The sequence below is a fragment of the Cupressus sempervirens genome, chromosome 5 (genome assembly GCF_028749045.1).
Source record: "Cupressus sempervirens isolate cs-2001-9-10 chromosome 5, ASM2874904v1, whole genome shotgun sequence".
In the NCBI taxonomy this organism is placed as follows: domain Eukaryota; kingdom Viridiplantae; phylum Streptophyta; class Pinopsida; order Cupressales; family Cupressaceae; genus Cupressus; species Cupressus sempervirens.
The window spans coordinates 644,251,181-644,395,359 of NC_143122.1; positions in this window are offsets into that span (position 1 = coordinate 644,251,181).

Consider the following 144,179-nt stretch of genomic DNA (forward strand, 5'->3'; position numbering starts at 1 on the left):
GATTGCCCTTACACCACTAAATGCTCCTACATCAAATCCACCAGTGATTTGATACTCTTTTATTACATCCTCCCAAATAAGAGGTTGGGGGTCTCTTTTATAGAATCCTGGATCCAATCAATGGTCAAGATTAAACTGAGTGTATGGTTCAGATTGAATGTGAAATTGAGTCTTCCATTTTTTATGGAGTTGAATGAGATGAAATAGGAGATAATATTGATCCATTCAAATATGTACTCATAATTATTTTTCTAATTAATTAAATCATTAGTTTCAAGAATTATGATGAGCATATTTGATTAAATCAATATATTTAATTCCTTTTTCATGTGAGATGAATTAGGAAAGAATGTTGATCCATTCAAACATGACATCATAATTTAATATTCTAATTAATTAAATAATTTAGTTTCCTCACTTATGATATGTATATTTAATTAAGTCAATGTATTTAATTCCTTTTTATGTGTATTATCTAAAGACGGTGGATTTAATTTAATTCAACTACTTAGGACTTATAATTAAATTAATTCAATTTAGAAGTTAATTTAGCCAATTTTAATCAATATTTAGGAATTAAATATAGTATGTGATTTATACATATTAGGGGTTTTCTATATTTGACACTTAGGTCAATAAAGATGATAAGAACCAAAAATGCCTAGTAGAATAGAACTTAATTGATCAAGAAATAGATGTTGTAAGATTGATGCATTGAAATTGGTTCTGACTACCAATGTGTCAATTCAAGGGTATTACATTTTTCCCTCTTTAAATAAATGTGTGAGCAACATGTTGATTCAAAGAAATTGAAAGTATGAAGTATAGAACAAGAATTGAGATTGATTTTTGAGATTTGATGACATGGAAACCAATTGATGAGATTTTTAGAGAGATCTCTAGAATAAATCTTAACCCTCTGGAGTCCAAATAGAACACCTAGATACCAATCTAATAGAATAAAGATTGTCAAAATTTATAGGATTGTTACTACAATGAGGCTCAATCCCCAAAAGTCAAGGCTAGAATGCCCCAATACCTATCCTTTAAAAGATAACAAGATTAATCATAGTTCATAGGATTGTCTCCAGAATGAGGTTTAATCCTCAAGGTTAGAATACCCTAATACTTTTCCATTAAATATTGATTGAAATAAAGCTTAGAATTATCTTCAAAATGAAGCTTAATCCTCCAGAGTGCAAATAGAATACCTAAATACTGATCCATAGAAAAGATAAAAGGACCTAATCATGAGTCATAGGATTATCCTTAGAATGAGGCTTAATCCTCAAGAGTCTAGATAGAACACCTAGATACCTATCCATCGAGTTAAGACTGGAATTATGAGTTTGATCAGTCTATCAATAAGTAAAATTAGATATCATATGATGCCATATAAAGGGAACAAAGATGCCCCTAGTGATGAGATTCTCCTAGCGATTAAGACATTATATTTAGATTAAGTTGAACCAAGATTTGAAAGATTCAATGATGTAATCATCCTACCCCCTTAGGAGTGAAATCAAAAGATGACACACTAGAATAGTGATGTAGAGTAGTAGATTGGAAGATGCTAAAGTGATCAAATATTAAAAAGAACGTAGAACAAAGGTGAATAGGATGAAGAAAATTTTGATTTGATTAAGAGTAATTTTGAGGTCCAATTAACCAAGTTTGACCAAGGTTGACTAGAGTTGATATTTTCTTTAAAAAATTGAAAAGTTTGTAGGTTTTTTGAATTGATGACATATCAAGATTCATGTAAACTATCAGAAAGATAGAGTGCACAAATGTTCAATCACATTGGTACCATGTTTTTTTTAATGTGATATTGAGCTATTCAATTGTGTTAGATTTTGATTTTGAGTTGTTTAATTATGCCAGATTTCAATTTTGAGTTGTTCAATTATATTAGATTTCAATTTTGAGCTATTCAATTATGTTAGATTTTGATTTTGGGTTGTTCAATCATGTCAAATTTTGATTTTGAGCTATTCAATCATGTTAGATTTTGATTTTGAGTTATTTGTGTCAAATTCCAATTTTGAGTTGTTTAATTGTGTTATATTTTGATTTTAAAATGTTCAATTGTATCAAATTCTGATTTTGAGCTATTCAATTATGTCAGATTTCAATTTTGAGTTGTTCAATTGTGCCAGATTTTGATTCTCAGTTGTTCAACTGTGTCAAATTTTGATTTTGATGCCAAAAATGAGTTCAAAGTGGTCCAATTAGCTAGGGGTGATTTTCACATCCATCGAAGCTCTTTGAAAAATTAGGTCAAAATCTATCTAAGGGCCTAAAAGGTCATTTTCAATTCATTTGATCATTTATCTTTTGTGAAGGAAGAACTCTTAGTGAAAAAATGGTGGTCCCCATACATCTTCACCAATTTGAGTGATCCAAGTGACATAGTCAGTCAGTGGACTATTGGAAATATAAGAGGAGTAACTAAGAGGGGAGGGGTGAATTAGTTACCACAAAAATGAATCCCAGATCCCTTAGATGTCAATACAAATCAAAATTGATCTCTATTTTAACTCAGTAAACACACAAGAAAAATGTTGTAACTTGGTAAACACTAAAACAACTCAGCAAATGTTTATCGTGAAAATCTTAAGATATTATCTGTGTTTGATCTTATTTTAACTTAGTTCCAAACATATAAAATAAATAGCATCAACACAATTCACACCAATATTTTAATGTGGAAACCCAATTTGGGGAAACCACCAATTGCAGCTAATTAGTGACTTTCACTCTTCTAAAGTGAGTCCTATTAGGAGCCAACTCTGTTAAAGGTTACAAAACACACTATTAGGTGTGACTCTATTAGAGGATTTAATCACTCTCTTAAGAGTGGCCTTGTTAGAGGTCTTTAGACAATTCAATAGAAATGCTACCTTGTTAGAGGATTTACAAATAGTTGCTAAGACAACTTTGTTAAGAGATTTAGATCACTGCTACAATAGTTAGAGAGTAACAATGAGATGACCTAATTTTTGATGCAACTGAATTGCTAATTAAAAATCTTAATTCTAGCATGTATACTTGATCCTTCCTGATCAAATGTATCTTGGCATCTCAACAAGGATGTTCTGCTTATCCTTCTAATTGGCTTCCTCTAAGCATCATCAAATCTTCAATTATGTTCCACTTATACTTTATCTTTCAATCCTCAACTTGACCTTACATTTATATTTTACACATTGTTAAGTCATCTTGATTATAACTTAGAATAATTAATATTCATCTTCTCAGTCAACTAGAACCAACAAACAATTGAATTGAATTCAGTATGCCAAAATAAAAAAATCCTTCGTTAGCTAACCCTACTCAGTAGATACTAACTCAAATTGATTTTCTTGTATTAACCAAGTGAACTTAGTTAACACTACATATTCACAAAGTTCCTTTAGTAACTGAGTGAGCTCAATTAACACTAGTTCCATCCAACATTTTCTTCTTTAACCAAGCGAGCTCAATTAACACCCAATTTCTGCAAACTTTCCTTTGTCGCTTGAGTGAACTCTGTAGACACTACCTTCTTAACTAGGAAAACTCTAGAATGCTTAGTAAACATAGGAAACTATCTTTAATGCTCAAGTGAGCTTGACATACACTAACTAACAATGATATGACATCTTCTGTAATATCAAAGAAAATACATAATTAAGAAATTATTTCCAACAATCTCCCTCTTTGGCATTGAAGGCAACACAACATGTCATAATACAATGAAATTTTTAGAGCAAGAATAAAGTAAGGAACATATCCTTAGTTTCATTTTGATTCTCATCCATGAGAACTCAACTCCCTCTGCCTTTAGTTCCTTCCTTTATCAACAAAAATTTGCCTTCGGTATCTTCTTCTGATAGAAAACCTCTGCCTTTGATATCAAACAATACTTATTTTCTTTGATATCTCCCTCTTTGTCATCTCTTGAAGTGATAAAATTTCTTTCTATGAGATATGATAGAAAACTTCTCACTTTTTGACATCTTATGCCAAAGACAATGTTTAGTAAATATCAATGTACCTCATGTATTAATTTATTTGGAATATGCCCTTGTCAATACTGCATCAACTGACTGATCTTTAACATGCTCTAGTTGATGCGTTAATAAATTTTATTTAGTGAGCTTTGGATAGAAGAATGACCCCTAACTTACCTCTTAGATACAAAAATGCATCCTTAGGTACTGGCTTAGTGAATATGTCTACAATTTGTTATTTAATATTCACATATTCCAATCTTACCTCTTTATCTTGTACCAATTCTCTCAAAAAATGATAATTTATAGAGATGCGTTTTGTTTTGGTATGCATCACTGTATTCTTTGATATGTTAATTGCACTAGTGTTATCATAGTATATAACCATTGGATCTTTGATCTCTATATTCATACCTACCAATAGTTATTTGAACCAAACAATATTACAATAATTAACTATTCCTACCACATATTATGCCTTTGCTATGGACTAAGAAATACAATTTTGTTTCTTGCATGTCCAAGACACTAGTCTTTTACCAAGAAAGAATGCTCCACCATTGGTGCTCTTTCTGTCATCAACACTTCCTACCCAATCAGCATCTATGAATTCTTTCAAATCCAAATTGCCTATTTTTCTATACCATAATACATGGTGTTTAGTACCTTTCAAATATCTCATGACTCTTTTGATTTCCATCATGTGATTTTCTTTGGGATTTGTTGAGAATCTTGCCACCATACCAATTGCTAATGCAATATCAGGCCTTGTATGTACTTCATAGTGCAATTTTCCAATCATTGATAGGCCTTGTATGTACTTCATAGTGCAATTTTCCAATCATTGATATGTATGTGGTCTGATCTACTTCCTTGGAATCATCATTTTTGGAAAGTTTATGTCTAGTAGACATAGGAGTTTCGACTAGTCTTGAGTCTTCCATTCCAAATTTCTTTAGTATTTTCTTGATATATTTAGATTGAGTAATATAGATACCATCTTTATTTTGTTGGAACTATAGTCCAAAAAATTAATTTTATCTCTCCAAACATAGACATCTCAAATTCTTTACTCATTTCTTCTGAAAATGCCTGCACAAGTCATCATTTCCTATAAATAAAGTGTCATCCACGAATATTTCTACCAATGCATGTTGCAAAATTGTTGCAAACTTGAATGTTGATGATATTCCTATGGGGGAGTATTGTAAATATGTTACTATGATGATATATTAAATTCATAACTGAGTTTTTCATTGATGTCAACATAGCATTATTTTGGGGTATCTAATAGAAGAATACTAGAAAGATCAAGTTGGTACAAATGGCTAGTTGAGTATTATAACTATCCAAGGTTATGGGATATACTTCTAAGTATCTTGTATATGTAGTTAATGTTAATAGAAGAAATGATAAGTCTAGAAGAAGTTATGTAAGTTTTGGTGATGTCTATTCTAAGATAGAGTTTACAAAGGCATGTTATGGTAAACTTTTTATATCCCTTAGAAGAGTTGATATTCTGAGGATTGAGGTTGAGGATATGAAGAAGACATGTTGATGATGACATGGCTAAGTTTTCTCATCATAATATTGCATGTACGGAAAGATATTCAAGTTGCAAGGTGGAAGATTAATGTTATCACTAAGTGTAATGTGTTCTTAATGTGACCCTATAATAATTAACTAAGAAGGTCTAATAGCTGATTAGGGAATTGTTTTATGGACTTGGTATAAAGGAAGGACATTTTCCTTTATCATGTGACATGAATTATATTAATGCAAAGTGATTGTAAGAAGAGAGAGAACTAAATGCAAAGTTGAGTAGAGCAGTACAAAAGTGAAGGAAACTTCATTGCCAAGGTTTTTCTAAGTGATATGAGGTTTTATGTTTGGGTCTAAGGTCTGTGACCTAGTCTACAAGGTTTGACAGTGATTGGTTCCATTGAAAGAAAAATGGAAAGAAGATAATAATGTAAATTACATGATTGATCAGTGAGCTCTTCTTGTAGTTGAAATTGCATGTTTGTGTAGTGGGCTCATCTTGCACACATTGTACTACAACTCCTAATAGGGTTGGAATCTCCTAACAAGGATTCAAAGTCTCCTAACAGGTACTCTATATACCAAATGTTGTAATATACTCCTAACAGGGTCCATCCTCTAACAAGGAATATTTATATTAGTACATCATCTTGTAGGCATCATTCCCATCGGGGCTTTCCCTCTGATCAAGAGTTTACCTAGTTAACATATCTGGTGTAATTATATATGTGCATCTTATTATGGTTGATGTTTACTTTGGTTGAATGGTTATGTTTGTTTAAAGAAGATTTTAATTATTGGATAATTGATTCTCCCCCCCCTCCCCTCTTAGTTATCTTGGTGGACTATTATTTCTAACAATTTGTATCAAAGCATCAGGTCCTTAAAGATAAATTTTAACAACTTTGGGAGATCCATTGTGAGCATGTTTAGGAAAGATATTCTAAAGTTTGATAGAAAAAATTATGACAGCTGGAAAAAGAAGATGAAGACACATTTTTTGTGTATGGGTCTGGGACATTGGATATTGACTAAATCAGTGAAGACAATCATTGCTAAAAAGGATTTGGAAACTTGTACCAAGGCAGAAAGATATCTTTTTAAGTGCAACATGAGAGCTAGAGAAGCACTATTGACTACACTTCCTAAAATTGAATACAATCAAGTAAAATCACTTGCTACTTTACATTTGATTTGGAAATCTTTGGAAAGTCATTTAGAAGGTGATGGCACACATTCTAAGAAGTTGAGGCTAAAAAATTGGATTTGTGCATTTCAAGTTGCTAAAATGATGGAAGATGAATCTGTAAGAACATATATAGATAGGATATCAAAAATTATTATAGGTATCAAATCTCAAGGAGGAACCAAAGAAGTTGATGAGGTTATATGGAAGATATTGAAGAATTTAATGCCACTATTTAAGTCAATAGTTTAGATGATATAGTTGTTAATATCTTGTACCAAAGATTTCACAAAGGAGTCATTGCTTGAAAGACTTGAAGCGGTTGAGAATGAACTTAGATAGTTTGAAGAATTAACCAGAACAGAGATAGATTTCAATGCCCTAAATATTTGACCTAGTCTATCAAGGAGCACAAGTGCTAGAGGGAATTTTGCTAGCAGTGGTAGATCTGGGGAGAAGAGAAAAATTGGATTAGCCCTTCTAGTAAAAAGAAAAAAAGGAGGTAAGAAAAATCTTTAGGTGTTGGACTTGTGATGAATATGGTCATTATGCATCTAAGTGTCCTAAAAGAGAGAAAAAGTATAAGGGAAATTACAAATCTAGAAAAGACAGAGAGTGTTTATATGCAAATGAAGACAATGATTCTGATGAATAAGCAGTAAATGCTAGTGATGATGAAATAGGATTTGTGAAAATTAAAGAATAAAGTCTAAAGAAAGTAGCTTTGGTGTCATAGGTTGAGAAGAAATGTGATTGGATAATTGCCAATGGTTGTTCACATCATATGACTAGTGATATGAACAAGTTTGTTAACTTCAAAAGTCAAGATGGAGGCATTGTCATAGTTGGAAATAATGCAACATGCCAAGTTAAAGGTATTGGATCTATAACTCTTGATGGTAAAACTAACATTGAGGATGTATAATTTTTTTATGGTTTAAAGAAAAATCTTTTGAGTATTTGACAACTAGTGGACAAAGGTTATCAGTTGTAGTTCACAGAGAAGACATCCATGATCAAAGAAAAAGAAGGAAAGGTATTTGGAACAAGAGCCAGATCTAGAGGTAATGTTTTTTAGTTGAATCCTACTAATAGGACATGTTTGGTTGCAAGATTAGATAATTTTTGGTTATGGCATAAGAGATTTTGTCATATAAACTTTGACAATATTGTGAAGACTAGTAGAATGTTTGCAGTTAGAGATTCACCAAAGATTGTAAAGCCTACTAACACAATTTGCAAGGAGTGCATTTTAACAAAGCATAATAGAATTTCTTTTTCTAGCAAGAATTTTACCACTACAATGAAGTTGGAGATCATACATATAGATATCAATGGTCCTACAAAGACTAAAGGATTTTATGGTGAAAGGTATTTTATGATTCTAGTTGATCACTTTTTTAGAATGATGTGGGTTGCATTTCTTAAAGAGAAATATGAGGCATTTGATAAGTTTAAGATATTCAAGAATAGAGTTGAGAATGAATCTAGTATGAAGATTAAATGTTTAAGATCAGATAGAGGAGGAGAATTCACTTTAAATGAGTTTGACACATTTTGTGAAAAAAATGGAATTAAAAGATAGTTATCAGCTCTGAAAACCCCTAAATAGAATGGCGTTGCAGAAAGAAGGAATAAGTCATTTACAAATGATGCAAGAGCTATGTTAACAGAGAATGATGTATCCAAGATGTTTTGGAGAGAAGTTATGAATACAATAGTCTACACTATGAATAGAGTGCAAAATAGGAAAGATACAAATAAGACCCTACATGTATTGTGGTTTGGTCACTCAACTACAATTAAGTACTTCATAATTTTTGGGAGTAAGTGTTATAATAAAAGAGATGGTAGTATTGGTAAGTTTGATGTTAGAAGTGATGAAGGTATGTTTCTTGGTTATTCATTGAAAAACAAGGCTTATAGATGTTATAATCAGAGAACTAAGACTATTACAAAGAGTGCAAAAGTGAGAATTGATGAGAAATTTAGGATACAAGAGAGAATAGTTTATTACAATTTAGATGATGATGTTGAAATAAAAACTCCTAAATTAGGAAAGAATATGATAAAGAATCACCCATTCGAGCATATCATCAGAAGTACAGAGAAAGGTGTGATGACAAGAAGTAGAGTCAATGAAAAACTATGCTTGATATCTCAAGTTGAGCCTAAGAATGTAGATGAAGCAAGTAAAGATGATTATTGGAAATAAGCTATGAAAGAGGAATTAGATCAAATAGTAAAGAATAAAACATGGGAATTGGTCGCTAGACTAGCAGACAAGAATGTGATAGAATCTAAATGGGTATTTAGAAACAAGATGAATGAACAAGGTGAAGTTGTAAGGAACAAAGAAAGATTGGTATGTAAAGGTTACTCATAGCAAGAGGGCATAGATTATGAGGACACTTATGCTCTAGTGGCTAGAATAGAAGTAGTAAGATTATTCTTAGCCTATGTAGCATAGAAAAAATTCAAAGTGTATGAAATGGATGTCAAGTCAGCATCTCTGAATGGAGAACTTGAAAAGGAAGTGTACATTGAGTAGCATGAAGGATGTCCTTTGATAGATGACAAGGACATAGTATGTAGATTGAGGAAAGCATTGTATGGCTTGAAGTAAGCACCAAGAACCTGGTATGCAAGATTGGACAAACATTTGACAAAGCTTGGATATAGAAAAGGTATGGAAGACAATAATTTTTATTGGAAAAAAATTGATGATGGTTTGATGATTTTGGTAATATTTGTTGATGATATCATATCTGGAGGAAATGATGAAGAAAGTAAGGATTTTTTTGAAGAGATGAAGAAATAATTTGAAATGAGTATGATAGAAGAGATGAAATATTTTTTAGGATTGCATAGAATAAACAAGGAATCTTTATTTTTCAAACTATGTACTTGAAGGATTTACTCAAAAGGTTTGGATTGGAAACATGCAAACCTGTTGGATCACCTATGCTTACTAGACATAGGTTATCTACAAAGGATGAGACACCTATTGTTGAGTAGAAAAGTATAGATCTATTATTGGAGGATTGCAATATCTGACTCACGCAAGGCCAAATATAGAAAATGTAGTTAGAATTGTTGCAAGATTCCAAGTTGATCCTAGAGAAGCACATTATGCAACAATCAAAAGGATATTTAGATATCTAAAGGGAACATCTAAGTTTGGATTGTGGTATGATAGATCTAATGATTTCACTCTAAGTGCTTATACTGATGTAGATTGGGTAGGTAGTATGAATGACATAAAGAGCACTAGTGGTGCCTTCTTTCTTGGAGGAAGATTGGTTTCTTGGCTAAGCAAGAAGTGGGATTGTACATCACAAAGTATAGTAGAAGTAGAATATGCTTTAGCAAAAAATCATTGCAATCAAGTCATTTGGATGAAGCATATGTTGAAGGCTATAATGATAGAAGTCAATAAACTTGTTGTTATACATTGTGACAATACAAGCACGGTGAATATGTCTATGAATCCAGTGTTGCATTCTAAGAGCAAGCACATTTCTATTAAGTATCATGTGTTGAGAAAGAAAGTTGCAGAAAGGAAAATTAGATTGGAGTATGTGAGCACTAAAGAGCAGATTATAAATATATTCACTAAGCCTCTTCCCAAAGAGACTTTTGAGTATTTGTGCGGTATGATTAGGGTTATGCCCATTCCTACAATTTTTGTTTGGACTGAATGTTGATGCTTCCTATATGGCAGAGTATCTATGATGGACAAAGTCATCTAGGACTCTTGTTGGATGTCATTTTGAACAATGTCTTTGGACACTCAAGCTAAGTAAGAATCAGTTCTTGCAGATTTTGATGCAAAAAAGTTGGTTGCTAAAACCTTTGACATTGATGTCAATGGGGGAGATGTTTGGCATGAAAAATAGCATAGAAAAATAGTATGCATAATAGTTGGATAATTTTGGCATGAATACAATATGTTCAAAAGAACTACAGCATGGAATGATAGTTTGACAAAAGGTACAATAAGGTATATCGATCGCGGAGGATGATTGATGAAGAGGATTTGAAAAGTGAGATGGACAATTTCCTTTTGTTGGAATTCTTGGAACTAGATGATTTTCATCTATATTGCCATCAATGCCAAAGGGGGAGATTGTTGCAAGATTGTTGCAAATATGAATTTCGATGATATTCCTATGGGGGAGTAGTGTAAATATGTTACTATGATGATATGTTACATTTATGACTAAGTTTGTCATTGATGTCAACATAGCAATTTTCTATGGTATCTGACCGAAGAACAATGGAAAGATCAAGTTGGTATAGATGGACAGTTGAGAATGATAACTATTCGAGGTTATGGGAGATACTTATAAGTATCTAGTATATGTAGTTAACATTGGAAGAAGAAATGATAAGTCTAGAAGAAGTTATGTAAGTTTTGGTGATGTCTATTCTAAGATAGAGTTTACAGAGGCATGTTCTAGTAAACTTTTTATATCTCTTAGTAGAGTTGATATTTTGAGGATAGAGGTTAAGGACATGAAGAAGAGATTTTGATGATGAAATGACTAAGTTTTCTCATCATAATATTGCATGTATGAAAGGATATTCAAGTTGCAAGGAAAAAGATTAATGTTATCACTAAGTGTAACATGTTCTTAATGTGGTCCTATAATAATTAATTGAGAAGATCTAACAGTTGATTAGGGAATTGTTTTATTGACTCAATACAAAGGAAGGAAATTTTCCTTTATCATATGACATGAATTGCATTAGTGCAAATTGATTGTAACCACAAAGAGAACTAAATGTGAAGTTGAGTAGAGTAGTGTGAAAGTGAAGCAAACTTCATTGCTAAGGTCTTGATGAGTGATCCAAGGTTTGATGTTTGGATTCAAGGTTTGTGACCTAGTCTACAAGGTCTAATAGTGATTGGTTTAGTTGACACAACAAAGAAAAGAACATAACAGTAAATTACATGATCGAGCAATAAGCTCTTCTTGTAGTTAAAATTGCATGTTTTTGTAAAGGGCTCATCTTGCATACATTGTACTACAACTCCTAATAGGGTTGGAAAAACTCTTAATAGGGTTGGAATCTCCTAATAGGGATTCAAAGTCTCCTAATAGGGACTCTATGTACTAAATTTTGTAATAGACTCCTAATAGGGTCCATCCTCTAACAAGAAATATTTATATTAGTACATCATCTTGTGGGCATCATTCCCACCAAGGTTTTCTCTATGATCAAGGGTTTCCCTAGTTAACATATCTAGTGTAATTGTCTATGTGCATCTTATTATGATTTTTGTTTACTTTAGTTGAATGGTTAAGTTTTTTTAAAGAAGGTAAATATTTTAATTATCAGATAACTAATTCACGTCCCCTTAGTTATATTAGTGGGCTATTGTTTCTAACAACACAATCTTCTTGTCTAGTCCTTCTTTGATATACAAATTGCTGTTATCATTTGTTCTTTGAAAACCAATCTTTATCAAGTAGTTATGAAGTCTTGCATACCAAGCTCTAGGTGCTTGCTTAAGACCCTATAATTCTTTGTGTAATTTGCAGACCATATCTCTTTTGTTGGGTTCTACAAAACCTTTAGGTTGTTCTATGTAGACTTCCTCATCAAGAATTTCATTCAATAATGTAGATTTTACATCCATTTAATAAACTTTAAATCCTCTATGAGCTGCATATGCTATTAAAATTCTAATACCTTTTAATCTTGCAATGGGAGAAAAAATTTCACCATAATCAATACCTTCTTCTTGAGAATAACCTTTACATACTAACCTTTCTTTGTTTCTTGAAACTTCTCCATCTTCATTTAGCTTATTTCTGAATACCCACTTTGTGCCAATTACATTTTTATCCTTGGGTCTAGAAGCAAGAATCTAAGTTTTGTTCTTCTCAATTTGTTATATTTCATCATTCATTACTTCAAGCCAAAGAATCTTTAACATTTCTAGGTCCAAATTTAGCAAGAAAACATGTACTTTTCAATTTGATTCTTGTCATTGTTCCATCTAACTTGTCTCCAATGATTTGATCAGGTGCATGATACCTTCTCACATATCTTTCTAACATAGGTACTTTGGATTTGCAAGTTTTTTCACTGACTTATTCATGATCTTTTCTATTAAGTTTGGGTCCCACTATCTATGACTTGGGTCCATACAACTTGGTTTGCTCTAGCAATAGCTTGGTAGCTTCTAACTATGACTCAAGTCCTTAAAACTGTGACTCAGGTCACACTAATTGCAACTCATTAGCTTTTTGGAGATTTTGGGGATTGGGGAGGTGAGGCCTCCTAACTTCTAGATAGATTTGAAAAAGTATCAGGTTCATAATAAATAAATCTTCTATAATCCTCAAGTTCTTTGTTGCTTACTTCTTCACTCTTTTTTACAAATTTATCAATTTTCACATATGCACTTCCTTTGATTTTAGTAGTCAAATTCAAACACTTGTATACTTTACTTCTGTAGGAGTATCCTAGGGATATGTCTTCATCACCTTTGACATCAAATGTACCTTTCCTAAATTCCTTCAAGATATAACATTTTCTACCAAATACTTTTAAGTAACTTACATTTGGTTTACAGCCATATCATACTTCATAAGGATTTTGATTTGTGTCTTTCTTCAATTGTAGTCTATTCAAGTTCTGCATTGCAGTACTGATTTCTCCCTTCCAGTATTTGATTGCAACATTATTTTCTATCGTTAGTGTTGTTGCACAATCCATGATGGATTTGTTCCTTCTTTTAGCTATACCATTCTACTGAGGTGTACCAAGGGCTAATACCTATCTCTCAATTCCTTTTTCAATGTAGAATTCATTGAACTCATTAGAAATGAATTCACCATCTTTTTCTGATCTCAAACATTTCAACTTCTTTTCAATTTCTTTTTCTACTCTTGCCAGATACCACTTAAATTTTTAAAAGCTTCAAATTTTTCTTTTAGATACATTATAGTCATTACTCTAAAATAGTCATGAACAAATAGAATGAAAAAATTATCTTCATTATAACTCTCTATTCCAATAGGTCCACATAAGTTTGTATGTACAAGCTTTATGACTTCTTCAGAATGATAGTTCTTTCTTTAAAAACTAGTTTTTCCCATCTTACCAATTTGACAAATTTTGTATTGACCCATGTCAAGTTTTCTCAAGCTAGGAATACCTCTTACTCTTCTATTTCCTCTTATCTTGACCAAATTATCAAAGCTTACATGACATAATTTTTTTTATCATAACTAGTTTTCTTGTATTTGAGCAATAAAACATGAACTTTCACTGAGATCTAGATAGATTAGATTACATTTTGTTTATTTGCCAAACCCAACCAGATTTCCTTTTCCATCCAACAATTTAGCCTTCCCATTCATGAATTCTACCTTGAATCCAATGTTATTCAATTGTTGCTTTAGTCGTTCAACCTAATAAGCATTATCATGTCTAAGTTCATTGGTTAATGAGATACAATCTTTTCCCATTATGCAACAAGGTTCATTGTTTCTAAATCTCACATTACCACCATCATAATGTTCCAAGTGTTCAAAATTTGTTTTGTCTCCAATCATATGATGTGAGAAGCCACTATTAATAATCCATGTATCATTTTTTCTACCATGAGAGATAAGTTCCATTTTATCTCCTTCGTCATTAGATTCATCTTTTACAGTAATATATACCATTTCATTTCACTATTATCATAATCTTTAGGCATAAAATAAGATTGCTTACCTCTTTCCTTGTAGCCCTTGTAGTTTTTGAATTCCTTCTTTCCTTTAAACTTATTTATATCCTTTTCATCCTTGTCTTCTCTATTTGGGCACCTTATAGCAATGTGACCAACTTCTTCACAAGAAAAATAGATTAGAGGAATCTTACCTTTGTACTTTCCTCTACCTTTCAAATATTTCCTTACAAGTAGGGATTTAACAACTTCAAGATCACTATCTGAACTTTCTTCTTCTTCTTCAATTTTTAATTGATTGGCTTTTGATTTCTTACCCTTTTTCTTGAGTGAAAGTTTGGCTTCAAATGCAGACTCAATACCTTTGGAACTAGGGACATAGTTATCATAGATAGCCAACTCAAAAGTTCTCAATCTTCCAACTAGAGAATCCAAATTTATATTGCTATTTGGATCACATCACATTTCTTGAATAGTAGACACTCTAATTGCATAGATAAGAAAAAGGGTTCTGAGTACCTTGCTTACTACTTTTTTTTCATTAATGTCTCCTCTAGATGCTTTGATTGCACTCACATTTTCTTTAATTTGCTCAACATATTTTGCAATTTTTTCATCTTCTCTCATCTTCCTCTGATCAAACTATCCTCTTAGACATTTGGATTGAACTCTTCTTACATTATCATCTCCTACATAGATGGATTTTAGTTAGATCCACATATCATAAGCTATAGTGCAACTTTTGACTTCATCAAATTCAACATAATTAAGAGTAGAAGCAATGTCAATCATCATGATGTTATGATTTTTCTTTTCAGCAATATCTTTGACTAATAATGTTCTAGTAGGAGTCTTGTATTCATTGTGAAGATATTTACAACTTGAATCACTGATAGTTTCCAAATGTAACCTCATAAGTCCTTGTCATGCCGCAAAGTTGTCTTAGTTCAACTTGGGAATCTCTCTTCTGCAAGACATCTTGATCTTTAGCTTTGGTCCTTAAAACCTTCTCTATAAGCACCAAAAGCTTTGATATAAATTGTTGGAAATATAAGAGGAGTAACTGAGAGGGGAGGGCTGAATTAGTTACCAAAAAAATCAATCCCAAATCCCTTAGATGTCAATAGAAATCAAAAATTATCTCTGTTGTAACTTAGTAAACACATAAGAAAAATATTGTAACTTAGTAAACACTGAAATAACTCGGCAAATGCTTATCATAAAAATCTTAAGATATTATTTTTTATTGATCTTACTTTAACTTACTTTCAAACATATAAAAGAAATAGCATGAACACAATTGACACCAAGATTTTAACGTGGAAACCCACTTTGGGAAAAATCACCAATTGCAACTAGTTACTAATTTTCACTCTTCTGAAGTGAGCCCTGTTAGGAGCCAACCGTGTTAAAGGTTACAAAACACACTGTTAGGTGTCAACCTATTAGAGAATTTAATCACTCTATTAGGATTGGCCTTGTTAGAGGTCTTTAGACAATTCAATAGAAATTCCACCTTGTTAGAGGATCTTAGCAATCCTTCGAGAAAACCCCTCCTATTTGAACCAATTGGGGTTTAAATCATCCCTTATTGTCTTCTAACTTAATTTTAAAACACCTAAGACAATCATTTTTTTAAGTTTTAAAAGTGTTGAGAGCTCATTGGTTTAGAATCTCAAGTATAAGATAGAAAGTCTCCCTATTTCTACAAGCAACATCTTTTCCTCAGTTGATATAAGACACACAATTGTCCAAAACATTTTGACAATGGAATACCTCTTCTTCAAGTCAAAACCAAAAGAGTGGTTAGTTAAATATCTCAAGATAAAATCTCAAGTGCACCTTACCCCTTGGGATTGACACAACTTTGAAAGGAAACACACGATTGAAAACAAATAGACAACTGAAAGTGAACACACTTGTAGAAAATAAACACACTAATTGTAGAAATAAAATATAAGTGCAGAAATAAAGCCTAACTTTTTTCTTTTCTTTTTTTGAAGTTTTAAATTTCTTTTTTAGGCCTCAAAATAATGTTTTAGAAATTTTCCATTTACTGGCAAGCGAAGAAATTCCCCCTATAAGGAACTGAGCCTAAAAGTGTTTTCTCCAAGAAATTATGCAATCTAATAAGGACCAGTCCACAAGCATTGAAACTTGGTATGGTTGTCTAGTTTTTCTTTTTCTTTATCCCAAAGTAGAACAAGGTCAAAAATCTTGAAGGATTTTATCATGGTTCTCTTGTCGAACCATCTCTTCATGATAGCTTGATGTTTAGCCATATGCTCTAGTACAGTTGTCCATTTCTCATCCATCTCTAGAAGATTCAATAATCTAATTTGAACTTTATTAGCATCTTTGGCACATCCACTCATGAACTTCAAAACATGAATTTTGAGGTTGAGCAAAAACACTAGTTCTTGTCCATAAACAAGAAAATATGGAGAAGTCCCCAAAGCATTTTTAACCCTCACTCGATCTATCCATAGGGCATATTTGAGTTACATATGTCAATCTTTAGGGTTCTCCTTCAATAATCATCTTATTAATGTGATCAATTTCTTGTTTGTAGATTCTGCTACCCCATTTCCTTGCAGGTAGTAATTTGAAGAGAACTTGATGATGACCCGATTCTCAAATGCCCATTAAGTCAAAAATATTGATGCGAAAGTGGATCCATTATCGCACACAAGGGCAAATGGCATTCCGAATCTGGTAACAATGTGTTCCTCCAAGAAGTATGTTACCACCTTGGTAGTGCAATTTCTGTAAGTTTTTTCTTCTTTCCATCTCATACAATAATCAGTGGCCATAAGAATGTAGGTGTGTCTGGTTGATGATGGTGGATTAACTAGACCAATGAAATCTAGCCCCCACTTCGCAAAAGGGTGCACCTCGTACACTAGTTGTAATGGCATCGTTGGGTGCCTTTCTTTGTTAGCACTAGTTTGGAAAATGTGACAAGAGTGCATGTGCCCAAAAGTGTCCTTAAATATTATGGGCTAGAAATAACCCAATCTCAAAATCATATGAGCCATCACCTCCGTCAAACCATACCCTGTACCATACTTGTCGTGAAATTGTTTTAGGACTTCCTTTGATTCTTCATGTCCTAAGAATTTTAAGTAGATCCCTTCATAGTTCTATTTATACAACTTTTTGTCTTGTAGCATATAGGACTCACGCTTCATTTTAATTCTGCTACATTATGATCTATTCATCCAAATGGGGCACCCATTCTATAGGAGATAGTAAACAATATCTTGGTACCAGACATCTGTCACCACACCTTGACTGATGTCAACTTGAAATACTATCATTTTCATCTAGTCTTAGGTATCTATTTCTTTCTCAAACTAAAATTTCTTTTTATCACCAATCTGGTTATCATCTATCATCCTTCACAATCCTTGACCTCTAACTAATTTCATAAGTTGGATCTCTGTGTCAAATTCTTGGAGTATCACCATCCATTTACCTCACCTTTCACCAAGTTCATTTTGCATCAATAATGTCTTTACCACTGGATCAAGTACAATAGCATACACCTTACTCAGTATGTAATGACAAAACTTCTTTACTACCTTTATTAATGCAAAAGATTATTTATCAAGTTTTGAATAGTTAAACTCAACATTCTTTAGAGGGAAACTCATAAAAGTGATTGGCCTTTCATCTTCCTTTTCTTTCTTTTTTGTTAGTATCCTAGCACATGAATGTTCTAAACCAAAATAGTATATCTTAAAAGGTAATTCGTAATCAGGACTCACTAGTATGGGGTCCATAGAAATAGCCACTTTGATATCCTCAAATGATTTTTTAATTTTAGGTCCCCATTCTGTCTTAGCTCCCTTTTTGAGTAAATCATTGAGGGGGTGAATTATTTCCACAAACCCACTTATGAATTTTCGTACAAAATTTATCTTTTCAAAGAAAGACTTGAGTTCTTTTCAACTATGGGGAGGTGACAACTTTAGAAAAGCTTTGATTCTATCAAGATTGGTGGAGATTCTGGCTTCAAAAATGATATGACCCAGGAGTTTTCCTTTAGTAACTCCAAATGAACATTTATTGGGATTGAGGGATATGTCATACCTATGACATCTATTGCATATCCGCCTCAAATCAGCAATGTGAGTGCTTCAATATTTTGAAAAGAAAATTAAATCATCCATATAGATGACTATACACTTATTTACCAATCCCTTAAAAGCTTCATCCATGGCTCGCTCAAATGTAGCCCTTGCATTAATCAGTCTGAAAGGCATTCTCATGTAGGAAAAAGTTCCCCATTTAGTTGTAAAAGCTATCTTTAGTCAATCTCCTTCATCAACCATCACTTGATTATATCCTGAATATCTATCTAAGAAAGACATCATTTTGAACCATTTACAATTTGTAGAACCTTGTCTAGTGAGGGTAAATGATAATTGTCCTTTTGAGATGCCATGTTCAAGTTATGAAAATCAACACAAAGTTAAATCTCTCCAACCTTCTTCTATATGGGAACTAAATTAGCCACTCATATAGAATGATGGATGGGGAATATGATCTTGGCATCTAGTAACTTCTTAACTTCTTTCATTATCAGTGGTTCAATGATAGGATTAATAGGTCTTTGTCTTTGCCAAAAAGGCTTGGCATCTAGTTTCAATGGGGCATCATGGGTTATAATCTCAAGGTCATATGTCTTTAGTTCTTCATAGCTCCAAGCAATAACATCTTTATAATCAATAAATATTTTGAGCACATCTTCCCTTTCTTGTGCATTGCATGCTTTCCCTAGTTGGACCATTCTTGGATCTTTGTCAGTTCCTAAGTTGTATGCATTACACTCCTTGATCCTCTTTTCTTGGGTCATTATTTTGTTAAGTGTTGATTCATCATGATAAAAAATGTGTTCTAACTCAACCATCCCCTTGGGATAGTGTTAGTCTTTAAATTCAGGATCCCATTTTCATCTTCAAGTTTATCATCCTTAGGTTTGTCATCTAGATTGTCATCAATTTCTTGCCCTTTAAAGCGGCCATTGCACATGATAAGTTCAAGTATGTGTTGATCATCCTGAAAGACTTGAAATTTTATAATATTGTCTAGAATAGATGGAATAGTAACTAACTCTACTGAAAATCTTTTCAATTTCGTTTGTTCGACTGGTTGTAGTGCACTTTCTAAAATAGCGAGAGCATCTACCACCATGTTCTTCCTCCTTGGAATGGACCTTATGTTTAAAGCTTTAAAATCATCTAGTAAATCTCATACTCTCTTCCTATAAACAAGTAACCTTTTGTCATTACAAGAGTATAATGATTTTGCTTTCTGAATACCAACTAAGAATATCCTTTGATTACAAGATTTGTGACACCTTTCTCAATTGTAAAGAGAAGTCCTCAAACCAACACTTCATATTTTGCAGCATTATTCATACATCTAAACTGTAATTGATATGATACGTAAAAAGCATTGACTTTTGGGTTAACCAATTCTATACCTGTGCTAGCCCCTAATTTGCATCTAGAATTGTCAAAGTGAAGTGTCCAAATTGGATCTTCCTTGGGATTTTAAACCTTGTGTTTGTTCATTCTTAACTTCTCTTTCACCTGAGAGTTAAAAGATTGTTTCTTGGGAACCCACTGCAACTTCTCATGAGGTGGACTTGATGATTCTCCTTTGTAATATGTTGATAGAGGAAATGTATGTTTGTCTTGTTTGTCTTGAATCTCCTCTATCAATTCTTTAATTTCATCTATTTTGGGTTCAGGATGAATGACTATCATGTACTATCTTCTTCTTTGAATCTTAATCATCCCCAGGGGAGGAGAAGATAAACCTCCACCATCTAAAGAGGTATCACCATATGATAAATTTAGATCTTCAATTTCTTCTTCAATCTTCTCTATCAACTTTTTTGAGTTTATATGACTTTGATTTCCCATGGGTCCATTTTCTAGAATTTGGTTATCCTTTTCTTACATCATATGTGTTAACACCTTTGCGACTACTTCTTGGCATGATGAGCACTCAAATTCAGAGTGTCTAACTTTGTGTAATTGGTGAAATCCTAGGAGGAGTAAGATATTGGGATCAGCTTCTTCTCCCAAGAATTGCAAATTAGTCACCATATTATCTATGAATTGTGTCACGATCTTGTCCTTTGGGACTAATATCTTGATTTCTTTACCCTGATCACTTAATATTTTGGTGGGAATCATATCAAATGCTATCACTTTGTATGAGCCCAAATCTAATTGTAGAAATGTCACTTCATTCGAAGCATTGTATTCTATAATCATCATTTTCAATTTGGGTTATGTGTCTATCTTGATTTGATTGTTCAATCCCTTCCATGGTAGCCATAGCTAAGTGAAATCTATAGAAAACCATCCTCTTAGGCATTTCATACATTCTCTACTTAGGAGCAACCCATACGTCTCTAGAATGTCAACCACATGTATATCAATGGCATCTTGAATCTGGGGATTGATTGTCAACTGTATCTGAACATCTTTCAATATGCCAATGACTTTCACCTATGTTTTGTCCAACTGTATCACTATCTAATTGGAAGGTTGAGGACTGATCCCTAACCTTTGTGCTATTGATAGTGGCATGACATTACATAAGGCTACTGAATCAATCAAGTAACTGTGGAGATTATTTCCATATATCCTGATGTTGAGCAAAAATGGGTGTACTTCAACATTGTCTTTAAACATAGTGGGCATCATTTCTGTAGCATTTACTTGCTGAGATACTACCTTTAGAGGGACAATATTCATATTGTGGGGTACCTTTGTTTGATCTAGAGTCTTCATGAGCACTTCTCACTATTGTGGACAATTTTGCAACATGTCAAACATGGACATATTTGTTTTGGTTTGTTTCAAGTCCTCTATAGCACTATACTTTTCAGAAAACCCAACAATATTTTTCAATATCGTTGGTATATTCACTTGATTTTGATTCTTTTGTCTTCCATATGGTGGCCTAATTGGTGTTGGATGGTTACTCACTCTCAGATTGGGAGGAGTTGGTTGTAAAGTAGGAGGAATTCCATCTGCCAAAGGTTTCTTTCTATTTCTTAGATTATATGTATTTCAATTGTCATTGTGAAAAGCAAACATCTCTTATGCTAAAGGTCAGGTTCCTAACTACATGAAAAAGAGAACTCTTTGCTAGCTGGTTGTTCTACCTACACATTCTGTGTAGAATCATAGGATTCTAGTAGCATAGCATTAAATTGTATAGAAGGAGCAATCTCATTCGCTTGTGAACTTTGAGTCATCTCTTGATTCTCATTTTAATACAAACCATCATTGTTGGATGCATTCTAACTATCATCATACTAATTAACATCTACATACTAAGATTGTTATTGTTGTTGTTGGTAGGAGTGCTTCCATTATTCAGTCGAGTGTTCCACTATCAGTTCTATCTTTGGAAGCCATTATTATGATTAGGAGGACTAAAATTGTTCACCCCATTTTTGTTTCCTATAGTATTGTTGTTGCTTCCGCTAAAGTTCCTGTTATAATTTTGGCCATAATTGTTATTGTAAGGACTAGCATTGTTCCTTTGGAAGTTGTTGTTCTATCCCTATGACAACCTTAGATGAGTTAGTTCATTATTCATTTGGGACATAATCTTTTTCATCTGACCAAATTCAAAAATGAAACTATTGTCTACCTTAGCAAGCACTGCTGCCTTTTGCTCAAAGGAAACTTTTAGAGGTTCATACCTTGGATACGTTAGAGAAAGATTTTGCGGAGCGGGTACCTATTGTAATGGAATTGGATTCATAGGTATGAATTGACTAGGCATTATGGGTACTCCAACAGGGTATGTTGGCATCATTTTGATAGTTGGAGCTGGAAGCATTAATCCTCCTCTATTAGGATTAGCTTTCTTAGTGAAGGTAATCACCTCTATGAAGACTTTATCCACTATGTCGATATTTGTTACAGGAAGTCTTCTCAAAAAAATAGTAGTAAGGTGGTCCATATAATTTAGATAAATCTAAATAGTGGCTTCAACTAGTATAGTGTATGGCATTTCTAGCTTGCAATACACCGTATGAAATTGATGGTTGAAGCAAGAAACTATCTTAGCTAGGTCCCTTTTGATTGATATGAATTGTTGATGTATCACAACTAGGTTGATAAAAATTTTGAATTGTTCTAGGAATAATTTTTTGAAAGTATCCCAATATCCAATACATCTAGGTGGCATGAAGAACCACATCCTCATTAGCAACCTACTTTCGATTGCAAATTTCTTTCAATACCTTGATGTGATCTTCGGAAATTCATGTCTCTCCATAGATGAACCTTGGGAAAAAATTCTCAAGATTTTTGGAGAGGTCATGGAGTGCACCTCTCAATTTTATAGGTGAGTCTATAGAATTTGCAAAGAAGACCATCAAAGGGTTTGGTGAACCTAAGGGTAGTTTTTTAGGTGGAACTATTAGAATATGTGGTGGTTGGAGTGGAGGCAGAGTTGAAGAAGATGATGAAAGTTCAAATGGAAGTGTTTGAATTCAAGGTCTTCCTTTATCATTGCATGGTTTGCAAAAGTGGGTAAGCTCAAGAAACGCATGGGCACTAGGTGAAGACCTTAATGCTCACTGAAATGGGGATTCTAGATTAGTACCCTCCAGTTTGCATCAACTTTAGAAAAACCACACCTCTGCAGAAGTACACTTTTGTTAGAGTAATTATTTGTTATTCTTATTAATTAGATCATCTTGATTTAGTTAATTAAGTTTTTTATTACTTTAGTTACTTAAGCTTACTCTTAGGTGCATATAATTAATATTTTTTATTAAATATAATGTGCAAACCTAGTTTTCTTTCCCTTTAGGGTTTTGTTCACCTTTAAGGTTGAACCTTTGTACTTTTTGTTTTCATAACTTGGAATACAATTTTGCTCTCACACTATTGAGATCTTCCAAGCTCTACTTTTTCATTTTTTGATTTCTCTTCAGTGCAAGTTATTTGCATGCATGTGTTCTTGGTGATTTGTGAAGTTGTTTTCCTCGACTTCCACATGGTATCAGAGCAGTAGTGCTTGCTAGTCAGGAGATCTTATGGCTTTGACAGCTAATGACTAAGTTTGGTTTTTCTCCTGATCATCCCACTATTTTGTGGTGCAATAATTAGGGTGCTATTCATATTTCCTACAACTCGGTGGAGCATTAATGCACTAAACACATTGAGCTTCATATGCATTTCATTCGTCATTTGATCCAGGATGGTGTTCTCTCTTTGGAGTACATTTCCACTTATGCATAGGTTGCTGATATCTTCACCAAGTCATTTGCATTGCCTCACTATCTTCAGTTGTAGTCTATGCTTGGGGTTTTAGAAGTTGTCCTTGGGGGGTCTTCTTGAGGCCTTCCTTCCTTCATGTTTTTTCAGCATGTTTGTTCTATCTCTTTTTGGAGAGGGGTTTTTCCCACTGAGTTTTCTCCTTTTTCTTTAGTTTACAGAGATTTCCTTGGTCTGGGTACCTAATCAAGCATTGTTGCCTGGACCCATTTTCCTACTTTCATAGCTTTGCTAGGTTAGCTTCCTCTTGAGCTTCACTTAAGGGGGGGTGTTAGAGTAATTATTTGTTACACTTATTAATTAGATCATCTTGATTTAGTTAATTAAGTTGTTTATTACTCTAGTTATTTAAGCTTACTCTTAGGTGCATATTGTAGGAGTTGAGAATTTGACTCCGATAATGCGCCAAGATCACCTGTAGTGCAAATAAATTGCTGAAGAGAAACTTAGAGAGCAAACAGCTTGAAGCAAAAACCACAGAAGAATGATTCACAATAGGAAATTATAATTGCTATGTGAATGGATTGAATTTACAATGAGTGAGAGACCGCTTATAAAGGCCTCATGGAAGCTTGTAGAACAAGCTAGAAGGAGGTAGAAGATAAGGATGACAACTCAACACATATCCACAAAAGGTGGAACATGCTAGAAGGGAAAAAAACTCTTGTGTTGTCAACAACTAACTACTGCAACTATTAAATAATAAATATTAAATAAATGCATTTACCTAAGTAAGCATAAGTAATAAAATAAATAAATAATAAATAATTAATTATTTACTCTAACACCCCCCCTTAAGTGCAACTTAGAGAAATGCCTTAAGCTCACAAAACTAAGATGAATGCAAAATGGGTCCCGACAACTAGGCCATTTTAGGTACCCAAGTACAATGCAACAAAATGCAACCTCTAAAAATGGGGAAAGAGAGAAAACCACATGGGAAAAACCCTCCCCCAAAAAGAGGTAAAAAAAATATGCTGAAAAATAAAGGAAGGAAGGAAGGAAGGAAGGCCTCAACAAGACCCCCCAAGGACAACTTCCACCAAAAATGTACAATAATATCCCTCAAATATAGCAAAAACAACTACAAAAAGCAAAAAATTGGAAAAGAACCTAGATTTGTTGATGCAGAATAGGAGGAAACAAGAGCCTCTACTTTGATGCCAAAAATAGGAGCTCAAACAAATTCAGAATCTTACAAAACTAAACCAATGTCTCTGTCTTTGAGTCAGCTTTTCGATGCTTCTTTTGGATCGAAAAAAGACCTCTGTATGCTCAAGTTATAGCCAAAAAATTGACTACTGCTCCAAAATTGCACCTTGCTGAAAAATTACATGAATGAGCTTAAATTTGACGGCCGTATGGATGTCATGGGCCGTCAACACTAATGACATCAGCTATCGAATTGATGACATCACCTACATGTGAGAACCTATCAAAGAGAAGCCAAGAATAGGAAGAGCATGGAGCTAGGGTAAAACCCTAAACGGACATGAGAGACCACATATGCAAACACAATAGAAAATGTATTTACACTGAGAAGTGATAATAAGATGAAAATACAATGAGTGAGAGACTGCTTATAAAGGCCTCATGGAAGCTTGTAGAATAAGCTGGAAGGAGGTAGAAGATAAGGATGACAACTCAGTACATCTACAAAAGGTGGAACATGCTAGAAGGGAACAAACTCCTATGTTGTCAACAACTAACTACTACAACTATTAAATAAATGCATTTACCTAAGTAAGCTTGAGTAATAGAATAAATAATTAATAATTAATTAATTATTTACTCTAACACATATAATTAATATTTTATATTAATTATAATGCGCAAACCTAGTTTTCTTTCCTTTTAGGGTTTTTTTCACCTTTAAGGTTGAACCTTTGTACTTTTTGTTTTCATAACTTGGAATATAATTTTGCTCTCACACCATTCAGATTTTCCAAACTCTACTTTTTCATTTTCTGGTTTCTCTTCAATGTAGGTTATTTGCATGTAGGTGTTCTTGGTGATCTGTGAAGTTGTTTTCCTCAACTTCTACAACTTTCTCATAAAGTGAAACACACCACTAAATTTTGCACACCTATGTATCTACACAACTGTGGATCTGTAGACCTGCAAAGCTATGCACCTACGTACCTAAATTTCTAAAAAGCTCAGGAAATTTTCTAAACTTGTGGAAAGCGTAAAATTTTGCAAAAGTATAGAATTTTGAAACTTTAGCAAATTTTCAACTTTTTCCAAGAATCAAAAGTGTGGCCCTCCTTTTAGTGCCACTTCTATTGAGATGTTGTTATGTATGATGCTAAATGAAAAAAATTCTCATGAACTCCTCTCTTGAAAAGTTGATCTTGTGAATCAACTCCAAATTTTTGGGTGATCTTGTGGCCTACTAGAATTTGTTCAATTGAAGATAAATGTGATTGTTGACAAGGAGGCTTTTGTTGGTTCATTTTGATTTTAGATGAGATAAAGAATCTGCACACTGCTTCAAAATGAAACATGCAAAAAAAAACTATACTTTTGTATTTTTATGTTTTTTATGAATGCAATCTAACAATGAAACTAGTATGAATTCCTATTCTAACAAGGAGATTAATAAAGAAAATAACAAGAACTCTAAACAAAATAGCATGAAATTGAAATCCTAATGGACATAAGCTATGGGAAACAATACGTCTATGAGTTAAGCTTTTAAAAAAATCTATGGGTAACCAATGAAATTAGGAGCAACACTTCCTCAATTCCACAGATGCAATCGTTGGTGAGACACTTAGTAATCGTATGATATTTCACTCTTCATCAAATTGCAAGGCCACAAAAAGTGCACTCATGTGAGATGAAAATTTATGTAGGCACAATTCCATAATTTCTTCTCAAGCTAGATACATCAGTGGAATTTTTCAAAACTATAGGAAACACCAGAATTAATGAATTGCACAACCAAAAAAAAAGAAACAAACTTTTGGCTCAATCACAATCCATAAACATACATCCACAAAAATATGACACATTTAGGAAAGAATTACTACACTCCAAATGCAAGCACCAAAAGCATAATTTTATTTCAAAATAATGGTGGCCCTAATTACATATTACAATGGATTATTTATAAGAAATCATCTCCTCAATTTATGTTGAGAGTGAGAGATATCTTCATGCAATAAAATACTTTTAATTTAAGAAAACAAACTAATTGTATACAAACTAACAATCTAACTGGTGCTAAGTAGGACTTCATCCATTTTTATTCATTAATTGGATGCATGAGACTTTACATGTAAAAAATAAAAGAATTTATAAGAGGAGACAAAATAAGAAAGTCTTCAGTCGAAGTGGAAGTGTCTGGAAGTGCCAAAAATAGAAGTTGATCCTTCACTAGATGTCTGTCAAAGTTAAACTATCTTTAGAATGCATTTCTAATGCATGGAAAGCTCTATTTTTGGAACTGGCAATTAACTATTAGTGGAACCTTTGGAAATGTGCACCTACAAACCTACACACCTCAAAATGGTCAAAAATCTCAAAATTTTACCAAGTGTCAAAATCAAATTTTTGGCTTCTGGGTTTTGTTCCCCCTCATCCCAAAGCTATGTCTAGATGTGTGCCCTTGAATTTCTCTATAATCTTAGTAATCTTGGACACATCCTATTAATCTAAAGTGTCATATTTATCTTTCACCTTTTTTTCTATGGTTGTCTACCTCAATTTGAGTCTCAGCAAAATCCTTGAGTTTGGTATCCAACTCTAATAAGGCTTCCTCTGTTCTAAAAGCCTATCAGATATCTTCATCATTAGCAGCTTCTTCCAAAATCTTCTTGAATCTCTCCACTACTACCTCTATAGGCAATAACTTCTCTCATTCCTCATCTTAAAAAATCTCTAAGCATGCATTACTATAATGCTTCTCTGATTCCAAAATTTGCTCTCGAGCTTGGTCCTTGAGCGGGTGGATCTCCACATGTAATGTATCCATTACTTTATTACTATCTACAATCTTCTCAATCCAATAATTAATTAAATCCTATTCCTTAGCTATATACAATCTACCAAAATCCTATATCTTTTCCCCTTTATCATTTGCAAAACTTGCAAGTCTTTGCTCCAGGCTTGTACTTCACCCATTATACTAAAGTCCTACTTCAAAATTGCTACCATCTTATTTATATTCTCCTATGTAGCATATAGTAACTTCAAATTTCCTTGAATGATTAAAGTCCCCTTTTCTTCAAAAATTTCCCACCACTGCTGACAAGCTTTCAAAAATGGGTCTAGATGCACACCCTTCCCTTCTCTAAGTAAATCATTCAGGGTCTCCTCAAGGTGATCAGGGTCTAAGGGACCCACAACTTCAGAAAGATATCTTCTTAGGATTTCATTCTACCTTTGAAGTGTTCTGAGTTTAGCCCCTTCCTAGTCCATGCTTCTAAAAAATTCTTTTATTCCCAGGGTCACCATTAATCTGGTTGTATCTTTTGTGGACCTCCCAAGCATGACCTCCTTGATCTAATAATCTTGTGGGTCTAAGCTTTTCACACCTACATCAGGAGGAGGGATGGCCACTTAAGCAAACAAATCTTGATCCTAAGTGCTATTGAAAAATGCCAACAGTCTCACTTCATGTGATAGGAACTCAGGTTTATTCAAGACCTTAGCCAATTCAAGTATATCCTCCTCATCTACATAGAATTGTAGCTTCATGCTTCTCATCATTTCTTTCCTCAGCCACCTTGGAATCCATTCACTTGAAGGCCTACCTTGGGAGGATGAAGGAGTATGTTCAGCTACCTCCTTTCCCTTATCACTCCCCCCTGAAGTTCTTTCTCTTTTCTTGGGCTCTCCTTCTATGGCCTCCATCTCTGTAGATCCTATAGCTTGCACCTCAATGTCTTGGGAGGCTTGTTGAGCATATTCTACTATATGTCCCTCTTTTGACACTTCATCAGTTTCCATTTGTTGCGGCTCCACTTCTAGTTCCTTTTGAACCTGCTCTTCTTTAGAACTTGGAGGCAGAGGAGTAACCGATCCTTTATCCACCACTGTGACTTGTGGTGGGGATGGGGGAGTAAGATTAGGACCCTATTATTCTAGTGACATCTACATCTAGTCCCCCTATTGGGTTTCACCTATAGGGGTATCCTTGATCTTATCCCCAACCAATTTTATTCCCACGGGCATAAAATCAAAATCTAACATTTTGAATATGTCATCACCCTCTTGACTCTGCTCATCTACCCATTGTTTTACTTCATCTTCTAAAGAAGTTACTTCCAATGGTTCCTCTCGGGAATATAGCAGTGTTACCATGAAACTTCTTCTCCTTTCTTGTTTTGCGGCTCTAGCTAGCCAAGTTCTTCTCTGTATGGGCACTTCCTCCTCCTCACCTTCCTCTTCTTCCTCTTCCTCTTCTCCCTTGAGAATAGGTTTAGGGATAGATGGAAAAGGAACCATTCTCCTAATCACCCTTTGCCTCTTCTTCATCAGGATCTTGATCTTCTTTTGCTTCTTGGAGGTGGAAGGGGATGTTGGTTTTGCCTATGAAGGCAAAGAGACTTGTTGGATTTCACCCTCTTCAGACTAGTTGGGCACAAATGGAGGTGATTGAGGGTCAAGCTAGTCTTGAGAAGCCCCAGTGTCTTCTAATATTTAAACATCTTCTCCCTATTGCTAATGAGGTACCTATTCTTCACCCTCTTTTGCATCAGCCCTTTGAGGACAACTCCTCTTTCTTTTGCCTTTTCCTTTTCTCTTGAGAGGGTCATAGTATCCAACTAGGTAGTCAAGTTGGTATATTGTCTCTGACCTTATTGGTGATTGGGCTACAAAGGTAATAATAGTAATCTTCTTCCCTATACCTTTGTCTAGGTGGACTTCTACATGAAAAATCAAGGTGTCTAGTATCAGATCAAGTTGGAATGGTTTCCTGATCCAATCCTATGTCATCCTAATGACATGCCTTGCCCTATGGTTTATATCATCACTTTCCTCCCTATCCACTTCTGTGTTCATTATGGGCCTCTCCCCAATCTTATGTATGTTGAACATAGGATCCCGCAGCTCCCTCGAGTCTTGCTTCAATATGTCTTCTATAATTTGAACCTTCAAAGCCTTTTTAGCCAAATACAAATTCATCCTACAATAGTCCCTAATACTTGTGATTTTTTGCATTCATCTAGTTGTCCTCAATGGCCTCTTCATGGTGAAATTCCCTACCAACCAGACTCTCAACTTTTCCAATATTATCAAAATAGGGCCTAGGAGAATTGTACTCCTCAAGGGAATATTGCTCCCACTCCCATTCAAAGGACAAAATATCCTATTTCCTCTTCACCTAATATGATACTATGACTAGGGGCCATGTCCAACAAGGTCTTCATTGTCTCCTTACCTTGTTATATGTAGATTCAGTATGCCATGCAATTTCCAATAGGACCAGTCTATCACAAGGATATCTAGGGAGCTTCTTAGGATTTATAGTGGCACTAGCTACCCTTAGATATGTGAAGGTTTTAAACTGAGTGTAGTAAGCCCCAAGAGATGTTATTTGTGCTATTGTATCATCAAATAATATTTTTGCATAATCTCCCCCAATAAATCAAATGATAGAAAAAATGAACGCATCATTCATGATTTTGTATTCTTTTCTCCATCTCAAGAGCTTCTTCTTTACTAATTAAGGGTAGATGATGTATGGCCAAGCATTGGGATCTAGTATGCTACTCTTCTTGTACAATCTGGGATAGTTTGTTGCCCTTTCCACTAGCAAATACACCAAATATGAAGTCATGTTGAACTTCTTCTTTTCTTTGACTGCCTCCAATTGTTCACACAAGTTCTCATTCAATGTGGTGGCCCAGTAAAGTGGCATCTTTGCCATCTTGATAGTCTCAATAAATTTAACCATGAAAACATTCAGATGTCTAGCCACTGGTAGACCCATTACCCTACTTAGAAGTATGATTGAGCATCTGATATCTTCCTTCATGTACCCCCTTGTCATATCCAATTTCTTGGTTACCTTGCCTAGAGGAGTCTTCTCAATAATATAGGAGGACTGGATGATCTCAGTTGTCTCACTTAGGTGTTCTCTATACCACCTTTCTATTGCCTCATAAGAGAGTTTAATGCATTGATCCACCCTTGGGAGATGAAAGACCCTTTCAATGTTGTCAAGTCAGAGGTCAAGAACAACTTCTCCAATCATGGTCTTTACCACCCTTTCCTCAGGAACAAAGTGTTTTGCTAGTGTCATTATGAGCTCTAAGCATTGTACTAATGTTGGGTTTGAAGTTGCATTCACTAGTCTTGATTAGATTAATGCTAAAACCAAATTTGATCTCTCCTTGGGCCTGTTGTAAATTCTTAAGCAATCTCCCAGGTTAGTGTGTCCCAAGTTTATATCCTTAATTTCTTAGTAATCATCCTAGAATCTTGACTTCGATGACACACCTTGGAACTTGAATACAATGGGTTTAGGTGTCATTTTCTCATTGGATGAAGATGCCATTATATCTACATGACAAAACAAAGATGTCCATTAGTTCAAAATCAAAAATGATAATGCTTATTCTATAAAATAAATACACAAAAACATCTCGTTACCCTTCTTTTCTCAAAACAAAATTTTGAATATAAGGTGCTTTGTTTTTGTGGGGTTCACAGTAGTGCACTAGATTAGGTGTGTGATGAAGCACCACTTGTTTTTTGTGTTTTTAAAATATCCTTTTCGAGGGGGTGCATAGTAGTGCACCTGGCTAGGTGTACAACTACATACCTTCATGCCTTTTTATTTTTTGTTTGTTTGAGTTGTGTCTAAGGGTTTTTTCATTTATGGGGTGTGAGGTAGTGCACCAGATCAGGCGCGCTACCATGTACCCCTTGAATTTTTCATCTGTGTGTCTGAAATTTGGTGTGCATTTGCACACCAAATTAGGTGGTTGGAGTTTTTTTCCTTTTAAGTATTCATGCTCGCACATTGTGTGGAGGTGTGAACTAGCATGCCTATCCAGGTGTGTTAGTGCACACCTCATTTTTGCATTTGGTGGATGAATGGAATGTGCACCTATGGAGATGCAGAATTGCATATTTTTAGAGGATCATGACTATGTTCGATGTACAGAGTTTGGCAAGACCTACGAGTTTGAGGGAAATGAAGATAATATGATAGAGAGTTTGGAGGGGGTGGGGGTTTATATAACTGCACCCACCTTTGGTGGTGTGCTAGTGTACTCCTATGTAGGTGCGTAGGTGCACATTGGTGCATTACTAAAGGTGATGTGCTCTTATGCACCTTTGGAGCTACACAGGTGCGCAATCAATTTTTTTTAGACTTTTTACCTTTCAAATGTTTTACTAGGACCCAAGCTATGAACTTAGTGATGGGTAAGACCTCAAAATTGGTTTGAATATGAAAAAAAAAGTAGGGGGTCCCATTTTGATTAGGAAATGGGGCGTATGTTATGGAACCACAATAGTTATATGGGAGGAAGAATTATACATTGAATAGCTTGAAGGATTTGTGGATCCAAACTATTTGAAATATAAGAGGAGTAACTAAGAGGGGAGGGGTGAATTATTTTCTACAAATTAAATCCCAGATCCCTTAGATGTCATTACAAAAACAAACTCTAGAAACTAAACTCTACTGATGCTTGGTAAACACACTAAAAATGTTGTAATTCGGTAAATACTGAGATTGCTCAGCAAACACTTAACATGAAAATCTTAAGATGTTATCTACTTTAACTTAGTTTAAAACACATAAAGGAAATAACATGAACACATTTGGCACCAAGATTTAATGTGGAAACCCAATTTGGGAAAAACCACCAATTACAACTAGTTACTATTTTTCACTCTTTTGAAGTGAGCCATGTTAGGAGCCAACCCTGTTAAAAGTTATAAAACACTTTGTTAGGTGTGACCCTTCTATAGGATTGAATCACCTTATTAGGAGTAGCCTTGTTAGAATTCTTTAGAAACTTCAATAGAAATGCCACCTTATTAGAGGATTTACAAATAGTTGTTAAGCCAACTCTATTAAGAGATTTAGATCATTGCTACAATGGTTAGAGAGTAACAATGACATGACCTAATTTGGATGCAACTGAATTGCTAATTATAGATCAATTATGGCTTATACTTGATCCTTCCTTATCGAATATATCTTTTTAGCTCCTCAAGGATATTTTTCTTATCCTTCTTGATTCACTTCCTCTTAGCATCATTAAATCCTCAATTATCTTCCATACATTCACACTCTTATAATCCTCAACTTGACCTTATATTTATATCTTTCATATTGTCAATTCAGCTAGAATATAATTTAGAATAATTAATATTCATCTTCTTAGTCGGCTAGAACCAATAGATAAATCAATTGAACTCAATATGCCAAAACAAGAAAATCTTTCATTAGTCAACCTTGCTTGGTAGACACTAACTCAAAAATGATTTTCTTGTGTTAACCAAGTGAACTTGATCAATGGTGCATATTCACATAGTTCCTTTAGTAACCCAATGAGCTTGGTTAACACTGGTTCCATCTAACATTTCCTTCTTTAATCAAGTGAGTTTGGTTAACACGTATCTTTTGCAGACTTTCCTTTGGCACCTAAGTGAACTCAGTAGATACTTCCTTCTGAACTAAACAAACTCTAGAATGCTTGATAGCCATAGAAAATTGTCTTCAATGCTTGAGTGAGCTCAATATACACTGAGTGAAAATGATATGATATTTTTTGTAACATCAAAGACAATACACAATTAATCAATTGTTTCAACAATCTCCCTCTTTGGCATTGATGACAACACAACATGTCATAATACAATGAAATTTTTGGAGCAAGAATAAAGTAAGGAACATATCCTTAGTTTCATTCTAATTCTCATCCATGAGAACTCCCTCTATTAGTGTGAACTCTTTTTGTATTTAGTTTCTCCCTCTGTTAGAAAGCTTTTTTCTGCTAGAACTTCTTCCAAATTTCATTCTCCCTCTTTGACAACTCTTTCTATGAGATATGACAGCAAACTTTTCTAAAATAAATTCTATGAGATATGACAGCAAACTTCTCTCTTTGACATCTCATGCCAAAGACAATAATCAGTTAATATCAATGTACCTCAAGTACTGATTCATTTGCAATATGCCCTTCTCAATATTGCACCAACTTATTGATCTTCAATAATGCTATGCTTGATGCATCACTAAACTTCATTTAGTGAGTGTCAGATAGGGGAATGACCCCTAGCTTACTTCTTAGATATAGAAATGCATCCTTAGCTAATGGCTTGGTAAATATGTCTACAATTTGTTCTTTTATATTTACATATTCCAATCTATTTTTTTTATCTTGCACCAATTCTCTCAAGAATTGATATTTTATAGAAATGTTCTTTATTTTGATATGTATCACTAGATTCTTTGATATATTGATTGCACTAGTGTTATCACGGTATATAACTATTGGATCCTTGATCTCTATCTTCATACCTTCCATTAGTTGTTTGAACCAACCAATATTAGAAAAATTGACTATTATTGCCACATATTCTAACTCTATTGTGGACTGAGAGATACAACTTTATTTCTTGCTTGTCCAAGACACTAGTCTTTTACCAAGAAACAATGCTTCACCACTAGTGCTTTTTCTGTCATCAATACTTCCTGCCTACTCAACATCTGTAGATACTTTTAAATCTAAATTGCCTCCTATTTTGTACCATAAATCATATTCTTCAATACCTTTTAGATATCTCATGATTCTTTTAACTGCCATCAACTAATTTTCTTTGGGATTTGTTGAGAATCTTGCCACCATACCAACTACTAATGCAATATTAGGCCTTATGTGTACTACATACTATAATTTTCCAATCATTGATCTATATGTGGTCTGATCAACCTCTTTAGAATCATCATTTTTGAAAAGCTTATGTCCAATAGACATAGGGGTTCCAACTAGTCTTGTGTCTTTCATTCCAAATTTCTTTAGTATCTCCTTGATATATTTAGATTGAGTAATGTAAATACCATCTTTCTTTTTTTGAATCTATAATCCAACAAAGAATTTTATCTCTTCAAACATAGACATATCAAATTCTTTACTCATTTCTTCTGAAAATGCCTTGCACAAGTATTTATTTCCTATGAATAAAGTATCATCAACAAATATTTCTGCCAACACAATCCTTTTTTCTAGTCCTTCTTTGATATATAGACTATTGTTATCCTTAGTTCTTTGAAAACCAATCTATATCAAGTAATTATGAAGTATTTCATACCAAGCTCTAGGAGCTTTCTTGAGACCATATAATGCCTTGTGTAATATGCAGACCATGTCCTTTTTTTTAGGACTTACAAAATCTTTACATTTTTTAATAAAGACTTCCTCATCAAGATTTCCATTCAATAATGTAGATTTTACATCCATTTGATAAACTTTAAATCCTCTGTGAGCTGCATATGCTTGTAAAGTTCTAACACCTTCTAATCTTGCAACAAGAGCAAAAATTTCACCATAATCAATACCTTCTTCTTAAGAATAGCCTTTACATACCAACCTTACTTTATTTCTAGAAACTTTTCCATCTTCATTCAACTTGTTTATGAATACCCACTTTGTGTCAATTACATTTTTATCCTTGGGCCTAGGAACAAGAGTCCAAGTTTCATTCTTCTCTATCTATTATATTTCCTCATTCATTGCTTCAATCCAACTTTCATTATCCAAAGAATCTTTAACATTTCTAGTTCAAATTCAGCAAGTAAACATGTACCTTTTAATTTGCTTCTTGTCATTGTTCCATCTTATTTGTCTCCAATGATCTAATTAGGTGGATAATGCCTTCTGACATATTTTTCTAAAATAGGTTCTTTGGATTTGGAATGAATTTCACTAATTTCATTATGAACTTTGGTATCAACCTTGAGTCCCATTGTCTATGACTCAAGTCCATCAGACTTAGTTTGCTCTAGTTTAGTAGCCTCTGATTGCGACTCGGGTCCTTCAGACTATGACTCGGGTTGCAATATTTGCAACTCGGTAACTGTTGGAGATTTTGGGGACTTGAGAGGTGAATCCCTCTTTCTTTCAAATAAATTTCATAGGGTATTAGGTTCATAGTAAATAAATCTTCTATAATCTTCAAGCTCTTTGCTACTTTCTTCTTCAGTCTTTTTTGCAAACTCATCAATTCTCACATGTGCACTTTTTATGATTTTATGAGTAGAAAAATTCAAACATTTATATGTTTTACTTCTATAGGAATATCTTAGGAATATTCCTTCATCACCTTTGACATAAAATTTTCCTTTTCTAGATTCCTTCAAGATATAACATTTGCTACCAAATACTTTAAAGTAACTTACATTAGGTTTGTAGCCATACCACAGTTCATAAGGAGTTTGATTTGAATCTTTTTTTAGTTCTAGGTTGTTCAAGGTATGAACTACAGTGTTGATTACTTCCTTCCTATATTTGATTCCAACATTCTTTTCTATCATCACTGTTCTTGCACAATCCATGATGGATCTGTTCCTTCTTTTGGCTATACCATTCTGTTGAGGTGTATCGAGAGCTAATACGTGTCTTTTAATTCCTTTTTCAATGTAAAATTTATTGAATTCATTGGAGATGAATTCATCACCTCTATTTGATCTCAAACATTTTAACTTCATTCTAGTTTCTTTTTCTACTCTTGCCAAATGCCACTTGAATTTTTGAAAAGCTTATGATTTTTCTTTTAGATACATTATAGTCATCATTCTAAAATAGCCATCAACAAAAAGAATGAAAAACTTTTCTCCACTGTAACTCTTTATTCCAATAGGTCCACATAATTCTTTATGCACAAGCTCCAATACTTCTTAGAATGATAGATCTTTCTTTTGAAACTAGTCTTTCCCATGTTACCAATTTGACAATTTTTACATAGACCCATATCAGGTTTTCTCAAGCTAGGAATACCTCTTACTCTTTTTTGTTTGCTTATCTTGACTAGATTATTAAAGTTTACATGACATAATATTTTGTGCCATAATCAACTTTCTTCTATTTGAGAAATAAAACATGAACTTTCATTGAGATCAAGATATAATAGGTTACCTTTTGTTTGTTTTCCAACTCCAACCAGATTTCTTTTTCCATCTAGTAGTTTGGCCTTCCCATTCATAAATTCTATCTTGAATCCAATGTTGTTTAGCTATGCCACCCTTAGTATATTATGTTTTACTCCTTCAACCCAATAATCATTATCACATATAAGTTCATTGGTTAATGAAATACATCATTTTCCTTTTATCTAACAAGGTTCATTATATCCAAATCTCACACTACCACCATCATAATATTCCATGTGTTCAAACTTTGTTTTGTCTCTAATCATATGATGTGAGCAACCACTATCAATAATCCATGTATCATTATTGCTAACATAAGAGATAAGTTCCATCTTACCTCCTTCATCATCAGATTCATCTTTTATAGCAATATATATCATGTCATCTTCACTATTATTAGAATATTTAGTTATAAAACAAGATTTTTTATCTTTTTAATTGTATTTCTTGAGTTGCTTCTTGCCTTTGTATTTATTACTTTTCTTTACATCCTTGTTTTCTATGTTTGGGCACCTAGTAGCAATATGACCAACTTTTTAACAAGAAAAGCAGATTAGAGGAATTTTACCTTTGCACTTTCCTCTGCCTTTGGAATATTTTCTTGCAAGTAGGGCTTCAACTTCAAGATCACTGTCAGAATTTTATTCTATTTTTCCTTCACTTCTTGATTGGTTGGCCTTTGATTTCTTACTCTTTTTCTTGAGTGAGAGTTTGGATTCAAATGTAGACTCAATACCTTTAGAACTAGGAACATAGTTATCATAGTTATCCAACTGAAAAGATGTCAATCTTCAAACTAGAGCATCCAAATTTATTTTTCTATTTGGATCACATCTCATTTCTTGAATATTAGACACTCTAGTTGCATAAATAAGAAGAAGAGTTCTGAGTACTTTGCTTACAAATGTTTTTTCATCAATGTCTCCTCGAGATTCTTTTATTGCATTCACAATTGCTTTGATTCTTTCCACATATTTTGCAACATTTTCATCTTCTCTCATTTTCATCTAATCAAATTGACCTCTAAGACTTTTTGCTTTAGCTCTTCTTACATTGCCATCTCCTCTATAAAAAAATTTCAGTTTGATCCACATCTCATAAGTTGTAGTGTGGTCTTTTACTTCATCAAATTCAGCATAACTAAGAGTAGATGCAATATCAATCATCATGATGTTATGATTTTTCTTTTCAGAAATATCTTCAACTAATAATGTTCCAAAAGGAGTCTTGTATTCAGTATCAAGATACTTACAACCTAAATCACTGATATTTGTTAGATGTAACCTCATAAGTCCTTGTCATGCTACAAAGTTGTTTCTGTTTAACTTGGGAATCTCTCTTCTATAAGACATCCTAATTTTTAGCTTAGGTCTTTGAAACCTTCATTGCAAGCACCAAAAGCTTTGATACCAATTGTTGGAAATATAAGAGGAGTAACTAATAGGGGAGAGGTGAATTAGTTACTACAAAATAAATCCCAGATCCCTTAGATGTTAGTACAAAAATAAACTCTAAAAACTCAACTTTATTGATGCTCAGTAAACACACTAAAAATATTGTAACTAGTAAATATTGAGATTTCTTGGCAAACACTTAACATGAAAATCTTAAGATGTTATCTGTGATTACTTGTTACTTTAACTTAGTTGCAAAAACATAAAGGAAATAGCATGAACACATTTGGCACCAAGATTTAACGTGGAAACCCAACTTGGAAAAAACAACCAATTGCAATTAGTTACTATTTTTCACTCTTCTGAAGTGAGCCCTATTAGGAGCCAACATTGTTAAAGGGTACAAAGCACACTATTAGGTGTGACCCTATTAGAGAATTTAATCACCCTATTAGGAGTGGCCTTGTTAGAGGTCTTTTGACACTTCAATAGAAATGCACCTTGTTAGAGAATTTACAAATAGTTGTTAAGGCAACTTTGTTAAGAGATTTAGATCACTGCTAAAATGGTTAGAGAGTAACAATGACATGACTTGATTTGGATGCAACTAAATTGCTGATTATAGATCTTACTTTTGGCTTATACTTGATCCTTCTTCATCAAATATATCTTTTTAGCTTCTCAAGGATATTTTACTTATCCTTCTTGATTCACTTCCTCTTAGCATCATTAAATCTTGAATTATCTACCATGAATTCACACTCTTCTAATCCATAACTTGACCTTATATTTATATCTTTCATTTTGTCAAGTCAGATAGAATACAATTTAGAATAATTAATATTCATCTTCTTAGTTGGCTAGAACCAATAGATAAATCAATTGAACTCAATGTGCCAAAATAAGAAAATCCTTCGTTAGTCGACCCTACTCGGTAGACACTAACTCGGAAATGATTTTTTTGTATTAACCAAGTGAACTCGGTCAACACTACATATTTGCATAGTTCCTTTGATAACCAAGTGAGCTTGGTTAACACTGGTTCCATCCAACATTACCTTCTTTAACCAAGTGACATCGGTTAACACTCATCTTCTGCATACTTTTCTTTGGCACCTGAATGAGCTCAGTAGATACTACCTTTTGAACTAAACAAACTTTGGAACACTTGGTAGCCACAAAAAACTATCTTCAATGCCTGAGTGAGCTTGGTATACACTGACTGGAAATGGTATCACTCTCAAAACCAAGAGTTCAGTAACTAGACCAAACTAGTATGAAGGATTTGAATGAATGAAAATGCAAGATTAATCTATGTTTTTTTATTTTTTTGTATGCAAAGATATGAATTAATGTAGATGATTTTCCAATTAATCTAAGAACAATGAAATGAAAATTAAGCTAAATGAATGCATTATAATCTAGATGATGAGCATGTAAAAGCAATAAAGATTTGAATGCAAGATGTTTGAGTAATCAATTCACTAGTGGTTTGATACTCTTTTCTTGCATCCACCCAAATGAGAGATCGAGGGTCTCTTTTATAGAATCTTGGACCCAATCAATGGTCAAGATTAAACTGAGTGTCTGGGTCAAATTGAATGTAAGATTGGGTCCTCCATTTTTATGGATTTGAATGAGATGAAATAGCAGATAATATTGATCCATTCAAATATGTGCTCATCATTATTTTTCTAATTAATTAAATTATTAGTTTCAACAATTATGATGAGCATATTTGATTAAATAAATATATTTAATTCCTTTTTCATATGAGATTAATTAGGAAAGAATATTGATCCATTCAAATTGACATCATAATTTAAAATTTTAATTAATTAAATAATTTAGTTTCATCACTTATGATATGTATATTTAATTAAATCAATGTATTTAATTCCTTTTTTATGTGTATTAGCTAAAGAGGGTGCATTTAATTTAATTAAAGTATTTAGGGCTTATAATTAAATTAATTTAATTAGGAGGTTAATTTAGCCAATTTCAATCAATATTCAAGAATTAAATAAAATTATGTGATTTATACAAATTAGGGGTTTTCTATATTTTACACTTAGGTCAAGTAAAGATGATAAGAACCAAAAATACCTAGTACAATAGGACTTAATTGATTAACAAATAGATGTTGTAGGATTGATGCACCAAAATTGGTTTAGAATGCTAACGTGTCAATTTAGGGATATTACAGATCCTATTGTTGAAACGTACATGTTTGCTAAAGTTGAGGATGTGTGGTTATGGCATAAAAGGTTGTGTCATGTAAACTTTGAGAATATGGTGAAAGTTGGTAGAAAGAAAAGAGTAAGAGGCTTACTAAATCTAGAAAACCCAGAGAATGCTATGTGGAGAGAATTCCAGCTCGGTAGAATGAAAAAGTCTGGTTTTTCTAGAAAGACACACACTTCAAATGATATCTATGAATTGTTCAAATTGATTTATGTGGTCCAATTGGTGTTACCATTTATTATGGTGACAAATATTTCATATTGTTTTTTCATGGCTATTCAACAATTATGACTATTATATTCATGAAGGTGAAATCATGTCCTTGTGATATGTTCAAATTGTATAAAGCTAGAGTTGAGAAAGAAATTGGAAAATTTGTGCAATAGATCTTATAGAGGTGGTGATTTTATGTATGTTGAATTCACTAACTTTTGTGCTAAGAATGGTATTAAAAGATAGTTATTTTTACCAAGGACACCACAAAAAAATGGGATTGCTAAAAGGAGAAATAGATCAAATATGGATTGTGCAAGATCATTGATAACTGAAAAGGAGGTTTCTCATATATTCTAGAGAGAAGTAATCAACACTGTAGTTTACACTCTTTAACCAAATTCAATTAAAGAAAGAAACAAACAAGACACCCTGTAAACTTTAGTATCATCACACACCTAATGTAAGTTATTTCAAAATCTTTGCAAGTAGGTTTTATATTCTCAAATATTAAAGGAATGGTAAATTTGGTTTTAAAGTAAATGAAGGTATATTCCTTGGATATTCATCTAGGAAAAAATATCTTAAGTGTTTGAAAAAAGCTACTAGTAAAGTAATTGAAAGTGCCAATGTGAGATTTGATGAATTTGTAGAGAAGAATGATGTAGAAAGAAAGAGGGAACCTAAAGGTTACAACAAGTTTGTGTATGTGTATGAAGAGTCACCTAAAACATTGCTCGAGTTACAATAGAGATCCATAGAAAATTAGACAATAACACTCAAGTTATTTAATCCTTTACTAGAGCATCAGATAGTTTAATCTAAGTAGGAAGTTGCATCCCTACCAAGTGAGAAAATTATTGAAAATCAAAGAACTGAACTTGTAGTTGCCAAATATATGAGAAAGAATCATTCCCCTAAATAAATTATTAGAGATAGAAGTGTTAGAGTATAGATAAGAAGTTAAGAGACAATATTTATTTAATTTATTCTCTTGAACCAAGAATAGTTAACACTACATTTGATAATGATGATTCGATAAATGCTATGAATGAAGAGATTGATTAGATTGAGAAGAAAAATGGTGTTCCTAAGTTGTTTTTCTTGTAGTAGTACTAGTCACACCAATAGTATAATAAGGGGACTATACTCCTAAGTTGGGATGTGTTGAATAGTAAGCCTTAGTTGCCTTAGTTACAAGTATGCCCACATTAGCTCTAATAGGGTATTTAGTGATTTTGGGGGAAAATTGGCTAAGAAAGGGGCTTAAGGTCCTTTTTCTATGTTTTAAGACCTTATATAGGCATTTGAGAAATTTTGGTGGGCTTTAGATCAATTTTGAATAGAAAATTCAAAAAAATGTAAAAGTTGCTAAAAAGTTGTCAGTTGTGTCATTGACAACATTTGTTACATAACTACAACCTCAAGCAATGGGTTTCATAACTATTTGAAACTCTTGGTTTTGAGCCTTGGTAAACTATTTAAGGTCATTCTTGACTTGATCAAGGGGTTGGATGAAGTTTGATATAGTGTGTACAGATTGGACAATGGCAATAGTAGTCACATTTCTTGATTTTCTAAGTAATTAGTGCCTTAATGGATTAGATGAAGTGTTTTAATAAATGGAAGTATTAAAGTAGTTTGTTTTTAGATTCTATGTGGTGTTAGATTTTGATTTTTTCAGCTTTTAGTTAGGTTTGTAAATTATTTTGTTTCCTTCCAGTTTGTTGGTTTGAACCAAGCAACTAGTGAAGATGGGGTCATAAGTCCTCTTCCCATAGTGGCATCTGCACAGGATTTTGGGATTAGGGAGGTAACTCCATATACATATTGTGTAGTGAAGAAAGGGCCTTGGAAAGCAAGGATAATATTTTTCATGTGATGCCCTAAGCAACCCAGAGTTGCATGGCTAGGGATCATAGTGAGGTGTAGAGGTGTTAAGGAGGATTGAAGGCAATGATAGTATCAATAAAAGTATAGAGGATGGTAGATACATGAGTTTGTGAATCCAAAATTAAATGTGAAGGATTGGTGAAATTTATTTGGAGGGGAAAGTGAAGGTCTTGCTAGACAAGCTTAAAAAGCCTTAAAACCCTTATTTTAGGCATATTTATAGGTCATATTGCATGAATAGTTTGGAAGCCTTAGACCTTGGAAATATTTTAGGTCTCTAAAAAGGGTGTCTAGATAAAAGCTTAGTTTCCCTCCTTGTTAAGGAACTTTTCAAGTTATTTAGGATTTTCATCAAATGTAGGCCTAATTGCCTGTAGCCCTATTTGGGAAGCAACTGTTGTGTTTCTTGGAACTCGATTAGGGTTCCAATATCAAAACTGGTTGTAGGTTTTGTTAAGGATCCTAATGACCTCCTAAAGGTCCACATCTATTGGGGGAGTGACTGATGATCATGTTGGGCAGTTTGTGGAGTTGATGAAGAGGAAGCAAGAAGACTAATGCAAGCCTAAGAAGTAGTGTACGGATTTTTTGTTCTATCTAATTGGTGTTCACTACTTGAAGGAAATAGGTTCTCATAAATAGGATACTAAGGAGAGTATGGTAGTGAGAAACCCTATTAGGTCAAGAGAAAGACCTAATGAGACCCTAGCTAAAGTTGGGGTAAGAGAAAGACTAATCTTACATCAAACAATACTTGGACACCAGTACCAAGACATGTTGACAAGAATATGATAGGAACTAAATGGATTATCAAGAACAAGGTGAATGAAAATGAGTAAGTGGCCAGAAACAAAGAAAGACTAGTTTGCAAAGGTTATGCACAAGATGAGGGAATAGATTATGGTGAGACTTTTGCACCTATGGCAAGACTGGAAGGAGTAAGAATAGTGTTTGCCTATACTACCTACAAGAAGTTCAAGGTCTATCAAATGGATGTCAAATATTCATTTCTAAATGGGGTACTTGAAGATGAGGTATATATAGAACATCTTGAAGGATTCATTGAGCTTAAAAATAACATGGTTTGCAAGATCAACAAGGCATTATATGGATTGAAACAAGCACTGAAAGCATGGTATGAAAGGTTACATTCTTATTTGGATCAAGATTGGACTTTCTAGAAAAAGTAAGAATATTAATCTATCTAAAAAGTGAATTTGAAAGTATGGTATTGATTGTTAAAATATTTGTGGATGATATTATATTTGGAGAAAATGACATGTTGTATAACACATTTCTTGATCAAATGAGTACAAATTTTGAAATTTTAGTGTTTGGTGAGATTAAATTTTTCATTGGATTACAAGTCTATAAAACAAGGAAAGGTATATTTGTGACTCAATCCAAGTATGTGAAAGAAATGTTGAAAACTTTTGGGAAGAATGACTCTAAGCTATTCCGTACATCTATGGTGACTAGAGTAAAATTATAAAAGGAAAACACTACTAGAGATTTAAATGAGACATAATACAGATCCATAATTAGTAAGTTATTTTTTATTGTCCATCATAGACTAGATATTACACTTGTTGGAATTTTTGCAAGGTTTTCATCTAATCCAAAGGAGACACACATGACTATTGTGAAAGGGGTATTTAGTTATCTCAAAGGAACTAAAGATTGTAGCCTATAGTACAAATAAGATGGTGACTTTCATCTTAAAGTCTACACAGATGTTGATTAGGCTAGTAATGTTCATGACAAAAAGAACAAGTGGTGGAGCTTTTTTTTTAGAAGAAAAACTTATTACATGGACAAACAAGAAACAAAATGGTATTTTACAATCCACTACTAAGGCTAAATATGCCATTGTTGCAATAAATTTTTCAAATATTTTATGTATTAAGCAATTGTTGAAAGATATGCAAAAGATATAATCAAGCCTTTTACTATTTATTATAATAACACTAGCATAATAAACATTTCAAAAAATTCAATGATGTATGCAAAAGCAAAGCACATATCAATCAAGTATCATTATTTGAGGGAGAAAGTACAAGAGAAACATGTGAGGCTTGAATATGTGAGGTCTAAAGAGAAAATTTTTGACATATTTACTAAGTTTTTGCCTAAGCATGATTTTGAGTATCTAAGAGGTAAATAGAGGGTCCTGCTCCTATCTGAAATTCACTAGGTGAAGAGGAGTGATGCATCAATGAATGGGTGAATTGTAATATATTTGTGGAGTTGATGCAAGAGTACACACTTTAGCAGCATTTTTAAGCCTTGAAGATGATTGTGATAAAACTAATGTATATTGTACATGCAAGGTACAAGGAAAACTACAAGGTTTTAGAAGTTTTATATTGAAATTTATAATGACCTTTGGCATTGCTATCAAAAGTGGAGAAGAATATCAAAGAGGGAGAAGAGTACAAAGAAGTAGAGAAATAGTAAAGGAAAATATTATAATTGTTGTTGTCAAACAGTGAGGTATACTCAAAGGGGGAGAGAATTTATAAAGGGAGAAATGTTGATGAAGGTTTTTGCTATTGAAAGTACATATTGAGTACATATATTGCAAAGAATATTAAGCTCTTTCATTAAGATTTGTGAACTAAAAAGTTATATTATTGTCAATGCATACATTTTATTATCTTATATTATGTTTTGTAATGCAAAATCACATGTTATGTGTTTCCATCAATGCCAAAGGGGGAGATTCTTAGCCCTAACTAATAATGTAATTGGTAATTCTATGAATGTATGTAAAAGTTTCATATCAATTGTTATGTTTATATTGATGTCGAAGTCTTAGTTGGCTATACAGTATGCTAACTCAATAGAGTGTTATCTTATTATGATTGATGAAGTTATTTGAAAAAAGTATGTTGCAGAGAAAGTTGATAAGTATGGTATTCAATGAGTACTTGAAGGATTTGGATAGAGATAATGTAATGTTGTTTTTATTAGTTTACAATTATGTAATATTTTAATATAGTGAGTTACACAAGCTTAACTAAGTGACATGGTTAAAGAAGGAAGATTGTGTTTGTCCAATAACTATATTGTTCACTGAGTAGTTGGAAAAGTTAAGAAGAAGTTTAGTATTGCTTGAGTGGGTTTAGTATTAACTAAGTACTATATTACCCGAGTGAAATTTCATATTCATTGAGTTATAGCTAGAAGAACAAGCTAAAAGAAATGGAATCTAAGACTGACTTTTGATGGAAATATGGAATGCTCAAGATGTTAAAAGGAAAATGTCAAATTTTGTTACAAGATCAATGACTGGGAAAATTCAATAAGCATCTGACGATGGAGATTGAAGAAAGATAAGGAAGTGCACAAAGTTCTATGAAAAGTTATATTTTCTATATGGTTAAGTACATTGAATCTAAGATCAATAATGGTGATTAAGCAACAATAAATAAAAGGATCTAGAAGCATAGGAATGACTATTTAAGGAGATGTTCAAGACAATTATTAGTTCTTGGTTGTATGCTGATGTTGTTGATCATGTTAATAATTATGATTGTTAAGTTGGTGATTGTGTGAACTATTGAAGGAAGTGAAAGAAGATAGTTGAGCCAAGAGAACTAAGAAAAATTGAGGAAGAAGGAGTAAATCAACTAGTTGAGTGAATAGTGTTTGATTTGAGAAAATATGCAAATCAAATCTACAAGCCCTTGAATCATGTGCACATAGAAAACTAGTCATAGAGGAGAAAAAGACAAGAAGAGGGAAGGGTTTGGTCTAAAAATGAGAAAATTGTATTCTTAGATAAAATGTAAATTGTTGTACAATATGATATGCAAATACACTAGGAGAGATTTTTTACAAAGGCCTCTAGGAAGCTTCTAGAATGAGCTAGAAAGTGCTAGGAGATAAGCATGACAACTCAACATATATCCACAAAAGGTGGATTATCCTCCACATAGGTGAGAAGATAAGTATGACTAGGTAGAAACAAACTCCTGTGTTGTCAACAACATCTAGATGACAACTAATAAATAAATGCATTTATCCTAAATAAACTTAAGTAAAGTGTAAATAGTAATAATTTACACTAACACCCCCCTTAAGTGCAACTTAGGGGAATGCACTTAAGTTCACAAAAGCTATGATGAAATGCATAATGGGTCCCAACAACTAGGCCATGTTAGGTACCCATGTACAAATGCAAAAAAATGCAACCCCTAAAAACAGGAAAAGAGGGAAAACTGCATGGAAAAAACCCTCTCCCAAAAAGAGGTCAGTACAAACATGCTAAAAAAAAACATGAAGGAAGGCCTCAACAAGACCAAAAGAAGATAGCTAAAAATCTAGTGAAGGACTGAAGAAGCTTCCAGCTAGAGGAATGTCCCAAAAAATAGGAACAAAGATAAGATCATGAAGAGCATCACTGAAGCATGAAGAAGCCACAAATTTTGTCAGAAAGAAACTATTGATCTAAAGAACCTCCATGGAAAATAGAAGGCATGAACTAGGATTGTCTATATGGTAGATGATCCATCTCACAAAAATGCATAGGTAGCTAGCCACTGCAATCGCCTAGTGTATAGGATCAAATACTGAATACATAGCTCACACTATCGAACCATCAAACCAAGGAAGCATTAGAAACAATAGAATAACCTCACCTTAATGCAGACGGGGTGAGATGATAGGCAACTAAAAAAGTGGGCCAAAATTCTCCTGCAAAAAGAACCAAGAACAACGAGAGAGAGGAAGAGGTACAAGCACCTATAAAGGCACGTGTCACTGACACATTCGTGGGGCTAATTTTGTGGAAGGGACACTCACTTGACAAAGGAAGAGTGCACAAAAATGGAAACAACTAACCCCTCCATGGTGATTTATAAAATAGTGCAAGTACAACTATCTCAAAAAAATGTTCATGAACTCAAAATGCGAAAGTGGCACTTTATCTCAATGCATTTGCATAAAGATGCTTACAAATGATAGCTATAATGATCAAAAAGGGAAAAAAGCTAATACAAAAGATAGTACAGCCCAAAAAAAAAGATCCCATGCCATGAAAATAATCCTCAGACTTGGAACACCCAAGATATCTACCATATTGCAAAAATGCCAAAAATGTGATAGAAAGAGCATAGGGTAGAATCTGAAAGAAATGATAGCATTTCTAAAAGGTAGACAGAACCATCTTTCCAAAAATATATTATTTTCAAGAAATGGAGATGAGACACACAAGATAATCTTTTCGGAGTGAAAAAAAAAATATCTAACTTTGACTATAAAAATGAGCCACAAAATTGCATCAAAATTTTAAAAATACCTACACCAATGTCTCCATCTTAGAACCAACTTTTTGGTCCTTCTTTTGGATTGGAAAAATACCTTTGTATCCTCAAGTTATGGCCAAAAAATTGCAAGTATATCAAAAAGGCCCTTAGAGAGCCTACAGATGTGATGATGTAATGATGACATCATGCTAATGTCAGCAAATTACTCAATTAAAGTTGATGGCCATGAGGCCATCACAGAAAAATATAACCACATGGAAATATAGATGTCCATGCATCTGACGTAGTAGGGGCACCTGTTGCAGATTCTATGGTGGACATTCATGACAGTGCCATCACACCTACCTTGGGGATTCCCTTTTAGGATCCTCATGTTTTCACCTTTGAGCATCAACTAGGCCTTCCAATTTGCGCTCTCATTCAGGGGTTCCCTTTTTTTGTTTCCTTGTTTCCTCTGCATTGGAGTTTCATTGGTTCGATTCTTTCTCTAGGGGCTCGATTATTCTGGGGGGGCTTTGGTGTCTTTTCTATCTCTCATGGGGGGGTTGGTTGTACTTATGGTTTTGAGAGAGTCTCTTGAGCCATTTCTAGTGGAAATTATCCTTAGGGGGTCTTGTTGAGGCCTTCCTTCCTTCATTTTTTTTTTAGCATGTTTGTACTTACCTCTTTTTGGGGGAGGGTTTTTCCCATGCGATTTTTTCCCTTTTCCCATTTTCAGAGTTTGCATTTTTTTGCATTTTTACATGGGTACCTAACATGGCCTAGTTTTTGGGACCCACTATGTATTTCGTCATATCTTTTGTGCACTTAAGTGCATTCCCCTAAGTTGCACTTAAGGGGGGGTGTTAGTGTAAATTATTACTATTTACACTTTACTTAAGTTTACTTAGGATAAATGCATTTATTTATTAGTTGTCATCTAGGAGTTGTTGACAAATGGAAGTTTGTTCCTACCTAGTCATAGTTATCTTCTGACCCACGTGGAGGATAATCCCCCTTTTGTGGATGTATGTTGAGTTGGCATGCTTATCTCCTAGCGCTTTCTAGCTCATTCTAGAAGCTTCCTAGAGGCCCTTATAAAAAATCTCTCCTAGTGTATTTGCATATCATATTGTACAAAAATTTACATTTTATCTAAGAATACAATTTTCTTATTTTCAGACCAAACCCTTGCCTCTTTTTGTCTTTTTCTTCTTTGTGGCTAGTTTTCTACATACAGGTGATCTTGGTGAGCTGTGAAGTTGGCTTTCATCAACTTCTACATGGTATCATAGCCAAATCTATTGTAGCTTGTTTAGTATTTAGATAAAAAGGAGAAAGAGGGTTTGACATAATAGATCTGACATTTTTTGGGCTTTTTTCATTTTTTTTTGGAGGTGTAACAGTGGCGATTTAGAAAAAATAACTACAAAGGTGATTTTCAAACAACGATATCTCCCTCATACAGACTCATTTTTTCAAGCAATTTTTTTTTGGGGGGGGTAGAATTTCATGATCTACACATTGGTGCAAGAATTTTGACATCTCTATTCTTGAATTTTTTTGCAACTCAAAAAAGCCCCTTTTTGTACCTTCAAAGGCTTCATTCAGGCTCATATGGACACATATTTCAATGTTATTTTTTTTAAAAGTACATGATTTATTGTCTAATTTCCGGATCTAGAATTAGTTTGCAGTAATATTGAGCTCCTATTTTTGGTGTTGAAGTAGAGGCTTCAGTTTCCTCCCTCTCTATAGTCAGAATCTAGGTTCTTCTCTCAGTTTTTATGCTTTCTATAGTTTTTTCTTTGGTATTTGAGAGATATCTTTACATGTTGTGGGGTGAGCATTTTCTTTTCTATAATTTACTTCAGAATAATACTCTTTTGTTTCTGTCTTCTTCTCTCAATATCGGATCCTTCTATGACCTAGCTCACATTGCATAACTATCACACCTAGAAAGCACAAATGACTAGGCTTCTCATGTCAAGAGGCTTATGGTAATGTTTGGATGAGAACCAACCTATTTTGTAGTGCCTTTTTGAGGTTCTTCAACATAGAAACAAAATGGATGAAGCCATGGGATTGATTGCACTAAACATATCTAATAGTCTATTGTTTCGCTTAGATGGTTTGACCACTCCTCGAGCTATTTTGACCAAGTTTCATAACTTGTTTGGCACAATGAATGAATTCCAAGCATTGTAGCTTGATGTAGAGTTGACTTCTTTGACACCTGATAGATTTCTCACCATTGAAAACTTCTTGATGAAGTTCAAATCTTTACGTATAGTTTTGCAAGGATGTGGGAAAAATAAAACAAATAATGAGTGTATCTTTTTGATACTCTAAAAGTTCCAAGGACAATATCAAATATTTTCTTCCACTTTCTACCCCACTATGGATGCCTTGGGTAACAAACATTAGATGCCATCTTTTGAGACATTTTTTGATTGGTTGATATGAGAACAGTCCAAGATCACTTAGATGGATTCACTTATAGGTTCACAGTCACAGGCATTTTATGTTGCAAGTTTTTTTTTCATATTATTTTTATTTTACTGCAACTTAGTAACAACTAAGTATATGATCAGTAATAACTAAGTTTAACTACTATCAATCAGTTGAAGTAGAGTAGTAGTTTGAAGAGAAGTGGTTGAATATGTTAACTATGATGATGAATGAATACACTAAGTGATTACTAATGATATTTATAAATTTTGTTTTCGACTAAAGTTGATTAAAGGGACTGTGGGATAGCTGAACATAACTAGTTGACCCGCCCAATTATCTAACAATCTAGTTACCAACTTTTTGGTTGTGCTTGGGCTATTAGAAGACAACTTACAATGTTGGAGAAATGAAAACATATTTCCTAAGTCTACTAAGGCTCTTTTATGGTAGGAAAAAATATTGACCATAATAATCATGGATCATGGAGTATGATGTGAAATGATGATGGTTAAAAATTTTATACACAATATTGGCCCACAAAGACAATTTTATAATTCATGGATTGGGGAAATCTCCTAACTACATAATAATGATAATTGCTAAACTATTTTTATAATCATTTTATGTTATGGAATAAAGGCTACTTTGGGCCTTCCAAGTAACAACCAAACTTTGGATTTGAAACTTTTTTATCATGCCCGTGTAATGATGGGATAATCACATTAATAATACTTATCTCCACATCATTGCATTTATTCAAAAAATCATATGTAGTGGCTCAGGAATGATTTAACATATTTGGCAATGTACTCTAGTTGGGACTTGGAATAATAACTATTTAATTAAATTATAAGGTTTTTTTGTATTTGATGACTAGTCTGAAGGATTTTCTAGCTAGATTTCCTTACATGTGGTAGATGACTCAAACAAGTGTGATTTCCCTTTGATTTGAAAAGTGGAAGGATGCATTACTTGCAATTAATGAAAATTTAATTACCTTATTTCATATGGAGCATTATGCATATTTCTCTAGACTTTTCCTTATCTTTTTTCTTGCTATGTATTCACCATACTCAACACATTAGTTTTTGCTTTATCTAAAAATATGGCTTCATATTCAATGGGATAATATTAAATTCATATTGAATCCAAAAATCATGATTATTTTAAGAACAAACTTGTAATCTTGTTTGTGTGTATGAAAGGGGGAATCAACTAGTTCATTGGAAGTATGACTGATTATGATCAAAAGGTTGTCATGGTAGTTTATCTGCTTCTGGTTTTCTTGAAATTTTATTGTGGGTGGCATTAGATTAAAATTGAATAAGGTGTTGACCCTAAAGAAAAATTTTCTACTACTACAAATCATTTAGCCATTTACTAAGCCAATTTGGTCAGTCATCACTATGACCAAGCCACCATATAAGTTGACCTAGAATGTGAAGAAGTGTATATAATCAGCATGTGTCAAGGCATTGTAGCTATCAAGAAATCCATATCATTGAGCATTTCAATGGTTGGTGATTCACTTAGGAGGCAATATTCATTGACCAATTCAGAGGATAAATTAAGTTTTGGCTGAGTCAATTTTATGCTAAGGGATAACATGCAGAACAAGCAAAGTTGAGCGACAAATGAAATATATGCCGAGTTACATATTTTTTGTATTTGAGTGTGAAATGGCACAAACTCCTATGTAGACCATGTTTTCCAAGATGGAAACATGTGTCTAATTTTTAGGAGAGAATCAAGGAGGTAATTACACCTATAATTATGCTTCATTAATCCTATGTTATGTGATCAAAAATCAAAAAAATGGAAGGACTAAGTGGCAAAATGGATGAATCCTAATTGTTTCTCAAGATCTAGAATTTTATTTAGTTGAATATAAAAAGAAGTTTCTTTAGTGTAGATAGGAGATATTTCATATAAGTCACATTGAGGTGATTACTTATTGGATAGAGAAGATCCTTCATCAATAATCAAGTGAAAATTGAAGGATCATGGTACTGATTACATTCTAACTAGACTATTATGTGAATCTCTTAATGGAGTGGTTCTAATAGGCCTATTATAAAACTCCTAATAGAGTACTCACTTAACTATGATGTGTAAGTATTTTAATCAAGGTAGACATAATAATCTTACTAGCTTTTAGTAGAGTAGACCTCTCACAAGCTAGATCATTAGAAGTGATCAAAATTTGTAGCCTAATAGGAACACTTTGTTGCTACAGTAGTGAATATTTTGTGGGTAGCATCTCCATTGTAGTTTTACCTTCTCATTGGAATATTTTTGCATTACCAAATCTTGTGTTATGTGTTGATAAATTTTTTATGTCCTACATTCATGTTATTAGATGTTAGATCTAATATTACATGTTGTTACATGATGATGTTGTTGGAAATATAAGAGGAGTAAGTAAGAGGGCAGGGGTGAATCAATTACCAAAAAAATAAATCCCAGATCCCTTAGATGTCAATACAAAACATAAATTTTGTTGAAACTATTATTACTTGGCTAAGACATAGGCACTCAATTAACACTAACAATATACTATAACTTGGTAACCATTGAAATAACAATTGTTACTTGGTAAATATTGAACATGTAGAACTTAAGATATTATTTTTGATTAACCTTAATTAACTTAGTTGCATACACATAAAAGAAACAACATGAACATAAGTGACACCAAGATTTAATGTGGAAACCCAATTTGGTAAAAACCACCAATTACAACTAGTTATTGATTTTCACTCTTATGGAGTGAGCCCTGTTAGGAGAAAACCTTGTTAAAGGTTGCAAAACATACTATTAGGTTTGACCCTATTAGAGGATTTAATCACCCTATTAGGAGTTGCCTTGTTAGAGGTCTTTAGACACTTCAATCTAGAAATGACACCTTGTTAGATGATTTACAAATATATTTTAAGCCAACTCTATTAAGAGATTTAGTTCACTACTACAATGGTTAGAAAGTAACAATGATATGACTTAATTTCTAATGCAATTGCATTGCTGGTTTCAGATCTCAATTCTAGCTTGAATACTTGATCATTCTTGATTGAATGTATCTTTGCAACTCCTCAAGGATATTCTTCTTATCCTTCTAATTCACTTCCTCTAATCATCTTCTATTCTTCTATATACTCACACTCATTCAATACTCATCTTGACCTTATACTTATATCATATATATTGTCAAGTTGGCTTGAATACAATTTAGAATAATTAATATTCATCTCCTTAGTTAGCTAGAACCAACAAAAAAATCTAGAAAACTCAATATACCAAAACATGAAAATCCTTTGCTAGTTGACCTTGCTCAATAGACACTAACTTAGAAATGATTTTCCTATGTTAACCAAGTAAAATCAATTAACATTGCATCTTCATAAACTTCCTTTGGTAACCAAGTGAGCTCAGTTAGCACTAGTTCCATCCAACTTGCCTTCATTAATTGAGTGAGCTTGGTTAACACTCAACTTTTGCTAACTTCCCAAGTGAACTCGGTAGATATTATCTTTTGAACTTGGCAAACATTGGAATGCTCGAAAAACATAGGAAATTGTCCTCATCACCCAAGTGATATTAGTAGACACTAACCAGTAAAGATATGACATTTTATATAACATCAAAGACAATATATAATTGATCAATTATTTTCAATAATCTCCCTCTTTGGCATTGACGGAAATACAACATGTCATAATACAATGAAATTTTGAGAGAAAAATAATAGGAAGGATAATATCCTTAGTTTCATTCTAATTCTTAGCCATGAGAACTCCCTCTATCAATGTGAACTCCCTTTAACTTCAATTTCTCTCTCTGTCAACAAACTTTGTCCTTTTGATATCAGACCAAGTTCATTCTCCCTCTTTGAAATCTTTGTTTAAATTTCTCTAATGTATGACTAAACTCTCCCTCTTTAGAAATTTTTTGTGATATGATAGAACTCTCCCTCTTTGACATCTTATGCCAAACATAGTATTCAATAAATATCAAAGTACCTCATGTACTAATTCATATATAATCTTCCCTTTCAATACTGCATCAACTTGACTAATCTTCAACATGCTCTAGTTAATGCATCAGTAAACTTCATTTAGTAAGCTTTAGATAGGGGAATGGACCCTAGCTTACCTCTGAGGTAGAAAAATGCATCCTTATAAAATGACTTGGTGAATATGTTTGCAATTTTTTCTTTAGTATTCACATATTCCAACCTTACCTCTTTGTCTTCCACCGATTCTCTTAAAAAATGATATTTTATTGCAATGTGTTTGGTCTTGGTATGCATCACAAGATTCTTTGATATATTATTTGCACTAGTGTTATCATAGAAGATAACCACTGGATCCTTTGGCTCTACCTTCATACCTACCAACAGTTGCTTGAACCAAACAATATTGGGACAATTAAGTATTGTTGCAACATACTCTACCTCTATTGTAGACTAAGAAATGCAATTATGCTTCTTACTTGTCCAAGAAACTATTATTTTACCAAGAAAGAATGCTCCACCACTAGTGCTCTTCCTATCATCAAAAATTACTGCCCAATTAGCATCAGTGAAGACTTTCAAATCTAAATTGTCTCATTTCTTGTACCATATTCCATAGTCTTCAGTACCCTTTAGATACGTCATGATTCTCTTGATTTCCATCATATGATTTTCTTTAAGATTAGTTGAAAATATTTCCACCATACCAACTGCTAATACAATATAAGGCCTTGTAAGCACTACATGTTGTATTTTTCTAATCATTCATTTGTTCCTTCTTTCTTGTATACCATTTTGTTGTGGTGTACTAGGGGTTGATACTTATCTTTTGGTTCCTTTTTTAGTTTAGAATTTACTAAACTCATTAGAAATGAATTCACCTCCTCTAATTAATCTCAAACACTTCATCTTCTTTCATGTTTCCTTCTCTACTCTTGCCAAGTACCACTTAAACTTTTGAAAGTCTTCAGACTTATCTTTTAGATACATTATAGTCATCATTATAGAATAATCATCAGCAAAAAGAATAAAGTACTTATCTCCATTGTAGCTCTCAATTCCAATATGTCCTTAAAGGTTTGTATGAACCAGCTCCAAGACTTCTTTATAATGATGGTTTTTTCTCTTGAAACTTGTCTTGCCCATCTTACCAATTTGACATTTTTTCCATAGGCCCACATCAGGTTTCTTCAAACTGGGAATACATCTAACTCTTTTCTTTTTTCTTATCTTGATCAAGTTATCAAAGTTCACATGACACAACCTCTTATGTCATGACCATATTTTTTCTACTTGAGAAATGAAACATGAACATTCACTAAGATCTAGGTAGAATAAGTTACCTTTTGTTTGGTTCCCAGACCCAACTAGATTTCATTTTCCATCTAGTAGCTTGGTCTTCCCATTTATGAATTCTACCTTGAACCCAATTTTATTCAATTGTGTAACATTTAGTAGATTATGCTTCAATCCTTCAACCCAATAAGTGTTATCACATCTAAGCTCATTGGTTAGTGAGATACAACCTTTTCCCTTTATATAACATGGTTCATTGTTTCTAAATCTTATACTTCCGCCATCATAGTGTTCCATATGTTCAAAAAAAATTTATCACTAGCCATATGATGTGAACAACCACTACCAATAATCCATGTCACCAGCCATATGATGTGAACAACCACTATCAATAATCCATGAATCATTTTTGCTAACATGAGAAATAAGTGTCATTTTATTTTCTTCTTCATCAGATTCATCTTTTATAGTGATATAGACCATCTCATCATCATCACTACTATCTGAATCTTTAGCCATCACACAAGATTTCTTACCTTTATCCTTTTAGTCCTTATAGCTTTTGAAACCCTTCTTTCCTTGGTAGTTGTTTTTCTTCTTTTCATCTTTTTCTTCTATGTTTGGACAACTTGCAACAATGTGACCAACTTCTTTAGAAGAAAAGTAGATTAAATTACTTTTATCTTTGTACTTCCCTTTTCCTTTGGGATATCTTCTTGCAAGTAATGCTTTAATGGCTTCAAGATCACTATCAAAATTCTCTTCTTGTTCACTTTTAGATTGTTTTCCTTTAGATTTTTTAGCTTTCTTCTTGAGCAACAACTTGGCTTCAAATATAGACTCAAGATTGCTAGAACTAGGACCATAATTATCATAGTTATCTAGCTCAAATTTTGTCAATCTTCTATGTACTACATCCAATGTTATATCATTCTTTGGATTTCATCTCATTTATTGAATTGTTGAAACTCTAATTGCATATATAGGAAGAAGTTTGATGAGAAACTTACCACTATCTCATCTTCAATCTTTCCTCCTGAGGCTTTGATTGCATAAACACTAGCTTTGATTCTAGCATACTTTCCAATATTCTCATCTTCTCTCATCTTTATTTGATCAAATTATCCTCTGAGACTTTTAACTTTGGCTCTTCTTATATTATCATCTTCTCCATAGATTTCTTTTAGCTTGATCCACATCTTATAAGCAGTACCATAGTATTTGACTTCATCAAATTTGGCATAGTTGAGAGTTGAAGCAATATCAATCATTATAATGTTATGATTCTTCTTCTCTACAATTTCTTCAATAGTCATAGTTCTAGTAGGTGCCACATACTTGGCATTAAGATATTTTAGACTTGAACCACTGATGGTCACCAAATGTAACTTCATAAGTTCCTATCATGTATTGAAGTTATCTCTGTTCAACTTGGGGATCTCTCTTCTGTAAGACATCCTGATCTTTAGCTTAGGTCCTTGAAACATTCTCTGCAAGCACCCAAAAATCTGATACCAGTTGTTGGAAATATAAGAGGAGTTACTAAGATGGGAGGGGTGAATCACTTACCACAAAAATAAATCTCAGAACCCTTAGATGTCAATAGGAAATATAGACTCCATTGAAATTGATGTTAACCAATTAACACATAGGTACTTGGTTAACAATAATAATATGTTGTAACTTGGTAACCACTGAAATATCAACTATTACTCAGAAAATACTAAACATGAAAAACTTAAGATATTGTCTATGATTAATCTTAATTAACTTAGTTGCATACGCATAAAATAAATAGCATGAACACAAGTGACACCAAGATTTAATGTGGAAACCCAATTTGGAAAAAAACCACCAATTACAACTAGTTATTGATTTTCACTCTTCTTAAGTGAGCCTTATTAGGAGCCCCCCCTGTTAAAGTTTACAAAACACACTGTTAGGTCTAACCCTAATAGAGGATTTAATCACCCTATTACAAGTCGCCTTGTTAGAGATCTTTAGACACTTCATTCTAGAAATACCACCTTGTTAGAGGATTTTAAAATATTCGTTAAGAAAACTTTGTTAAGATATTTAGTTCACTACTAAAATGGTTAGAGAGTAATAATAATATGACCTGATTTCTGATGCAACTGTATTGCTGATTTCATATCTAAATTCTGGCACGAATACTTAATCCTTCTTTATTGAATGTATCTTTGTAGGTCCTTAACGATATTCTACTTATCATTCTAATTCACTTCCTCTAAGCATCTTCTATTCTTCCATACCCTCACACTCATTCAATCCCAAACTTGACCTTATACTTATATCATACATATTGTCAAGTCAACTTGAAAAAACCTTAGAATAATTAATATTCATTTCCTTAGTTAGCTAGAACCAACAAAAAAATTCATTAAACTCAATATGCTAAAACAAGAAAATCCTTCATTATCCAACCTTGCTTAGTACACACTAACTCAAAAATTATTTTCCTATGTTAACCCAATAAACTTGATTACCACTAAATCTTTGAAAACTTCCTTTGGTAACTGAGTGAGCTTGGTTAACACTCAACTTCTACTAACTTCTCTTTTACACTTGGGTGAACTCGGTAGACACTATCTTTTGAACTTGGAAAACACTAGAATGCTTGACAGACACATGAAACTATCTTCATCACCTGAGTGAGCTTGGTATACACTGACTGGTAAAGATATGACATTTTCTGAAACATCAAGAATAATATACAATTGATCAATTATTTTCAATAGATGCATGGTTAAGGTTAAAGTATATATGAGTGATGAATCAAGTTTGAATATGGTTTATGTTTGAATTGGTAAAATTTTTAGTGATCTTGATTCACCCCCTCCCTCCCCTCTCAACATATCACTTTTCTATTAGATTTCCAAAAATTGGTATCAGAGCTTATTTCTCTAAGCAAGAAGCTTAACCGCTTGAGATTCAAAGATCTTGGAGATGGAAGCCTACAAAATGAGAAAGGTGATTGAGAATCAAAAGCTTGATGTGTAACTTGGATTACAAGTTAAATTTGCATAGGAGGAACCAAGGAAATCCTTGAAAAGAAAGAAGGAGATTGCAATCAAAAAAAATAACATACAATACTAGGAAGAAAAATTGAGGACTTATTTGATAAAGGCATATCTAGTGAAATGGATAGAGGAATAGAAAAAATATTGAAGAATAACACCATCTTGAATGAAAAAGTAAGAGCATTGAAAAGATAACATGAAATAAAATCAATGAGACTATGTTAAGTTACTAACAAAAGGAAAAAGGTTGAAGAAGACAAGGCAATGGCTAATGAAGACAAATGGAAAATGGCTACAAAACTTGATGAATGGTGCATTGAAGTACAAAGGCTAACACACAATCAATTTAACATGGTCAATTAGTTATTAAGTACAAATCATGAGATTTCTAAGAAGGGAGAAGAGATTGCAAATATGAGATTAGAGAATGATCAATTGAAAAGTGAGTTGAGATATAAAAAGGAAATCATTGAAAGAATGAATAGCTCTAAAGAGGTCATGAGACAACTTGATGAATAGTTAAAAGTACAAAGAAGACCTCATGACACTATTGGATTAGGCTATACCAATTTCATATCTTCTACCAAGCAAGGAGATTCATCAAATCATGGAGAACAAAGGAATGTGTCTGTAAAAATGAAGAACAAGAAGCCTACATGTTATCACTATGAAAAACTAGGTCATACAAAAAATTTTTGTAGGAGAATAACTGGTAAGTCCAATCCCAAGCCAAAATTCAATGGCAGTTGCTTTAATTGCAACAAGAATGGACATCAAGCATATGAGTATAGATTAAAGACTATTAAGACATCAGTTGCATCTAAATTTGAAGGTTATTTCTATACATGTTAGAAGTATGGTCACAAGGCTCAATATTTTAGATCTAATGTAAAACATAGTTGGACACCTAAAGGACAAAGAAATACAACTATGGCAAGGTAATGAAATAAATCAGGATTGTAATACTCAGGTTACATTTTAGTTTTGTGGAAAGTATGGACATATTGCAAAAAAATGTTTGAGGATACATCTCAGAGGAAGGCCAAGAAATTAGAAAAACTTTGGTCCAGTATTTTTTAACTATCAAAAGGTCAGTCACCTAAGAAGAGACTATATGAACTAAGAACAAACATCCAATAATGAAGGTAACAATGGAAAAGAAAAGGTTAATGTTGAAGAAGTGAGAAGTCAAATGAATCAAACTTGGAAAAAGACATCTGAAGGAGGAAGCAATACAAATGTTGAAGTTGTGATCATCAAATCTAATAGATTGGGTAATTTCCCCACCTCAAAATAAATAAAGAGTTATATATGAAACTTCATTTCAAATTACTAAATTGTACATCAATTCCTAATATTGAAAGTGAAAAAGTCCAAATTAGCATATGATTAGATGCATAAGGACATATTTGAAGTTTGAACTAAGTAATGTGTATGGATGTCGAGTCAAAAGGTCAGTAGTGACCAACAATCAGTATTGGAGAATGAAAGTATTAAATGGAAGAGAAAATATTTTTAGTATTGATTGGGTCATGGTATTGGCCAAACAGAATTGTGACTGTCGAGTTTTGTAGAGAAGGTTGAGATAGTTGTATTGCACTCACTATGTGTACAAGAAATTTATGAGGCTCTAAAATTGAATTTTTTCAACATATAGTAAATTTCACTTTTTATTTTGATCACATTGCATTCAATTTTTCTAGAGCTAACATACTTTGATCAATTTTTGAGAAAATTTGATCGATTATGTGAAGATCTCAGTGTGTCATCGGTGTCAGAAGTAATTTTGAATAGTTATGTTGATACCGAGAGAAGCAAAGTTGCAAGGTAAAACCCTAAATTAGAAAATGGCATCAAGTTTGAATGTTGTAGAGAAAGGTGAAGCATCAAAGGTTATTATTGTGTAATTATCTAGAAATAGGGTTGTTAAGCCACCTAAGTTTAAGGAATATCCAAAGATTACAGTGAAAGGAGATGTGTCTGGTACCCTATCTTCTGTCCCACCATGGGTTATCTCAAATCATAATGTGAGATCCTTTTATACATGTAATATTGGTGAATTCATGTATTTTGAGTTGAGTAATGTGTATGATAAGTTGTGTATTGATGGAAAATTAAAGAAAGAGCATAAGCATATTGTTAAGGCTAGACTCACATGTGCCCTAGACTTTTTGAGGGTTTCTAAAATTGAGTAGATAAAGATTTTTTTGAGTCATGTTCACAAAATTATATTATGGTTGGAAGGTCAACCAATTGAGATCAAAAAACAAATTATTCACTAAACGACTACATATCCTATTATAGATAAAGTGAAGACAATTCCTTGCCAGAGCAAGGAAGTAATTGAAGTGAATGCATTGTTGCAATGGAACAAGAGAGGAATGATGATTTTTTTCCATTGAAGATGTTGAGATAGACTTTACAATGAGGGTTATTTCTTACAAGTTCTATTAGTCAGGCTAACAAGATAGCATCCATGCATAGCCATTGATGTTGTGTGAAAGATTGTGAGGAAGGATCATAGCTATGACCTTGCCAACCTACAATTGACACACTTGGCAAAAAATTTGGAAAATATCAACAAAGAAAAGAACACAATGTGTAAGTTGTTAGAAAGTAAAATCCACCAAGATAACTGAGAGGGGGAGGGTGAATCAGTTATTAGATCAATATACCTTACATAAATCTTATTAAACCTTAAACATGTGATCAATATAATCAGAAGCCATAAGAAGATACACATACACAATAAAACTATATATGTTAACTAGGGAAACCATTGATTAGAGGAAAAAACCTAGTGGGGATGATACCAACAAAATGATGGATTAATATATAAGTTCCTTGTAAAAGGATGGACACTGTTGGGAGCCTATGAAATACATTCAGTACATATCAGTCCTTGTTAGGAGACTTTGAATCCCTATGAGGAGATTCCTACCTTGTTAGGAGTTGTAGAAGGTAGATGGACCCACTATCCAAACAACTTGAAGGGCAAGACCAATGAAATAAATATCCAACTAGCCTCTATATTATTTGTGTAAGAATAATAGAAATAAAATTGATCTCCACAACTCAAACTATTTCTCTATCCTCTTACTATGCATATACCACACCAAACACTTCTTAGATCTCAATATAAAATATTTAACTTTGCATCACAATGATCTCTTACTCACATTTACTAACTTTTTATATTCAATACAATTCACTCTCACTCTTATTACTACACACTTCATTTCAAGGAAAATAATATTTCTTTATACCATGTCCTCAAAATAACTCACTAAGTCAGCCTTCAAGCTTTCCCAATTAATTACAATAGGACCTCATTAAGATAATACATTTCATTATATCTTTTCACAATTACAAAATATTGTTGGATCACATTAATTACAACTTTTCACACATGCAACCTCAGACCTCATACACTTGCTAACATCATCAGGGTATGTGCAGGATCATGGTCAACCAAACTATACCCTTAAGTGGCAATGAAAAATTAGCAAATCAAAGTTATGTCAACTTGACAGGCAATTTTCAACTTGTTGTGATCTTTCTATCAAAAAGTTGAGAGAAAAGAATCTCTAGAAAATTGAATTAACTATGAATATTCTACTATAATATTTTTGGAATAAAAGACACTCGTGTTTGACCACCTTAACTAATTTAAAACTCTATAAATTTTAATTTTAATTTTTTTTCATTATAGTAGAAGAACCATAGAATGTGATGCATCTTATGGACTTCAAAAATGTTGTACCATTTGAAAGTTATAGTTGTTTTCAATCAGTGTGCCAATCAACACTTTATATGTAACTCCATTGGAAATTAAGTAATAATTACTTACTGAACTCATAAATTGATAGACATTACATTTTTTGAAAGCTAAGAACATTCTTAAGAAACCATTTTCGTTCATCAAAGTTGGGTAAACAAAAAGTCATCAAGTACATGTTTGAAGTAAAAAAAAACACACAAGAATAGGCTTAAAACACATTTTTGTGATGTTTTAAAAGTTGACCATGTAGGGTTGGTATCCACAAATATATAAGGTCTTATAAAGGTATTAATTTTTTGGTTTGGTATCAGGATGGGAGGGAAAAATGTTGGAATAGATTTTGAAATGTTTTAAGGCATTCCAGAACTACATAATTTTTAGATCGTCACTTTTTGGCACACCATGATCCTACACATACCCATCATCAATATGTCTACTATCATTGCCTAACTTTTCTTATCATGATTATATCCCTATTAGGAAATACAATCTGAATGCCAAAATCCACTTCTCAGGTACTATGTCTATAAACTATCTTTTGTAAATTACAAATAACTATCACACATCTTTGACTTTATGCACATGCACTTGTCCACATTATTAGGACATACTATAGAACATATCCTCAACCGCATGTTATCCTCATCATCAATACATAGTCTATATGACCTCGTTCTCTTTTTGCTACTATACATGTCTTTACATAAATAGTGCTATGTTGACATTAATGACAAACACAGTCATGAATGTAACATGTCAATCTCCCAAATGTTCTAGAAATTCTTAGAATACTACCCCAAAGGAATACCATTAGAATTTATGGTAACAATCTCTCATTTTGGCATTGATGGAATCATAGATAAAAAAACATCTAAGTCCATGAATATAAAATCCAACTTTGTTTTTTTGTTGCTCTCATCTCTTCAAATCCTCTTCATCAATAAAATCTAAAACTCTCAAGAACAACCTTTATCAACACTTCCTAATGCTTACATGGATGGCAATAATTATTCACACTTCTCATTGATTATACATCTCCTTGATAACATCAAAAGATTTTTTTATATGCATTCACTCTCCTCCATTTATAGGAGATGTTTTTCATGCATTCTCTCCCCCATTGACATCAATGACAAAGGCATCATTATGTTAATCAGCTTCTCAAATTTTTTAACCAAATCAAGTGTCCAAAGACACTATTTCATACTATCCACCAAAATTCCTTGGTGACTCTTCTCAACCACTAATACTCCCCCATACAGGAAGCATCAACATTTAGTCTAGATAAACAATAGTTTTATATACCACTATACAGATGTAATCTTCACATCATCTATTCTCAAGTAGGTAGGGGCCTAACCCCAATCATACCTCAGAAATACTCAAATGCATCCTTAGGAAAAGGCTTCATAAAAGAATTTTCAATATGTTCCTTTGTAAATTAACATACTTTAATTTGGTCTCTTTATCCAACTTTCTCTCTTAGAACATGATACTTAATCAATATATTTTATCTTAGAATGTAACACATGATTCTTAGACATACTCACCATAATTTTGTTATTATAATGTATGATAACAGGTTTTGAAAACTCTATCCCAATATCCTTTAGCATATGTTTCATCCACATGATCTTATTGCAATTGTTCGCTATTGCTACATACTCTACTTCTATTGTACTTTGTGAAATACAATCTTGTTTCTTGCTTAGCCAAGAAACCAATATCCCTCCAAGGAAAAATGCTCCACCACTTGTACTCTTTTTGTCATCCATACTTCATTCCCAGTTTGCATCAATATATGCACATAGAGTGAAGTCATTTGATCTATCATATCATAACCCAAAACCAGGTGTACCCTTCAAATATCTAAATATTATTTTTATTGTTGGATAGTGTGATTCCTTAGGGTCTTCTTGAAATCTTTCTACTATACCAACTATATTTTTTACATTTGTTCTTATGTGAGTCAAATGTTGCAAACCTCTCATCATGGATTTGCACTTCCTTTTCTAAGCTCTAGGTGTCTCATCTTTGCTAGATAACTTGTGACTAGTTATCAAAGGTGTACCAATAGGCTTACAACTTTTCAAGCCAAATCTCTTCAACAAGTCTTTCAAATATTTATTTTGTGATAGGAAAATACCATCACTATTATACACAATCTATAAACCTAAGAAATATATCATCTCACCAGTCATACTCATCTCAAATTTTTTCTTCATCTCATCAACATTTTTTTCACTTTCTTCATCATTACCTCCAAAGATTATGCCATCCATAAATATCACAATAATCAACAAGCCATTATCAATTTCTTTCAAATATAAGTTACTATGTGCAATACCTTTAGCAAATCCCAAATTTTCCAAATACTTGTCCAACCTCACATAACAACTTCTAGTTTCTTTATTTAGTCCATACAATGCCTTCTTCAACTTGCATACCATGTCTCCTTCTTTTGTCAAAGGAAATTATTCATGTTGCTCAATGTAGACTTCTTATTCAAGTTATCTATTCATAAATTTTTACTTAAGATCCATCTCATATACTTTGGACTTCCTACTTGTTGCATAAGCCAGGAACATCCTTACTACTTCAATTCTAACAATAGGTGCAAATTTCTCTTCATAGTCTATACCTTCTTGCTATGAATATCCTTTAGATACCAATCTTTCTTTTCTTCTCACAACCTCACGTTGTTCATTCATCTTATTTCTAAAAACTCACTTAGTTCCTATAACATTCTTATCTTTAGTTCCAGGGATCAATTCCCATGTCGCATTCTTCACAATTTGATCCAATTATTCCTTCATTGTTGAATCCAATGATCATCCTTGCATGCTTCATCTACACTCTTTGGTTCAACTTGAGAAATCAACCATAATTCTTCATGAACCCTCTTTCTTTTCATAACTCCTCTATGTTTTCTTTCAATAATATAATTAGTAAAGTGATTCTTTGTCATATTCTTGTTTGATGTTGGTGTCACTGATTCAATTCTTACTTCTTTAGGTTCAGATATTGGTTCTTCTCTTTGTTCATAACTTGAATTTCAATCTACAAATCATTGTTAGTCTCAAAGAAAGTTTTAATATTTTTTTGGATAGGCTTAGGATGAGCTTGTTCATCTTCTAAATTATAATCAAGCATTCTCTCTTTAAATCCAAACTTCTCATCAACTTTCACATTTGCACTCTCAACAATAGTCTTAGTCTTTTGATTAAAACATCTATAATCTTTTCTTTTCAATAAATAACCAAGGAACATACCTTCATTGCTTCTTGCATTAAACTTTCCAATGTCATCAACTCTCTTGATATAACATTTACTTCCAAATATTCTAAAATATTTTACTGATGGTGCATGTCCAAACCATAATTCATAAGGTGTCTTGTTTGTACCTTTTATGATCTACACTTTTCTCATTTTGTATAGTATTGAATTGATTTCTTCTCTCCAAAATGTCTTCGAGACATCATTCTCAAACATCATAGCTCTTGTTGCTTCTATTATACACATATTTCTTCTCTCAAAAATTTTATTCTTCTCAGGAGTCTTTGGAGATGATGGCTTCCTCTTAATGCCATTCACTTCACAAAATTTGTTAAACTCATTTGAGGTAAATTATCCACCTCTATTAGATCTTAAACATTTAATCTTCAATCCAAACTCATTCTCAACTCTATTCTTAAATAACTTAAACTTCTCAAATGCTTCAAACTTTTCTTTAAGGAATGCTTCCCACATCATCCTAGTAAATTCATCAACAATAATCATGAAGTAGCTTTCACCATAGAATCATCTTATCTTTGTAAGACCACTTAGTTCTATATGAAAAATCTCCAATTTCATTTTTGTAGTAAACTTCTTGCTAGGAAATGAGCTTTTCTTCTACTTAGCCATAGCACATTCCTTGCACACAACATTAGTAGGCTGTACATTTTCTAGTAAATCTCTAATAGAAAATGTACTACTCACCTTCACAATATTATCAAAATTTATATGACAAATTATTATATGCCACAACCCATTATTATCAACTTTAGAAACCAAACATGTCATCTTTGTGGGGTTTAGCTGAAAAACATTACCTTTTGATCTTGTACCAGTGTCAATCAACTTACCATCTTTGTCCTTAGTAATGAATTTCTTTTCTATGAATTGTAACTGATATACCTTATCAACCAACTAACCAATACTCAATAGGTTATGCATTAATCTATCAAAAAAGTAAACATCATATGTGTTAGTTTTCCCATCAAGATTAATAGATCTTATTCCCTTGATATGACAAGCTACATTGTTACCAACTTTGGCAATTCCTCCATCATGGCTATTAAACTTAACAAATCTATTCATATCATGAGTCATATAATGTGAACAACTACTATCTATGACCCAATCAACTTTCTTCTCAACCTACAACACTAGGGCTTTCTCTTCTCTAACTTCTTTTTTTAGGATGTTCTTCTTTTATAGCTACAAATCTTAACTCATTGTCACTTTTTTTCTAAACTTTCTCATCAGAATCATCATCTTCATTTGCATACAAACATTCTCTAGAATTTCTAGACTTGAAATTATTTTTGTACTTTTTCACTCTTTTAGGACAATTAGAAGCATAATGACCAAATTCATCACAAGTCTAACATTTAAATATTTTCTTATCATCTGGTTCTCTTCTTACAAAAAAGGTAAATCCTTCTTCAATCATTCTTTCTTCTTTAGATCTAGATCTCCTACTACTGGCATAATCTTCACTAGTTCTTGCACTTCTTGAATGAGAAGGGTGAAAACTTAATGCACTAAAAGAAGTTTCCACTCTAGGAAAATCTCTAGACTATTTCAAGCTTACTTCTATTGCTTCCAATCTTCTAAGAAGAGTCTCTCAGGTGAATTTATTAGTACAAGATATCACTTGTTCAATTATCTATGACGTTTGCTTGGATAGTGGTGTCAAGGTTTTCAAGATCTTCCATATGATCTCATCTTCATCTTTAGAACCATTACTAGATTTGATTCCTACAACAATTTTTGATATTCTACCAATATAACTTCTTATAGCTTAATCTACCATCATTTAAAAATCTTGAAATATACCTATTCAATTTTGTAATCTAATTCTCTTAGCATTATTATCACCTTCAAAAGTAGATTCCAAAGCTGTCCAAATTCTATGAGATGCTTTAAGGATTTTACCTAACTGTATTAATTTTTAGGAAGAGATGACAAAAGTGCTTCCCTTTAAAGAACGTTACACATAAATAGATCTCTTCCAACTTTACTACATTATTCAAGTTTGCTTTCTTCTACAATTTTCTTTCCATTCTTAATCATCAGCCAATATCCTAGATACATGCATAGTAGATGTATCTTCATCTTCTCTTTCTAGATTTCATAGTTAACTTGATCAAACTTAGGACTTTCTTTTCAAAAATGACCCACCATTGATCATCTTGAGCTATTAAGATTTTCCTTCAAGGACCTAATGCTCTAATACCAATTGTTAGAAAGTAAAGTCCACCAATATAATAAAGGGGGTGGGGGGTTGAATCAGTTATCAGATCATTAGAACTTTTATCTATCTTATAAAATCTTAAACATGTGATCAATATAATAAACAACCATAAGAAGATACACATACACAATAACACCATATATGTTAACTAGGGAAACCCTTGATCAGAGGGGAAAACTTAGTAGGGATGGTACCCACAAAATGGTACTAATATACAAGTCCCTTATAAGAGGATGGACTTTGTTAGGAGCCAAAGAAATACATTTAGTATATATTAATCTCTATTAGGAGACATTGAATCCCTGTGAGGATATTCCAACCTTGTTAGGAGTCATACCAACCCTATCAGAGGTTATAGAAGGTAGATGGACCCATTGTCCAAATAGCTTTAGGGGAAAGATTGTCATACTCACTGTCTAATTGGCCTCTATATTATTCTTGTCAGAATAATAGAAATGAAACTGATCTCAACAACTCAAACTCTTGCTCTATCATTTTACTATGCACTTCTTAAATCTCAATATCAAGTCTTAAACATCACATCAATGATCCCTTTGATCGCTTACTCACATTTACTGACCTCACATATCCAATATAATTTTCTCTCACTCTTATTACTACACACTTCATTACAAGGAAAATAACCTTCCTTTATACCATGTCCTCAAAATAATTCACTGAGTCAGCCTTGAGGCTTTCCTAATTAATTACAATCTAACTTAATTAAGATAATACAATTCATTACATCTTATCACAATTACAAAACACTCTCGGCTCATAGTAATTACAAATTTTCACACATATGACCTCAGACCTCATGCACTTGTTGATATCATCATCATATTTTCTACTATCATTGTCTAATTTTTCTCATCACGGTTCTATCACTATTAGGAGATACAATCCAAACACCAAAAACTACTTCTCAGGTACTATGTCTATAATTTGTCTTCTATAAATCACAAATAACTTTCACATGTCTTCAAATTTCTACATGCACACTTGTCCACATCATCCTGGGACATGTTGTAGAACATATCATCAATTGTGCTTGACCTTATCATCAATACACAGTCCGTACAACCTCATTCTCTAATAGCTACTATGTCAGTCTCTACAGAAATAATCCTATGTTGACATCAATGACAAATACAATCATGAATACAACATGTCAATCTCCCAAATATTCTAGCAATGCTTAGAATACACCCCCAAAAGAATACCATAAGCATTTATGCTAACATAAGTTTGGTTCATTACTAGTTTGTGCTGGAAGTTTAATTGAGAAGCTAAGATACTGAGAAGGGGGTGAATCAGGATCCATATAACTTTTATCCTTCAAATAAATTTGCTACATTAACCGTATTGACCATCTCATATCTAGTTTATGCATAACATAACTTGTAAAGTAAAATGTTTCAATAAATAGATATAACTATTAATAACATCTATGAAAGCTAAACACATGACACAAAAGGTTTGGTAACCCAAAAATCCTCCAAGGTAAAGGTAGAACTAGGGTGGGGATGACACCAAAAAATCTTCACTACTATAGTAACAAAGTTAACCTGTTAGGGTTAAAATTTTGATCACTTCTGATGATCTAATCTGTAAGGGGTTTTTCCTGCTAAAAGTGTTTAAGACTATTAGATCTTACCTTGATTAAAGGATTTTACACTTATAATGAAGTAAGTACTCTATTAGGAGATTTACAAATGTTTGTTAAAACCACTCTATTAAGAGATTTCCCCTTATTCAATCTGTTGAAACTAACTCAGTACCTAATCCTTCAATTTGTACTATTTCTAATTATAGATCTTCTCCTTCAAATCTTTAATTTTATCTCCAATATAATATAGCTTTGCTCAGTCTCTCACTACTTCAATAGGTCGTTAAACTCTATTCTTCACAACTTTTTGGATGCAACATCCAACACTTAACTCCTTCACACAATACTTCACTTCCTTCAACAACTTAGCAATCTCTTCTATGACATCTCATTCCACACTTACAAAAAATAAGGTTTGGATCTACTTATTGAAAGACTTATGTGGAGTCTTCTAGATGCTTTCTTTTTTTTCCTCTTCATTTGATTGGTTGTTCTTTCCTCATAGGGATCGATGATCCATGCTAGGATGTGTAACAACCTCTATAACAAATTCTATGATCATTAAATGTCATATCCATGTCATCTTGAAATGGATTACCTATGTGTTCCTCAGTAGTCACTAGTTTTGATGCTCAATCATAACTATTCTTTATTCTATTTCTTGGCCTTAACTATACTCAATTCCTTTTGTATATCTCGACATCTACTTGCTTTGTCTACTCAATGTTCACTAGGCTCAGCCTATACTAAAAATTCTTAGTGACCAAATACTTTCCCAACTCCTATAGAGCTAGGCATATACATGATTATCTACAAGTATTTACATGATTTTTCGTATATAGAGTATCTCGGTCATAATGATGACCAACTGACTTTGCCTTATATATAACTAAGTGTTTGACACTAATAGAGAACAAGATTTAGAGATATCAACAATCTCCCCCTTTGACATTAGTGGAAACAACACTTTGTCATGACTACATCTTTATAATAAAATAATAAGATTACTCCCCCTAAGCCTATGACTCAGTTCTTATATAACTTCAAAACTTTTGCTTTACAAAACAACAATATACAATATTTTACATGACTCAAATTAGTTTGATTGTAACTTTTTCATCCCTTGTCTCTCTCTCTCTAAACTCTCAATCTTCATTCCATTTCCACTTGTAACTCATAATTCCCCCTTAATCATTTCACTTCATTTCCTCTTTATTCTTTCAATCATTTATTTCCTCCTTGTTTTTGGCACTTATGTTTGCTACTTGTGCAGATGGGGTTGTGAGGGTGGAATCCAAAAGTATTTGTCAAAGAATGGTTTGTGAATTTGATTGATCCTAGAAAGTGCATTATCCCATGTGGTTCTTTTTAATTCAAAAACATGAATATGTATCTCCAAATTTGCAACTAAATCAATCAAGCTATCAGCAATTGAAATATTACGATCTCTTTGCACTAGATCATTTTCTGAAATTAGCTCTCGTTGCATAACTACCAAATGAGATATCATCTTGACTATATAGAGATAAATTTGTCTCTCATTTGGATATCTATTGTATTTATCTCAGCCAATATTCTCTATGCAACAACATTTTTTTATAGTGTATTGAGCATGATTCAACTAACTAGGAGATAGAAATTCCTGATTACTTCATGTCAACAAGAATCTTTTGAATTTTAACCTAAAATCCATTTGTGGATGTTGGAACATTACAAAGTATGTTGTACTAATCTTGTACATTCTTAAAAGTTCTTCTATGTTTTTTACAAGTGTCTGTAAGTCCACTTTTCTAACTATAATAATAGTAGAATCTCTTCTCAAATTTCTTCTCAGACTAGGCCATTAGATTCCCATTTGCCTCAATATCTTCAGTATTGACCTTTTTAGATATTTGTACCAATAGAGAGATTATAATGGGGGACTTCTCATCCATGGTTAGAATATCAAAAGCATCACAAATATATCCTTTATATCATGCAACACTTTTTTTTGTTGCTGCTCTAACCTCATCTCTTCTCGCTTCTTCTTTCTTGCTAATGTCCTATAAGATGACAGTTTTCTCAAATATGAGATTGGCTAATCCCATTTTAGCATATAAATTACTTCACCTAGACTAACAGCATTATTTGGAGAGTTTTCCTTTATCTTCTTTCCTTTAGTTTTATTAGGAGTGCTTCTGCATGGCATTGCTAGAGTAAGAGTAGGTGATGGGGTGTCACTACTTGATCTTTCTTGAACTTTAGTGCTTGGAACTAAAATGATAGCACTTGACAATACATTATCTTTTTCCTCTTCTTCTTGTCTAGTCTCCTTATCTCCCTCATGTTGAGGTCCTAAGACATGTGGTCCTTCTTGACCTATAGTAGCAACTTCTACATTTGTTTCCTTGACTGGTTCTTCTTGTTCTTGATTCTCCATTTCTTGTTCCTCAGCTTTGGAGGTCTTCTTATGTTCATCAGTAGGAGTATTAGTTGTGGTGGCATGAATAGGAGATATGTTTCCTTGTGTTCTTGGCACACCTAAACTTTCTTCATCACTTTGATCATCTTCAATGGTTATTGTATCTGCTATTTTCTCCTGTTCAATTCATTTTGTAGTTAATCCAAGAATACTCTTCCATAGCAGTTCATTTTGTTGTACAATAGCCTCAGTCTTATTCCGTAGAATCATGAATGTTATGAATTTAGGAACAAATTGATTCTTATGCATCTTCAAAAATAATGTCATCTTCTTATTTGAAAATTCAAGCATAATCTTGGCCAATGTGCCTTCTCTGATTTATTTCTCTACTTTTGATGCTTGTTGTCATCTTATATCTAGTCTATTATAAAAATATTTTGCAATCATCTTTTCTAATTCAATAGGAGAGAGATTATTTTTATCCATCATATCTATCATGGCCTCTTCTACCTTAGATTTTCCATTATTTCTCAATGTATCCTACTTCACAAATTTGAGACTTGATATACCTATAGAGCTTTTGATATTGATGCATACCTTGTCAATATTTCTTGGCTTGGTAGGTATAATGACTCACTAATTTCCAAGTTCATCAGACTCAGTCCTCTTTACATCTTCCTCTTCATCCTCTTTCTACTTCACTTACCTTCTTCTCTTTGCCTAGCTCATAGTGGCTAACATTTTCCCCTTTTCTACATTGGTGCCACTAGGTTTGATGATTTTCACTACTTCCTTCTATTGGAAATTGGCTTCATATAGTGATTTAGTTGTTGTCATTAATGGAAACACATGATGTACATGTTGTAGAAAACCTTATAAATAAAGATACTTAACTTTTGGTACTTAGAAAATTGTCTAAGTATGAAACTAGTTTACAACAGTGTATTGTTTTGATGTATAACGTGTTTATAAGATGTTATCTATGAGAAAGAAATCAAATGAAATCAATATACATAGTAATGATGATTTGTATAACCTTAGACATTAGTACGGACAATATGGAAAAGAGATATTTATGATTTACCAGTAAACAGAGCAATAGAATTAAAGGTAAAGGAACTATTTTCTTTACAAAATAATTACTTGACCAATTAGGGCCGACATCCTAGATGTTTAATCTAAGTTGGAAAAGTACATTGTGGTCTTAGCCAACCTAGTAGAAATTTGTGATAAGACATGGTATTCATGCAAAGACATCTTATGAAGTCATTTGTGAAGTAATGTGCATTGTAATGTGAAAAGTGATATGCGAACTTTTTGTGAAGCAATATATGCGAAGTTTTTGAGAACCTAATTTTGTGATCTGAGATTGTGCTAAGGTTAGAGGTCAGTTAAGAAGAAGTTATAGTTGTTGAAACAATTGATTAATTGTGTATTGCCTTTGATGTTAAACAAAATGCCATATCATCACCAGTCAGTATATACCAAGCTCAGTTAGGCATTAAAGACAGTTTTTTGTGTCTACTAAGCATTTCGGTTAAAATCGATTCTAAGTTAGTGTCTACCAAGTAGGGTTGACTAATGAAGGATTTTCTTGTTTTGGCATATTAAGTTTAATTGATTTATCTATTGGTTCTAGCCAACTGAGAAGATGAATACCAATATTCTAAGTTCTATTTTAGTTGACTTGACAATATAAAAGATATAAATACAAGGTCAACTTGAGATTTAGAAAGAGTGAATGCATGGAAGACAATTGAAGATTTAATGATGCTAAGAGGAAGAAAATCAAGAAGGATAAGTAAAATATCCTTAAGAAGTTGAAAAGATATATTTGATCAAGAAGGATCAAGTATACAAGCCAAAATTGAGATCTATAATTAGAAATTCAGTTGCATTAGAAATCAAGTCATGTCATTGTTATGCTCTAACCATTGTGGTAGTGATCTAAATCTCTTAATAGAGTTGGCTTAACAGCTATTTGTAAATCCTCTAACCAAGTGACATTTCTAATGAATTGTCCAAAGACCTCTAACAAGGCCACTCAAAAGTTGGTGATTAAATCCTCTAATAGGGTCACACCTAATAGTGTTTTTTGTAACCTTTAATCGGATCAACTCCTAATAGTGCTCACTTCATAATAGTGAAAATCAATAACTAGTTACAATTGGTGGTTTTTCCCAAATTGGGTTTCAAAGTTAAATCTTGGTGTCAAGTTTGTTCATGTTATTTTTTTTATGTGTTTCCAACTAAGTTAAAATAATAGTAATCATAGATAACATCTTAAGATTTTCATGTTAAGTATTTAACAAGCATTTTCAGTATTTACCGAGTTACAACATTTTTTGTGTGTTTGTCGAGCTTTAGCAAAAAGTTTAGTTTTTAGATTTTATTTTGTACTAACATCTAAGGGATTTGAGATTTATTTTAGTGTAGTTGATTCACCCCTACCCTCTCAAGTTTCTTATATTTCCAACAATTGGTATCATAGCTTTTGGTGCTTGTAGAGAAGGTTTCAAGGACCTAAGCTAAAGATCAAGATGTCTTACAGAAGAGAGATTCCTAGGTTGAACCAAGACAACTTTGCAGCATGGCAAGGACTTATGAGATTACATCTGGAAACTATCAATGATTCAGGTTGTAAGTATCTTGATTCCAAATACAAGTCTCCTACTAAAACATTATAAATTGAAGACATTGCTAATAAGAAAATCACATGATGGCAGTCAAAAGAATCATGAGATATCTGAAATATACTGAAGAATATAGTTTGTGGCACAAAATAGAAGACAATTTGGATTTAAAAGTATTCATAGGTGTTGATTGGGTAGGAAGTATTGATGATAGAAAAAGCACCAATAGTGGAGCATTCTTTCTTGGTAAAAGACTAGTTTCTTGGACAAGTAAGGAATAGAATCGTATCTCTTAGTCCACATCAAAGGTAGAATATGTAGAAGTAGCAATAAATTGTTCTAATATTGTTTGGTTCAAACAACTATTGGCAAGCATGAAGATAGAGATCAAGGATCCAATAGTTATATATTGTGATAACACCAATGCAATCAATATATCAAAGAATCTAGTATGCATACCAAAACAAAACACATTGCTATAAAATATCATTTCTTAAGAGAATTGGTACAAGATAAAAAAGTAAGGTTGGAATATGTGAATACAAAAGAACAAATTATAGATATATTCACCAAGCCATTACCTAAGGATGCATTTATGTATCTAAGAGGTAAGCTAGGGGTCATTCCCCTATCTAAAGCACACTAAATGAAGTTTAGTGATGCATTAACCAAAGCATGTTGAAGATCAATTAGTTGGTGCAATATTGACAAGGACATATTGCAAAGGAATCTGTACTTGAGGTACATTAATATTCACTAAACATTGTCTTTGGCATGAGATGTCAAAGAGGGGGAAATTTTCTATCATAAATAAATTTTGTAAAGAGAAAGAGATGTCAAAGAGGGAGAATGAACTTGGTCTGATATCAAAGGTAGAATTTTCTATTAGAAGAAGTTGTAGTAGGCAAAAGTTTTCTAATAGAGGGAGAAACTGAAGCTAGAAAGAGTTCACACCAATAGAGGGAGTTCTCATGGATGAAAATCAGAATGAAACTAAGGATATGTTCCTTACTTTTTTCCTTACTCTAAAAATTTCATTCTATTATGACATGTTGTGTTTCCATCAATGCCTAAGAGGGATATTTTTGAAACAATTGATTAATTGTGTATTATCTTTGATGTTACAAAAAATGTCATATCATCACCAGTCTGTGTATGTCAATCTTAGTGGATATTGAAGACAATTTTATGTGTCTACTGATCATTCCAAAGTTTTCTTAATTCATAAGTTAGTATCTACCAAGTTCACTCAGGCATTAAAGGAAATTTTGTGGAAGTTGAGTGTTAACTGAGCTCACTTGATTAATGAAGGAAATATTTGATGGAACCAATGTTATCAAAGGAGCCTTGCGAGTATGTAGTGTTGACTAAGTTCACTTGGTTAACATAGGAAAATCACTTCTAAGTTAGTGTCTACCGAGCAAGGTTGGCTAATGAAATATTTTCTTGTTTTGGCATATTAAGTTCAATTGATTTATCTGTTGGTTCTAGTCAACTAAGAAGATGCATATTAATTATTCTAGGTTGTATTTTATTCGAATTGACAATATGAAAGATATAAATATAAGTTCAAGTCATTTTAGTGTAAATAATTAATTATTATTACACTATACGTAAGTTTACTTAGGTTGATGCATTATTTTATTATTTATTAGATTAGACACCTAGGAGTATGTGTACTCATATGAGTTGTCTTGTTGAAAACATAGGAGTTAGCCTCTCTAATTTAGCACATGGTCTCTACAATGTCTTTTTATTTGACACACTTATGTAAGCTTATCCTCTCATCATGGCACTAACTTCTATGCTCAATGGAGGATAATCCACTCTTGGTGGACATGTGCTTAGTTGTGAGTCTTATCATTTTTCTAACTTCTAGTCATTCTAGAGGACTTTATATTCATGCACTCGTAGTGTATATGTACATCAATTCAATTTCATATTGTTTTCTGATCATACTTTATTGGTCCATATTGTGCTAGTGCTTGAGCTTCTTGATCTTGGGTGATTTTTTCCTAAGAAAATTTCTTACATGGCATCAGAGCTATACCAAATTCTTACAAGTTGAGATTTAGAAAGAGTGAATGCATGGAAGATAATTGAAGATTTAATGATGCTAAGAGGAAGTGAATCAAGAAGGATAAGCAGAATATTCTTGAGAAGTTGAAAAGATATATTCGATCAAGAAAGATCAAGTATAAGAGCCAAAATTGAGATCTGTAATTAGCAATTCAATTGGATCAAAAATTAGGTCATGTTATTTTTACTCTCTAACCATTGTAGCAGTGATCTAAATCTCTTAATTGAGTTGGCTTAGCAACTATCTATAAATCCTCTAACTAGGTGACATTTCTATTGAATTGTCGAAAGACCTCTAACAAGGCTACTCCTAATAGGGTGATTAAATCCTCTAACAGGGTCACACCTAATAGTGTGTTTTATGAGCTTTAATAAGGTTGGCTCCTAATAGGGCTCACTTTAGAAGAGTGAAAATTAGTAACTAGTTGCAATTAGTGGTTTTTCCCAAATTGGGTTTCCACGTTAAATCTTGGTGTCAAATGTGTTCATGCTATTTTTCTTATATGTTTAAAAATAAGTTAAAATAATAGTAATCATAGATAACATCTTAAGAATTTCATGTTAAGTATTTACCGAGCATTTTCAATATTTACTGAGTTACAACATTTTATTTGTGTTTTTTGACCTTTGGTAGAGTTCAATTTTTAGAGTTTTTTTTTTACTAACATCTAAGGGATCTAGGATTTATTTTAGTGGTAACTGATTCACCCCTCCCCTCTAATTTACTCCTCTTATATTTCCAATAATAGCATCTATACATCTATATTTGAGGAACTTAAAGTTCAGTTACTTGTTTGAGCAGTGAGCTCTTCTAGTAATTAAAGGTGCATGTTTGGGTAGTGAGCTCTTTTTGCATCCATTGTACTACAACTCTTAATAGGGATGGAATCTCCTAACAGGGATTCAAAGTCTTCTAACAGTGACTCTATATACTAAATTCACTCATTAACTCCTAACAGGGTTCATCCTCTAACAAGGAACATATATCAATATATCATCTAGTGGGTATCATCCCCACCAGGGATTTTCCTTGGCTGGGGTTTCCCTAGTTAACAAAATATGGTGTTATGAGTTCCCTTTATGCAAGATTATTACTACTATTCAAAATTATTTGTTTACTTTATTATGCATGGTTCAAAGTAATTAATAATATCCAAATGGTGACAAAAGTTTTTAGAATACTGAGTCAACCACCCCCCTCCCCCACCCCGCCCCCCGCCCCTTAGTATTCCCTATTTCTAACAATTGGTATCATAGAACAGTTACTTAGAAGAGGCTTAACAACTTGAGTAAGATCACTATGGATATGGAATAGTTCATGAAGAATCTTGAAGAGGTACTTGAACAAATTGATCTCCTTACTAAAGAAAGAGATAAGCTGAAAGATAGATATGAAGACTCCAAAGTATACATTGTACAATTGAAGGACAAGATTAAAAATCTCAAATCCAAGCCTGAATCTACTGAATCTAAAACTGATGATGATAAATATTCAAAATTGAAAATAGAGTACAAGATCTAGAAGCATGAATTGAAGATTACCAATCTAAAGCTGAGTTTGTAGAATGATCCTAGCAAAGTTGAATCTTATTTGAAGACTAAAAATTCAGATCTTAGAGAAAACCTAGCAAAGAAGACATCTTAATTTGAAACATTGAAAGAAGATATGAAGAACTTCATAAGTACAACACTATTGTGAATGGTAAACTAACTCAGTGCAAGCTATATCTTGAAAAGCTTTATACTAGCATAGAAAATATTGATAAATCAATGTCAATACAAAGACCTACCTATGATAAGAATGGCCTTGGTTATCTATTTAACATGTCTACAAAGAAACCTGAAAGTAAATCTGATCCGAAAGAGAAAGATAAATCTGATGATAAGATTGAATCTAGTCAATCTTCTAATAAATTCAAACAAGTTGGACAAGAGAAGGAAACTAAGAAATTGGATGAACCCAAGCAAGTGGAATCTCCCAAGAAAACTAGGTATAAATTTAGAGGTAACCATTTTTTATTTAATGAAATAGGTCATAAAAAGAGATTGTACAAATAAGTCATTTAATCATGTTACAAAATTTTACTTTCATAATTTTCATGGTATTGGTCATAATGCAATTTATTATAGGAAACCTAAATATGATAATGATAGAAGAAATAGTAGAATGTTTGGAAACACTATCCCTACAAATAGAAGAAGATCTAATGAAAGGACATCAATAGAGAGAAGACCTTATGAAGAAAGAAATAATAATGTGTGTTATAAGTGTAACAACTTTGGACACATAGCCTAGAATTGTTAAGCACCTATTGATCAATAGAATTCTAGAAGTAGAACCCCAGTATGTTAGTTATACAACAACTTTGGACATAGAACAAAGTACTACAGAATGGACAAAAGCAACAATGGAAGGAACTTCAAAAATGATAGAAGGAATCATGGAAGAAACTTCATAAACAAAAGAAACAATGGAAAAAACTTAGGAAATGACAGAAGGAATCATGAAAGTAACTTTGGAACTAAGAAAGACAATGAAGATCAAAAAAATGTAGATAGTGAATTTTGAGAAGATCTTAATGAAGAATTTGTAAAGGGATTAGATATTTCAATAGAAAAGTAAGATGATGCTGAGATAAGAAAATCGAAGTCAACAATCGAGTTTGATTCAACCAAGTTGAATTAAGCTTTTTTACACCACCAAAATTAGAAACTTTATTTAGATATTTATCTATGAGTATTAAGGTTGAGAGAAGATGTATCTTAATGAGTTTGGATTTTAGTTCAGCTTGCTTGCAATTTGAAGCTTATAAAAACATGTTATGAAGGAAGTAAATGTTACTGGTATAACAAAGAAAGTTTATTCTGTGATAGAAGATGAAATATTTGTTTCTATAGAAAATTTCTGGGAGGAAAGTTTTGTGGAGAATTATCATGATGAAAGGAAGCTATGGTGAACCTTGGATAGCATTTAAAGATTGGACAAATGATCATGAGTAGATATTTGATTTCAAAGTAAAATGAATAGCTTTTTTGAGTTAGCGAAGTACATAATTAATGCAAGTTCTAGTTGAATAAATAGTGTACAAACTTGATTATTTCCACATTGTGATCATCTCAAAAATTTAAAGCACTCAAAAGTGAATTTTCAAAGTGATTTCGAGCAAAACCCTACAAAAAAAAAAGGTATTTTGTCATTTTCTGCACAGAAATTCTTTGATAAAATTATGGTTGGTGTAATCATGGATATGTCTATAGTTCATAATGTTGAGAATGTTGAGAGACCCAAATCAAATGTTGTTCCTATAAAAAAAAATCTAGAGGAAAACCCTAATTTAGCTTTATCAATTACTTCAAACAATGTAGTCTATTTAGAAGATGTAGGAAGCTACTTATGTAGTAAGTTTGAAACTATTGAAAGCGAGTTTATGAACAAAGTGTTGGAATTATGATATATTAGTCATTAGTGCAAACACTTATACAATTATGAATGCTTATCTAGCTCATCACTTAGTCTATAGTGTATACTAAGCATTCAGTGGTTACCTTATAAGTTCAGCAGGTAAATAGTTCTCACCAAGCATTCTAGAGGATATCGAGTGAATGAGAAGTTCAGCGGTGTTTACTGAGTGAAAAAGGTAAATGAAGGACTTAGTTTTTACTGAGTGAAAAAGGTAAATGAAGGACTCAATGTTTACTGAGTGAAAAAGGTAAAAAAAGGACTCAGTGTTTACCGAATGAAAAAGGTAAACGAAGGACTCGGTGTTTACCGAGTAAAGCAAGGTAAACGAAGAAGTTAGTTTCTACTGAGTGACACTATATCTACCGAGTCACCAATGGTTATCGAGTTCCAAGAAATTTTGTGTGGCTAGTATGAACCAAGCCTCTACTCCTACCAAGTGCATGATGATGCTGAGTAATGTAGTGGATGCTGAGTATCAGAAGGTCACTGAGTCAGTTCAGTGAACCTGATTTATTTACTATTGGGCCAACTTAGTAATGTTTTGTTCAGTTGTGTTTTGGTCGACCTTGCAATTGTAAATATTGGAATGGTATTTATGTAATGTATGATATCATTTTTAGTATGATATATAAAAAGAGATTGATGTTTGCATGTGAAGAAGGTATTGCTATATTTTGAGAAAAGTGAAAGCGAATCAGTAGCAGAGTAAAAGGAATATAGCAAAGTCAACATAGGAGCAGAAAAGTTATATCTATAACATCAGTTGATCAAAGCAAAAAGGATCTTATTAGAAAATAGTTGTAAGCAGATTCACTGCTTCATCCTAATAGGTGAATCAGTTTATAATTCCTTTAATAGGGTAGACTTAATAGTATTTTTGTAAATCTCCTAACAGAGTGCATACTTCACTGTATATTTGTAAATCCTCTAACAAGGTGGATCTAGCAGTCCTACTTGCTCCTAACAGGGAAGATCACCAGAAGTGATCATTGTAAGCCTTAACAGGCCAACTTTATACTGTAGTTTTGAAGTTTTGTGGGCATCATCCACACCCCAATTTTACTTTCTATTTGGAAGGTTTTTGGGTCGCCAAATCTCTGTGTACATGTGTAATGAACGTTTGATCTTTCATTTATGCAGTAGATTAGATGAACAAATGATGAATGGTTAAAATGTTGAATTGTTTAAAAGTTTTATAAGTTACTGATTCACCCCTCCCCTCTTAGTAACCTATCTTATCTTGAATATTTCCAACAATTGGTATCAGAGCTTTGTGGTTCTTAGGATAAAGTTTGACAGCTTGAGCAAAGATCAAGGACAATGGAGATATTTAGACTTGACAAATCTATTAAAAATGAAAAGCTAGATCTAGAAATGGCCATGGCTCAACTCAAAGAAGCAAAGGAGCATCTTTCTCAATCTCTAAAAAGAAGGAAGGAACTTGCAAGACAAATGAATGATCATCAGTATATTGAAGAAAAGATTGAAGACCTTTTACCATCAAGTAGTTCAAATGAAGCTAATGAAGCAATCAAGGAACTCCTAGCAAAGAATGGTTCTCTGCAGGAAGAAGTAAGAAAGCTTAAAAGAGAACAAGAAATCCAATCAATCAAGCTATGTGAAGTTTTGGAATAGAGAAACAAGGCAAACGAAGACTTGGAGGCAATAAATAATCAATCCCTTTAGCATGAAGATCTTGTAGGTCAACTATCTAATGCAAATGAAGAAATTATGAATCTAAGATCTGAGAATGAAAGTTTGACAAATGATTTAATCACTGAAAGACAAATCAATGCAAGTTTACAAAGTGATCTAAGACCTAAAAAGAAATTCAATGAAAGGATGATGAAATCTCAATCAGACATGAATCAATTGAATCAACAAAATGAGCAGAATCTTCATGAACAAAAAGGTAAAGCCGGTCTTGGATATAAGGAAGAAGGTGAAATCTCCAAACAAGGTGCCCAAAGGAATCAAAGACCCACTTGCAATCACTGTGGCAAGATAGTCATACATCAAAAAATTGTTGGAGTAATGGAAAGGAAAAATTCAATGGTAAATGCTTCAACTGCAATCAGCATGGTCACAAAGCTAATGAATGCAAAGAAAAACCAAAATTTGAAGGCAAACGTCACAAATGCAAGAAAAAAGGTCACATGGCATCTGAATGTAAATCAAAAACATTCAATCTAGTAGAAAAAATTATCAAAGCAATATTTGGTTGGGACTACAATACTTGGTGCAGGTGTCACTATTGTGGAGAACATGGACACATTGGGATAAACTATGCAAGACATCACCTAAGAAAGAAGGATACAACCATAAGATGTTACACATGTACTGAACTTGGTCATATAGCCAAGATATGCATGAATATTGGAAGAATTGAAGATGAAAAGAAAGTTAAAGTTGATAACATTCGGAAGTAGATGAGACAACAGTGGATTCCTAAATCTACCGAGCAAGATAGTTCAAATAATGGTCATGTCACTCAAGAAGTGGGTGACTCCACCATTTCCAATTAGATTTAAGAAGAATTAGGAACTGCATCTTCTAGCCATATCTTAAATAGTTTCAGAGTGAAAGAGTGCAAATGGATAAAATTAGTATTTCAGATAGAAGGATAAAAGAAAGGTTATAATTCACCGTGTTGCATCTACCAAGCAAGGTTGACTAAAGACCTTATCGAGCTAGGTTAGGAGTATCAAAGATTTTGTTCGACCACTAAGTTGCAAGGTTTTATCGAGTAAATCAATGATAGACTAGCAATCACTATGTCATCTTAGCTACCTTCATACCGAGCATTAATGACAATGTTTCCATCAAAAGGGCAGAATTCAATTTCATTTTTCACCACGACTTAAGAATACTTAGAGCTAAAAGATTTCCAGTTGCACACCAATGATTCCAAGCAATTTGAAGTGAATTTCCTACAAAGAATTTGTTTGAATAATTTATCATCCACTGAGTAGCAATGACATCCACAAGCACCAGCAGCAGCAAGGTGAAGAGGGGTTCTAAAATGCTACTGAAAGGAGTCGAATGGAAAGCCCCAAAATTCAAACTAGTGCTCGCAATTGCTGAATCACTTGACCCACACAGAGCTCAATCACAAATTCCAACTAAGGTACTTCTTATTAATGATATTTTTGCTCATTTCAAATGCACTGTTCAAGAAATTGGTACATTAGATATGGACAATGCCCTAGGACAATTATGTGTTGATGGAGCCCTAAAACTTGAGCATAAGCACTTAAAAGAAAAAGGCTTGACCCACATTCCGCACCTACCAAGGAATTTCCAAATTAAATGGGTGAGATATGTTCTGAGCCATGTACACAATGGTTAGTTGTGGTTGGAGCAACCCGTATTGATAACCAAGAAGATGATTCATAAAATCACAGGTTTGCCTATGCTCAACAAAGCCAAAACCACTAAAATCCTAGGTCGGGATGAGTTGTAGAAGAAAACCCTAGCAGAATGGGATGGTAGAGGACTGAAGCTTAACAATATATCTGACATGGAACTTAGGTTTGGCATCTATGTAATTGCATATAAACTATATAGTTCCAGCAAGTTGAATAGTGTACCATGTGAGGCTGTGGATTTAGCATTTAAGATAGTAAAGAAAAATTTGGAATATGACTTGGCAGACTTACTATTGAAATAGTTAAACAAGAATATGGAATGTATTAGGACTTCAAAGAATAACCCTTGTAAATTTGGCTCATTGTTAATTTTCTTGTTCTTTTATGTACAAAAGTTTTTCCCATCCAAAGGATCTATAGTGTGGAGAAAATATGTTCCAATTTTATATCAAATTAATGAGTTTATAGCATAAATGGGTGAAAATTTTGACAAAGTCATGGATAACTATTTTGAAGACTTCAAGGAAAGAATGAATAACAAGTTTAGAATTCCTCCTAAGCTTGTTGAGGATTATAAAGATGATATACGTTTCATGGTTGACTATGATAAAGTGTACATACAGGCAGTCATACCCCGAGTGGCATGGGTAAAACCATTGCCTTATGAATTAAATATTGATGAAGCAAGAGACATCATTGAGGCACTAGTGAATGAACTAGTTATTCCTAACATCCCTGCCTTTGGAACTTATGATGAAGCAAAGGCCAGAATTGAGCTTGAAATCAAGCTCCCAAAGGCCATAAGCAAAGGCAAGAGGAAGATAGCCAAATTGAAAACTACAATCAGTCCTCTCATGCTAGCAGAAGGAAAAGGTGAGGATGAAGAACATCATGAAGAAGAAGGAGAAGAAGAAGAAAAAGAAGAACAAGAATTTGAAGAAGAACCTCCAAAGAAGAAAGGTAAGGCAATCATTACCAAACCTAAGAAGAAGCCTACTGTAGTATTCACCAAAAGAACCAGAAAATGCAACCAGGAACCTATACTGGTCAGGCCTCCACCCACATTTGAGGAAAGGCTCAAAAAATTGGAAGAAGGAGCTAGCATCACAAATTTCAAGGCATTGAAATTTGAAACAAGGACAGATGCTAAGAATATGCAAATTGAGGAACTGGTACTCTCCAAGATGGGTAAATGGAAATACTCCCCAGACCAACTTGCCTCTCAAATCTCCAAAGAACTACTGGAGAGATTGCAACCGAGATGGGAGTTAGCCACCCAAATGGTAAAAGACATCTATGAGAAATCTCTAAAGAATCTTTGACCAAATCTCACTGGAGCATAAATAAAGGCTGCAATAAAAAACCATGAAAGTAAAATGATGATCAAATTTCACACCTGTTTGATTTAAATCAAAGACATTGAGCATGTTTTAAATGATGCAAAAAACATGTGGAAAAACATCTATCATCTACATAAGCCTAGTGAAGACCTAGTAGAAATCAAGGATGATGACAGCAGTGATAGTGATGATATTAATGGCACTCCATCTATCACAATCTCACTAGGAGAGCTACATGCATTAATGGAAGAAGACAAGGAAGAAGAAGGAATGGAGGAAGATGATCCAGTAAAAATTGTAGTAGTAGTTATTGCATCCCTTCCCCACTCTCCATCTAAATCTATCACATCATCAAGGTTGGAGTTAGCTTCAACAGGTTTGATAGCATCTACATCATATTTATCATCTGCACCTGCCACATCACAGCACCAGGTATCATCAATGGAAGTGTCTACCACTTCATCTACCGAGCTGTAGCCCTCTTCTTTAGCTACCGAGCCAGCCTCCTCACCTCCATCATCATCAGTCAGTATAATAGTAAGTTCCATAATTTATTTAGTTCCAACTTGTTCTACAATTTTTTCAGCATTATCTACATCTATTTCAAATCCAATTAGTTTAGATACTACTATACCGAGTGTATCATCATTTTTGGGAAGTATTCTAGTTTTTGATCCAATAAATACTTCTATTGGTATTCAATCCTCAAGTCCTATCCCAGTTTTTACTGCTAGTCCTTCCATCTCCACTATTGTGTCTATTCCTAAGATCAAACCAGTCATCACAGAAGTCAAAAAAAAGCATCCAATAAGACTTCTAATCACTAGAAAGGAAATTCTAGAAGATATTGACTTAGACACTGAGATACTGATTCCAAAGATTGACTATGAAAATGCTACCATTGAAGAGATGAGGTTTTCTAGTCAACTAATAGAGATGAAAGCTACACAGAAGAAGTTAAGGTCTGAAAGGGATAAGGAATACAGAATAATTGAGAATTCCAAGAATATAATTATAGATGCTATATGTGTTCAAGTAGATTCTACTCAACACATTTTGATTCAGTTAGAAGAGGCTATAAATAAATTCAATGAGGACACCTCTGGTCAAGAAAAATTGATTGAAAAGGCTAAAAGGAAATTTGATAATAAGGTGCTTGAGCACATTGCTCAGCACATTGCAATAAAATAGGTAGAATTGTCCATAATTTTGGCCAATCTTGAAAATTCCTTTAATAATGTAACTTCAATTTTTTCCAAACTTTGTGATGTTACCGAGTACACCAAGGAGATCAAAGAAAAATTGAATAAAATTGATGAGGATATGAAGGTCAATGCCCAAATGTTGCAACTTGACCCCAATTCAAGTTCATCCCATCATCTCAGAATCAGATTTTTGTCAGAAAAGTAGGCAAAATTGTTGAGAGAGGAAGCAAGGATCAAGTCTACCTTGGTTGACATTCAGAATATGATCCTTCCTATCATGGACACAATGCAGAAACAAATTGTCTACTCCAAAGCATTGATCCATGACAACAATTTCTCAGTTGCAAATCATATGATTGAACTTTCAGATAAAGTTCAAATAGCACTCTCCACCTGTAAAATTTTGCAAGAAAATTGGGATAAGACTTTGGCTCTTATTCTCAAGGTACACTCTGAGTTTATCTCCCATTTTGGTGTCTCTGTGTAAATACATATTGTGTAATTTGGCATTATTGTCAAAAAGGGGGAGATTGAGTACCAAAGAACAGATAGAGATATTTGTAAATACTCTATGCATATTGTATGGGAGAGATATATGTAAATCAATATGTCAAATTTTGCACATAAGTTTTGGCTCATAAGTGTTTTTGTCACTAATCTCAAAGGGCGAGATTGTTGGAATTATGATATATTTGTCATTAGTGCAAACACTTATTCAATTCTAAATGCTTATCTAGGTCATCACTTAGTCTACAATGTATACCAAAAATTTAGTGGTTACCTTATAAGTTCAGCAGGTAAATAGTTCTCACCAAGCATTCCAGAGGATACCAAGTGAATGAGAAGTTTAGCAGTGTTTACCGAGTGAAAAAGGTAAATGAAGGACTCTATGTTTACTGAGTGAAAAAGGTAAATGAAGGACTCAGTGTTTACTAAGTGAAAAAGGTAAAAAAAGGACTCAGTGTTTATCAAGTGAAAAAGGTAAATGAAAGACTCAGTGTTTACCGAGTAAAGCAAGGTAAATGAAGAAGCTAGTTTCTATCGAGTGATACTATATCTACCGAGTCACCAATGGTTACCGAGTTCCAAGAAATGGTGTATGGCTAGTATGAACCAAGCCTCTACTCCTACCGAGTGCATGATGATGCCATGTAATGTAGTGGATGCCAAGTATCAGAAGGTCACTAAGTCAGTTTAGTGAACCCGAGTTATTTACTATTGGGCCGACTCAGTAATGTTTTGTTCACTTGTGTTTTGGCTGACCTTGCAATTGTAAATATTGGAATGGTAAAGATGTAATGTATGATATCATTTGTAGTATGATATATAAAAAGAGAGTGATGTTCGCATGTGAAGAAGGTATTGCTATATTTTGAGAAAAGTGAAAGCGAATCAGCAGTAGAGTAAAAAGAATACAACAAGGTCAACATAGGAGTAGAAAAGTTATATCTATCACATTAGGTGATCAATGCAAACAGGATCTTATCAGCAAATAGTTGTAGGAAGATCCACCACTTCATCCTAATAGGTGAATTAGTTTATAAATCCTTTAACAGGGTAGACTTAACAGTCTTTTTGTAAATCTCCTAACAGAGTGCATACTTCACTATATGTTTGTAAATCCTCTAAAAATGTGGATCTAGCAATCCTACTTGCTCCTAATAGGGCAGATCACCAAAAGTGATCATTGTAAGCCTTAACAGGCCAACTTTATGCTACAGTTTTGAAGTTTTGTGGGCATCATCCCCACCCCAGTTTTACTTTATATTTGGAAGGTTTTTGGGTCATCAAATCTCTATGTACATGTGTAATGAATGTTTGATCTTTCATTTGTGCAGTAGATTAGATGAATGAATGATGAATGGTGATGAATGGTTAAAATGTTGAATGGTTTAAAAGTTTTATAGCTTACTGATTCACCCCTCCCCTCTCAGTAACCTATCTTATCTTGAATATTTCCAACACAAAGATTTGGAAATTGTTTTCAATCATGATATGATTATTAAACCCGAATATGAACATTTGAAGGATTTAGACTTAGTTTGGTATCACTTTTACTGTGAGCTTGATACTGAAGAGTGGACTCAGATTATATTAAGTAGAATTCAAAATGGAAAGATTTAGATGGGAGAAAATGTAGTTGACATCTTCCTTGACCTTATTCATGAGGTCATTGGTCTTAGAAAACAAGGAAATGTACCTATTGATGAGAAACTAGTTAAGAAAAAGGTTGAAAGTTACCCTAAGGCAATTTACAATGGTAAGGTAATGATGATCAACACCATCAAACAACATGATGTAAGATTCTTGAGTAGAATCATTGCATATTCTATTTGTGCAAGTTCTAAGAGTGGTGAATTCTCAGCAAGTTTTATCTATGTAGCCTATATGATTTGCATTGAGAAGGAGTAAGTAAATTTAAGTGAGATTTTGAGAGTACAACTCCTTGAGAATTTGGAGAAGATTAAGAGAACTAAGGATAGTGTATTCAAATTCTAGTCTTTGATTAATCATATTTTCTTTCATATACTTAAGAGATTTCTATTTCTATCAGTTGCTAATATTATGATCAATGAAAGATGTACTATGGACAAGATAATGGATGTGTGCAAAAGGTATCTAGCAAAGAAAATCTTGGATAGTGGAAATCTAATTATGAGGACATATCAGAATAAGATGAAATAGAGATTCAGAATTGCCCCTGCAATTATTGATAGATTTAAGAATGATATATGTTTTATGGTGGATATAGACCTAACCTATATTGAAGTAGTAGAACCTTAGGAAACATATCTTGAGCCCTTAGGTTATGAGTTAAGTAATGATGTAGTTATTGGTTATAGTGATTTAATGTTGAAATTCAATTTAGATCAAGCATCATACAGATTTAGAATGTGTGAGGAAATAACTTAGTCAACTTACTAGGCATCATTAGAGAAAGCATCTCATAAGAAGATTGCAACTATAATGAAGAAAGCATTATTTGAGGTAGGTATGTCAAAAGAAGAATCACAAGTAGTTAGACAAACAATCTCTAGACTGAAACAAACTAGTGAACAAGGTGTAATGTATCTGACACCACTGTCATTTGGCTAAGCATCCAATGTATCCATTGCAAAAACTCCTAAAGAACAGAGCATCCCATATGCTACTGTATTAGTTGAGAAACCAAGTGGATCTAAAAGATAGTCAAAAAGAGTTAAGTAGGAAGCTACTAGACCAGAGAAAAGAAAGAAGACTTGTTGATAATTGAAGACTCTAGTGATAAAGAAGAAGTAGAGGAACAAGAAAACAAACAGCTAGAGAAAGTTATTGTTTCCAAGTAGCCAGCAGGTAAATCAAGGCAACCCTAGAAACCAAATATTGTGAAGATTAATATAGCCATTAATAATGAAGGGAACTTTGTGCAGATGAATAAGTTTTATGATTTGTATAGTAATATTGAGAAAGAATCGATTGATATCTCTACTATGAGATATATGATTCTTAATAACTTGAAACTTAAAGAAAGTAAAGGTTTTTTCAATCAAAAAGTCTATGATAGACTTATTGTAAAGAAGGCACCAATTTATGGAGAAGATATAGAACTTCAGAAACAAATGATAAGAACCATGTGCAAGACTGAAGATGAAGAAGAAATAAAGAAATTGATGGGTAAACTAGGACCCTATCTATGGAACAAAATAAGGCCTATTCTATTTATGGGAGGTGATAAGTATACAATAAGAAGTGAAACTATTGCAGCTATCAATAAAATGATGATTGAGGTAGAGGAAGCTCCTACCACTACAGAGAAGAGGAAGCTCCTACCACTACAGAGGAAATTTTGGAAGTATCAATAAGTGGTGATACTATGAAAATTGATCAAACATGTGTTATAGTTAACATTGGTGATAATCCTTTCACAAGTTTTGATCAGCCTAAACCCCATTCTGAAGATATTCATGATTAGTTGAGACTGATTAAAGAAGAGAAAAGATAGCTAGAAGAAGAAAAGAAGAATGTTGAAGAAGCCAAGCTGAAATTACTTGAAGAGGAGAAGAAGTAGAGAGAAGAAGAAAAGAGGAGAGAATAAGAAAATGAAAAGAAAGAAAAAGAAAGAAAAGAAAGAGAGGAAAAGGAAGAAGAAGAGAGAAAATCAAAGAAGGCAATAGAGAAGAAACAAGAGGAAGATGAGGTGAAGCCATCTAGGTCATTCACTCCTATATCTCTCGCTAACCTTATAGGTGGTGATGATGATTAATCCAACTTGATCTCATCCTTGACAAAATTGATTGAGAAAAATAGAAAAGTTAAGAGTTTACAAAGAGCATTAATGGAGGTGACTGACAGATTACACAACACCCTCATAGCCAAACATATAAAAGTAGACCCTGAACAGAGAGCTCAAGAAGTTGTAAAATCATTTGATGATGAGTTTACAAATTTTTTGAATGTTGTTGAGTCTAAGGCTCAAATTTCACATGATGCTAATCTTTTTAGCACCATTTGTCAAAATATTCAGAATGATTTGCTAAGTCTTGATACTTGTATCAAGGAATTTTGAAGATGTCAACAAGTTGGAAAAGTACAATACATTAAATGTACTTTATCTCATAAGTTGACCAAAGATTTGGATAGTAAGATTCAAGGGAAGCTGAGTGATTTGGAAGCTCTAACAAGTTAGATACAACAACCCTCTTGTAGAATTAATGAGTTTGAAGGACAAGCTACCAGTGTTCAAAATGACATTAGGAAACTGCAACCTAAAAAAGAGAAAATTTTGAGAAGACTATCATAATTCAAAGAATCTATTGCTCTAAAAATATCAACCATTAGAGACAATTTGATGTAGGAGCATCTTGCATCATAGAAAAAAGGAGCATGATCAAAATTATTATTTATCAAAAAAAAATTTGGAGGACAGAGAAAGTGACCAAAAATAGAAAAAAAAAAAATTAATAGAAAAAAAGAGAAAAGAGAAATTTTTATTTTCAAGGTGCATAGGTGTCATAAATAGAAAAATAAGAAAAATAGTTGTCATTCCATTAATCGAGGTGTGTAGGTGGCATCTTAGAAGTTTGTGGAAAGTTCCTTAAATCATGCATTTGATATTTGTTGTGATCCACAAAGGAAATGTAATTTTCTAATTGGACCACATGGTGGTGCTTAGTTGTATTTGGATGGAAATTTAATATTTGTTTTAAGGTAGTTGTATTTACCTTTTATCCCACATTGGTTGTGTTTGTAATGTCTTGGGTTGGAAGTGCCTATTTAAGCAAGGCTTATTATCATTTGTAATCAAGTTTGGGAAGTAGAAGTCTTCAAGTGTAATTTATTGTAGAAGCTCTTGGTGTACAAGCTAGTTGGAAGCTCTTGGTTTGGAAGCTCTCTCATATTGTAAGAATTTGGAGTTCTCTCATTTGGAGAATATTGTAAGGATTTTCAAGTATAATAAAATTGCTTGGGAAGCATTTTATCTCTCTTTGTCTCCATATTGTTGCATTCTTGGTTATGAGTTGGTAGGGTGGTGTGGCCCTTCATCAAGTGGTATCAGAGTGGAAGTTCCTGAGCATGTGGACAGATCACTGAACATGAGGCAATTTACACCAAGATTTGCAAAGAATGTTGATCTTGTGGCTGATTGATCTTCCAGATTGGTGGATTTGTTGCTTAGAGTTTTCTAAAATTTTGGAAGATGCCTCCAAGAAGATTGGACCCTAAGGAAATTGATGACCTTAATGATGCTATCGAAGAAAGGATCTTAGAGAAGATAAGAGTAGAGCTCAGATCTGAGATTGCATTGATGAAGAGTGACATGATTGTTGAAATTGTAAGTGCTTTGGGTGGTGTACCTAGGCTTGTGGGTACTGAAGGTAGTTATGAAAAAGTTGTCAAAGACTTTGAAGTTGCTAGTGAGGATAGAACTGATCGTGAGGATAGATCTATTAGAATTAGGGCTAGTCAATTTGCTCAACCTAGATCTTAGTTGAAGCTGAAGCATAAGATGGAGGTTTCTAATTTTTTAGGTACTTTGAATCTTGAAGACCTAATTGATTGGATTGGTGAATTGGAAGACTAATTTGAGCTTGAGGATATTAAGCATTCACTCAGAGTGAGGTTGACACAAACTAAGTTGAAGGGACATGTTGCTCTTTGGTGGAAGGAACTACAAAGAGACGGAGAAGAGGAAGGTGACATGAAGATCACTAGATGGAAATTGATGGTGACTAAGTTGAAGGCTAAGTTCATTCCCACTGATTATGAACTTGAGTTGTTTAAGAGGTTGTAGAATCTAAAATTGAAGGATATGACTATGAAGGATTACACCAAGGAGTTCTACAAGTTGATTATTTGGTCTAAGAATAGAGAATTGTCAAAGGAAAAGGTAGCATAGTACATTAATGGTCTGAGATTCAATATTTGAGATGAGGTTGGTATGTTGAATATTTCTTCAGTTGAGGATTCTTATCAGTATGCTTTGAGAGCAGAGGAGAAGCTAAAGAGGAAGAATCAAGGTAGTTCCCAACGGAAGGAGAAGCGAGATAGCTTAGCACAAGCTAAACCAAAAATGAAAGGTGAACCAAAACCTATTGAACAAAAAAGAAGAACAAGTGGAGGTGTGTTCAGAGGTAATTATTTCAAGTGTAGTCAAGAAGGGCATAGATCTTTTGAATGTCCAATTGGTAGGACAGCTCCTATTGTGAATAAGATTGAAGTCTAGGAAAGTCAGGCTGAGCAAGGAGAAAGTTTGTTGGCTCAGTCAATACTAATGGTTGAGAGGACATTGGATTCTTGTTAGAGGACTAGTTTGTTCAAGACTTGTTGTAAGTCCAGTGGCAAAATCTGCAAGGTGGTTATAGATGGTGGTAGTACTGATAACCTTGTTGCTAAGGAGATTGTTTAGAAACTTGGTTTGAAGAGAGTGAGACATCCTTATCCTTATAGGATTGGTTGGCTGCAAGGTGAGCATGCTTTGGAAGTGACAAAGCAATGCCTTGTTGATTTTTAGATTGGGCAGTATAAGGATCAAGTGTTGTGTGATATTATGGATATGAATAGTTGTCATGTGTTACTTGGTAGACCTTGGCAATATGATTGCAGGGCTATGCATGATTGTGTTAGGAATGTGTTTATTGTTGAGAAAGGTGGTAGGAAGTTTTCCCCGATTCCTTTGTAGAATGAAGATCTCAATAGGAAGAACCTGAGTATTGGCAACCGAGTTGATTTGGCAGATTCTAAGAAGATTAGAAATTAGCATGGAAAGCAGACATATGGAACACTTGTGGTGAATGTGAAGGAGAAGAAGAAAAATAGGCAAAAGAGTGTGCAAGTTGAAGACTTGGAGGGCATGTATGTGAAGAACCAGTTTAGGATTTATGTGTTGAATCTAAGATGTTCTTCCAGTTACTAGAACATCTATTTGAACCTGGGTGTCTGATGCAGGAGCATCTTGCATCATGAAAAAAAGGAGTGTGATCAAAATTATTATTTATCCAAAAAAAAAATTTGTGGATGAGAGAGAAAGTGACAAAAATAGAAAGAAAAATTTTTAAAATAGAAAAAAAGAAAAAAGAGGAATTTTTATTTCCAAGGTGCATAGGTGTCATAAATAGAAAAATATGAAAAATATTTGTCATTCCATTAATCGAGGTGTGTAGGTGGCATCTTAGAAGTTTTTGGTAAGTTCCTTAAATCATGCATTTAATATTTTTTTTGATCCACAAAGGAAATGTAATTTTCTAATTGGGACACATGGTGGTGCTTAGTTGTATTTGGGTGAGAATTTAATATTTGTTTTAAGGTAGTTTTATTTACCTTTTATCCCACATTGGTTGTGTTTGTAATGTCTTGGGTTGGAAGTACTTATTTAAGCAAGCCTTATTATCATTTGTAATCAAGTTTAGGAAGTAGAAGTCTTCAAGTGTAATTTCTTGTAGAAGCTCCTGGTGTACAAGCTAGTTGGAAGCTCTTGGATTGGAAGCTCCCTCATATTGTAAGAATTTGGAGTTCTCTCATTCGGAGAATATTGTAAGGATTTTCAAGTATAATAGAATTTCTTGGGAAGCATTTTATCTCTCTTTGTCTCCATATTGTTGTATTCTTGGTTATGAGTTGGTAGGGTGGTGTGGCCCTTCATCACAGTTGGAAGAATGTGTCAAAGCAAAGGACACTTGTGCAAATTTCACCTACTCTAACCTTAATGCAGTTGAGATTGCATCATATGCCTTATGTTCAATGCTCACTACTATTGAAGTAGCAAAGGACACGTGGGAGAAAGGTATGGATAGTTTGAAGGTAAATTTTAATGATTGTATGAAGATAATAGCTATTTGAGGTAGCAAGACAGAAATGTTGATAGTGTTTGAAAGTTTTTGACAGTTTTTTTGGACTTTCTGACCTTTGCCATTGATTTCAAAAGGGGAGAAGTGTAGAATAAAATTGTGTAGTAAAGGAGAAGTGTAGAAGAAATTATGCAGTAAGTTATGTATGTAGTAATCATATTGAAAGGGGGAGCAATTGAGCAATTGAGAATTCATAATATGAAGTATATGTAATGTAATAGATGTTAAGTATTGTAAGTTTTGATAAAGTTTTGTCAGTTAGCCAATTTTCCTTACTTTATTGTCATCAATTCCAAAGGGGGAGATTGTTGAAAATTGGCTTTATATAATGATGTAATTATTTTTATTAATGTTAAAACATAATGTACATGTTTTAGAAAACCTAAAAAATATAGATACCTAGCTTTTGGTACTTAGAAAATTGTCTAAGTATGGAACTGGTTTATAGTAGTGTATTGTTTTGATGTATAACTTGTTTATATGATGTTATCTATGAGAGAGAAGTCGCACAAAATTAGTATACATATTAATGATGATTTGTATAACTTCAAACATAAGTATGAACTGTATAGAAAAGAGATATACACAATCTACTAGTGAACATAATAACAAAATTAAAGGTAAAGGAATTATTTTGTTTACAAAATAATTACTTGAACAATTAGGGCCAAAATCCTAGATGTTTACTCTAAGTTTGAAAAGTACATTATGGTCCTAGGTGACCTAGCAAAAATTTGTGAAAAGGCATGTTATTTATGCAATGACATATTGTGAAGTCATTTGTGAAGTAATGTGCATTGCAATGTGAAAAGTGATATGCAAACTTTTTGTGAAGTGATATATGCAAAGTTTTTGAGAACCTGACTTTGTGGTCTGAGATCAAGCTAAGTTCAAAGATCAACTAAGAAGAAGTTACAACATCTATACATATGTATTTGAGGAACTTAAATTTTAGTTACTTGTTTGAGCAGTGATCTCTTCCGATAATTGAAGGTGCATATTTGGATAGTGAGCTCTTCTTGCATCCATTGTACTAAAACTCCTAACAAGGTTAGAATATCCAAACAAGGATTCAAAGTCTCCTAACAAGGACTCTATATATTGAATTCACTCAGTGACTCCTAATAGGGTCCATGCTCTAACAAGGAAAATATATATCAATATGTCATCTAGTGGGGTATCATCCCCACCGGGGTTTTCCCTTGGCCAAGGTTTTCCTAGTTAACAAAATATGGTTTTATGAGTTCTCTTTATGCATGGTTATTATTATTACTCAACATTAGTTGTTTACTTTCTTATGCATGGTTCAAAGTAATTAATAATATCTGGTTGGCAACAAATTTTTTTAGAATATTGAATCACCTCTCCCCCCTCTCAATATTCCCTATTTCTAACACCATCTTGATTGTAGCTTGGCACTACTTGTTTCCAATGCCCTAGTTCTTGCTCTTGATGATGTAGGAGGAGAGAGGGACTTGGGTGTTGTCTTCTTTACAACCTTCTTCACGTTATTCTTTTTTATTTTCATTGATTTAGCCTTTTTTTCTAGTAGGGTGACTAGTGTTACGGCTTTACCCTATTTCTCTACACTTTCTTCCTCTTCCTCATCACCGTCATCATTTTCGTCATCCTATCCAAGACCTTGTGTTAACATTAAAGGTTCTTTTCCTTTGCCTTGTGTGCCTAGCTTTTTTCTAGGTCTTTAATAATTTTCTTTCTCTTCTTGTTAGTGGAAACAATCTTGATATCAACTATTATTCTAGCCTTTTCTTCCTCTTACTTCCCAAAGGGATTTTCTTATGTATAAATTTCTTCCTTAAGTAGTGCAAAAATGCTTGTACTCACATTATCACCTTCAACTTCATAACCAAAAGGTTTAAGCCATACATTCCTAAGCTTAACTGCCTATATAAATGTATTATTTGTGTCTACTAGAAAACATACATCATTGTAATGCTTCACAAATAATGATGTTGGGATCCTTACTCTTTTTCTCATCTCCTATTTGAATTCCTTGAAATACTTATCCATAACATTTTCAAAATATTCTCCCAACTACATTATGTACTCACTAATCTATTTTGTAACTAGTTTGTCTTGATCCCAAATAACATTTCCAATAGCAAGAAAATAATTCTAAACATAGGAAGATGCACGTAATTAATGATCCAAACTTACACATTAAGTTATTTTCCTTTTTTATTGATGTTAGGTTGTCTTCCAAATATGACCTTTGCAACTCAGCAAGATCATATTCGTGATCCTTCATCATAGTCTTCTACACTTGGTCAATTTCCATACACGGTACACTATTTAGTCTACTCGACTAATAAAATTTGTGAGAGATGACTCTCATTGGATCTATGATGGTTGAAATAAAAAATCTTCATCCATTCCACTCAATTTTTCTATTGGCCTCTATTTTTTCTTGGCTTAGGCAATACATTGTCTTCTTCTTATCCATCATTAGGCACTAGTAATCTAATGAATCACTTTCTTCAAAATCTTGATAGGTCCATTTTCTAACCACAACTTCATGTCATGAATTCTATTCAGCACAACTTAATCCATTTAATCTTAAAGTTTCTTAGAAAATCTAGGGCACAAATTAACCCTTTTCTCTCAACATTATTAAATTTTTCCTTCAATATACCTTCATTACACAATTTTTCATATGCCACATGAATCTCATAATCTCCAACTTTGCCAATTTTGCACATATAGTAGCTATGTACATCATGTATCATAATAACCTTAGGTGGTATTGATGATAACATACGCATGCAATCTCCTTTCATAGAAATATCTAGAATAACATGAAACTTAGGTGGAGAAAAAATATCATTGATCACCAATTGAATATTGCTCACCTCTTGACTCTTTGTTGCAGATGATGAAGATGTCCTTTTCTCATGTTAGGGTTTTGAAACTTTTCTTTTTGAATAAGTCGGCACAACAAAAAAATCAATACACTATCACTCTTTCACTAGTAGTTAACTTCCAATCACCTTAAAATCGCTTTGTAAATTGATCAAATCTATCTATGCTTTCTAAATCTAAATTCAAGGTGTGTTTAATGTATTCAAATTCTCAATATATACCTTCATTCATTCAAGTTGGCATCTCTATTAATGTTGTATTCTTTGTTAGGTTAAATGCAATTGTCTCAGTCAATATAGATGCTTTTGAACTCATTCTCTACTATACATCTCAATAAATTCCATCTAACTTTCCCTAGACATTAGTCTAATATTTGGGTATTTGGTTCATATTTCAATGCTTGGTCAATTTAAACAATTTTACTGATCTTTAGCACCCATCATGTAAATGATTAATTTGCACTATTATTTCCATAGATATGTTCTATTGCATCATTTATCATGCTAATATAAAATTTTGCATTTTTTATGTTAGGAACAAATGTAAGATAAATCATTAAATATACATTTCCTTACATACCTTTCTTGATTAGTTTGAGATGTTGTGATCACCTTCTCCGGTGGATTGGGTGACCTTGACTTCATTTGCTCCACTATTTTCTTCTTCCACCTTTTTCTTCCAAGTTTGATTCATCTCCTTCTTTTTTTGTTCAGCATCTACTTTGCCTTTACCCTTGGTGTGGTCATTATTTAGTATTGGTTCTTGGGTACTGCAATTCTTGCTCACGTGTCCAATCTTGTGACAATTAGAACAAACTTTCTTAGGTGTATTTTTTTGCCTTTTGTTTGTCCAGTAGGGTTTTTCTTGTGATCTACATTCATATGCTCTATGTCCAAACTTTTGACAATTGTAGCAGTATCCCTCAAATCTAGGTGCAATAGGTGTATTGTCCATTCTATATCTACACTCATCTATTTGATGTCCTTTCTTCTTGTAGTAAAAATAATAACTAGTAAAATTAGGTTTAGGATTTTGCATACCATTATTGCTTTTGGAAATGTTTGTAGTGTGTCCAAGTTTACCACAATGATAGCATATAGTTTTGTCATTTGACTTCACATTCCTTCTCTCTCCACTCTTGGATGATTATAATTCTTTTGTGATGAATATTTCTTTGTATGTCCTTGTCTAGAGATGTTTCCAGATGACCTAGGTGATTTCATCAGTTCTTTAAAGTATCTTAATAATTCACTAGGCATGTTCATCCTTTCTACAAGTTCTTTCTCAGATCTTAACTCATTCCTTAGTAGGTCACTCTGTGATCTCGAAGTTTCTATCTCCATGTCTTTCTTGTTTAGTTCTTGATTTGCAAGCATTAGTTGATTCATCATGTCTAGCTGAGTGTTTGCAAGTTTTTGTACATCAGATGACCTTTCTTCAAGTTTGATATCCATTTATCTTTTTTCTTCCATGTCTACAACTTTTTCTTCTTCATCTTTCTTCTTATGTTCAGTCACTTCACATATCCTTGCTGACTAGATTTTATGTTCTCTTTTCAATCTTCTGACTTCTTCATTTAGGATATTGTTCTTCTCTAGTAGATTTACAATGGCTACATCACTTTCATTTGAATTTTCAATATCAAACAATCCTTTTGTACCAACTTCTTCATAAAGTGTGTCATTCTTTTCAATGGTTATATTCTTTCTCTTTCTAAGGGATTTTCTCAGTTTCTCTCTTGCTACTTCAAGTTTCTATAGTATGAGCTAAATATCAATCACTTGATTGTCAATAACCTTTATTAATTTGTAAGCTCCATCTCCAAGATATAAACTCTCAAGTTGTTAGACTTTCTTCAAGAGAACCAATGCTTTGATACCAATTTTTGGAGTTTCAATTGGGAAACTAAGATACTAAGAGGGGGAATGAATTAGGATCTATAAAACTTTTAGCCTTCAAAATAACTTTGTTGCATTCACCATATTGACCATCTCATATCTAGTTTATGCATAACATAACTTATAAAATCAAATAAATAGATCTAAATATTAATCACATCCATGAAATATAAACATATGACAATAAAGATTTGGTAACCCATAAACCCTCCAAGGTGAAGGTAAAACTAGGGTGGGGATGACACCCAAAAATCTTCACTACTATAGTAACAAAGTTAACCTATTAGGGTTACAATTTTGATCACTTCTAATGATCTACCCTATAAGGGGTCTTCCTTGATAAAATCATTTAAGGTTGTTAGATCTTACCTTGATTAAAGGATTTTACACTTACAATGAAGTAAGGACTATGTTAGGAGATTTACAAAGATTTGTAAAAACCACTATGTTAAGATATTTTCCCTGATTCAATCTATTAAAACTGACTTAGTACCTAATCCTTTGGTTTTCACTATAGTTTTTAATTATGGATCTCCTCCTTCTAATCTTTGATATGATCTCCAATCTAATATAGCTTTTCTCAATCCTTCACTACTTCAACAGGTCGCTAACTATTGTTCTTCACAACTTTTTGCATGAAACATCCAAAACTTAACTCCTTCATAAAATACTTTGTTTCCTTTCGACACTTTTCAATCTCTTCTATGATAGTTCATTCCACACTTACAAAAAATAAGGTTTGGATATGCCTATTTAAAGACTGCTATGGAGTCTTCTAGACACTTCCCTTTTTGCCTCTTCATTTGATTGGTTTTTCTTTCCTCATATGGATTGATGATCCATGTTAGAATGTGTAATAACCTCTATAAAAAATTCTATGATCGATAAATTTTGTGTCCATGTCAGCTTAAAATGGTTTACCTCAAAGTTTGTATCATTGTAGACTTTTACATTCTCTTTGTGTTACTCAGAAATCATTATTTATGATTCTTGGTCATACCTATTCTTTGTTCCATTGCTCAACCTTAACTATACTTGACTCCTTCTATATAACTTGGCATCTATGCACTCTATTTTCTTGGCATTCACTAGGCTTGGCTTGTACTAAAATACTCATTGACCAAAGACTTCCTCGACTCCTATAGAGCTTGGCATAAACATGATTATCTATAAGTCTTTACATGACTTGGCCCATATAGAGTAGCTCGATCATAATGATGACCAACTGACTTTGCCTTATATATGAATAAGTGTTTGACACTAATAGACAACAAGACTTAGAGATATCAATAGTTTGTATTTTTTTTAATGTACAAATTTTTTTTCTTATTATATGTGATATCACATGGAGTAAGAAGAAGATAGTAACACAGTATATTGATGAGTTCATTAATCAGTTGGGAGACAAATTTGAGATGGTAATGGATGGTCATTTTGAGGAATTCAAACAAAAGATGAAGAGTAGTTTAAGGATTCCTAAATCTTTAGTGGATAAATACTATGACAACATTTATTTTCTATTGGATATGGATAGGACTTATATTCTTTCATGCCCAAAATTTCCAAGCAAAAACACAACTACAATTTTTTTTGTTTTATTTTATTTTGTGTGAAGGAAAACTTGAGAAACATATATGGAACTACACATTGTCACTTAGATTATTTGCTAGGAGCCTGGTACACAACCCTCAAGGTCATTGGCTAATTGCTACAATTGCAACATACCACAATTCAATGTTCAAAGTGACCCCTAAAAGTTTGGTTGAATATACAATCCTAGTTGGCATCATAAATCAGGTGGAATGACTCGATGGTGCAACTTCCCTAGGTATAATTTTTACTCAATTATGAGTTATAAAATTCCATTTGATAGTTAATGACTACCTTGCCTATTTTATATCGAACCTACTCCCTAGGAGTTCTTATGAAACATATATTTAGTTTAAATATTTGTTACATGAGCATATATTTTCCTTATATGTATATATGTATACCTACACTTATATCATACTACATAAGGTCTTATATATTTAGAAAAAACCAATAATAATTGTTACTCATTTTCATTAGATGCCATATAATATATTTATGTTCATCTTATAAACCACTAACAACTTAAACATGATATGTCTAAAGGTTACTTGAAACTCTAAAGAAACCTACATATTATATAATATGAATCGATTATATACATATATTAAATGTCCTAAAATGACTATTCATTATTAAATATGTAGGATAAATTTCAATACATCTTGTATATATTAAATGAATTGACTATAAATTATATGATAATTATATTTAAAAAATTATATTTATTTATTTCTTTGTTTAATAGCACATCAAATAATATCATAATCCACTAACACCTCCCCACTATCTATTCCTTTCTAACAACTTCACTTAACTATCCAACCCCCAACTAACAATCATAAACATCTATTTTAATCACTTTAAGTAACCCCTTTACCATACCTTAATAGCTTTCTAACCACATACCTCTAACAATTTATTATATATATATATATATATATATATATATATATGTGCACTTTAAATTATTTGATTTAATCTATGTTCAACTATCTACTATGTCTTAGTAATAACTATAATCCTTTAACCAAACCTCTAATACCCATATAATTAACTAACTCCACAACAAAAACTCTAATACATTTCTACACACTCATGTATTACACACTAATCCCCAACTTACCATACCAATTTTCTTATACTAGAATTCCCCCCCCCCCCCCACTTACTAACCATTTATCCTACCTTAACATACTAACCAATCCCAACCCAAGTGCCCCTACTTCTTAAGTCCCTAACACACATTATCCTAACCTTATCCCCTTTTCACATGCCCCATCTAAGCTCCATGACCGAGCACTAAATTAGTGTTTGTAACCCAACAAAAAGAAACTTTCCATTCTTACCTAACTCCCCAAAAAATTTTCCTCTCCTCTTACCAAGCACTCCATGAAAATAAATGTGCCTCCTCACCTTTCTAACCCATTGTAAGCACATGGAGTGAGCACTCAAGTGCAGGTACACATTCACCAAGGATTGTGTTGTAACTAAAACACTCCCTCTCCCTTCATTCACACGTGCCACAGGGAGGACTTGGCTTCAATGAACAGTGTGAAGGTGACATGTGATGGGAGGTGTAGAGGGGACCACCGACCCAAAGGGGTCCCTTCCAAAGTTTTAAAAGTATATTTTTTTGAAGCTCGCACTTGAAAAGAAGTTGGTCAATTATCTTGGGAACTTATATGTCTTAAGAGTTTTAAAAAAACATTATGAGTGTCTATCTAGGTGATGATGAGTCTTAGGGTGTGTGTGTGTGTGTGTGTGTGTGTGTGTGTGTATTTAAAGCATACCAATCATAAGCCTTAAGGAGTGTTCATATACCTATTTGTTTTCTATGTGATATAATAGGATATAGGATTTTAAGGTATCAATTGTTCTATTGATCTACCTATGTAAGAAGGTGCTAGAGTATATTCTATTTGAATATTATATTGGACTATAATAGGCAAAGGATTATTTTTCCTACTTTCCATACAAAATCCAAAGAGTAAAAGTACATTTATAGGCATGCTTCACTATGGGTGTAATGCATTCTTTCTCTCTTTTCATTTTAGGAGATTATGATTATGGGTTTGATGATGGCTTATCTATTCCTTTTACTTATAAATTGATATTATTTCTTTGCATCCATCTAGTCTATAAGATTATTAATACTTATCACCTCAAAATTTAAACACACAGATACATTTGCACAAGATCAAAGCTATATTTCCAAATGATGAATAACCTCATATCTAGAATTTCTAATTAACTGGAACATAGTAAAATATTTATCATGCATACATATGACTATTGCAACATAGAAACTTTTATTTCCATTGCATCAAAATAATGAAATCACTTATGTTTAAATTGAATAACTATTACAATGTTTCTCTCACATAAGTAATCTATAAAGTTTAACTATTGACTAATACATGAATCTACATGAGGAGAAGTAACTCAACTACATGACTTCAACATAAACTTCACAACCATGGGTATTCCTTTACACATGAACTATTTATTTCTATTGTAAACAACTTTGAATATGATATCATCTTTTCCTACAATGTCATTTATATGCATAACATCCAATCTCATCTTACTCATTCACATTAATATACAATAGGATGTGAATCCCTCTCATAATACATAAAACCAAAATGGAGATTTTTCCGTCATAACACATTACAAAATGACATGGAAAATATTGATTCCTTCAACTACATGATACATCAACACAAAATCTAATTCTCCAACAATTCCAAGGAGAAAATCCTAACATCTTCATAGATCTCATCCTCACAAACCTGTAAAAGGAACATAAAATTGAGAACCATGGAGGCTCACCTCCCATCCTAAGCTTCTAAGAAGCCACCCACCTAGTTGGGGTAACAAGGCTCAAACAAGTTATACTCAAGTACTAATAATGCATACAACATATCATTACAACACATATAAACACCCTTCCAAGGCTTAACACAATGATTCGCCATTGGAATCATGAAAACAATGGGTAAAGTTGGGCTCTCCAAAGAGGAGAATGTCATATCCATATACACATATATATTTTCAATTGCATAATTCCTCTTCAAGGCTATCAAAATACATCCTCCTCATCACATCAATACACTTATACTTCCCATAATAACAAACAAGGAATATGTCTTCAATGGAACCCATACTCCATGAACAACAAAACCCTCTCCAAGAGGAAAATCTATCATCTTCAATGTTGAGCCCAACTAACCCCTTCACCCAAGGCATATCCTCCCTCCCAAGGGTGAGTGAAGCCTTCACACCCATTAGCATTCATACACACAAAAACAAGAGAAAAATATGCAAGAGAAATCCATCACAAGAATGGCACATACCAATAATCTCAACACAAAAACATGACATGAATTTTAACACAATATGAACAAGAACAAGATCATTGAGCAAGTGAAAATGAGAGTTATGGCATGGGTACCAACCTTGGTCCAAACTAAAGGAAAAATGAAAGTTGTTGTAGAGCTCCCTTCTCCTTAGTCCTTCCTCCCTCCAAACCCTAATTGTCTCTAAACTTAGAGAGTGGGTGAACATCCCACTAGTTTGTCCAAGTCCCCTAAAAAGGCTCTTCCATTATCTCATTTTTGGCAAAAACATCAAGACACGGTCCTTTACAAACTTGTCCCTACCAACATTTCTATTTTGACCAAGTGGAAATATGGGGATGAACTCATGGCACAAATCAATTTTCAAATTGGTGGAAGAATGCATTGGTTAAGGGGCCCCTTAAGCCAGGTAAGAAATAAAGTGATCAAATGTAGGCCCCTAACATGTTATGCTAACATATGGGTAGCTTATTTTCACAAAAAAGGCACTTTGGGACCACCTATTGACCCTATAAAATCCTTTTCAAGTTTGAATTTGAAATTCCCCTTGATGGTGACCCATCCTATCCTTTCTCCAAGTGGATTTTCTTAAATCTTTTGAAAGGTAATTAGTTTAAGATTAAGTGTTGTCATGACTAAAACCCTAGGTGACATGTCATTAACACACAAACAATCACAATTCTCAAATGACACACTTAAAACACATTACACATCACCATGACATATCCTTAATGTATTTATGAGATTAAATTTACCACACACATGCAAACTTACGTTGATGAAATAAACACATCACAATGAGACTTTTGAATCTTCCAAAGATTCACCTTGGCTAAACTGTGTCCACATAAGTTTGGACCTTGTTACATCGAATAAATTCCATGGTTTAATTGCCTACACACTAAACTTGAACATCAGTAGCCCAATGAAAAAATCATATAAAATGCATGTATATAGGTGCATGAAAATTTCATATTAAATAATTCACCTTAACATCATAATCAATTTTTATTTTCTAATAATTTTCATATAAATCATTTAAAATATTAAAATATCAGAATTTGCATATCGACATTAATATCTAATAAAATAATCCAACTAACATTCTAAACCACATCATAATCCATTTCCTATCATAATGATAAAATGTTGAATCTACACTATTAAACCAGCCAACATGAAAATTAGTTCCAAATACATATTTTAAGTCAAAATCATAAAAATCTAAACATCACAACTAATATCCTTTGATTTGGTTAAATATAGTTTGATTGCTAATAGTGTCCTATTATCATTATGAGATAATACATTATAAGGTGTGTCAATTATGTCAAGTAAATAGGATGTTTGCATAGTCATGTCACATAGTTTCAAAATCAATCATACAATAAATCCATTACATTTTATTGGGTCATAAAATCTGTTCTTATGAATATCAAGATATCCACCTAATTGACTTATTACATTACATCGTATTGAGTTCTACCATGTATACCCTTATCCAATTTTGATAAAAATTTTCATCTATGACTATTAGTAGTATAAATAAGGGTGGGTCCTAATTCATCTTTCCATAATGACCATCCAATTCAATTATCCTAATATGACATAAAATATTACAAACTCATCGACGTAGTTTCTAATTTATTGCACCTCGAGCATTTATTCCATAAGGTATTAACTTATCAACCTAATGTAATCTTGAATAGGATACTCAACACAGAAATATATATATATATATATATATATATATATATATATATATATATATATATATATATATATATATATATATATATATCAGTCTCAATAAAATCTTAGTTCCATTATTGATAAGGAAAATGCCAATCATGACATACTTAGATCCCAAACCTTCATGCCATCATTCTATCATAAGGTATAAGGTAATAGTCTATAATTCACATTTTATACACAAGAGATAGAATTTCATGACATCTCGTCTCCTTACTCTTCCTAGATCTAATCATATTCATGTTATTAAGATTTATAATAGGGTACTAGGCAAGGGGCCTTACACTCCACTTCTCCACCTCCTTCCTTAATTGCTTACTAACTGTGGAGATGTGGAGATTAACCTTCATCTCCACTTCTCCACTTCTCCACATCTCCACTTTAAAATACTTATAAAAAAATGTGGAGATATGAAATATTTATAAGGCCATAGAAACTATCAAAGGATTACAAGATGAGCCTATTAAAAAGGACATAGATCAATTCGGCACATATGAGACTGTAAAGGCAAAAACTATGGTGGAGACAAAAGTTCCTAAGTTACAAAGAAAGAGAAAAGGCATGCTAGAGAATTCAAAGAGATTTCTAGGAGAAGGTATTGAGCAAGAGGAACCAATGCAAATAATGGAAGGAAAAGGTGAAGATTTATCAAGTGATAAAGAAGAAGAAGAGGAAGTCCAAGGAAAAGGAAAAGATATAGTTGTTGTTATCTATTTTGTCCCTCCCAACCAAAAGTTTGAAATTTGAATATCCGGCCCATCTAATGGCTACCCACCAAATTTATGATATTTTAATGATTGAGGTATTTTAATGTTTTGCCTTGTCGGCATGCAACTTTCCTCGTCGTCAGATCTTGCCAAATCTACAGCAGGCGCTTCCCTACAAGATACAGATGCAAGTGTTTTAAGTATTGCGAGCAAGCCCTTTTGCGCTGCATGGAAAGTGGGTCCATCTTCCTTTGGCTAGCCGTAGAGATGCAAGTTTTATTCACCATCAGATCTGCGATGATCTATGGCAATGAATTCCCTATAATATGGTGTTGTGAGGACCTTATATATTGAGGGATTGCCCCTTTTTGATGCGTGGATGGCATGACATCACGCAAGGTCTTTGTCGAGTTTCAATACACAAGTTTTGGGCACTGTCGGATCTTCAGCGATCGATGATTGGTGCACCCCTGCTTGATCAAGTTGCGAGTGAGTTAAACATTGCAAGTAAGTGCCTTGGTGACACCTTTCCCAGATGATGTCACGGGCTCACCTATTTCACAAGATGATGTACAAAGAGCTCCCACCGTCAGATCTTCATAGATTAATGGATGACAATTTCCCACAAGATGAAATTACATGAACCTTAAAAGATGCAGGCAAGCACTTTGCCACCACATGTCTTTGTGGGGCCTATCTCTTTGGGTGTTTCTAGATGGTGCCATGTCATGCTGAGGTGTGGTACAGGTTGCTGAGGTGGTGCCAAGTATTATGGGCTCAAATTATATGGTAGGTGTAGATACAAAAGATCTTCTTGATCGTTGATCTTGTAAACATCAACGATCAAGGATTTCTCGTTTTATGGAGTTACAAGGAAGTTTTAAAATGTGGGAAGGTGGGTGGAGGACACGTGTTCTGGTGGCTCAAGTAAAATTGACAATTAACGTCAGTGATTAAAACAATTGTCACGATCAGGGTTTTAGCAAGACCATTGCGGTGAGGGTTAAGGTGGCACAGTTAGTCCATAAGGCATCCTCAAATCCAAGAGGACCGACGAGGTGGAAAAATGAAATAAGCTCATTGGTCCACGTGGTTCCTCCTGCTTATGGGTCTCATTTGACTCGCTAACTATGTTGACTCCCAGGCCAGAAATGAAGGAAAGCTAGGGTTTTGCACAAATTTGATCTTTGTGATCGATTCCAAGCACCCAGAAGTGAATGTTGAATGTGGGAGGAACACTCCACCCCCCCCCCCCCTCCCTCCCAATCCAATCCATCTACTTGGTCAAAGCATAATTATGGTGTCATTTCTATCTTCTCAAGGCATTATTTGATAGCAAGAACAGATTTTCTTCAGATTTGTTCCATGATTATTCTTTGTAGGACTTAATGGCGATGGTTGTAGAGTAACTTCAGCTGGAAAGATCTTAGTTATGCTTGAATTATAAAGGCATATCTTGTAAATTTTGTAAGGGTCAAACCTTTCTCTATTGTTCTCTGCTATTGCTCTGTAATTTCAAGTGTAAATTCCCCTATGCCTCTGAACTATATGATTCTCTACTTTATCTCCTTCAGCCATTGGTATGAAAGTGCAAGAACTCTTTACCTTCGCCACTATTTTGTGGAAGTCTATAATTTGCATGACTGTATCTCTTCTGGCCTATGAATGATATATAAGTGAATCTTCTCTTTCCTTATTTCATTCATTTTGGTTTTTTGATCTGCATGTGATTATTAGATTAAAGCAAGTCTCAATGTGTATATCCTTAGTTTCATTCTGGTTCAATAGTGCATATATGGGCAAAGATTGGTCTGAACACTCTATTTTGGTGCATCACCTCTTTAGACTAGGTTGGGTAGATTTGCTTTCATGCTCTCCTTCTCCCTTTTCCTCTCCAAGAGTAGTTAGGTGCATCCTCATAGTAAGAGGAAGTCGGCCTTCTCCAGAGACTTAACCTCACAGTTCAAGTCCCATAGCTTGGAGGTTGTTTCCATGTTTCACTAGGTTGTCCTCATGCATAGGCTTTGGAAAAGGGTGCAAACCTAAGTGACAAAAGTTTTTCGCACGCTCGGTGGGACTAAAATCTTTCAAAAAAATTCAAGCCTACTGGTGTCAAAAAGGAAGATTTCAAGATCAATACTAAAGAGATAGTATTGGCTTCAGTGTTCAATCCTTCAAGAGGCTCATTCTTCAAAGTACTTGGTGACTTTGAGTTCAAATACATCTGGTTCCAGACCAAAGCTATGGTAATTCATGCCTAGAGCTGAAACAAGGGCATCATCTAGAGGTAAGTTTCAGTATCAAGAGCTTTCATTTTCAAACTCTAGAAGAAGGAAGACTAGAGTATCCTTATCACCACTTAGGAGTGTAGTAGTAACAAATACCCCTATAAGATCTATCTCTACTCCTCCTACTATTAGATCTCAACCTAGATTGCCATCAGCATATATCAATAGATCACTTATTTACATGGCATTGCCTAGAGCTCATGCTTTTGCCACCTTTAATGGTGGGAGCCCTCTCTTATTAGCCCAAAGACATGATATACTAGTAGCTGCCCTCAAAAGTCTACCAGAGTTTACTGGTGAAACTTCTATCTCTCCCTCAGAACATATTCAAGAGGTTGCAAATGTCTGTAATATTCATGGTATTATAGAGGATGATGTTGCAGTTAGACTCCTAGCCTCATCCTTGACAGGAAAAGCACTACAATGGTATAGAGGTTTAGCTCATGGTTCTATAACAGATTGGGATGGATTAGGAGCAGGATTGTGCAAACATTTTGAGGATAAAAGTGACTATTTGTCACTTTTAGAGCATTTGACTACTATAAAAAGAGCCCCCCATGAATGTATGACTGATTTTAATTATAGATTTCAAAAGACATGGGACAGAATGCCTAATTCAGTGAAGCCGACCCCTTGTAATGCTTTCTTGCATTATCTTAGAGCTTTTAATAGTGATATTGCCACTACAATCTAAACTATGGGAGGAGATACCTTGCCTAATGCCTATGACATAGCAATAAGGGTAGAAAATATATTGATACAAGGAGGTAAACTAGCTCCAAGGCCTCCTATGCCCTTCTTTCCTAATGTTCCAAATCATCAACCAGCAATGGCCCCTCTTCCCATAGCTTCTACATCACAATCCCTTGTCCCAATCCCTCAAGCTTCCACATCTTCAAATGAGATAGATGAAATCAAAGAGATGATGCAATCTCTGATGCAGAACATGGATAAAAGAGAGAAGAACCTTGATAAAAAAATTGCAAGATCAAGGGAAGAAGTTAGAAGATCAAGGAAGAGGCTGGAGGATAATTTCTCTATGATGCAAAAAGTGAGCAACAAGGTGGTGACTTTAGAAAGACAGCAAGCTCAAGGTAGTAAGCCTCATCAACTACAATATCAAACTCTGAACAGTGGTAGGCCTCCAAATCCTAATCATTGGAATAATTCATTTGATCAAAGTAGGCAGGGTGGCCATGCTTCAACCTCAAATGTAAACCAAAGTAGGGCCATAGTCCCTCAAAATAACATGGCTCAAGATCAAGATTTATGTCGCTCCTATAACTACTCCTATGCCTATTGTATGTGTCAGAAGGTTGAATCTTTTATGGCCTTGATAGTCCAAGAACCTGCAGCAAAATGATCATACAAAGAGGACCAATCTAAAGATGCCTCAGATATGTAAAGACAGGGTGATTGCTCTTTTATGAATCATCAGATGGAGGAGCATTGTAATGTAACCCAGGATTCCATTGCTTATAAAACTAGAAGCAAAAGAAGAGCTATGGAAGATGTTGTCCCTCCTCCTCCCAATCAGGCCTCAACTTCAAATGCAATATCTAATGAGCGAGCAGCAAATAATCAATCGAGTACCTTTCAGCAGAAAAGATACAAGTGAGCCTCAGGCTATTCCATCTCAACCTCATACAATTGTAGCTCCCAAGGGTTCTACCAAAACACCTGCTATGCCATTTAGTGTGGTAAAGAAATTGAAGAAGACAAATGTGAATATCTCCATGTGGGATGCCATTGCTACCATACCCATGCAAAAGAGGTTGTTGCAGCAAGAATTGGAAAGAATTGAACCAAAGGATCAGACATTCAGCATGGAAAGTGCCACAAGCCTAGTACAACCATCAAGGGAGGTAGAAACAAGTAAAAAGGTTAGACCTCCTACATTCTATGTTTCTCTAATTATAGAGGGTAAACTAGTCCATAATTGCATGATTGATTCAGGGGCTAGCAATTCAGTGATGCCTAGGTATGTTGCTGGTGCTTTAGGAATGAAATATGAGCCCATTGTTAGGGATGTATTACAGTTGGATGGTAGTACTATCAAGATTGTAGGGATCCTTAGGAATGTCGAGATGGCCTTACATGCATTCCCTACTTGTACTGTAACCCAAGATATCTTTGTTGTTGAGGTCAAGCCATATTTTGCCATATGTCTATCAAGGGACTTCACTGCTCAAATAGGTGGTTACATATCTTTTGACTAGTCATAGATGTTTTTTAAGATGAGATATGGAGCCAATGCCTCAATCAGAGTAGAGTCTCAAGCCCTCCATCATACTGAATCTTACACCCCCAACCCCATCAACATGAATTTCCCTATCCTAGAGATGGATGAGAATGACATAGTGAATGAGCCCACCACTTCCCTAGTAGAGATACCTGATTTTTTCTTAGATGAATGGGCTAATGCATATCAATTTGACCCTATGTCAGAAATCCTTGAGATAGGTCTCAGTACATATTGTATATTGGAGAAAGATGTTCTAGTTCCCAATCTTGTGGGTATTAAAGAAGATATAAGTGGGATATGGAGTATGTACTTTGATGGATCAAGAAATAAAAATGGGTCGAGGGCTGGTGTGATGTTGGTTTCTCCTGCACAAGTAAGATATTACTTCTCCTTTAGGCTCCAATTTAGTTGCACTAATAATGTAGCCAAGTATGAATCCTTGATTCAAGGTCTCCTACTTGCTCAAAAAAGAGAGATCCAAGCCTTAAGGGTGTATGGGGATAGTGAGTTGGTGGTTAACCAAGTGAGAAATTAGAATATCACCAAAAATGGTTTGCTCAAGTCTTATAAGCATAGGGTATGGGATTTTCTTGAAGATTTTAATGCATTCAATATTCAAAGCATCCCTAGAAAAGAAAATAGACATGTTGATAGACTTGCAACAATAGGTGCATCTTATGATGTGCTAGGGAATCTTGAGGAGAAGAAGGAGCAAAAAATCAGAGTGGTAGTAAGGCCTACCATCCTTGATAACAACATCCATTGGCAAGTGTTTGAGTCTGATGAGCAAATTGTGAGCTTCTTGCAGAATGAGGCAGAATTTTTAGAGAGAAATCAGCCAAGACTGGAGGATCAATATGGTGATCAAATCATTAATCTAAGTTCTAACAAGCTGCCTAAGGGTCTCATTGCCTTAGAAAGTGTTTTCAATCTTGATGACCAAGCAAGAGGCAGAGGCATGAACCTAGCTGCTGATGAAAGTGACTACACTCCAGTCATGGTTGCTGATGGAAAGTCCTTAAACATGTGGAAGGTATGTTTTGAAATTGAGCAAGAAAATTTTATCCATCTATGTCAAGAATTTAATGATATATTTGCTTGGACATATGATGACTTAAAGGGCTTTGACCCAAGGTTGTTTCAGCATACCATAGATTTAGTTGATGATGTGAAACCAGTAAGACAAAAATAGAGACCAGTCAATCCTAAAATTGAACCCTTAATGAGAAAGGAGCTATCCAAACTGATTGAGGTCAATATAATTTTTCCTATTAAGCACTCATCATGGGTAGCAAACCTTGTCCCTATTAGGAAGAAGAATGGAGAAATTAGATTGTGTGTGGACTTTAGGGACCTTAACCAAGCTTCCCTTAAAGATCACCATCCTCTCCCTTCTATGGAGAAGATTTTGTCCAAAGTCAGTGGTTCAAAGAGATTTTCATTTCTTGATGGATTTTCTTGTTACAATCAAGTGCTGGTTAAAGATTTTGATAGATACAAGACTGCATTTACCACCAAGTGGGTTACCTATGCTTATTGTAAGATGCCATTTGGACTAACCAATGTAGGTGCTACCTTTCAAAAGGCAATGGAGATGGCCTTTAGGAAATTAATTGACAAGTTTGTCTTAGTTTACCTTGATGATATCACTGTGTATTCAAAGAATGTAGAAGATCATTTTGATCATCTAAGACAGGTATTCTTAAGATGTAGAGAGTTTGGGGTGTCTCTTACCCAAGAAAGTGTGTCTTTGCTACAAACCAAGGAAAATTATTAGAACACATTGTATATGAGGATGGCTTAACCATTGATCCAAAAAGAACAAAAGCAATACTTTCCCTCCCTCTTCCTAAACACAATAAAGGGCTAAAAAGTTTCTTAGGTAGGATAAATTTTGTGAGAAGATTTATCCCCAATCTTGCTACCATGGTGAAACCCCTTACAGCTATGCTTAAGAAAAGTATGATCTTTGCATGGACCAAGGAAGGGAAGGAAAGTTTTGAAGAGATCAAAACAGCCATACCCTCAGCCCCTACTCTCATCAATCCATACTTTGAGAAGGATTTCATTCTTTATACCTTAGGTGGTGAGTCAAGTATCTCTGCTATCTTGACTCAAACAAATATCAAGAATGAAGAACAGCCCATATCTTTCTTTAGTGAAGGGCTTAAGGAATATGAAGATAAATACAGCTATGTAGAAAACCAAGCCCTTATAGTCATCAGGGCCTTAAAGAAGTTTAGACACCTCCTGTCTCATAATAAGATTCATTTGTTAGTCCCTCGTGCTAGTGTGAAGGATTTCCTTTTGAACAAAGATGTTAGTGAGAAGAGAGCTGGTTGGATTACAAAGGTAATGGAATATGATGTTGAAATTCAAATTACCAAGATAGTAAGAGGGAAAGGGTTGTGTAAATAGATGTTGTCATCTCAGGAACCTGATGAGGAGGCTACTATGATACTGATAGAGAAACAAGAGGTGAGAAATGGTGACCCAAGGAATTGGATGGATGATATGAGGAATTTCTTGCTAGGCAATGGATACCCTCAAGGATTAGACAAAGCTAAAAGGAGACAGTATAGATTATAGTCAATTCCTTATGTCATAGTTGATGGTATCCTTTTTAGAAAAGATTTTAATGGAACCCTATTAAGATGCCTTGATACAGACCAGGCTGAAAGAATGATCAAAGAGCTTCATGATGGTCCTGATGGTGGCCACTTCTCAGCTAGAACAACTGCAATGAAAATCATGAGGGCTAGTTATTACTGCCCATCTACCATAGGTATGTAAGAAAGTGTGAAAAATGTGCCTTCTTCTCTGGCAAGAAAAGGCTTGTAGCTCTTCCCCTTCATCCTATTTAGGTGGACCAGCCTTTTGCTCAATGGAGATTAGATTTCATAGGCCCTATCAATCCTTCTTCCAGTTCTGGTCACAAATGGATTTTAGAGTCTACAGATTACTTTACCAAATGGATAGAGGAAGTTGCATTGAAGGATGCCACTGAATCTTCACTTGTTGAGTTCCTTGATGGAACTGTGACCAGATTTGGTGCCCCTTCAACTATTATTTCAGATATTGCAAAGTCTTTTGTTGGAGCTCAAATTTGTGCATGGGCAATGGATCATAACATCTATTTGAGCACATCCTCAAATTATTATCCTCAGGGTAATGGTTTGGTTGAGTCCTTCAATAAGAACTTGATCAGAATCATGAAAAGAAAAATTGAGGATAACCAGAGGTGTTGGCATAAAAAGTTGAAGACTGCACTATGGGCTGACAAAATAATGCCTAAAAGATCAATAGGGAACTCACCATTTGTGTTGGTATATGGCAGAGAACCAAGGCTTCCAATTTCATTGGAATTTCTATCCCTGGAGCTAGCTCATCAACTGGAGTTGATTGAAGATGATGCCATGACAGTGAGAATGGCAGAGCTGATGGAGCTGGAAGAAAAGAGAAATACAGCTATGCAGACCCTAGAGACACACCAACAGCAGGTGAAAAGGAGTTTTGACAGGAAGGCTAGGGTCAGAATCTTCAAGGAGGGAGATTTGGTTTTAAAATGGGATGCAGATAGGGCAAAACCAAGGAGGCACTCAAAATTTGACACACTATGGAGTGGTCCCTACCTGATTGAAAGTTTTAAACAGGCCAATTCTTTCCAGTTAAGTAGGCCTGGTGGTGAAAATCTGCCTATCCCAGTCAATGAGATTTATCTTAAGCCTTGTTTCTAACAGGGTTTGAGATTCCATGTACATAATTAGTTTTTTTTTTTTTCCCTATTTGTTCCCTTCTTTTCCAAGAAGTGCATGAGCACAGGTTTTGTCTCCATGAGACAACAAGTTTTGAAGTTTTGAAAACATAGACAAAGGAAGTTTTGGTCTTTGGTTCCAGTCGTAGAGATAGAGGTTTCTGGGTTTTCCTCTTAGAAGTAGGGTTAGGGTTTCATAGTACACTGATTCATACCTTCTTGACTCTGTAGCCCAATGGATGTTCCAGGTCACTGGTTTTATGCATAGTAGGCATGCATCCCCTCTGAGTCGCCAGAAATATTATCCATTTTGCCCCTCCCCGCCAAAAGTTTGAAATTTGAATATCCAACCCATCTAATGGCTACCCATCAAATTTATGATATTTTAATGATCGAGGTATTTTAATGTTTTGCCTCGCCAACGTGCAACTTTCCTTGCCATCAAATATCGCCAGATCTACAGCGGGTGCTTCCCCACAAGATACAGATGCAAGTATTTTAAGTATTAAAGGTAAGCCCTTTTGCGCTGCGTGGTAGGTGGGTCTGTCTTCATTTGGCTAGCCGCAAAGATGCAGGTTTTATTTATCGTCAGATCTGTGATGATCTATGGCCATGGCTTCCCCATAATATGGTGTTGCGAGGACCTTATGTATTGCAAGATTGCCCCTTTCTGACGCGTGGATGGCATGACATCACACAAGGTCTTCGTCGAGTTTCAATACACAAGTTTTGGGCACCATCAGATCTTCAGCGATTAACGGTTGGCGCACCCCTACTTGATCAAGTTGCGAGTGAGTTAAACATTGTGGGTAAGTGCCTTGGTGACACCTATCCCAGATGATGTAATGAGCCCACCTATTTCACAAGATGATGTACGAAGAGCTCCTACCATCAGATCTTCATAGATCAATGGATGATGCTTTCTCACAAGATGAAATTGCATGAACCTTAAAAGATGCAGGCAATCACTTTGTCACCACATGTCCCTGTGGGGCCTATCTCTCTAGGCATTGCTAGGTGGTGTCGTGTCACACTAAGGTGTGGTACGGGTTGCTAAGGTGGTGCCAACTGTTATGGGCTTAGATTATATGGTAGGTGCAAATATAAAAGATCTTCTTTTATGGAGTCATAGGGAAGTTTAAAAATGTGAGAAGGTAGGTGGAGGACACATGTTCTAGTGGCTCAAGTAATGTTGACAGTTAATGATAGCGGTTAAAACAATTGCCACGGTCAGGGTTATAGCAAGACCATTACGATTAGGGTTAAGGTTGCACAGTTAGTCCATAAGGCATGGTCAAATCCAAGAGGACCCACAAGGTGGCAAAATGAAATAAGCTCATTGATCCGCATGGTTCCTCCTACTTATGGGTCTCATTTGACTTGCTGACTATGCTGACTCCCAGGCTAGAAATGAAGGAAACTCAGGGTTTTGCATGAATTTGATCTCTGTGATCGATTCCAACCACCCAAAAGTGAATGTTGAATGTGGGAGGAACACTCCCCCCCCCCTTATCCAATCATCTACTTGGTCAGAGCACAATTATGGTGCCTTTTCTATCTTCTCAAGGTATTATTTGATAGCAAGATCAAATTTTCTTCAGATTTGTTCCATGATTATTCTCTGTAGGACTTAATGGTGGTGGTTGTAGAGTAACTTCAGCTGGAAAGATCTCAATTATGCCTGAACTATAAAGGCAGATTTTGTAAATTTTGTAAGGGTTGAACCTTTCTCTATTGTTCTCTGCTATTGCTCTGCAATTCCAATGTAAATTCCCCTATGCCTCTGAACTATATGATTCTCTACTTTATCTCCTTCAGCCATTGGTATGAAAGTGCAAGAACTCTTTGCCTTCACCATTGTTTTGTGGAAGTCTGTAATCTACATGACTGTATCTCTTCTAGCCTATGAATGATATATAAGTGAATCTTCTCTTTCCTTGTGTCATTCATTCTGTTTTTCTGATCTGCATGTGATTATTAGATTAAAGCAAGTTTGAATGTGTATATCCTTAGTTTCATTCTAGTTCAATAGTGCATCTATGGGCAGTGATTGGTTTGAACACTCTATTATGGTGCATCACCTCTTTAGACTAGGTTGGGTAGATTTGCTTTCATGCTCTCCTTCTCCCTTTTCCTCTCCAAGAGTAGTTAGGTGCATCCTGATAGTAAGAGGAAACCGGCCTTCTCCAGAGACTCAACCTCACAGTTCAAGTCCCACAGCTTGGAGGTTGTTTCCATGTTTCACTGGGTTGTCCTCATGCATAGGCTTTGGACAAGGGTGCAAACCTAAGTGACAACAGTTGTTGTCAAGCGTTATGGTAGAAAATGAAAGAAGGAAGATAAGTCTACCCTTTCTACACAAATAGTAATAAGAAAAAGAACAAGGGAAACTACTACTATAGTTGTCAAGCTAAAAAAGAAGGGAGTGGTTAAAGTTATAAAACCAACACAATGAAGAAAGTTAACAAAGAGAAAAGATACATATGAAGCTGAACCAAGAAAACCTATAAAGAAGTTCATTAGAAATTTCATAATATTAAAGAATGATGATGATGAAGAAAGGATTGAGTCGAAGGGAAAAAAAGTGAGTTCAAGATTTTTTTGTACAAGAAACCCTAGATAATTGATGAGGTATGAAAAAACATTGGGGGAAGTGTAGACTTGCCTAGATTTCATTTTATAAAGTTTAAAAAATTGAGCAAGGTGGATAAGAATATAGTAGAAGAAGCATTAATTAACATGATGACAAATTTCAAATACACTCAATTAGAGATTATAAATATGATACCTAATGAGTTATCTAGAACAATAGATGAAAAATGGAACTTTGCACTAATGACTAAGAGACAAATAAGGGAAGGCACACTTGCCCAAGTGATGCCAAAATTAAATAAGAAACAAACTTCCAAAGCTATGAAATAATAAAATAATAGATGTGTTCCTAAAATGAGATCTTTCATGATTTTGAAGAGAAAAGTAGAAAATGTTGTAGAGGAAAGTAAAGTAATATGGAAGAAAATATTTGGATTGATTCTTGATTATGAGTAGAAAGATAAGGAAGAACAAGATGAGAAGGAACAAGTTGAATTAGACAATAAAGAATATTTTTATGATGACTCAAAATATATTGTTGACACTATTCATAATATGGTACAACAATGTGAAGGGAAAACTAAAACAATTGTAATTGAAGATGAACCAGAAGCAAGCCCATCAAGGAATGCAACAAATGTAGAGAGTGTCATGGATGAGATGACCAAGAAAAGTGAAGGTCACATACTGACAAAGTTAGTAAAAGTGTCAGTCCATGAAATATTAATGGATCTAAATCTTATGATAGTTCAAGTAAGAGATTACCCAAAGATTGGTGCATAAGAGTCCACACAATAGGTAGAATCTACACCTGTTACCTCTATTATTCCTATTTTTATAGTTAGTCTAGATAAAGTACAAGGTGAACAGAATGATGGTCATGCCAAGCAACAAAGTTTTTCAGCCAATCAAGAGCGAAATACACAAGTGCTTGAATAGACAAATAATGCCACAAAGGGAAGTATTAATGTAAATAATGAAAGTGAGAAGGAAGAAAAGAGTCTAAATGAAAAAGTAGATAACTCTACTAGTAGTGAAATAACACTTGCCTCGAGACCTCAAATTGATGAAATTAAGGAGGTTGGACAACTGAGTTCCACTAGTGAACTCTAAACTGATGGTGACAAGGGAACTAATGGTGACTAGTACTAAAGAAGAAAGAATAGATGTGGATCACAAAAAAGTCAAGGAAATTAGAGTGGAGACTCAAAGACCAAATATGGAGATCACTACAGAAGAGCATCAAACTGTGTTGAGCTCCAACACACCAAACTCCAAAGGCAAAAGATTGAAGAAGAAGATGAAGCAATCACCACAAGGCATAAAAAGTAAATCTATTACACTTGATGAAGATGTTTTTATTTGTAATTGGGACCAAAAAAAATTAACTTATGATAAAATGAAAATACTTGGTGAGTTGCTAGCTAGAAAGACCAAGAATTGACATAGAGCATCAACATAACAAGTACTTTATAAAATTAAAGATATATTTCTTGAAACTATTGATGTAGAAGATTTGAATGAACAAGCCCTTATCATTAAGCAATTTATAAACATTTTGGAGAAGTTAAATGACCCTGGATAGTTACAAAGGAAAAATTGATGCAAAGGTCAAAAAGAAAATTTGAGAACAAGGTGATGGAAAAAGTTGCAACAATAATTGCAGTAGAACAAGTTGAAGTTTCTAATGGTGTAAATGATTTGAAAAAGTTAGTTTTGAATTTAAATACATTTTTTATGAAGTTTTGTCAAGTCCCGTCATTTACAAAGAAGATATGAGAATAAATAGACAAGATTGATTTTGATTTACAACAGAGTGGTAATACACTGACCTTGGATGCAAGTTCAAGTTCAATACATTTTTCAAAGTTAGGATTCTTGCAAGGAAAAAAAATTGAGTTGATGCAATAGGAATATAAAATAGGAATAGAGATCACAACAATTAAAGCTTTGTTGACACCTCATTTGGAGGTAATGCAAAGACATTTGTAGAATGCTAAGGATCTTATTAAGAGCAATAAGATTTTTTCTATTGCAGACAAAATGGTGAACTTAGCTGCAAAATTGGAGATTGAATGGCATGTTCTTAAGACACTCAAGAATAATTGGGATAACACAATGTCACCCATTATTAGGTAACATCACCCATTTTTTACTAAGTTTGGCATAGTCCTCAGTCACCATCTTAATGCTACTATGAGGCAACTGTGACCAAAACAAGGGGGAAACATATTGTATAGAAAAACACAAGGGGGAAATATATTGATAGATAGGTTAATATATAGTTACTTTTCTAAGGTATGAAGCACACCCAAAGGGAGAGTTACAATTTTTTAGTTTTACTAGGTATTCATTTTTTTATAATGATAAGTATTTTTCCCACTAATGTCAAAGGGGGAGATTGTTGACCCTGAAGGAAAATTGTCTATTAGTGAAAAACACTTAACCATTTACTAGGAAGATTTTGTTAGTCATCAATACAATCAACCCACCATATAGGTTGAGCTACAATGTGAAGAAGTGTATATATCCAATATGTGTTGAGTCATAGTAGCTATCAAGAAATCCATAGTCACCAAGAATTTTAGTGGTTTCTATGTGATTTAGGAGGCAACATATCCTAATGAATTTAGAAGGTAAATTTAGTTTTGGTTGAGTAAGATTTATGCTGAGGGACAACATAAAGAACAAGAAAAGTTGAGCACTAGAAGACATATATGTTGAGTTACACAATTTTTTGTAATTGGGTTTGAAATGGCACAAACTCATATGCAAACCATTTTTGTTGAGTTGGAAATGTGTTTCTAAGTTTGAGGAGAGAATCAAGGAGGTAATTATGTCTGTAATTACACTTCATTAATCCCTATGTTATGTGATCAACCAATCAAAAAATTGGAAGGACTAAGTGGAAAAAAAGATGAATCGTAATCATTGATCAAGATTTAGAAGTTTCTTTAGTTGGCTATAAATGAAAGGTTTAAGAAAATATTTCATGTGGTTGAAGTTGCTAAAGAAAAGATTGTGAAGTTGAAGGTGAATCAGAGGTTGAAGGACTAAGGTGATTGAGTAGTGCAGAGAGGAGATATTGCATATCAGTCACATTGAGGTGATTAATTATTGGATAGAGAAGATTTGTCATAATCAATCAAGTGAAAACTAAAAGATCTATTGAAGTTAATAAAAGATCAACCCCATGGCTCCCAAGAATCACCTACATGCAAACACCCACCATAGAAAGAGAGAAGAAAAAGCTACGGAGGCTAGAATCCCTAGATCCATAGATGAGACATTCTTAATGAGGAAAAAAAAGAGATTGTTATTATCAAAAAGTGAATTAATAAATTACAAAGAGAGATCTTCCTTATAAAGGAGATCAAAACCCTGATAGGTAAAACATAGGTTGCATGATAATAATTAATAAAGGAATTAATTATCATATGGCCATAGTTTAGCTTAAGTAAACCAGAGATAATAAGTGACTTAATAATTAAATCAATTTATAATTTAATTAATAAAAAAATACTTTATTACTCTAACAACCCCCCTTAAGATAAACATAGGGAGTAGCTAAAAACTTAGAAACTACTACTGAAAAAAGAATTGGGTCCTAACAACAAGGTCTAATAAAGTACGAAAGCACAACCAAATATTTGAAAAGAGGAGAAATACAGAAAATCACATGGGAAAAACCTTACTCCAAAAAGAGATGGAAAGAATGTTCCAGAAGATAGGAAAAAAAGGATGATCATGAAGAACAACACTAAAGCATGAAGCTGCAAACACTGCCAAACTATTCATTGGAAGAACCTCCCTTGTATAGAACGTGACTACGTGGAGAAGACTATAGAACGTGACTTAGGTGGAGAAGACTAAGTATGAAGAGATGATCAATTAAATATGGAATGTATCTTCATGGCCTCCAAAAATAGGAATAAAATAATGTCTATATTGTAAATGATCCATCTCACTAAAATGTATAGGTATCCAACCACTGCAATCACCTAGTAGATAGGATCAAACACTATATACATAGCTCACTCCAATGAAACAAAAAAGTAATAGAACCAACATAACCCCCCTATAATTTTGAGAGGTAAGACATGAACATTGAAACTAAATGCAATATCTCTTGTAGAAAGAAGAACTAGGAACATCGAGAGTGCAAAAGAAATACAAACACCTATAATGGCACATGTCATCAACACATCACAAGGCTAATGTTGTGGAAGAAATACTCACTTGACAAAGGAAGATGGAAAATATGGCCAACATGAGCACTCTATAATATAGTGTGAGTGGAACAAAACACAAATATGTGCAAGATCCTAAAATGCAATAAAGTGACACTTTATCTCAATGCATTTGCAAAAATACTACAAAAGGATGTCAATGAAGATCAAAAGAGACATAAGGCTAATACAAGAGATATTAAAACCCATGAAAAATCATCTAAAGCAACAAAATCAATCTTCAAACCTAAAATAACCAAGCTATACATCAGAGTGCAAAAAGGTAAAAAATTGAATGGGATGTGCTTGGAGCAAAATCTAAAAAATAGAATGTCACAAGATATGTCTCCTAGAATGTAACATAGAACCTTTTACTTTGAGTGCATGAACCAGGGAAACCACACATAATTAAAAATCCAAATAAATTTCACCATCACGATGGGCTCAGAACCCGCTTTCTAGCGATATCTTGTTTGCAAAAAATGGAGTCTAGATAAGCAAGTTATGACCAAACAACCATATGTAGGTCAAAACAAAGCTAGAAGGGAAAAAATATATATATTTATTGCCTCATGATCTATGCAAAAATGTCTCAGAAAGTGCATCCATCAAAACCAAAAATAAATCAAGAAACGTGCTAGTTCTATACAAAATTGTATCAATTTGTGTGCCAAAAATCTCAATTTGCATACCAAAAATCTCAATTTATGTGCCAAAAATATCAAATTTCATACCAAAAAATCTTGATTTGCGTTCCCAAAAATCTTTATTTTCATATCCAAAAAATTTGATTTTTGTACCAAAAACACCAATTTGCATGTTGAAAAATCTTGATTTCTATGCTAAAATTTTTTAAATCACCACCTTAGGAAGCATGCCAATCTGGGAGCAATTTTTTTTGCCTCAACTTTCAACTATTTCCAAATTGGACAAATTTTATATGATAGGGGTTTCTAGACACTCTAAGCTTAATAGCAAAGTCTATTTGGACTCAAAATGGACCAAAAAAGGTGACCCCCCAGATCTAATACAAAAAACTCTTAAAAATGAAACCCTCAAAAAGAAAAAAACATAGATCTAAAAGTCAAGTCAACCCTCTCATTAATAGAATAGGGGCATGAAGATCTAGAGTTTTGATACCATATTGAAGTTGATGAAAGATCAACCCCATAGCTCTTAAGAATCACCTACATGCAAACACCTATCATAGAAAGAGAGAAGCAAAAGCTATGGAGGCTAGAATTTCTAGATCCATAGATGAGACATTCTTGATGAGAAAAGAAAAGAGATTGTTATTATCAGAAAATGAATTAATAAATTACAAAGAGAGATTGTCCTTATAAAGGAGATCAAAACCCTAACAGGTAAAACCTAGGTTGCATGATAATAATTAATAGAAGAATTAATTATTATATGCCCAAAGTTTAGATTAAGGAAACTAGAGATAATAAGTGACTTAATAATCAAATCAATATGATTTAATTAATAAGAAAATACTTTATTACTCTAACAAGATCATGGTACTGATTACATTATAACTAGTGTATCAGGCAGATCTCTTAATGGAGTGGTCCTAACAAGCCTATTATAAATATCCTAATAGAGTGCTCACTTAACCATGATGTATAAATCCTTTAATCATGGTAGACTTAATAATATTATTACCTTTTAGCATAGCAGACACCTTAGATTTTAGATCATCATAAGTGATCACAATTTTTAACCCTAACAAGCACACTTTATTGTTGTAGTAGTGAAGATTTTATGGGTGTCATCCCCACCGTAGTTTTACCTTCTCATTTGAGGATTTTTGTGTAACCAAATCTTGTGTTATCTGTTGATCAATTGTTTATGTCTTACATTTATATTATTAGATGTTAGATCTAATATTACATGTTGTTACATGATGATGCACAATTAAGGTTAAAGTTGAGATATGTGATGAATCAAGTTTGAATATGGTTTATGTTTGAAGCGGTAAAAGTTTTAGTGATCTTGATTCACCCCCCTCCTCTTGCCCTCTTAGCATCTCAATTTCCCATTAGATTTCCAAAATGAGGATGTAATTTATCAACTCATAGGGCTCTCAATTGAAGGAGGAAATCAGAAGAAAATGAGTAGGACCATTAATGTTTCAAGTCTAAATCAATTCTTTTATGAAAAAGAACAAAATCTAAAGTGAAGAGGTGGTTTTGATCATGAGAAACTCCCACTTTTATGGGACCATGTCTATAATTTAATAATGAAAATACTTTATTCTTGAAGGACATTTTGGATTCTACTAATAGTATTATTTTACTTTCTTTAAACACCTTAGAACTAGGGATCTATCAAAGAGATTGCAGAAATTAAGCATCAGGGAAAGAAATACGTAATTTTTCACCTGGGATTAATCTATAACCTTTACAAGTTTTTCCTTTATTTACACCCTTTACACACTATCTTTATTTAGGAACCCCTAATCTCACCATCTCCCCCTTTAGCTAATGTTCTTTTGTGCCCAAGGTCTAGAAAAGTGGTGTGCTCAAAAATCCCTCCCTTTAATCTCTCATGGGAGCCCCTAGCACCTTCCCTATTATCGAGTTACCCATGAAAGAGAAAAAGATAACCATTCCCATTAGGTATGTTAAAATCAAGACTCCTAAGAAAGATAAATTTAACATTCACCAATATAGTCTTACATTGAAATCACCAAAGAAACTAGTACCCCATATTGTTTAGTGAGTCTGATCACTAAACCTACAATGAAGAATACAATTTTTGAGGAAGAGTCTTCTTTTGGAGACTTGAAGGAGACTAAGAGTAAGGATATGAAGGAGGAATAATTGAAGAAGTAATTTATACCAACCAATGCTAGTAGCCCATTCTAGATGTTTAAAATCCTCAAAAAAGATCCCATGAACCCTAGCACTAAACTGATTGCTAGGGCTAATTCTCCCTCTTGTACACTTGGCCTAGAATAAAAATATGCAAGGGAGAATCCATTATCAAAGGGGGTGTTAAGGGTAAGACTAATATAATCAAGAAAAAATTGGTTGATTTTGATGTGAGGTTGCCTCTAATATTGTTGGCATTGATAAAAGAATTCAAGATGTTGGATTCTTTGTACTTAAAGTTATGCACAACTTGATGACCATTTTTTGATTTCTATAGGAAAAGATGAAAAAGGGAAAGGTCAGTAAGGAGGAGGATTTTAAGGAACTCTTCAAGATCTTGACTAAATACCAGGCTAGGATGATATTATTCTAGCCTGGAAACAAAAAGAAGAATTTATCTAATGGTTTTTAGTTTTTTTGTGGTTTATCATGCTCTATGGATTAACTAGCCTTTATTCCACAAAGATGAATAGTAGCTTTTATTTTTATGTTAAATTTTTTATATAGTATATCCCTAAAAGGCTTAGTTTGTATGTTTTTATTAATACTTATGATGGTATACTTAGAATAGATTGGACTATTGCTTATACTATTATGATTACATTTCATTTAGTTCTTGATAGAGAGAAGTTATGATGATTGTCTCTAAGCTTTTTTACTAATGTGTTGATAATGGTAATTTTTTGACTATACACTCTAGATTATGTATTATGGGATAACACCCTTGTTTATGTTTCTTCTAACATCAAAAACATATTTTACTTTATTGTATAATTAGTTCTCTTACTATATGTGAACATATTTTATTATATAATATTAGTAATATAGAAAAGTGTAATAAATTTCTTATTATATTAAATTAAACTATGATTTAATTCATATTCATTGATAATTGGGAGGACTCTACCCCCACAACCCAAGTGTACTTTGGAGTCCTTTTTATAGATTCAACTCTTTTTCATTAGGGTTTTGAGGAATATATTGTCATTTTGAATAAACCCTTTAGAGATAGCTCAAGCAATCATGATGGGGAGAAAGAAAAAGGTGAGTCCCCAAAGACTAACTAGAAAATATGCACTTGTTAATGGGGACCATGAGAATTTGGCATGCAATATTATGCCAAAATATGTTATAATATAAGAAAGAATATTAATCTAATTGTCAGATGTTTTTATGGATGGAATTGTGTCATCAATAAATAATGCACTAACTAGTTAGCTTTCTCCTTCAAACCAACTATTAAGATGGTTAAAAGATGAGTGGTAGTTAGATGAAAATTGAAGACAAGTGTCTCTAATAGTACTATATTTGGAATCATTTTTTTATTAAAATTCATAGCACAAGAAGACCTAATAAATAAAATATTAGGTGCATGGGTGTATAGGAAGCATTATTTGGCTCTATACTATATATAAAAACTAGACTTTGAACCAATCATTTATCTCAACAAAATGACTCGTATTTGGATTCACAAGCCTAGTCTCCCACTCAAATTTTGGGATGAGAAAATCTTCAAGAAGGTGGGAAACACCTTTGGGAAGTATGTGCCTTTAGACATTGTAACTCAAACAAGATCCAAGTTAATTTTTCCTTTTTTTGTGTTAATATTTCTATTAATAAAACTATCCCAAACTTTATTACTTTGTAATCCAAAAGGGAAAAATATAACCAATCCTTGTTTTATGAGAATGAAACTATCTATTTCCAAAGGGATTCTAAATTGAGTCATGTTATAGTTGGTTAAAAATTTACTCTAACAAAGGATCCCAAGTTGAAATATAACTATTCCATACCTCAACACATTTTGGACACCTAATAAGTGTTTGTAGTATCCTTAAGGGTAAATGAATGTCCCTTTACTAATGTGCTACTATAGATTATGTGATCTATCAACTCCCATGTGACAGATCCCACCTGGGATCAAAATGTAGAAATGAGTCTGATTGAAAACATAAGAGTTATAATAGTTTATTAGAGGAAGGGGAATTTGTTTCTAGTCTTAAGGTGGACAGCCCTTGGTCTAATATGGATGATTGAAGCCCCCTAATCTCATAAAAATCTTCTTGAGAAGGTGTTGGAATCTACAAGTACAAAGAATACTTCTGGGGTGGGGGGTGAATCAGAAGTACCAAACTTTAAGCTATAAAAATTCTAACTAAAATCAATACATGCATGTAACATTTCTAATTAACATTAAAGTAAAGGCATGCATGAAAATAGATAACACAATATTTGATCACCCAAAAAGCCTCCAAAATGAGAAGGTAAAACTAGGTGGGGATGATACCCACAACTTATCACTACAGTAATATATAACTTGTCAAGGTTACAAAGTTTGGCCATCATCAATGGTCTATCCTATGAGAGGCCTGCCTTGTTAAAGGATCCAACACTCTATTAAAAGTGTACCTGTCTAAAGGATTTACAAAAAATTCACTTGGAATGTCACCCTGTTAAAGGATTTACAAAATGGTTGTTAAACCAACCTATCTTCATAGGATTTTCATTCTCCTAATACAATGGCTAGAAAGTATAGTAGAATGTGTTGACATGATAGCTTAAAATCTTGAATTGTTGATTTTAGATCGATGTTCATTCCATTTTGATCTGATCCTCTTCGATCTGATATGATTATTTATGAAGTGCTGATACTCTGTTCTAATGTTCACTGATCTGACAATACCTTTATTTTTCTAAGTCACCTTGAATGTACTCTTCACCCTTCTATTCTTCACTCTCTTTCACTCTGTCATTCCTCTCTTCAATTCTCTTCTTGCATACTCTCTCATACATTACTAAATTATGAGGTTTTGACCTCCTTAAAAAGGTTTCATGACTTAGGGTTAGGCATGAATCTACGATTGAGATTCATCTATCTTTCCCACTCAATTCTTTCCATTTTTTTGATTGGTTGCATATTGATTTCATAAGGAATCAAATAGATTCGATCTTATCTTTTAATCCTTTGAGATTTATCATATGTCAGCTAAAAAATGGTTTACATCTTAGTTTGTGAGGGCACAAACTCTTATGTTGATTCTATATTACTCAGCACTTACTCATTACTGATGCTTGGCACATATAGAAATTCTATCTTTCTCGACACCTATAGTTTACTCAGCACATATACTAGCTCAGCATCTATTAGTCACTTGGTAGTTGAAACTTGCTCGAAACTGTCTATATGCTCAACATCTGAATGACTCAGCACATATTGTAACTCGACATCTATATTATACTCAGCATCAACTTAGAAAATTTCTTAAGTGTGTTGACACTCAATTGTCAAAACCAATCTAAGATCAACAATCTCTCCCTTTGCCATGAGTGTCAAAAACACTTAACTATACATGATGAATCTAATTTCTTCAAGTATAATATACATTCTATTCGGTATATATACAAAACTTCAAAATTGTATTTTTCTGAAGGATTTTATACCTCAAAATCTATGACTCCCCTTGAGTTGATGTGCCTTTGTTGTATCCAAAACTTCTCATACTAGATTTGTCTCATGTTGATTCTGATATGCCTTGCCTTATCATTCTTTCTCTTATCTGCTCTATTCTAACTCCCCCTTTCACATATCTTCCCTTGCAGTTATAGTTTCCTTTTGGCTTTTCTATTTCTCCCCCTCAAAATTTATCTTCCCAAAATTTATCTCCCCTTTTTTGACAATTATGTCAAAGGAGTCTATACATTAACTAAATATTTTGCTAAAAAGGATTTATTTACCTCCATTACTATTCTTAGAGTAGCATCCCAATTTTGTAGTGCAATTTCCAGTGATTTTATCTAGATGGATGACTTTATTGCAAGGTGAACTAGGCCTTCTAATGTAGAAAGATTGGGGTCTTTCTTTAACACATTTTCAGCATAGGCCAGTTCTTTCTACAAAATTTCCATGAGTGGGGTTATGGCAGATTGTATCTAGATTAATTTGGCCTTTATATTTGCCTCATCTTCTATTAACATAGCTAATTCCTTCTAAGTGTGAAGCATAGTTATAAAATTCTTCTCACTCTGAGCTGGATCTTTGGGTAGTTTCATGCTTGATAACTTTAAATTCCTCTCCAAGCTCATTATTTGCTAGTTGGTTTCCTATGTGAAAATTGATGGGTCACACAATTTTGAGTACAATGAGAATGTGTTCTCAAGTACTACCTTTACCTTTTCAATTTTCTTTTCTCACTCAACTTGTGAAAGTGCAAGTGCAGTAGAGATTTTCTCATTTACCTTCACCTAAAATTTCCTTTCTAACCATTCTAGTAGTTTGGCATTTTTATCAAGGTCTTCATTTTGCACCTGGTCCACTATATTGGATAGTTTCTCCATAATGGGCTTAGTTTCATTAGGTTTTTACAAGCTAAAGGCATCTAGAAAGATGTCCTTGATTTCATGTAAAGCTTGCCTTTGTTTGTTCTCATTTCTGAGTATTACCTACTTCTTTTTCCTTTCTAATGCCTCTTGCATTAGATTGATCTACTCAAGAGTAATATTATCATAGTCATATTTGGGGATGACTATATCCTCATCTAATGTAGGGTCTCCAAAGTGAAGTACCCTTGTTACTCTTGTTGAGCTCGAGCCTGGTGCAGATATTTGCAGTGACATGGCAACAGTGTTTGGCTTCTAAAGGATTGTTGGAGTTCCTATTATAGGCAAATTTACCAATGTTTGTATTGCCTCTTGCTCCTTCTCCTTAGGACTTTCCTTATCCTCTTTAGATCTTTCCTTATCAATTACTATGATATGTGGGGCTACACCTTGTACTTGTGCTGTAGAGACAGGTGTATCTATCTATCTTGTTTTCTTCCTTGTAGGCTCTATCTCCTCTGTACTCTATGTCTTTTGTTCAATCATCAAGACTTGAACTATGGAGTCAACCTTTGTAGATTTGTCTACTACTATTTGTACTATCAGTTGTCCTTTTGTGGTTGTAGGGATGTGAGAAGGTGGTTCTTGTGGATTCACCTTATCCCTTGTGATTTTAGCTACAACCTTTTGTAATTCTTTCACACTCACCAAGACTGGATTTGTACACAATTGTGCTTGTAGTGTAGTCTAGTGAAGAATCCTTTTAAGATCTTCTGTAGTTAGTGGATTTATGTTCTAACCAAAATTGTCAATAATATATTGTACAATTATTTTTTTTGCAAGTGTGGAGGTAACATGTGGAGGACTTGGAGGTGGCAATTGTGTGTCTTGCACACCCTGTTCTATTTGCTACACTTCAGCAGTTGCCATATCATCCTTTTGTGTTTCCTTCTCCACTGACTCTCTTATTTCTTTTTCCATATTAAGGAAATGATGCCATTTATTTTCTACAATAGAATATAGCTCCTTAGGCATTGAATTGTCAAATTCAAGTGGAGTGTTCTTGAACTTGGCCATCATAGTATAGAATAATTCTTCAATTATGTTCTCTTCTTCTCTATTCAACTTATTAAAATCAATTCTTTTTAAACCAGATAAGTCTGCATTATCTCTAATGTTATCACATATATTTTCTAAGTTAGACTTGGTGGTATGACTTACCACTCTAAATTGGCTTATGTCCTCAGATTCAGTCTTTTCCTCATCTAATTCAGGAGGCACAACATACTTTCTTCTCGGCTTCTTTTTGGTTGGACCTTCCTACTTAGTAGCCTTCTTCTTTTCTTGCTCCTTAGCCTCCTTTGATGTAGCTCTTGTACTTTTCCTTGTAGTAGGCTTTGTTGGGCTTGGCTTGCCTATCCTCTTGCCTTTGGGATAAGTTGCCGGCTATTTTTGAGCTTTTCTCTTCTTTGGTTCTAGCTTTGTAGGTGTTTCCTTGGCTTGCTCTTCTTCCTTAGCACCTTTTACCTATTCAGCATCTTCTTTCATGCCTTGTGTAAAGGCAAGTGGCCCTTGATCCTATTCTTCTTCTTCTTCATCTTCATCATCTTCTTCTTCTGCTTCTATTATCTCTTCACCAAATCTGGCCTTAACCTTCTTGACTAGTTTGTCCTTTTTTTTTAGGATTGAAACAGTTTTCAACTCCATTTCTACTTTGGACTTTACAACATCAAAAGTGCCAAAAGGTTTTGCACTTTTATTAATGTCTTCTGCAAGCAATGTTGTGATTGTTGTCTATGCCTCATCAATGTTGATTTCATAGGGCCTTAGCCATATAACTCTTGGTACTGCTACTTGGATATATGTAAAGTCAATGTCAACTAGAAAATAGATGTCATTGATGTGTTTCTCAACTAAGGAAATAGGTATCCCAAGCCTCTATTTCATAGACTTTTTAAAGTCTTCAAAGTAACTAGTCATTATAGTTTCAAATTTTGCCCCCATCTGCTCTATGTATTCATTGACTAGTACTACTAATGACCTATTTGTCTTCCAACTTACTTTACCAAAAGAGGGGAATTCATTCTAAACATAGAAAAATAAGCATATCAAAATTGAACCAAATTTACATTGAGTAGTCGTGGATCTCCTTATTGCTCCCAAATTTTCCATAATCTGTTGTAATTATAATTCAGCTAGATCATATGTATGATCCTTCTTGACAATTTTATATCCTATGTCAACTACAATGCAGGGTACACTATTTATTTGGCTTGACTATTAGAATTTATGGGATATGACCCTAATAGAAAATTCTACAAGTGGATCTTTGATTTTACCAATGGTCATCCCTCTTTTATTCCACTTAGCCCTAGTGTTCTTCGCTATGGCTTCTTTTGAATCACTCCTTAAGGTCTTAGGCCGATCTAGGGTTGGATACCCTATGACTCAATCAATGATTATTTTGGTTATCTTTATTGGTCCTCCTTCTAAATATAAGAAACCATCATGAATTCTACTTAGAACAAGTCTTATCCATTTCATTTTAAACATTGTAGGGAAGTCTAGAGCATGGGTAAGTCCCTTTTTCTCAACTATGTTGTATTCTTCCTTCAACACTCCATTTCCACATAGTTTATTATATGCTTCCCTAATCTCCATGTCACCAATTGCTCCAATCTTACAATTATAACACCTTCTAACATCTTGCACCATGACAACTTTAGGTGGAATAATGGAAAAAGCATCAGCAGGGTCATTTTTATATGCAACTTCAGGAATTGGTCTAAAATCTTGTTGTTTTACTTCATTATTGACCAACTAAACCTCAAACAGTTCCTTGTCCTTGGGATTCCTAGAGTTAGATGCCATTTCTATAAACTAGGGTTTCAAAATGTAGAAATTACATAACTGCGTAGCTCGGCACTAGAGTAAATACCTTAAATCAATGAAACAATGTTTAATCTTGGCTAGAATATTTGAAAAATCTTCAATATCTACTTGGAAGTCATTTCTCTACTCTTCTTAATCTTTCTCTATGTTCGTGATGATGAAAAATGATAGAAAACTCGACCTTATACCTTTCATTTCATAGCATTTAATGCTTAGTGCATATACTACTGTCCACTCGACTCCTTATGAAATTACATTTTACTTGACTTCCATTGATTTTCTAGCACTCAACATTCATTGGAGTTTCCCTTACTCAGATTCAATAAGAATTTCCCTTCACTCAGCAGCTGCTGCTAACTTGGCTTCCACTAGTTCTGTCCAACAACTCGGCACATACTATGATTTCACTTGACAACTGAAGGTAACTTTTCATACTTGGTAACAATATGAAAGCTTTTGAGGATAAACTTGCATCTTTATTCATGCTATTTATATCCTTTGCAGTACTAACTTGTCTTGGAACTGATGTATGATAAAGCATTGTATATTAGTTCCTTATACATTCTTTTGCTTAGTTGGATGAAGTGTGACCACTTGACCTTTTAGGTGAAGTGATCCCTCCATTGGATGTGCTACTTCCATCTCTTTTCTTCCATATCTTATTCATCTCTCCTCTGATGTGTCCAACATCAACCTTCCCTTTTCCTTTGTTGTACTCAGATTTGGGTGCCTTTGATCTTGTTGGGCAATATTTGCTAATGTGTCCTGTCTTTAGACAGCTGAAACAAGTGGTTGAACTCAACCACCTATTGCAGTTGCCACTAGAGTGTGTTCTTATGCAGTTCTCAGGAATGTATCCATATTCTTGACAATAGTGACAGCTCTGCCCAGTGTTGTAGTCCCAATTGTAGTGATGTCCATGACCATTCAAATGCTCTATGTCCATACTTCTTGCAATTGTAGTAGTGACCTTCAAATCTTGGTGTCTTGATTGTTCTAGTCCTATAGTCATGTGCCTGATGACCTTGCTTGTTGCACCTGTGACAGTGACCCATGTTTTTAGGTTTGTCATCCTGATTAGCATTCTTCCTTTTGCACACATTAGAGGTATGTCCCTTTTTACCACAAAAATGAAAAGTGGGTTTTGTGTTCTTACCTTTGTCACTTCTTTCTTCTGTAGTCTTAGACAACTCTCCTTCTTTAGTGCTAGTGTATCCTAGTCCTGAAGTGTTATTATTGGACCTTGGTGAAATTAGTAGCTATTCAAAGTACTTGATGGCTTCATTAGGTTTGTTGAAGCTTTCTGAAATTTATTTTTCTCTTCTCAATTCATTTTGCAATTGTCCCTTCTGCATCTTTAGTAATGAGATCTCGATGTCCTTGACATTCAGTTCATGATGAGCATTCATCATTTGGCTTAGGGTGTCTAGCTTCATGTTGGAAACTCTTGCAAGCTCTCTTGACTTTTCCTCTAGTTTTTTGACAAGGTTTCTTTTGTCATCTTCTATCATAGCTTTATCTTCAATGGCTCTCTTCTTCTACTTAGTCACTTCACAAAGCATCATGGCTTGTGATTCTTGTTTAATCTTGAGAGTTCTGATCTCTTCTACTTGAACTCTGTTCTTCTCCATTAGGTTTACAATTGATGCATCAAACTCCTTAGAATCTCCATTGGAAAACACTTTTGTGGTGTCAATCTCCTTGTACTATGTGTCATTCTTAGCTATGGCAATTTCTTTTCTTCTCTTTAGGGATTTCCCAATTCTTCTCTATCTTCTTCCAGAGAATGTAGAATGAGATGTATTTCAATCTCCTAATTTTCTATAATCTTCCCAAGCTTGTAGACCTCCATTTCTAGACCTTTTCTTCAAGCTGTAAGACTTCTCCTTGTAAGAACTAGGCTCTAATACCAATTGTTGGAATTTACAAGTAGGAAGAATACTTCTAAGAGGGGTGGGGGGTGGTGAAGCATAAGTACCAAAATTTAAGCTATAAAACTTTTAACTAAAATCAATACATGCATGTAATATTTCTAATTAACATGAAAGTAAAGGCATGCATGGAAATCGATAACACAATATTTGATCACCTAGAAATGCTCCAAAATGAGAAGGTAAAATTGGGGTGGGGATGACACCCACAACTTATCACTATAGTAATATGTAACTTGTCAAGGTTACAAAATTTGACCATCATCAATGGTCTGCCCTGTGAGAAGCCTAACCAATTAAAGGCTCCAACACTCTATTAAAAGTGTACCTATCTAAAGGATTTACAAAACATTCACTTGGAATGTCACCCTGTTAAAGGATTTACAGAATGGTTGTTAAACCAACCTATCTTCATAGGATTCTCATTCTCCTAATACAATGGCTAGAAAGTATAGTAGAATGTGTTGACCTGATAACTTACAATTTTTAATTGCTGATTTCAAACCGATGTTTAGTCCATTCTGAAATGATCCTCTTTGATCTGATATGATTCTGTACAAAGTGCTAATACTCTGTTTTGATGTTCATTGATTTAGAAATTCTTCTATTTTTCTAAGTCACCTTGAATGTACTCTTCACCCTTCTATTCTTCGCTCTCTTTCACTCTATCATTCATGTCTTCAATTCTCTTCTTCCATACTCTCTCATACATTACTGAATTATGAGGTTTTGACCTCCTTAAAAAGGTTTCATGACTTAGGGTTAGGTATGAATCTATGATTGAGATTCATCCATCTTTCCTACTCAATTCTTTCCATTTTTCTAATTGGTTGCATGTTGATTTCATAGGGAATCAAATAGATTCAATCTTATCTTTTAATCCTTTGAGATATATCATATGTTGGCTCAAAAATGGTTTACATCTTAGTTTGTGAGGGCATAAACTCTTATGTTGATTCTGTGTTACTCGGCACTTACTAATTACTGATGCTCGACACATATAGAAATTTTATCTTACTCAGCACCTATAGTTTACTCAACACATATATTGGTTTAACATCTATTGGTCACTCAGCAGTTGAAACTTGCTCAGCACTATCTATCTGATTGACATCTAAATGACTTGGCACATATTGTAACTCGACATCTATATTATACTTAGCATCAACTTAGAAAATTTCTCAAGTGTGTTAACACTCAATTGTCAAAACCAATCTGAGATCAACAAAAGGAAGGGTAAATAGGGGATATTCAATTGAAGATAGATACTATAAATAATCCAATTGTGCAAAATGGCTTTGGTTTTAGTTACAATTTAAGGAAATTATCAAGTTCTTAGAGTTTCCATGAAGAATAATAGAGTACCACAACCCCTTGTGTATGAGGTGAAAGATGAGGTTCTTACCCAGAAAGAGGATGTTCAAACTAGGAGAGAAACTATCTCCTCTATTTCAAGCACAATCACAAGAGAAGACTCATTTGTATCTAAGGATGTTGGTGTTATAACTAATAATATTTTTGTTTCCCCAACTGATAAAAATCCATACCTATCACCACGATCTTCATCTATTAATCCAAAAATTTGTTACAACTAAACAAAAACATTGACCTATTGATTATCAATACAATTATTAGACTTACAAAACCCATAGGAGGTGGTTAAATCATGTCACAAGTATTGCAATGGATGCTATCATACTACCAAAAATCCCTCTAGTGTCACTTGTTGTAGGCCCACATTACTCATAGAGGAGATTTGAACCTATGGCCAAGCTTTGATGCTACTTGTTATAAGTGTGGTTGTCATTCATCATGTCAATTCCTGATAAAACTAATAGGATTAAATAATCTATAGGATGTATTTAAAACATGTCATGGATACCACAAGGGGCATTGGTGTATGACCAAAAGGAATATTAAGGAAGAAGAATTGCTAGCATAGAAAAATAAATCTTTAACTAAAAATGTAAATGTGGGATTTGAGAGAAATGTAGGGAGACCTTCAATAAGACTGAAAACATGTCATGAATACCATGAGGGACATCGATGTATGACTAAAAGGAATATTAAGGAAGAAGAATAGTTAACATAAAAAAATAAATCTTGAGCTAAAAATGTGAATGTGCAATCTGAGAGAAAGGTAGGATGACCTTTGATGAGAGTGTCAAGGCATAGGAATATAGCTAGCAAATTTTTCAATGGAAGGAAAAAACATAAAAGCTGAGAAATGAAGTTCCTTTCATAGAAAATGAAAAAACTAAATAGTCCTCAAAGGTGTTTTATTTTGAAAAATTGTATTATGGATTTGAAAATTTATCCTTTTAATCTAAGAGGTGAAAAATGACTACTCAAATATTTTTCAATTTTGTTGACCGAACTTGTCATGTTCCTCTTTTTTTATCAATGAAACTATGGGAGCATTAGGGGGTGTGCTAACTATGTGGAACCCCAATAAGATTTAAGGGGATGTCTTTTTCTCTTGTAGCTTCTAGTGACTTCCACTTTGGGGAATTTTGGTTGGCATATGTTTGATATGTATGCTCATAATACCCTATCTTGAAGGAAGGATGTTTGGGATGAGATTTCCTTCTTTATCCTTAGTGATTTGAACTCATTATGGATGGTGGGGATATCTCAACCTTTCTCATATGAATATATCTGAAGCCTAATAAATTACTCTGCTAAAATGACTCATCTGTCATATTTTAAATTAAAAATAATCCTTTTGATATAGAAGTATTGGGTCATCCCTTCACTTGGTCTAATAATAGGAGATTGTCTTATTTAGGTTAAAATTGATAGGTTCCTTGTGTCATAAAAATAGAACACTAGTTATATTTCTTTTCTTAAGGATCTCTCAAGAACTATCTCATATTATCCTATAATGGTTTGATAGACCTCCAAGTAGTCCTTTCCCTTTCCAATATGATATTATGTAGGATTTACACCTAGATTTTAAATATTTCATCCATATTTGGTGGAGTATGGATCAACAATGTATCATGTCTCTTAGAAGTTGGTTATGATTAGAAAATAGGTGGAAGGTTGGAATAGATCTTATTTTGGTGACATATTCGCCCAATAAAATGATATAGGTTATAAACTTGGAAGTACACAAAATCTAATGAATTTTGGTAACTACTCATAGTCCTTGTACGAGGTAGAAGAATAGTGGAGGAGGAAATGGAAAGATACACTAACAAAGGAAGAGATCTATTGGAAGTAAAGATTGAAGGGACAATGGCTCAAAGAAGGTGATATAAACTCTACCTTTTTCCACATATCTATTAGTAAACATAAGACAAAAAAATGTTATAAAGATCTTACTAGATTGTTTCAACTAAAAAAGAATTGATGATTCTCAACATGGAGATATGGATGTTGATAATGGGTCGCCATATTTTATCCCCTTCTCTACATGGAGATATGTATGGAAATTGTCTAATTCTTAGTCTGACTGAATGAAATCCACATGAGTTTCTTCAAAGTAGAGAAGGAAATAAAATATAGTGACCCATTATCACCATACTTATTCATTATAGTTGCAGAAGTCTTGGGCACAATCTTTCTTAACATGATTAACTCTAAGAGAGTACATAGGGTTTAAAGTTCACTCTACCCTTCTACCTTCTATCTTACAAATTGGTTTTAATGATAATATATTGTTTTGTAAAGCATGAATGTTTGAAGCTAGGGAATAATAGGCCTTTTTATTGGACTATACTAAAGTCTCAACTTCAAGTCAACATATCAACTATGATAAAAGTAGAATCTATTTTTTTAACAAAAATGAAGATTTACAAAATAAAATAAAAACTATTCTATGTTATTAGTGTATTGTTTTAATATATGACTACCTTTGTCTTCCCCTCGCTATCAAAGATGTCATACTAGATTTTGGAATACTATATTGGAAAGATTGAAAACAAAATTAGTTGGATGGAAAGGTAAATTGTTAAGTAGTGGAGGAAAAATTTAACTTCTTGTTGCTTCTCTTTAGGGTCTTATTACTTATTTCCTCTCCCTTTTCAAAATTTCTAGCAATATGATTGATAATATTGAAAGAATTTAGATAATATTTCTTTTGAAAAGAGTTGAAGAAAATAAGATATTAGCTTTTGTTGATTCAGATTGGGTGTGAAAATTGAAATACCAAGGTGGGTTAGTGATAAGGAAGCTATTAGCTTTAGATAAAGCCCTAGTTGCCAAAATGGGATGGAAACTTTCCCTTGAAAAGTTGGACTATTGTAGATTTATGAGAGTCAAATACCTCAAATTTGAGATTTTTTACATGATTATTTCCTTGAATTGTTGTCCCCTTGGCTCAAAAAAATATTGAATAATATCCTTAGATGTAGAAGTATTATTAAGGATGGCCTGATGTGGTGGATTGTCAATAGTAGAAAAATTAGGTTTTGGGAAAATATATGGATTGAGGATAAGGCCTTGATAGATAATATAAATTTTAGAGAATTAATGAGGCCACAAAAGGATTATTCATCCTGAATGTAGCTAATTGTACTACAACATTACTAAGATAGATTGATATTTCACAATACTACTAAAACAAACTTGACTTGATCCTAAAGGATTTTAAGCCTAAAAGAAGCATATTTAATTAAGGTCAAACTTCCCTTATTCCTATGGAGGATAGGTTGTTTTATGTTAAGGACAAAAAAAGAGAGTTTTGTGTTAAATGATCTTACAAACTATTGTTAAAGAATCAAAATACTTCAGATTGTTGCAGAAAATCATTGAACCAATAATTGATACCTAAGATCAATTTCTTTTGGTGGACAACTATACATACTAGAATTATAAACCAAGATAATCTTGTTAAAATAGGATTTAAACTCCCAAACAAATGAAAAATTTGTAAATAGAAGAAAGAGACTATCCCTCACATTTTACTTTTTTGTCAATTTTCCATACAAATTTGGTAGACAATGCTAGAAAAGTTGGATATTCCATGGGGTTTCAATAGTACACTTAACAATTTATATTGGAGTGGAGGAGCCTCAATTACAACTCCTTAGTGAAATAATTATGAATTCAAATACCCACCCTGCCCCATTTTTGTTGGAGCATTTGCAAAGATAGGAACAACTGAACCTTTAGGGAGACTAACAAATTAATGGAAAGTGTCCTCCAAACTATGTGTATGTTGTTGACACAAAAAATTATTAGTTACCAATTTGAAGCTTCCTAGACAACCTCCCACCTAGTGGGGTAATATGCTTGCAAGGGATTAAAATTTTCCAATGACTAATGCTAAATTTACAACAGAAAAATATTAGCAAGGAAGATAACAAGATGGAAACCTCCTATTCGTAGATAATATAAGCTTAACTTTGATGGAGCTACTAAACAAGAAAATGTTGGTGGTGGAGGGATGACAAGAGATTCTAGAGGGAAATTCATTACAACATTTTCTAGTGGTCTGAATGGTTACACCAATAATCAAGTTGAAGGTATGGCTCTTTTTGGGGGAATTAAATTTTCTTTCAATTAGAATTATATTGACATGTAGAAGGTGATTCCAAACTTTTAGTTGTTTATGCCAATTGATCTATAGCGAAAATTTTGTAGGATATCAAGAACACTTCTCTTGAACTTTGACTCCTTTACCATTAACCACATTTATAAAGAAGGATTTTGTGTATTAAATGCTATGGAAACCATAGGGATGTCTATAGAAGGAGTTATATGTTGAAGAAATGAGGAGCACCTCCCACACCATGTGAAGACATTTCTTATGAATGAAAGAATATTGATGCTATAAAAAATGAGAATTAAACTTAGAATCTTTTGGGAGTTTTTTATTACTTATCAGGGAAAAGATCGATACCTTGAAAATGATTTTTGGGAAACCTTTAAGTTTTGCAAAAACAAATTTGAATTTAACGACTATCCATAATAGGATGCAGATATTGATTTTGAATGAAAATTCCCCTCCATGTGGAATTATAATGTGGTGATAAAGGAATGTTCAATAGCATATGACTAAAAGGAAGTTATTTCTTATTATAGGATGACATCACTGTTAGTAAAGTACAGATAATATTAGAAGTTTTTGAAAAATTGTAAGTTGTCCAAAGATTTCATAAACTAGGGTACTTTGATTTCTATTTTCTAGAATTAGTGGTTTGCATGTGTAGGAGGTCACTAAAGGTAATGGAGCCAGTAAGGAAATGAAAATACATAATTGCATTACACACTCTAATTTATTTTGGGTGTTTCTTTTTTTTTTTCTGGCATTACAAATAAACTTGGGCTTTCTGAGAACTAGAATTCTACTATATTAGAGAGAGATGTTAGGGGACATGATAGGGTTAGAGTAGAATCAAATAAGCATGAAGAAATAAAAATAATGTCACTTTTGGCATATATATAAGGAAGGGGGGTGGGGTGGTGCAATATCTTGAAAACATGAATGACCATGATGAAAACTTGTATATTCAATTTGCCTTATCTTGGGTTGATAAAAGGGTTTTTGTTGGGGTAATCTCTTTTAAATGAAGGGATAAGTGTGAAGGTGTTAGGTGTCTCAACCACTAGGAGGAAATGGAAGAAGATGAGTAGAGTTTCAGACATGGAGAGTTTGAACTAGTTATTTTGTCAAAATAAAAGTCTAGTCAAGCATCATAGATGTTTTTAAAATATAAAGCAACCAAATTAAGGGGGTTGGCCGTTACAAAAGGTCAAGTTGGTTGACTACCAACAGATTATCAACCTAGAAAATACACCTCCTACCCCATATTAACACACCAAAAACATAAGTGTTGCCAACCAAGAAATGGGTGCTCTTCGAAATTTGAATTAGCTAGATCGCTTGCAGGCGAGAAACTAGTCAGGGAGAATCTGGCTCGCGGTACTGACCTTGGGGGAACGGTAGAGGATGTTGAGAAGTTTACGGGGTCAGAATCTTTGGTTAAGGTGGACAATGGAAAGTCCTCGGGCGATACTAAACTTTTGTGTGGGGTGCGTGTCCCACCTTTGGGATCCCAGTCTGCTTCTCATGTGTCGAGACAGGATCTCAAGAAGGAAAAAGAAAACATTGTCTCTTTCAAGGAAAAGGCCTTTGGAGGGAAAAAATAAGGTGCCTTAGAAGGAAAATCCTAGTCATCCTTGTTTGGCAAGAAACCAATTGGAAAGTCTCTCTTCTCGCCAATGACTGTGAAGACCTGCCAAGAGAAAGGTGAGTTTCAAGTTTTTATCCCGGACCCTTTAGTTGATTTTTCTGTGTCTTCCATGGATTTCACTTTAGTGGGAAAATTTTTAGGTGCTAGACCTGATCTTGAAACTCTTAGAAAGATGGTGAAAAGGAAATGGGTTATTAGAGGAGAGGTAGATGTTGCCCCCATGTTGAATGGCTTCTTTTCATTTATCTTCAACTGTAAAGAAGACATGGATAGAGTTCTTTGTGGAGGGTCGTGGTCTTTTGGTAAAAGTTCTCTTACCATTGAAAAATGACAACCCAATATGGATCTTTCAGACTCATTCTTCTTAACCACTCCCATTTTGGCCAGACTCCCTGGACTCCCTTTTGAATTTTGGCATGAAGATATCTTTAAAGTTATCACTAGTTCCTTTGGTAAACTAGTGGCTATGGATAATGCTACGACTTCTAGATCCAAACTTCATTGTGCTAGACTTTTTGTTAAGGTGGCAAACCTGAATCACCTCCCAGCAAAGGTGGATCTGATCTCCAAGTTGGGTAAAAGAACTCAAGAAATCCTTTTTGAAGATCTGCCTAATTCATGTTATGCTTGTAAGAAGTAGGGGCATTTGGTTAAAAACTGTCCCTCTAAAAGTAAAAATCAGGCTAGCAGTGGTTTGGAAAGGAAAAAGAACAAGATTCAACACAAGAAAGTTTGGAAACCCAAAGAAGGCCAATGCCAAGAACAAAAAAGCAATGAAAAATTTCAAGCTCCACAGGCTGAGGTAGAGAAACAGCTCACTTCTGAGGAAGCCAACTCTAAGAAAGAAGGTCCCGGTTTACAATATGAAACCAATTTACCTGAAAAAGAATTGGAAAATCAGGCAAATATCTCTAAACAAATTGTTATTTATCAAAGGATAGAAGAACAATGGGGAGATATTGATGACAAAACTGTGCTTGAGGATGGTGAAATATTGGCTAATATTGGAAATTTACCTGAGGAAGGAGATCTTCCTTCTTCTCAATCCAGGGAGATTCAGATGCAAACCTAGGTAGAAAATGACCCTTCTATGGTGGAACCTCCTCCCCTGGATGATGTGAAAGAAAATGGCTCAATTCATAAACTAAACCAAAGGAAAAGGGCTGAAAAAAAAGAACAATACCAAGGGGGTAGAGACTAGATGCAGCAAAATAGATCAACATATCAAAGAAAAACCTCCAATTTCTAATCCAAATTTTTTTTGGAAAAGAATAGATCAACACACTAAGGTAAAACCGGATGTTGGATCCCCGGGCAATCCTGGAAGAAGATCTATGAAGAAAACTAGAGAGTTAGAAAGTATGTAGAATATTGCTAATGGTAGGCAGGAAACTATTCTGGATTTTTCTCCTAAAAAATGGATATGAAGATCATAAACTGGAATATTAGGGGGTTGAATAGTACTCATAAACTGGACATTGTTAGGAATTTTGTTAGAGAACAAAAGCCTGATTTTCTCCTGCTTCAAGAGACTAAGAGGAATAAAGAGAAAGTGGAATAGATTAAAGCTTTTAAAAACTATTCTTTAAATGCTAGCAGTTCAGAAGGGGCATCAGGGGGAACTTTGATGTTATGGAAGAAGAATTATTTCTTTGGAACAATTTTGTTTGCTAGTAAACACCTTATGATAGCCAAAATTTCTAGTTCAAACTAGAAGGAAGATTGGTATATTGTGAATATTTATGCTCCAAACTCAAAGCTTTCAAGGAAAAAGGTCTAGGATTTTGTTTCTAATTTTAAAAGCAAAAACTATTCTAGCTGATGGATCATTATGGGAGATTTTAATGTCCCTCTTTATGACCATGAGAAAATGGGAGGCAATGCTACTCAGTTGGAAGGAAGATTGGATTTAAGGGAATTCATAAATAATGAGGGCTTAATGATTTGGACCTCTATGGTATCCAGTACACGTAGAGCAACAAGAGAGTTGGTAATGAATGTATTTAGGCTAGGCTTGACCATGCTCTTATTTCTTTCGATTGGACTAAAGACTTCATTTGTAAACTGGAGGCTTGTTAGAAAATTGGATCGGATCATTTCCCTCTTATATTCACTGCTGAGAAGATTAACCTCAAGAAGAATTTTCTTTTAGATTTGAGAAGATGTGGATGCAGCACCCTAAGTTTGAAACTAAATTGAAAGAATGGTGGAATATAGAGTTTGAAGGCACTGCCCTCTTTAGAATTGCTTCCAAGCTCAAAAATGTCAAAAGGGAAGTCAAAAAATGGAACAAGAATAGCCTTGGCAACATTTTTGAGAACAAACTACTATTAAGGAGGAAATTCTTAATATATAGGAAAAAATCCAGAAGGAAGGTTATACCTCTGATCTCCTCCTTGAAGAGAATGAAAAGCTTGTCCAATACCATGACATCATCACTAAAAAAGAAATATTTTGGAGACAGAGATCACGATTGTTATGGTTGAAAGAAGGAGATAAAAATACTAAGTTTTTTCATCTCTCCACTCTGAAGCATAGGGCCAAAACTCACATTTCATATCTTAAAATGGGAGATGTGAAAATTGTTGAAGACAAGGCTATCATGAATGAGATGGTGAATTTTTTCTCTTCCCTTATGATGGTTGATTCCAACATTAATGTGGAAAGTCAGGTTGAATTCCTCAAAGTGATTCCTCCACTGATTACCAAGGATCAAAATAAAATTTTATGTTCAATTCCTAAGGATGATGAAATTCTCAAGGCTATTAGCTCTTTGGGAGGAGATAAAGCCCCTAGCCCTAATGGATTCCCCATGTTCTTCTTCCAGAAGCTTTGGAAAGTGGTTGGTAAAGATGTTTGTGATGTTGTTAAGGAATTCTATGGGGCTAAACAATTGCTTAAAGAAATCAACTCCACTTTTTTGTGCCTTATTCCTAAGAAAGTTGGAGCTGATTCTCCAGATCAGTTTCGTCCGATCAACCTATGTAACTCTTTCTATAAAATTATTTCCAAAGTTCTCACTTCTAGACTAGTTCAGGTGATCTCGTTGATTATTGTTGATCAATAGAATGGTTTTGTCCCTGGTAGACAAATCCTTAATTCTATCATCTCTACTCATGAGAGTATTCATTCCTTGTCTTGTTCTAACAATCAGAGCTTCATAATGAAAGTGGACATTGCTAAGGCCTATGATAGAGTGGATTGGTCTTTCCTCTGTAATATTTTGCTTTCTTTTGGCTTTGATCATAAGGTTGTGGGTCTGATCCGCCAATTGGTTTCTACTATCTCTATTGCAGTCTTGGTTAATGGTAGCTCCTCTCCTTTCCTTTTTGCTTCTCGAGGGCT